Genomic DNA, 123,760 nt, shown 5'->3' on the forward strand with positions numbered 1-123,760 from the left:
CTCTCGGAATGTGGACACGACCCTGGTGGAGAAAACAGATTTAATCGTTTTATGTATTACGCATTTCTTTATTCAATTTTTTGTTATTTGAATGTTTGAATTTTAAATAAATTTCTCCTGTTTTCTTTATACTTCGGAGTACAATAATTTGTACTGGATTTGCTGCTTCATGTTTGGTGCTGGAGAGAGCTCACCTATTGCTTATTGATCATGTCACAATTTGCATGAGCCAGGACAAAACACCTATGATAATATTAACATTGTTGATTTTATCAGAATGTCAAGATGAGAAAAAGACTAATTGAGCCATGCTGACTACCTTATACCAAACAATGTCGGGAGACATGCCACAACTTATTTATTGCGGTATTGGAAATTTTTCTGAAAATAATTTTTCATTCATTTGAATGTGAAAAAAAACCTAAACCGAAAAAATAAGATCTTAATCCGAAAACCAAAAATATGGAATTTTTTAAAAATCAGACCTCAAATAAAAAATATTTGATCAAATTATATGTGAAAAATGAAATAAAATATTGATTTAAACAAAAACCCAGAACTGAATCAAAATTATATTTAAAGTGAGAAAAAAAAACTTTTAAAAAGTATACAAAATGTTCATGTTTTTTGCACCATGGGGGGAGAGCGGTGAACCTGGAAGGAACCCCGCAATTACATGGCGAGAACATGCAAACTCCACACATGTAGAGCTGGGGCCCACACGTGAACCCTGATCACAGAGGTGAGAAGCAACAGTGCTGACCACTGCACCCCCGCTGTAAATCACAAACATCTGGAAAAAAGCCTAAAAGGTGAAAATCGACTGCTGTGCCTATGATACAACTGACACATGGTGCATTTTTCTTCTTACTGCAAACCCCTTCATTTAATTAGTCTTAGCAGTGTCCTCTTATACTGTAGCTGCCGTATTTCAGATGCTCACATAGTTTTCAAGCTCCTCTGGTGTAGTGCATGGCCTCATCAGGAGATCACATACTTCACGATGTCTGTTAGCCATCACACTAGCCCTTAGCATTGATTCAGAATTGTCCAGCTTCTTCTCAAGTTTATCAAGATGAACAAAAATGGCCCTCTCAAATCTCTCTCTGGATGCTCCTATATCTTCTGCAACACAATAATCCTGTCTGACTGTAGCTTCAAATGCCAGAGTACAAAGCTATACATTTGACGTTCTTGCATCTACCTTGGCCATGAGCATCCATGTATACCCTTTGAGTGCTGCATCTGACTGCAGTGGATTGTCCTGGGGCCAATCTGCTGTGGATGCTTCACAAAGAAAGGCATTCTTATAGCCAAGCTGAATAATACTCAAGTAAGGAACAAATGTTTTTGTGCTATTCACCTTAAATATTAGTGACAATGCAACAGCAACCTTTTGCATGCATATAAGCGGTAAAACGACATTTTATAATTCTGCGTGTGCATTTCCACCATATTGAGGAACATCTGTTGCTCATGAGGATACAGGTTGGTTGCTTATTGGAGAGGGTAAACCTTAAATATATCCATTATTATGGATAGTGGGCACACTGCAATATTTTTCACACAAATAGAACCCCATACATATGAATGATATAGTTATCTGATGACTTGGAAAGTCGCGTAGTGTGAACTTAGCATTACTAACATGAATGCCAGCTAGCATTTCTTATCCAAGTAAGGCCAAAGTAATGGAGCACATATCAGCAAAGTCCCCCTGGCCAATAGTGCTTTTAAAAAAGGGTTAGGGCTTCCCACCTCGTTTACATACGGATCTTTGGAATAAAAAAATGTATTCATTTTTCTATAAATCTCTGGAATGAAAAATATTTTTTGCTATTGATTTATTTGTTTGTTTTTCATAGCATGTTACATTTCGTCTTCCATAAGTGACAGCCCTAATTCAATGAAATGGCGTTCTTAATTTAGGCAGCCTGCTATAACATTTTCAATCCACAAGATGTCGCTGTTTAATGTATCGAAACAGCAACGCTTTTCCCGACACATTCAGAGCAACGCCTCATGTTCTTGGGGTTTCATCTGCCCATCGCTAGACTCAGCAACTCTGGTTTGCCCTTTTTATACCAAATCATGTTAATGACCTGTTGCCACTTAACATAATTAGTACTGACATGTTCCATCAGTTTTTATTTTAGCATTACACAGGTTTTCCGGTCTTTTATTGTCGTGGACCAATGTTGCAAGCATCAAATTCCAAATGAGCACATAAGAAAATTTCTGTTTCAACGTTTACTATGTTGTCTTTGTAACACCTGTGATGGATCAATTTATCCTGCAAAATGCCAGAACTGACACAGAGATCTAACTTCCATATCAATTAGCTTTTTAATTACTCTGATCATTCATGACATTAACATTAGTTATATTGTACCATCAGTAATGCCAGTGACATTCTGATTTAAAATGTAAGATTTTTAAATGACTGCCCTATGGCAGGTATGATAATCTTGTGAAACTATTCAAATTCCATTAATAAGATATGTGTGTCATGCCCTGCTCATCCGATCCTCCTGTGTGCCACGCCCCCTCGCTACCTCATGTGGAATCCCCATGTTTACCAGCTGATTCTTCTTGTTGTTGATTACTCCAATGTCTTTAAGTCTGTGTTAGGTATGTTTTCCCCAGTTCGGTCATTAACGTGCATCTTTTGCTTTGCCTCATGGTCCATGTTGTTTGCTAAATAAATCCCTAGTCTACCAGATTCCTCAGCTCTGGCTGCTGCTTCCCCGGTCCAACCCACAACAATGTGGAATTACTCTTACAAAAAATCAATTACCCAGCCCTTACAGCACATAAAATCAGTGACTTGTAGAAGTTATGTGCCATCTGAGAAATAAAATGTTCCATAAATTTCTAAATAAAATGAGCAAGTATGCAATCACCAGAACTACAATGAAAGATGAGTCCTAATATCACTAGCGACCAAAATCTCAGTGACAAATATAATTGAATAAATGACAGTTTTTGAATATAGTACAATGTTAATGATGTATATAGTAAAAATTTAACTAATTTGTATTTCAGGTTATACCTTTTTAAAATGTTTTTATATTAAATATGCCATATCAAATGTGTATATGTAGCACTACTGTGAAACATGATAAAACTTCTGTGACATGGTTTTCTACTCCAAACGGAGCATGACCCAGATGGTCTTTCATGTAGGAAACAGATTCTCTGCTGCTCCACCACCGGGAGGCGCTGTTCAAGAAGACCCAGGAGCTGGAGGCCCTGAAAGCCCAAGAGACGGAAAGAAAAGCGGAGATTACAGGGTGCAGAGTGTCACTGTCCAACCTCAACAGCCGGTTGAACAAGACGGACCAGACCTCCCTCAAGCAACAAAAAAATAATGACAACCAGACAAGAGACCAGTGAAACCTGTCAATCACCATGCAGAGACTTTTTGAGGAAGAATCCAACCCCCCATCCCATTTATCCAGAACATCCATCCATCCATTTTCCAAACCGCTTATCCTACTGGGTCGTGGGGGGTACGGAGCCTATCCCGGAAGCAATGGGCACGAGGCAGGGAACAACCCAGGATGGGGGGTCAGCCCATCGCAGGGCACACTCACACACCAGTCACGCACACAATCACACCTCCGGGCAATTTAGCAAGTCCAATTAGCTTCAGCATGTTTTTGGACTGGGGGGGGAAACCGGAGTACCTGGAGGAAACCCCACGACGACATGGGGAGAACATGCAAACTCCACACACATGTAACCCAGGCAGATCAAAATTATGACATTAACTATTTGAATAATTATGGGAGATAGTAGTCAAAACAACTCATACACACACTATTCATGCACACAAGGGAGTAATTTCTGAGAAGCCAGTTGTATTTTGAATAGGCGTAATGTAGCTTATTCTAGTTGATAATAGGGCACAGACAAACAATCATAGCAATTTAGAGAACCAGGTTCCAGAGGACACCCTTCAGACGCACACAGACAATGATACTGCCAACTGCTGAGCCATTGTTCCACCCCAGATCAGTATGTTGGCCTCTCATGTCAGTGCTGAAGTCCATGATAGGCTGTCCAAGATCAACAAGGAGAGTATGACTGGTTGAGCCCCAGAGGGTGAAGAGGAGATGTCTCAAGCTTATTACATCATCAAGGTGAGTGCATTTCGGGCTGCTAAACCAGCCAAACACCTTTGTTTATATATCTGTTTTTTATTCCTTTCTTCAGGCTGCACAGGAGAAGGAAGAGCTCCAGTGTAAGGAGGACGATCTGCATGCTAAAATCGGCAAGGCAGAGAAGGAGATCCAGGCTCTGGAGAACACCCTGCATGTGGTCAACAGCCGCAATACCACTTACCGGAAATCATTCCACAAAGTAGAGGAGTCAAGTAGGCGTGATGCGTTATTTCAGGATGTCCATCTACAAGCTATGTTTCAGATGCACCCTCTGCTGCAACCACTTAAACTTTTTATGATATTCATTCTGCATGACATGTTTTGTGTTTTTCGGTGAGGAATATCAGAAGCTCAGACTAGAGGAGCAAAAGAGAGCTGTAGAGGAAAGGTATAAACATAAAAGAAGGCAAATGAAAGAACTACAGGATGACATTCAGGTATGTTTGTTGTGCAGTGTTATCTAGTTTCCATTTTCCCAGAAACCATTGCCACTGTTAGAGCAATACACATTAGCTTTAGTACAGTTGAATTTGGATAAATGAGGATATATCACTATAACTTAATTTACAAATCTTTAAGAGAAATATAAAAAATAAACACAAGTACTTGAATATTGTAATTGATTGTGTTCATTACCTAGTTAGCAATGTTCCTGTTGCAGTGTTGGAGTTTTCCTGCCCAAGGGCACTGCATATTTCACTGTAGCTGTGAGTGTTACAAGCCATGGCCTGGAAGGAAGCAGGAAAGAAGTAAAAATAGGATAAAAAGGAGGCTTTGAAATCAATAATCTAAGAACATAAATATCCCAAAACTTGTCAGAGATTCCTTAAATAAACTACAGGATATGACAGAATGTATGTTTCAGTCATACAAAGAAGTAAACATGAAAAGATTTCTTGTGAAACCGCACATTATGAAATGTCCTACATGCTTTGTTCTATCTATTCATTGACCGTTATAGTGGGTGGGGTGTGGGTCTGCCGTTTACGGCTCTGTACCTGCTCCTCAGAGAGAACTGAAGCCATATGACAGCAAAGTTAAAGTGCTACCATGTTATCATGGTCAGTGGTGCCCATGCGGGGGTCTTGGTGTGAGATGCTGCCAGGAGATGTTACTGTTGTCAAGGCTCACAATAATCCCTGCGGAGTAATAGGTCTGTCTAACATGCATGTCCCTCTGTATGAAGGTCAAACGGAATCCTGACACTACTTCACTGATGGCTACATTCTACACGCATGGGGCAGCAGTGCTTCACCGGGATAAACACTGGCAGACAAGAAGACAAATTCACTGTACATGATGCGGGACATTACTGGGCTTAAACTGTCATTTTAGTGAAGATGGACATCAGTAAAAATGGAAAGATGGATATATAATGTACTGTAATGGTAATTGTAATGGTAATTGTAATGGTTTACCAATAAATAAAAACAGCTGTATACAGCATGACTACAGAATTGCCCTATAATGCGACGTGTGACCCCAATGTTAGCATCCGGCTGATTTTCTATCCTACCTGATGAGTTACTATCTGTCTGAGATCATGTGGGGTTCTTCACAGACCAGGTAGGATGGATAACCTGCTGGGTACCGGCACTCCAGGATCAGGGCTGCCTACCCCTGTTCTAAACAGCTCTTTTGACGAGATGGAGTGGATTGGTTATGGGTGCTGAGAGTGAAATTAAATCTGACACAGGAGTGTCAGTAGAAGTTTGTGAAAAAGGGAGCTAAGCCATTACTAAGGGGGCTGAAGGAAATGGCCCATTAAGCTAATTTCTGCAGGCTTACTTGGGGGGTACATTTTAAGGTAGGGTTGTGAGAGCATGGGACAAGAGGATGAAATCAATTTGGATAATCTATATCACCAGACTTTCACAATGGTGTCTATATCCCACGTTGTACAAAGTATATGTACTGTAATAAGTCTGGGTTAATGCATGACAAGCTGTTCATTATATGTTTTGAAGTGCATGGCTGTGGAGGTGAAGTATTGCCCAATGCAAAGCAGGGTGCATTTAAAAACCTATAATCCATGGCTTGGGGTGTATTAATCCACTTATACCACAGTTACCTCACATTTGGATTACATGCTAGTAACATAAAAACGTTATGTTTACAAGATGAAAAAGCATATTTGAGTAGAAATACTTTCTTCCACCAATTATTAAACCTTTCTATTTAGTTTCTGTTTATTTAATCTTTGCACAATTTAAAATTGTTAGTTGGAATTCAGGTTCAACAATTCTACACTGTCGTGATAATATTATGTAACTAATTACAGAATCATTGGTGAGAGTCTCCCTCAAATAAGTCATTCAGCAATAAAATGCTACACCCTGCCTCAACAATAATCCTTTACATCTTGGCCAACATTTGAAATTAAATCGTAATTGTCACGATCGGGGTGCAGCGAGCGCGGCGATCGTGCGTGTAAGGAGCAATGAGCAGGCAGACAGGCGAATACGGGGCAAAACGGGAGTTTACTGGGGAAACAGGGACCAGGAAACAGCTCACGCTTACCAACATTAGGAAACACCAATGACGGACAACGCTAACAGGTAAGACCAGGACTTAAAACCAGACAAGACTAATCAAAGTAATCAGATACAGCGGGGTACAATCAGGGAAATACACGTGGGAAGGCAGGGGGCGTGGCACACACGAGGAGCGGACGAGCCGGGCATGACAGTAATATACTCTTGTAAAAAAATGAGGAAGAACTACTTCACTACTTCACACTGATACAAAAGGACAACAGCACAGGAATAGTGCCTAGCAAACATGTAACATTGATATGATCCTCTGTCAGCCATGGTATTTGAACCAACAACCTTCCAGTTACAGTTATAGAATAGTAATCAACATGCTGCGACAAGCACTAAGACTTAATCTTCCCAATTGCTCAGTTCCTACAGTGTCTTTGTTGATGTCTTAAGTAAATATTTATGCACTTTTCTGTTGGAAAGGACACAGTGCACAGTCTCTCCAGGACGACAGAATGTCCCATGATAGGGTGTTTTTCCTATTATAATTTCCTATTATCTTTATTTTCCAGGTAAATTCTTCCTCCATCACAATTTGTGTCTTCTTCTCTCTACATGCTTCTCAGTCCTCTTTGGCCACAAAGCACTAGACTGTACAGTTAACATGTTTCAAAAGCCTGGCAATTTAGATTATTTTGCATCCTTCTGTCAGGCACTTACTGTTTTGTTCTTTTTCCTGCTCTCTGTTAAGTACTTTTTTGGATAATTTTAATAGTAATAATAATGATGTCCAGGAAAGCATTTATGTTTTTCTGTTTTCTCCAAACAGAAAGTACTCAGACTAAGTATCGAATATGCTCTGTTTTTAAACAGTTCATTCTTAATCTGAGATTCATTTGGACTGGAAATGTTTGTCGGAAGAGAAGATACACACTTGCCTAATAATTCTGCACTCAGTGTACTTCACATAGTACATTATACAGTGAGCAGACAATACAGAAATATAAAAATATTGTAGCACGGCAGTGGGCACAGCTAAATGAATATGGATTCAAGCTGTCAAGACTTAATTCTCTTTGTGCTTTAATGCAAAGTCCAGGTATTGCTACAGAAGAAAGTACACCCAAGGTAATAACCATTCACCCTGTGAATCTGTCTTTGGGTGGTAGGTATAACAGAAGCATGACTCACAGGGTGAGCCAGGACATGGGATGTGTATTTCGGGAAGAACAATTTTCAGGGAACAGGGTGCAGCTGGAACTGGAGTGACAGCACACATTGTGGAAATACAAAAAGGAAATGAAAATCGAATTAACAGGTAGATGACAGGAAAAGCAGAGGTTTGGGGGAGATACAACAGGCTTGTGTGGTTAACAGGGGTAAGACTTCTTCTGGTCAAGTGAACAGCTGTGACTTCATTGTTTTAAAGATTAAAGGCATAATTCTTCCAAGACAATTAAAGTGGTAAACATCAATATGTAAGGTTTGAGAATGTTATCTAAGAGATATAACTGGATTTAAACAATCTATACATTTCAAGCTGAGAAAAAGTGAACACACACTGCAATGTTTGTTTCAAATAAATACTGTGCAATGAATAATTCATGCCTGAGATTTTTTTTGTTTTTTAAAATTGTTCACTTCTGTTCATGTAACAAGTTCAAGTTCAGGTGTCTTCTAAGATAACTTTCAACACTGTATTTATTCCAATTTCCAATTTGATTCCAATTTCCAGTGCCCATCCAGCTGATTCTTTGTCAGGGCAATGTAACGGGTGGCTGCCCTTCACAGACAACTTACTCTACAAAGAGCAAGTTGAGGGAGGTGTAAAGACAATTTCCCCACGGGGATCAATCAAATTATTATTATTATTCATTAAGTTTGATAATGTATACTGTAAACTCATGTCTGCCCCACTCTGTAACTGATAATTTTTGTCAGTATAACAGACTATGATTGCTTAATACTTAATTATAGATTGTCTCTATAATTATAGCTGTTGCCATAAATACTCATTCTTTTAGATGGTCTTTGCTATTATGAAATATTGTGAAACAATTTTTAAGTTAGTATTGCTGTCATACCTATATAGATTTATTACAAAACAATGATGTTAGGTTTATCTCTGTTCGTGCAATCTATCATTTTGTTATTCAATTTGTTACAAATGCCCCCTTTAATATACACCACTGCCTTTTGTATTCTTCAGTCACGTGACCCTCTTTGCAGACTCTTTATAACATTTATTGGTTTACACTTGTCTATAAAACACTTCTTGGCTGTTCACCCCCTTAGTTAATTGTTATTACAGACAGTCTCCTTGACCATATATAATACATGGAATACATGGTGTTATTCTTATTAGAACAAAGTCTGCTAACCATAACACCTCATTTGGTTTGTTATCATTCCAATCTGCTGCTGCCAATGACTAGAATTAGTTACTGAAATCTGCAACACTGAATACATTATATCTGTGATGGATTTCAAGGGCCTACTTTTGGACACTTTTAATGATACTTTCAAATGTTTAAAGTCTGTTTAATAATTACTTAATAATTATTTTAATTATATGTTTTTTCCATTTTAGTTTTACAGGTGCTTTCTAGCACTTGGGTGCCATTGTAAATAAGAAACTGTTCTTAATGCTTTGTCTGGTAAAATGAAGGTTTTAACAAAATAAAAAAAATATTATGACATGATTCGGTAGTAACTGACACTGAAATTTAATTTTCATTCCAGATTTCCAGTGTTTAATCCATCTTAAAAAGAAGAATTAAAGATTCTAGGGAAACAGCTGTGGGAGGAGAATGTACATGAGAAAACATTACAATTTTCTACATAACAAGATTCAAGAATGTCACACCTGTGAAAGATATGTGAGTAAAACACAAATATATATGTCAAAATCACTAGAATGCAAAAATGACTAAATCAAATATATACACAATATATATCTTTGTGCACAATTGTACATAATTATATTTACATAATAAAATGTTAAGCTTTCCTTAAAACACAAAAGTATCTGCAAAATATTTTTAGGTAAAATGAATGTTTGTTATTAAGTAGAAAAAAAATGTGTTTTCAGAATTTTCAGTGCCAAGGTATGTGTGTCATAAAGGCAGTGGGTGCGGTAACACCGGTATGTCTGGTTTTTGTTACTTAATAACACATATAATAAATTACAAAACTATCATACCATACAATTGCGAGGCACAGATGTTGTGTAATGTTCAGTTCGTTGTCAATTTTAGTTCCCTGCTGCTAAATAAATATATACAGAGAACCTGTCACAACAGAAACACCAAACGAAAATACTCATTACAACAAACATACATGTCAAATGTCATGGCCAGTTGCCACCCGCTGACAAGTTCTTTTAATTGATATAACTTAAATTATATTAAATTGAGCATTATATTATTATATAATATTAATATTATTTCTATTATATTCAGTGGCTATTTCATTAGGGACTCATACATTGTACCTGATAGAACCATATGTTGCCTCCATGATCTCTTCAAATGTGGATGAGATGTACATTCAGAGAAACTTTTCAGCGTACCACAGTTGTGCTATACACACACAGATCTGCACCATACTGGATGCCCTGGGTGACATGTCAAGGAATCATTCTTTAGAGCTCCTCCCATCCCAGAGAAGAATAAGTTCAAAACACTTCCTCATTCAAACCAGATTGAAGCTCATTCTTTTACTGTGAAAAGAAATTCTCATTAGTAGGTTCAACAGGGAAATAAAATGCTGTATCTATTCCTGATATTGGGAGGTTTCTCCTTATCATTGGGACAAATGACCACAATAAGTAAGTTGTTTATGAATACTAATATCAGTTCAATTCTTTCTATAGAATTTTTGAAAATTATACACAAAAAATGTCTCAGCATTTATTTATAATATTATACTTGATAAATGATGTGAGTTTTTAATTATATTTTTAATTAAATATTGTATTGTAAAAAAGTATAAATGTATATGTGACCCATCACCACAAAATCAGTCTTCTGGGTGCAGTTGTACCAGTGCAACTTAAGACTCATTTCAGGGTCGATGGGTAACATATTGAGTTTCCATACATTATTGATCTTGTCTAAATTCAAGTTGTGTCAGTAAAGGTATTCAGATTATAAATTTAATATTGTTCAAGATAGTATGACTACTATGATGTGAAAAACTAAATAGTAAAATGAAATTTATTGTTGCTGTAAAATACACACATAATATCTGAAGTAGGGGAAAATTATTGACATTTGTATTTCTGGTTTCTAACATCCTCAACAACAGCATCAACTACAACACAGACAACAACGACAACCACATCCACACCAGCCACATCAACAACAACAGCCACAACGACGACAACCACATCCACACCAGCCCCATCAACAACAACAGCATCAACAACAACAACGATGACAACCACATCCACAACGGCCCCAACAACAACATTGTCTACGACACCAACAACGATGACAACCACATCCACAACGGCCCCAACAACAACATCGTCAACAACAGCATCAACAACCACACCAACAACTATCACAACCACATCCACAACGGCCCCAACAACAACATCGTCAACGACAGCATCAACAACGACACCCACAACGATGACAACCACATCCACAACGGCCCCAACCACAACATCGTCAACAACAGCATCAACGACATCAACAACGATGACATCCACAACGGCCCCAACAACAACATCAACAACAGCATCAACAACGACACCCACAACGACTACAACCACATCCACAACGGCCCCAACAACAACATCGTCAACAACAGCATCAACAACCACACCAATAACGACAACCACATCCACAACGGCCCCAACAACAACATCATCAACGACACCCACAACTACGACAACCACATCCACAACGGCCCCAACAACAACATTGTCTACGACACCAACAACGATGACAACCACATCCACAACGGCCCCAACAACATCGTCAACGACAGCATCAACAACCACACCAACAACAATCACAACCACATCCACAACGGCCCCAACAACAACATTGTCAACAACAGCATCAACAACCACACCAACAACTATGACATCCCCAACGGCCCCAACAACAACATCGTCAACGACAGCATCAACAACGACACCCACAACGACGACAACCACATCCACAACGGCCCCAACAACAACATCGTCAACAACACCATCAACAACGACACCAACTACCACCACATCCCCAACTGCCCCAACTACAACATCGTCAACAACAGCATCAACGACATCAACAACGATGACATCCACAACGGCCCCAACAACAACATCAACAACAGCATCAACAACGACACCCACAACGACTACAACCACATCCACAACGGCCCCAACAACAACATCGTCAACAACAGCATCAACAACCACACCAATAACGACAACCACATCCACAACGGCCCCAACAACAACATCATCAACGACACCCACAACTACGACAACCACATCCACAACAGCCCCAACAACAACAAAGTTGACAACAACGTCAACACCAACCACCACTTTCACAACAAACACAATGACAACCACAACACCACCTTCCACCGCTGCAAGACTGCAAGCTACTGTTCTGTCTGGCATGTTTCCTAATAAAAATGCGATCCAGGTATACTTAGACCAGGTAAGCTGACTTTATCTGAATTTCTATCCTTTCCTTGTCTGGGTTTTTGATAACTCTTCCTTTCCATCTGCCAAAGCGGATACACGTAATTTTGTTTTACAGTCTTATGTTTGAATTCAACTAAATCTTTATACATTACTCTTTTTCATAATGTGTGTATGTGGTTAATTCAATAGTATAGTATCTTTTATAGAGGCTTAGCATAATAGTATCTCATTATTAATCTTCTTCATCTTAAGGAGGTAATGAGCAAGCTAATCTTTGGAGTTTGCATGTTCTCCCCATAGTGCCCTTTGATGGACTGGCATCCCATTCCCTGTGTGGTTTTTGCTTTGTGAGATGGATTCCAGGTTCAGTGTCCCTGTAATACGTAGTCAGTTAATGATGATTGATGCAATTTTTTTTGTATAGTGGTTAAACAATGACTTTATTGTTGTGTAAATTCTTTATTTTCATTACAGGTACAATTGAATCTTCAAAGTATTTTTGGTGGAAGTGCAAGATTTACTCTGAAAGACATACAAGCAATTTCTGTCCAGCAACTTTCCTGCAATAATTAACCAAAAAACATTACTGTGTGCAACTGTCTCGAGTTGAGATAGGGGTTGAGGCCTGGGTGAGACTGAAAACGGGGCTGTTGGAGTGTATGAGACCCTTGTTTCACATGTTTAAATACTGATGCTCTATTTTTTTTCCTCTTTTGCACTATGACCATTGTCGGTGACATAACCGTAGATACACTACATAGATACACATAACAGATACACTAATGGTGTATATAAAGGTATGAAGGAGACACTTTCACCCAAAAAGGCTTACAGTAAAGCAGAGGTATTTAAAAATAGGGGTGTGTATCTTCAATAGCTCCGGCACAAGCCTTTACCACATGGAGAGCAATTAAAACATTCTCTAATAGGCCTGGGCAGTATATAAAATTTTGACAGAATATTGATATATTTTCAAAATGAGATATAGAATGACGGAATGTCTTTTATTTGGTTAGATAATTTTGGTGGCATATAAAATAATGTATGAAGTGATCGTTAATTAATATTTCTTAGCTGATGACCTAGTAAGTGTGATCGGATAAAGCCGTTGACTTTAATGATGAACTTCATCATTAGTTCATGGAGAATAACAGGAAGTCATAATACATCTTGTATTATTCATGTATTATTCATGCATTAAATCATCATTAGTTAAGCATTATTGAAGTGTATGATTTGTACCCTCAAATTGTTACCGCATTTTTTTTTTGTTTTGTTTCTGGCTATTGTCATAACCAATGTCTAACTAATATGTAAAATTCAAATAATGTGACTATCACCAGCCATATACGTACGTCAATCAGTAACTGGGGGCCACTGTCTGACGTCGTCATTCTATCTATTCAAGCTGCTATCATTGTCAGCTGCTCTCAGCAGTCCACGTAGTGCCACGGGAGTAATGCTGGCACTCCAAGATGGCAGCCCCCACAAATCACTCGTAAGAGTACCGTATAAAATAGAATAGAATAGAAAAGAATAGAATAGAATAAAATAGAATAGAATAGAATGCCGGTTCCAACCTGACATAGCATATAATTTTTTTGTTCAGCATTTTATTTGCTGTTCCTGCGCCTTTTGTTTTGGTTGCCCTTTCAGTTATTTGACTCTGTTGTGTTTCCTTTCCTATGGTATGCTCACCATACACTAAAAGACTTTAAAAAGATGTTTTGACGACTAAAGTCGGATGCACTCACATCTAAAGACAATGGCCTCTGTTTTGATGATCTAATTCAACGCGTAAAGTGCAAAGTGAAACTAACATTAATGGGTGTGTCCAAAAACCAGACTTTGCACCATTGCAAAGTGGAAAATGTGTTGTCCTAATGTATTTTCTGCATAACACACAATGAATCAATTGGAATGACACATCACCTCACCTAAAATGCAGTGGTGCATGATGTACTGTGGATTGCTATTACAGATCGCTTTTCGGACAAGGAGACAGACGTGCTTGTGCGCGAGGTGAGACAACGTGCTTGTGCATGAGCATGTCATGTATGGGAGCCCGAAGCCTTTTGAATGGAGCAGGCTTGGGATGAGGTGGCAGCGAGTGTGTTCTCATTTCCTGGCACCACCAGATCATCTGCGCAGGATAAATATAGCCTATAGGCACCAACTGATGATGTGTTTCCCTGAAAGTCTATGGGAGAGTCACATACACTTTGTCTAAATGAAGAATATATTAAAGCTTATTGGTGTTTATACTTCATTTATGTGTTTTTGGACCCTGCCTGGACAAGTTCTCACCTCATTCTTAGGGGCACTGCTGTGGAAACGGTTACGGCTGTAACTTCTGGGGAAGCAGCGGAAGGAGCCATAAGAGAACAACTTATTATACTTCAGAGGGCTGGCTGTCCACGGTGGTCTGTGCAAACACGACTGACATATACAGGATCCTATTTTCCACCAGCGCAAAGTGCAACAAAAAGTGCTTTTGCTGGTTTCCCACCAGCGCACTGCTCATTTTCACACCAGCGCACTGCTAATTTTCACACCATGCATAACCATGCATTGTCACAATAGCAAATTATTTTATGCCCACTTTCTGCTCATAGAAGTGGTATGATATTCCATTATCATACTAAGACACATGGAACATATCATTCAAGACAATAATTTCATACCATTTGACAAAATGGTCGAACTTTATGGTATTGATAAAAACAAATATTTAAAACATCTTCAAGCAGGCAAAGGAGAACATCTTCGACCGGGAAAACAGGCAAAGGAGAGCAGGATTGGGGTAAAATAAAGGGTCTTGATAAGGGCATGAAGGGGCATAGGGAACAAACAGCCTAACAATACACAACACTATAATGACCGAACTGGGGAAACATACTCTGACGTGCACTTAAATACACAGAACTAATGAAGACACTTCGAAACAGCTGGTAAAAACAGGGAATCAACACAGGGTTAATGAGGGGGGTGTGGCACACAGGAGGATCGGACGGGCGGGTCATAACAGTTACAGTATAAAAGCAATGCTCAAAATTACCTCTTAGTGGCAACATCATTATAATACTTTGCTGCTAATCTCCGCTTCAGCTAATCTCCTGTTTCAAAACTAAGGATATAATCAGTGGAACTATGGCAATAGTAATTTAATATTCTGCTGTAACAATGTGTTCACACTGATAACAATATGTTTGCTCCATATTTCAATTCCGCAAAACATCCGCAAAAGTTTTGGAATGCTGAGCAACATCATTCTTGCCTATCTGTGTACATTCAACTCTTGTGGGGTTTGGGCAGTGCATTCGGACTGTTTCCGCGGTAACTGATCATCTGTAAACTGTATGAGTGGGCTGCCCTCCCACCCCCCACAGAGCTGGAGCCATTTTCCCCCAAGGCACATGGAAAGTGGCAATCCAGTTAGGTGGACACTGACGTGAGTATGGCACAGTAGAGTGAGAGGAGGGTGGAGATGGTGATGGAGATGGAATGCTTGACTGTGCCTACAGGGTATCTTTGGATAAGACAAAAAATAAAATCAATATATTAATCAATATGTTACACAGCTGAGTAAAAATCCTTCTTTAAAATGTATACTGAATTTGTATCATCATCACAATAAATAGTATAGGGCAAGGAGGACAATCTTTATATTTTATTTAGTCAGTATTTAATGACAGTTGAAGAAAGATACTCTTCATAAAGATTATATTCTTTGCAAAAATAACCACTAAACTATGACACTTTGTCACCAGAGACGGAACAGTTTTATTTCATCTTGCAAAATGTCAAGATAACAGATAAACTATTAACAAAAGTCTAACTTCCACATATAGTAGCTTTTTAATTTTTTTGATCATTCATGACATCAACTTTTGTTACTGGTGCCACAGATATACTGTACCACCAGTTTCACCAGTGACATTCTGATTAAAATGGAAGATTTTTTTAAACACTGCCCTGTGGGGTCATATGATGACCTATTTAAAATCAGTGAAATAAAAGACATATGGGAATTATTCCGACAAAAATTCAGTCACCCAGCCCTTACAGCGCATAACGCCAATGATGTATAGAAGTTAAGTACCATCTGAGAAACAAAATGATCCATAAATGTATAAATAAAATGAGCAAGTTTGGAATCACCTTCTCATTCCTTGAGATGTTTATTCTATAATAGATTCTTTACTCATAAAAGCAGTTAATTGGAGCAAGAACTACAATGTAATATATATATGAGTCTTAATCACCAGTTACCAAAATCTCAAAATCTCTATAAATGACATATCTTGAGTGTAAAACAAAATTAATGTTTATAGTAAAAATTGAACTCATTTGTACATTTTCAGGTTATACCTTTTAAAAATGATTGTATATTAAATATGGCTTCTCAAATGTTGTGTGAAAGGGTTTTACTGATGTTTTACAAGTCTAGCACTACTGTGAAACATGATAAAACTTCTGTGACATGGTTTTCTACTCCAAACGGAGCATTACCCTGATGGTCTTTCATGTAAGAAACAGATTCTCTGCTGCTCCACCACCGGGAGGCGCTGTTCAAGAAGACCCAGGAGCTGGAGGCCCTGAAAGCCAGAGAGATGAAAACAAAAGCGGAGATTCCAGGGTGCAGAGCATCAATATCCAACCTCAACAGCTGGTTGAACAAGACGGACCAGACCTCCCTCAAGCAACAGAAAAATAATGACAACCAGACAAGAGACCAGTGAAACCTGTCAATCACCATGCAGAGGCTTTTTGAGGATGAATCCAACCCCCCATCCCATTTATCCAGAACAAGGTAAGTGAAATGTAGCCAGAAATATAGTCATCAAAATGATAACATTGATTATTTGAATAATTACAGGAGACAGTTGTCATAACAACCCATATATACACTATTCATGCACACTGTGAGTAACACTCGCACAAGGGAGTCATTTCTGAGAATAAACAATGGAGCTTATTCCAGTTGATAATAGGGCACAGACACACAATCACCACAGGCGATTCAGAGAACCAGGTTTCTGTACCTGCTGGAGGAATTCATTTCAAGGGTAAAAATGCTAATGCTGACAATGACAAGCTTAACCCCCACCCAGCCCTAACCATAACCATAAGTAACCAAACAAAATACAAGAGTTTTTGCATTTTTAGTTTTTTCATTGCATTTACGGATTTTTATAAAATAGACTTTTCCCATATGGGGACCAGGAAACATATTAACATTGACCCATCCCTGTCAATGTTAATATGAAACATACGCCCCTGTGGTTATTAGAACATAGATGTTAACATTAGAATTAGATGGATAACCTGCTGGGTACCGGCACTCCAGGATCAGGGCTGCCTACCCCTGTTCTAAACAGCTCTTTTGATGAGATGGAGTGGATTGGTTATGGGAGCTGAGAGTGAAATTAAATCTGACACAGGAGTGTCAGTAGAGGTTTGTGAAAAAGGGAGCTAAGCCATTACTAAGGGGGCTGAAGGAAATGGCCCATTAAGCTAATTTCTGTAGGTTTACTTGGGGGGTACATTTTAAGGTAGGGTTGTGAGAGCATGGGACAAGAGGATGAAGTCAATTTGGATAATCCATATCACCAGACTTTCACAATGGTGTCTATATCCCACGTTGTACAAAGTATATGTACTGTAATAAGTCAGGGTTAATGCATGGCAAGCTGTTCATTATATGTTTTTAAGTGCATGGCTGCGGAGGTGAAGTACTGCCCAATGCAAAGCAGGGTGCATTTAAACACATATAATCCATGGCTTGGGGTGTATTAATCCACTTTTACCACAGTCACCACACATTTGGATTACATGTTTGTAACATAAAACCATTATTTTCACGATTATGAGCTGAAGAGGCATGTATTAGTAGAACTACTTTCTTCCACCAATGATTAAACCTTTTTGTGTAGTTTCTGTTTTTAATGTTTACAAAATTTATAATTGTTAGTTGGAATTAAGGTTCAACAGTTCAACAATGTCATGATACAATTATGCAAAACTTAGGCGAGAGTCTACCTCAAATGAGTCATTTAACAATAAAATGGTTACACCCTGCCCCACCCCGTTAACAAAAATCCTTTGCATTTTGGCCAAAAAATGAGGAAGGACTATTCACAGTTTACTGACACATAAGACCAACAGCACAGGTATGCAGCATAACAAACATGTAATATCTCTGGCAAGTTCAAATGAAGATTTCTATTTTGTAATTTGTATAAGTACTGGTATTCTGGAATATTTTTTAGCAAGTCCCATCTTACTCTCCTATGAGACACACAGACACTGGTGAGAGTGAAGATTAGGCTCAGAGCTCAGGGTTAGCCATTTATCTGCCTGGAGTAATTGCACGGGTCTTGCAGTGATATGATCCTCTGGCAGCCATGGTTACACCCCCCAGTGTCTCTCAAACTGCTTCTGTCTGTAGCAATTTAGCAAAGTAGTTTTTTTTTTTTATTTCCTGGCAAAGCGCCTTGGACACCACAAGGAGACAAATTGCAGAGGCTGTTTCTGCCTGGCTCAAGTTGCACACACACACCCAGATGCGTCTTCAGCAATGTAGCAGACAGACAGTCTTGGTCTTATCAGCTACTTGCTCTGGTGTCAGTTTATTTTACTGGGAAATCAAAATGTTCCCAAACCGACCATCTTTATGTAAAACAAATGTTTATTATTAAGCAGAAAAGATTTATGTTAGAATTTGTCATGGATTGTGTGTTATAAATGTAGTGGCTGCTGTAGTGCCGATCTGAATTTATAAATTTATAAATTACACTGAGTCTGCGGTTACCAAATCAGCGGATAAAGGGTTCCACTGTACTGTTCTAGTGAACTTCCTAGCCAACAGTAATGTTAGCTAGTTAGCTAATAGCTAACTAAATCACTACTAGCAAAGATCCTTATTCAACACAACATTACAGCAAACTACAGCAACAAAAGATACATTTTAACAAGAAGGAGCTTAAATAAGAATAAGGTAACACTCTGTCATGCCCGGCTCGTCCGATCCTCGTGTGTGCCACGCCCCCTGATTATCCACGTGTGCTTCCCCGATCTTGCCCAGCTGTGTCCTATTATTTTCGCCCAGTCTTGTCTATTTGAGTCCACATCTTGTCCTGCCTGTTGTCGGTCATTGATGTTAGTTGATGTCAGTTGTTTCCTCATCGCTGTCTCCCTGGTCTCCCTAATAAATCCCCAGTTTTCCCTGTCTTCCGCCTGCCTGCCTCATCCTTGCCTGCTTCCTGCCCACCACTACCCGCGAACCCTGACACACTCCTCCACCACTTTCACAGGCGACTACAAACACATTGCAGAAGATTTCTGATGGGACGAATGAAATAAACTTGATTGGCAGATTCAGATGGCGCGGGCTAAATTTGACCAATTGGGTGGGCAAGCCAGAAAATTCTATATTCAGCTGTAGTTTGTTCTTTCTCTAGATGTGTTATTATTAGCTTTTTCGTTAACTGTATTTTTTCTCATTTTGTTTTGACCCTTCGTGGTCCTTTTGGTTATATTGTTTTCCCAGTGTGTTTGTTTAGTTTTTTTTTTTTTTTTAATAAACCCCGTTATCATGGAGATGTTCAGTGGATCATCACCCTCAGTTCCTCGCCGTCACCATGTTGCACTATTACACTGCATATGTTATACTCATGCATTTTCATATAAAGATTGTTCCGTGTGTTACGATCGCCGTTTAACAGGAGTGGCGGATGGGCAGGAAACAGGCAAGGCAGGCAGGATACGGGGAAATATGGGGATTTATTAGGAACACGGGGTGCAGGAAACATCTCACGCAGACGGACTTCAATGACGGACACTGAACTCTGGTAAGACATGGACTCAAATAGACAGGACTGATTGAAAATAATTGGACACAGCTGGGTACGATCAGGGAAGCACATGTGGATAATCAGGGGGCGTGGCACACACGAGGATCGGACTTTTTGAGTTTTTGATTTCATTTTTTGAAGCTAGACAGCCTCCCAGGTGCTTCTGAGAAGTGCATGACTGGCAATTTTTGTAAATCTCACACTTCAGTAAGGCCTAGTACATTGTCCTGCATGAACATCACAGAAAGGGACACTGTCCTGCATGAATATCACAAGAAAGGGACACTGTCCTGCATGGATATCATGGCATGAAAATTACGGGAAGGCACACTGTCCTGCATGAATATCACAAGAAAGGGACACTGTCCCACATGAATATCATGAGAAGGGACACTGTCCTGTATGAATGGTATTGTTATGTGAATAAAACATGAAATATATGTAATAACCACTACAATGCAAAAATTAGTAAATAAAACAGTTTATTTGATTTTTAATGTCAAGGTATGTGTGTCATAAAGGCAGTGGGGTGCGGTAACACCGGTATGTCTGGTTTTTGTTACTTAATAACACATATAATAAATTACAAAACTATCATACCATACAATTGCGAGGCACAGATGTTGTGTAATATTCAGTTCATTGTCAATTTCAGTTCCCTGCTGCTAAATAAATATATACAGAGAACCTGTCACAACAGAAACACCAAACGAAAATACTCATTACAACAAACATACATGTCAAATGTCATGGCCAGTTGCCACCCGCTGACAAGTTCTTTTACTTGATATAATTTAAATTATAGTAAATAAAGGGTTACCTATATTATTTCTGTTACATTCAGTGGCTCTTTCATTAGGGACCCCTACATTGTGCCTGGTAGAACCATGTTTTTTCTCCATAATCACTTCAAAGATAGATGAGCAGCACATTCAGAGAAGCTTTTCTGTACACCACAATCGTACTATATTGAGCTTTAATCTATGTGATTTTATCTGTATAAATATATATACACATACACACATCTGTACGAAATTAGATGTCCTGGATGATATATCAAGGAATCATTCTAGAGAGCTCCACCCATCCCCGAGAAGAATAAGTTCAAAACACTTCCTCATTCAAACCAGATTGAAGCTCCTTCTTTTGCTGTGAAATGAAATTCCCATTAGTAGGTTCAACAGGGAAATAAAATGCTGTATCTATTCCTGAAATTGGGAGTTTTATGCTTCCCATTGGGACAAATGACAACAACAAGTAAGTCATTTATGAAAACTGTGATACCAGTTAAATAATTTCTATAGAATTTCTGAAAATTATATTCATTGGTGAATGATATGAGAAACTGAATTTTAAAGTAAATATTGTATTGTAAAAAAGTATAAATTTATATTCAGTTTCTATACATTATTGACCTTGTTGTGTCAGTAAAGGTATTCAGATTACCAATTTAATATTTTTTGAGATAATATGACTACTATGATGTTAAAAAATAAATAGTAAAATGACATGTTGCTGTAAAATACACATATATTATGTGAAATAGGGAAAATTATTCATATTTTTATTTCTGGTTTCAAACAGTATCAACAAGCACAAAAATGACAACAAAATTGATAACAACAATTACAGTACAACCAAAAACCACTACTTTAATGACAACCACAATAGCCCCAACAAGGACAACATCGACAACCACTCCGGTGAAGTTAACCACAACAAAAACAGCATCCACACTGGGCGCAGCAACAAGATCATCAAGGACAGAATCAACAACATCCACAACAATGACAACTACATCCACACTGCCCCCAACAACGACAGCATCAACAACGACACCCGCAGCGATGACAACCACATCCACAACGGCCCCAACAACATCGTCAACAACAACGACACCCACAACGGCCCCAACAACAACATCGTCAACAACAGCATCAACAACCACACCAACAACGGTGAGAACCACATCCACAACTGCCCCAACAACAACATCGTCAACGACAGCATCAACAACGACGCCCACAACAACTACAACCACATCCACAACGGTCCCAACAACAACATGGTCAACAACAGCATCAACAACGACACCAACTACCACCATATCCCCAACTGCCCCAACTACAACATCGTCAACAATAGCATCAACAACGACACCCACAACGACCACATCCACATCGGCCCAAACAACAACATCGTCAACAACAGCATCAACAATCACACCAACAACGGTGAGAACCACATCCACAACTGCCCCAACAACAACATCATCAACAACAGCATTAACAACGACACCCACAACGACCACATCCACAACGGCCCCAACAACAACATCGTCAACAACAGCATCAACAACCACACCAACAACAGTGAGAACCACATCCACAACGGCCCCAACAACAACATCGTCAACAACAGCATCAACAACGACACCCACAATGATTACAACCACATCCGCAATGGCCCCAACAATATCGTCAACGACAGCATCAATAACGACACCCACAACAATAAACAGATCTACAACAGCCCCTACAACAAAATCGTCAACAACAGCATCATCAACGACACCCACAACAATAAACAGATCTACAACGGCCCCTACAACAAAATCGTCAACAACAGCATCATCAATGACGCCCACAACAATGACAACATCCACAACGGCCCCAACAACAACATCGTCAACAACAGCATCATCAACGACACCCACAACAATAAACAGATCTACAACGGCCCCTACAACAAAATCGTTAACAACAGTATCAACAACGACGCCCACAACCACTACAACCACATCCACAACTGCCCCAACAACAACATCGTCAACAACAGCATTAACGACACCCACAACGACCACATCCACAACGGCCCCAACAACAATATCATCGACAACAGCATCAACAACGACGCCCACAACCACTACAACCACATCCACAACGTCCCCAACAACAACATCAACGATAGCATCAACAACGAAACCCACAATGACCACATCCACAACGGCCCCAACAACAACATCGTCAACGACAGCATCAACAGCGACACCCACAACGACCACATCCACAACGGCCCCAACAACAACATCATCGACAACAGTATCAACAACGACGCCCACAACCACTACAACCACATCCACAACTGCCCCAACAACAACATCGTCAACAACAGCATTAACGACACCCACAACGACCACATCCACAACGGCCCCAACAACAATATCATCGACAACAGCATCAACAACGACGCCCACAACCACTACAACCACATCCACAACGTCCCCAACAACAACATCAACGACAGCATCAACAACGAAACCCAAAATGACCACATCCACAACGGCCCCAACAACAACATCGTCAACGACAGCATCAACAGCGACACCCACAACGACCACATCCACAACGGCCCCAACAACAACATCATCGACAACAGTATCAACAACGACGCCCACAACCACTACAACCACATCCACAACTACCCCAACAACAACATGGTCAACAACAGAATCAACAACGACACCAACTACCACCACATCCCCAACTGCCCCAACTACAACATCGTCAACAACAGCATCAACTACGACACCCACAACGACCACATCCACAACGGCCCCATCAACAACACTGTCAACGACAGCATCAACAACCACACCAACAACGGTGAGAACCACATCCACAACGGCCCCAACAACAACATTGTCAACAACAGCATCAACAACGACACCGACAACAATGACAACCAGATCCACAACGGCCCCAACAACAACATCAACGACAGCATCAACAACGACACCCACAACAATAAACAGATCTACAACGGCCCCTACAACAAAATCGTTAACAACAGTATCAACAACGACGCCCACAACTACTACAACCACATCCACAACTGCCCCAACAACAACATCGTCAACAACAGCATTAACGACACCCACAACGACCACATCCACAACGGCCCCAACAACAATATCATCGACAACAGCATCAACAACGACGCCCACAACCACTACAACCACATCCACAACGTCCCCAACAACAACATCAACGACAGCATCAACAACGAAACCCAAAATGACCACATCCACAACGGCCCCAACAACAACATCGTCAACGACAGCATCAACAGCGACACCCACAACGACCACATCCACAACGGCCCCAACAACAACATCATCGACAACAGTATCAACAACGACGCCCACAACCACTACAACCACATCCACAACTACCCCAACAACAACATCGTCAACAACAGCATTAACAACGACACCCACAACGACCACATCCACAACGGCCCCAACAACAATATCATCGACAACAGCATCAACAACGACGCCCACAACCACTACAACCACATCCACAACATCCCCAACAACATCAACGACAGCATCAACAACGAAACCCACAATGACCACATCCACAACGGCCCCAACAACAACATCATCGACAACAGTATCAACAACGACGCCCACAACCACTACAACCACATCCACAACTGCCCCAACAACAACATCGTCAACAACAGCATTAACAACGACACCCACAACGACCACATCCACAACGGCCCCAACAACAATATCATCGACAACAGCATCAACAACGACGCCCACAACCACTACAACCACATCCACAACGTCCCCAACAACAACATCAACGACAGCATCAACAACGAAACCCACAATGACCACATCCACAACGGCCCCAACAACAACATCGTCAACGACAGCATCAAAAGCGACACCCACAACGACCACATCCACAACGGCCCCAACAACAACATCGTCAACAACAGTATCAACAACGACGCCCACAACCACTACCACCACATCCCCAACTGCCCCAACTACAACATCGTCAACAACAGGATCAACAACCACTCCAACAACGGTGAGAACCACATCCACCACGGCCCCAACAACAACATCGTCAACGACAGCATCAACAACGACGCCCACAACAACTACAACCACATCCACATCGTTCCCAACAACAACATGGTCAACAACAGAATCAACAACGACACCAACTACCACCACATCCCCAACTGCCCCAACTACAACATCGTCAACAACAGCATCAACTACGACACCCACAACGACCACATCCACAACGGCCCCATCAACAACACTGTCAACGACAGCATCAACAACCACACCAACAACGGTGAGAACCACATCCACAACGGCCCCAACAACAACATTGTCAACAACAGCATCAACAACGACACCGACAACAATGACAACCAGATCCACAACGGCCCCAACAACAACATCAACGACAGCATCAACAACGACACCCACAACAATAAACAGATCTACAACGGCCCCTACAACAAAATCGTTAACAACAGTATCAACAACGACGCCCACAACTACTACAACCACATCCACAACTGCCCCAACAACAACATCGTCAACAACAGCATTAACGACACCCACAACGACCACATCCACAACGGCCCCAACAACAATATCATCGACAACAGCATCAACAACGACGCCCACAACCACTACAACCACATCCACAACGTCCCCAACAACAACATCAACGACAGCATCAACAACGAAACCCAAAATGACCACATCCACAACGGCCCCAACAACAACATCGTCAACGACAGCATCAACAGCGACACCCACAACGACCACATCCACAACGGCCCCAACAACAACATCATCGACAACAGTATCAACAACGACGCCCACAACCACTACAACCACATCCACAACTACCCCAACAACAACATCGTCAACAACAGCATTAACAACGACACCCACAACGACCACATCCACAACGGCCCCAACAACAATATCATCGACAACAGCATCAACAACGACGCCCACAACCACTACAACCACATCCACAACGTCCCCAACAACATCAACGACAGCATCAACAACGAAACCCACAATGACCACATCCACAACGGCCCCAACAACAACATCATCGACAACAGTATCAACAACGACGCCCACAACCACTACAACCACATCCACAACTGCCCCAACAACAACATCGTCAACAACAGCATTAACAACGACACCCACAACGACCACATCCACAACGGCCCCAACAATATCATCGACAACAGCATCAACAACGACGCCCACAACCACTACAACCACATCCACAACGTCCCCAACAACAACATCAACGACAGCATCAACAACGAAACCCACAATGACCACATCCACAACGGCCCCAACAACAACATCGTCAACGACAGCATCAACAGCGACACCCACAACGACCACATCCACAACGGCCCCAACAACAATATCGTCAACAACAGTATCAACAACGACACCCACAACCACTACCACCACATCCCCAACTGCCCCAACTACAACATCGTCAACAACAGGATCAACAACCACTCCAACAACGGTGAGAACCACATCCACCACGGCCCCAACAACAACATCATCAACGACAGCATCAACAACGACGCCCACAACAACTACAACCACATCCACATCGGTCCCAACAACAACATGGTCAACAACAGAATCAACAACGACACCAACTACCACCACATCCCCAACTGCCCCAACTACAACATCGTCAACAACAGCATCAACTACGACACCCACAACGACCACATCCACAACGGCCCCATCAACAACACTGTCAACGACAGCATCAACAACCACACCAACAACGGTGAGAACCACATCCACAACGGCCCCAACAACAACATTGTCAACAACAGCATCAACAACGACACCGACAACGACGACAACCAGATCCACAACGGCCCCAACAACAACATCATCGACAACAGTATCAACAACGACGCCCACAACCACTACAACCACATCCACAACTGCCCCAACAACAACATCGTCAACAACAGCATTAACGACACCCACAACGACCACATCCACAACGTCCCCAACAACAATATTATCGACAACAGCATCAACAACGATGCCCACAACCACTACAACCACATCCACAACGTCCCCAACAACAACATCAACGACAGCATCAACAACGAAACCCAAAATGACCACATCCACAAGGGCCCCAACAACAACATCGTCAACAACAGCATCAACAACGACACCCACAACAATGACAACCACATCCACAACGGCCCCAACAACAACATTGTCAACAACAGCATCAACAACGACACCCACAACAATGACAACCACATCCACAACGGCCCCAACAACAACATCAACGACAGCATCAACAACAACAGCATCAACAACGACAACCACAACGACGACAACCACATCCACAACGGCCCCAATAACAACATTGTCAACAACAGCATCAACAACGACACCCACAACGACCACATCCACAACGGCCCCAACAACAATATCATCGACAACAGCATCAACAACGACACCCACAACAATGACAACCAGATCCACAACGGCCCCAACAACAACATTGTCAACAACAGCATCAACAACGACACCCACAACAATGACAACCACATCCACAACGGCCCCAACAACAACATCAACGACAGCATCAACAACGACAGCATCAACAACGACAACCACAACGACGACAACCACATCCACAACGGCCCCAATAACAACATTGTCAACAACAGCATCAACAACGACACCCACAACGACCACATCCACAACGGCCCCAACAACAATATCATCGACAACAGCATCAACAACGACGCCCACAACCACTACAACCACATCCACAACGTCCCCAACAACAACATCAACGACAGCATCAACAACGAAACCCATAATGACCACATCCACAACGGCCCCAACAACAACATCATCGACAACAGTATCAACAACGACGCCCACAACCACTACAACCACATCCACAACTGCCCCAACAACAACATCGTCAACAACAGCATTAACAACGACACCCACAACGACCACATCCACAACGGCCCCAACAACATCATCGACAACAGTATCAACAACGACGCCCACAACCACTACAACCACATCCACAACTGCCCCAACAACAACATTGTCAACAACAGCATTAACGACACCCACAACGACCACATCCACAACGGCCCCAACAACAATATCATCGACAACAGCATCAACGACGCCCACAACCACTACAACCACATCCACAACGTCCCCAACAACAACATCAACGACAGCATCAACAACGAAACCCAAAATGACCACATCCACAACGGCCCCAACAACAACATCGTCAACGACAGCATCAACAGCGACACCCACAACGACCACATCCACAACGGCCCCAACAACAACATCATCGACAACAGTATCAACAACGACGCCCACAACCACTACAACCACATCCACAACTACCCCAACAACAACATCGTCAACAACAGCATTAACAACGACACCCACAACGACCACATCCACAACGGCCCCAACAACAATATCATCGACAACAGCATCAACAACGACGCCCACAACCACTACAACCACATCCACAACGTCCCCAACAACATCAACGACAGCATCAACAACGAAACCCACAATGACCACATCCACAACGGCCCCAACAACAACATCATCGACAACAGTATCAACAACGACGCCCACAACCACTACAACCACATCCACAACTGCCCCAACAACAACATCGTCAACAACAGCATTAACAACGACACCCACAACGACCACATCCACAACGGCCCCAACAATATCATCGACAACAGCATCAACAACGACGCCCACAACCACTACAACCACATCCACAACGTCCCCAACAACAACATCAACGACAGCATCAACAACGAAACCCACAATGACCACATCCACAACGGCCCCAACAACAACATCGTCAACGACAGCATCAACAGCGACACCCACAACGACCACATCCACAACGGCCCCAACAACAATATCGTCAACAACAGTATCAACAACGACACCCACAACCACTACCACCACATCCCCAACTGCCCCAACTACAACATCGTCAACAACAGGATCAACAACCACTCCAACAACGGTGAGAACCACATCCACCACGGCCCCAACAACAACATCATCAACGACAGCATCAACAACGACGCCCACAACAACTACAACCACATCCACATCGGTCCCAACAACAACATGGTCAACAAGAGAATCAACAACGACACCAACTACCACCACATCCCCAACTGCCCCAACTACAACATCGTCAACAACAGCATCAACTACGACACCCACAACGACCACATCCACAACGGCCCCATCAACAACACTGTCAACGACAGCATCAACAACCACACCAACAACGGTGAGAACCACATCCACAACGGCCCCAACAACAACATTGTCAACAACAGCATCAACAACGACACCGACAACGACGACAACCAGATCCACAACGGCCCCAACAACAACATCATCGACAACAGTATCAACAACGACGCCCACAACCACTACAACCACATCCACAACTGCCCCAACAACAACATCGTCAACAACAGCATTAACGACACCCACAACGACCACATCCACAACGTCCCCAACAACAATATTATCGACAACAGCATCAACAACGATGCCCACAACCACTACAACCACATCCACAACGTCCCCAACAACAACATCAACGACAGCATCAACAACGAAACCCAAAATGACCACATCCACAAGGGCCCCAACAACAACATCGTCAACAACAGCATCAACAACGACACCCACAACAATGACAACCACATCCACAACGGCCCCAACAACAACATTGTCAACAACAGCATCAACAACGACACCCACAACAATGACAACCACATCCACAACGGCCCCAACAACAACATCAACGACAGCATCAACAACAACAGCATCAACAACGACAACCACAACGACGACAACCACATCCACAACGGCCCCAATAACAACATTGTCAACAACAGCATCAACAACGACACCCACAACGACCACATCCACAACGGCCCCAACAACAATATCATCGACAACAGCATCAACAACGACACCCACAACAATGACAACCAGATCCACAACGGCCCCAACAACAACATTGTCAACAACAGCATCAACAACGACACCCACAACAATGACAACCACATCCACAACGGCCCCAACAACAACATCAACGACAGCATCAACAACGACAGCATCAACAACGACAACCACAACGACGACAACCACATCCACAACGGCCCCAATAACAACATTGTCAACAACAGCATCAACAACGACACCCACAACGACCACATCCACAACGGCCCCAACAACAATATCATCGACAACAGCATCAACAACGACGCCCACAACCACTACAACCACATCCACAACGTCCCCAACAACAACATCAACGACAGCATCAACAACGAAACCCATAATGACCACATCCACAACGGCCCCAACAACAACATCATCGACAACAGTATCAACAACGACGCCCACAACCACTACAACCACATCCACAACTGCCCCAACAACAACATCGTCAACAACAGCATTAACAACGACACCCACAACGACCACATCCACAACGGCCCCAACAACATCATCGACAACAGTATCAACAACGACGCCCACAACCACTACAACCACATCCACAACTGCCCCAACAACAACATTGTCAACAACAGCATTAACGACACCCACAACGACCACATCCACAACGGCCCCAACAACAATATCATCGACAACAGCATCAACGACGCCCACAACCACTACAACCACATCCACAACGTCCCCAACAACATCAACGACAGCATCAACAACGAAACCCACAATGACCACATCCACAACAGCCCCAACAACAACATCATCGACAACAGTATCAACAACGACGCCCACAACCACTACAACCACATCCACAACTGCCCCAACAACAACATCGTCAACAACAGGATCAACAACCACTCCAACAACGGTGAGAACCACATCCACCACGGCCCCAACAACAACATCGTCAACGACAGCATCAACAACGACACCCACAACGACCACATCCACAACGGCCCCAACAACAACATCGTCAACAACAGCATCAACAACGACTCCCACAACGACGACAACCACATCCGCAACGGCCCCAACAACAACATCATCAACAACAGCATTAACAACGACACCCACAACGACCACATCCACAACGGCCCGAACAACAACATCATCAACAACATCATCAACAACCACACCAACAACGGTGAGAACCACATCCACAACGGCCCCAACAACAACATCGTCAACAACAGCATCAACAACCACACCAACAACGGTGAGAACCACATCCACAACGGCCCCAACTACAACATCGTCAACGTCAGCATCGACAACGACTCCCACAACGACGACAACCACATCCACAACGGCCGCAACAACAACATCGTCAACAACAGGATCAACAACCACTCCAACAACGGTGAGAACCACATCCACCACGGCCCCAACAACAACATCGTCAACGACAGCATCAACAACGACGCCCACAACAACTACAACCACATCCACATCGGTCCCAACAACAACATGGTCAACAACAGAATCAACAACGACACCAAGTACCACCACATCCCCAACTGCCCCAACTACAACATCGTCAACAACAGCATCAACTACGACACCCACAACGACCACATCCACAACTGCCCCAACAACAACATTGTCAACAACAGCATCAACAACGAGACCCACAACAATGACAACCACATCCACAACGGCCGCAACAACAACATCGTCAACAACAGGATCAACAACCACTCCAACAACGGTGAGAACCACATCCACCACGGCCCCAACAACATCGTCAACGACAGCATCAACAACGACGCCCACAACAACTACAACCACATCCACAACTGCCCCAACAACGACATCGTCAACATCAGCATTAACAACGACACCCACAACGACCACATCCACAACGGCCCCAACAACAATATCATCGACAACAGCATCAACAACGACGCCCACAACCACTACAACCACATCCACAACGTCCCCAACAACATCAACGACAGCATCAACAACGAAACCCACAATGACCACATCCACATCCACAACGGCCGCAACAACATCGTCAACGACAGCATCAACAACGATGCCGACAACAACTACAACCACATCCACCACGGCCCCAACAACAACATCGTCAACGACAGCATCAACAACGACGCCCACAACAACTACAACCACATCCACATCGGTCCCAACAACAACATGGTCAACAACAGCATCAACAACGACACCAACTACCACCGCATCCCCAACTGCCCCAACTACAACATCGTCAACAACAGCATCAACAACGACACCCACAACGACCACATCCACAACGGCCCCAACAACAACATCGTCAACAACAGCATCAACAACGACTCCCACAACGACGACAACCACATCCGTAACGGCCCCAACAACAACATCGTCATCAACAGCATCAACAACGACACCCACAACAATGACAACCACATCCACAACGGCCGCAACAACAACATCGTCAACAACAGGATCAACAACCACTCCAACAACGGTGAGAACCACATCCACCACGGCCCCAACAACAACATCGTCAACGACAGCATCAACAACAACGCCCACAACAACTACAACCACATCCACAACTGCCCCAACAACGACATCGTCAACAACAGCATTAACAACGACACCCACAACGACCACATCCACAACGGCCCCAACAACAATATCATCGACAACAGCATCAACAACGACGCCCACAACCACTACAACCACATCCACAACGTCCCCAACAACAACATCAACGACAGCATCAACAACGAAACCCACAATGACCACATCCACAACGGCCCCAACAACAACATTGTCAACGACAGCATCAAAAACGACACCCACAACGACCACATCCACAACGGCCCCAACAACAACATCGTCAACAACAGCATCAACAACGACACCCACAACAATGACAACCACATCCACAACAGCCCCAACATCAATGACAGCATCAACAGCGACACCCACAACGACCACATCCACAACGGCCCCAACAACAACATCGTCAAAAACAGTATCAACAACGACGCCCATAACCACTACAACCACATCCACAACAGCCCCAACAACAACATCGTCAACAACAGCATCAACAGCGACACCCACAACGACCACATCCACAACGGCCCCAACAACAACATCGTCAACAACAGCATCAACAACCACACCAACAACGGTGAGAACCACATCCACAACAGCCCCAACAAAAACATCGTCAACGACAGCATCAACAACGACGCCCACAAGAACTACGACCACATCCACAACGGTCCCAACAACATGGTCAACAACAGCATCAACAACGACACAAACTACCACCACATCCCCAACTGCCCCAACTACAACATCGTCAACAACAGCATCAACAACGACACCCACAACGACCACATCCACAACGGCCCCAACAACAACATCGTCAACAACAGCATCAACAACGACACCCACAACAATGACAACCACATCCACAACGGCCTCAACAACATCGTCAACGTCAGCATCGACAATGACTCCCACAACGACGACAACCACATCCACAACAGCCGCAACAACATCGTCAACGACAGCATCAACAACGATGCCGACAACAACTACAACCATATCCACAACGGTCCCAACAACAACATGGTCAACAACAGCATCAACAACGACACCAACTACCACCACATCCCCAACTGCCCCAACTACAACATCGTCAACAACAGCATCAACAACGACACCCACAACGACCACATCCACAACGGCCCCAACAACAACATCGTCAACGACAGCATCAACAACGACTCCCACAACGACGACAACCACATCCGCAACGGCCCCAACAACAACATCATCAACAACAGCATTAACAATGACACCCACAACGACCACATCCACAACGGCCCGAACAACAACATCGTCAACAACAGCATCAACAATCACACCAACAATGGTGAGAACCACATCCACAACGGCCCCAACAACAACATCGTCAACAACAGCATCAACAACGACACCCACGACTACATCCACAATGGCCTCAACAACAACTTCAACTACAGCATCATCAACGACACCCACAACAACTACAACCACATCCACATCGGTCCCAACAACAACATGGTCAACAACAGAATCAACAACGACACCAACTACCACCACATCCCCAACTGCCCCAACTACAACATCGTCAACAACAGCATCAACAACGACACCCACAACGACCACATCCACAACGGCCCCAACAACAACATCGTCAACGACAGCATCAACAACGACTCCCACAACGACGACAACCACATCCGCAACGGCCCCAACAACAACATCATCAACAACAGCATTAACAACGACACCCACAACGACCACATCCACAACGGCCCGAACAACAACATCGTCAACAACAGCATCAACAATCACACCAACAATGGTGAGAACCACATCCACAACGGCCCCAACAACAACATCGTCAACAACAGCATCAACAACGACACCCACGACTACATCCACAATGGCCTCAACAACAACTTCAACTACAGCATCATCAACGACACCCACAACAACTACAACCACATCCACATCGGTCCCAACAACAACATGGTCAACAACAGAATCAACAACGACACCAACTACCACCACATCCCCAACTGCCCCAACTACAACATCGTCAACAACAGCATCAACTACGACACCCACGACGACCACATCCACAACGGCCCCATCAACAACACTGTCAACGACAGCATCAACAACCACACCAACAACGGTGAGAACCACATCCACAACGGCCCCAACAACAACATTGTCAACAACAGCATCAACAACGACACCCACAACAATGACAACCACATCCACAACGGCCCCAACAACAACATCAACGACAGCATCAACAACGACACCCACAACGACGACAACCACATCCACAACGGCCCCAACAACAACATCATCGACAACAGTATCAACAACGACGCCCACAACCACTACAACCACATCCACAACTGCCCCAACAATAACATTGTCAACAACACCATTAACAACGACACCCACAACGACCACATCCACAACGGCCCCAACAACAATATCATCGACAACAGCATCAACAACGACGCCCACAACCACTACAACCACATCCACAACGTCCCCAACAACAACATCAACGACAGCATCAACAACGAAACCCACAATGACCACATCCACAACGGCCCCAACAACAACATCGTCAACAACAGCATCAACAACCACACCAATAACGGTGAGAACCACATCCACAACGGCCCCAACATCATCATCAACAACAGCATCAACAACGACACCCACAACAATGACAACTACATCCACAGCAGCCCCAACAACAGCATCAACGACAACATCAATGACACCCCTGTCCAGACTGGGCCCCACAACAGCAGTATCGACAACAGCATCAACAACGGCACCCACAACAATGACAACCACATCCACACCGGCCCCGACAACATCATCAACAACACCCACAACAACAACAACCACATCCACAGTGGCCCCAACAACATCAACAACAGCATCAATGACAACCACATCCACACCAGCCCCAACAATAGCATTAATGACACCCATAATGACAACTACCACGTCCACAGCGGCCCCAATATCATCAACAACAGCATCAATGACAACCACATCCACACCAGCCCCAACAACAGCATCAACGATACCCATAATGACAACTACCATGTCCACAGCGGCCCCATCATCCTCATCAACAGCATCAATGACAACCACATCCGCAGCAGCCCCAACATCATCAGCGACAGCATCAATGACAACCACATCCACAGCATCCCCAACAACAGCAGCAACGACAACATCAATGACACCCCTGTCCACAGTGGCCCCAACAACAACATTGTCAACGACAGCATCAACAACGACACCCAGAACAATGACAACCACATCCACACCGGCCCCGACAACATCATCAACGACACCCACAATGACAACAACCACGTCCACAGTGGCCCCAAGACCATCAACAACAGCATCAATGACAACCACATACACACCAGCCCCAACAACAGCATCAACGATACCCATAATGAAAACTACCACGTCCACAGCGGCCCAAACATCAGCGACAGCATCAATGACAACCACATCCACAGCAGCCCCAACAACAGCATCAACGACAACATCAGTGACAACCCTGTCCACACTGGCCCCCATAACAACATTATCGACGACAGCATCAACAACGGCACCCACAACGACGACAACCCCATCCACAGCGGCCCCAACAACATTATCAATGACAACCCCATCCACAGCTGCCCCAACAACATTATCAATGACAGCATCAATGACAACCACATCCACACCAGCCCCAACAACAGCATCAACGATACCCATAATGACAACTACCATGTCCACAGCGGCCCCAACATCATCATCAACAGCATCAATGACAACCACATCCACAGCAGCCAGAACAACATCATCAGCGACAGCATCAATGACAACCACATCCACAGCAGCCCCAACAACAACAACATCAACGACAGCATCAACAACGACACCCACAACAATGACAACCACATCCACACTGGCCCCGACAACATCAACGACACCCACAATGACAACAACCACGTCCACAGTGGCCCCAACACCATCAACAACAGCATCAATGACAACCACGTCCACAGCAGCCCCAACACCAGCATCAACGATACCCATAATGACAACTACCATGTCCACAGCGGCCCGAACATCATCAGCGACAGCATCAATGACAACCACATCCACAGTAGCCCCAACAACAGCATCAACGACAACATCAGTGACAACCCTGTCCACACTGGCCCCCATTACAACATTAGCGACAACAGCATCAACAACGGCACCCACAACGACGACAACCCCATCCACAGAAGCCCCAACAACATTATCAATGACAACCCCATCCACAGTGGCCCCAACAACATTATCAATGACAGCATCAATGACAACCACATACACACCAGCCCCAACAACAACATCAATGACAACATCAATGACAACCCTGTCCACAGTGGCCCCCACAACATTATCGACAACAGCATCAACAACGGCACCCACAACAATGATAACCACATCCACACTGGCCCCGACAACATCATCAACGACACTCACAACAACGGCCATGTCCACAGTGGCCCCAACAACATCATCAATGACAACCCTGTCCACAGTGGCCCCAACAACAACACTATCAATGACAGCATCAACAATGACACCCACAACAATGACAACCACATCCATACCGGCCCCGACAACATCATCAACGACACTCGCAACAACAACCACGTCCACAGTGGCCCCAACATCATCAACAACAGCATCAATGACAACCACATCCACACCAGCCCCAACAACAGCATCAACGACACCCAGAACGACAACAACCGCTTCCACTGTGGCCACAACAACATCATCATCAAGGACAACATCAATGACAACCCTGTCCACACTGGGCCCCACAACAACATTATCGACAACAGCATCAACAACGGCACCCACAACAATGACAACCACATCCACACCGGCCCCGACAACATTATCAACGACACTCACAACAACAGCCATGTCCACAGTGGCCCCAACAACATCATCAATGACAACCCTATCCACAGCGGCCCCAACAACATTAACAATGACAGCATCAACGACAACCACATCTACAACGGCCCCAACATCATCATCGACAGCATCAATGACAACTACATCCACAGCAGCCCCATCAACATCATCAACGACAACATCAATGACAAACCTGTCTACAGTGGCCCTAACAACAACATTATCAACGACAGCATCAATAACGGCACCCACAACGATGACAACCACATCCACACCGGCCCCGAAAACATTATCAACGACACTCACAACAACAGCCATGTCCACAGTGGCCCCAACAACATCATCAATGACAACCCTATCCACAGCGGCCCCAACAACATTAACAATGACAGCATCAACGACAACCACATCTACAACGGCCCCAACATCATCATCGACAGCATCAATGACAACTACATCCACAGCAGCCCCATCAACATCATCAACGACAACATCAATGACAAACCTGTCTACAGTGGCCCTAACAACAACATTATCAACGACAGCATCAATAACGGCACCCACAACGATGACAACCACATCCACACTGGCCCCGACAACATCATCAATGACACCCACAACGACAACAACCACGTCAACAGCGCCCCCAACATCATCAACGACAGCATCAACGAGATCCGCAACAATGACTACCACCTCCACAGTGGCCCCAACAACATCATTAACGACATCCCCGTCCACAGCAGCCCCAACAACAACATCATTAACAACAGCATCAATGACAACATCAACAACGACACCCACAAAGACAACAACCACGTCCACAACATCATCAACGACAACATCAATGACATCCCCATCCACAGTGGTCCCAACAACAACATTATCGACAGCATCAATAACGACACCCACCATGAACAAAACCACGTCCACACCGGCTCCCTCAACATCATCAATTACACCCACAATGAAAACAACCACGTCCACAGTGGCCCCAACATCATCAACGACAGCATCAACAACAACGTCTGTACCTCCATCCACAGTGCGAATCACAACAATAACTGTGGCACAAACAACAACTACCACTTTAACCGCAGCCACAGTGCCTATCGCAACAACTCCAGCACAAATAAGAACTACCACTAAAACTCAAACTGTAGTGCCATCCACAACAGCATCTCCAACACAAACAATCACCACATTAACTCTAACCTCAGAGCCAATCACAGTGGCAAATCTGGAACATACAACCAGCACATTAACTCTAACCCTGAAGCCAATTTCAATGACAATTCCAGCACACACAACAAGCACTTTAACTCCAACCACAGTATCAGCCACAACAACTCTGGCACAAACAACCACCAGTTTAAATCCACCCGCAGTTCAGAACTCAACAACACCCTCAATTATGTCCTCTAAGCCCACAAAAAATAACTCCACTTCTGCAAAACTTCAAGCTATCTTTCACTCTGGAATGTTTCCTAATAAAGCTGCAATTCAAGACTTCCTACAGCAGGTATGCTGATTTTGCTATTTTATAAGTGGGTTTGGGAGGAGTAATTTACACTTCATTATATTTTAAAAATTTTAAATTTAATTAAAGTTTAATTTGATTAAATCAGGGCAGCATGGTGGTGCAGTGGTTAGCACTGTAGTCTTATGCCTCTGGAACATGGGTTCGAGTCTCTGCCGTAGTTCCATGCGTGGAATTTGCATGCTCTCTATGTATCTTCATGGGATTTCCTCTGGATACTTTGGTGCCTCCCCACAGTCCAACAATATGCTGAGGGTAACTGGAGTTACCAAATTGTCTGTAGGTGTGCTTGTGTGATTGAATGGTGAGATGGTGTGCCCTGATATGGGTTTTGGCCCATCCTGGATTGTTCCCTGCCCTGTGCACGTAGCCTCTGGGATAGGCTCCAGACCCCACATGACGCTGAATAGGACAAACAGTTACAGAGAATGGATGGGTGGAATTTGATTAAATCTTTACACATTACTCGTTTGAATAATCAGTGTATGTACTTTATGTAATCCATCCATCCATTTTCCAAACCGCTTATCCTACTGAGTCGCGGGGGGTCCGGAGCCTATCCCGGAAGCAATGGGCACGTGGCAGGGAACAACCCAGGATGGGGGGCCAGCCCATCGCAGGGAACACACACACCATTCACTCACACATGCACTCCTACGGGCAATTTAGCAAGTCCAGTTAGCCTCAGCATGGACTGTGGGAGGAAACCGGAGTACCCGGAGAAAACCCCATGATGACATGGGGAGAACATGCAAACTCCACACACATGTGACCCAGGCAGAGACTCGAACTTGGGTCCCAGAGGTGTGAGGCAACAGTGCTAACCATTGCACCACCATGCTGCCCCCCTTTATGTAATTCAATAGTTTAATAGTTTCTTTATCTTCTTTTTGGAAGGTACCAATAGTATGGAAGTTATTTTGTAAATAATTATACCATTACATGGTATTTGTGGGGCGGCACAGTGGTTACCAATACTGCCTCAAAGCAAGAAGGTCCTGGTTTTGTTCCCGGGTCCTTTCTGTGTGGAGTTTGCACACTCTCCCCGTTTTAGACAGGGGATCTGATTTCCTCCCACAGTCCAAAAGTGTGCAGGATAGGATGATTGGTGAGTCTAAATTGGTCCTGTAGTTGTATGTGTCACAATCGGGGTGTAGCAGACGGGCGATCGTGCGGGTAAGGAGCAGGCAGGCAAGCGGGATACGGGAAAACGGGGGTTTATTCTTAGGAATCGGGGCTAGGGACATCAGACACAGACTGACATAAGGTAACATCAATGACAGACAACGGGTTAGTACAAAACAGGAACTTAAATACATGGAACAAGGCAGCAGGAAACAAGACACGACTGGGCACGATCAGGAAATCACACGTGGGTAATTAGGGGGCGTGGCACACACGAGGAGCGGACGAGCCGGGCATGACAGAACCCCCCCCCAAAGGCGCGCTACACCGGGCGCGCCAAGGAAGGGGGCGACGGACGGGACGAGGCAAAACAGGACCTGAAAAACAAGGACAGAATCAATGCAGGACAGGGAACAGGACCGAAGCACAAAACACGGCAAGAGACAGAACAAAAGACAGGAGCTGACAAAGGGACGGGAAGGCAGAGAGACAGATCAGGAAGGGAGAGACAGGAGGGACAAGCGGGACACTAGGAGCGGGAGTGCAAGGAGGGAACAGGAAACCAGAAACACGAAAGGTCGGAACAGACGGGCGAGGAACAAAAGCAGGCAGGACAGAGACAGGAGGGACAAAGGCAGGGGCACAGGGCGAGAAGGAGGGGGAACCAAGGGGAGCCCGTGGGAGCCCCAGCGGGCGACGGGCGGCAGCCGGAGGGGCCGCAGACGGCCGGGAGGCCGGAGCCGGAGGGGACCGAGAAGGGGCTGAGGAGACAGGGCGAGGGACCCGCGGAGGGGCCAGGGAGGGAGCAGGAGGGAGCACCAGGGAAGGGGATGAGGGAGCTGGAAGGGGCCAGGGCGAAGGCAAGGCGAGGGGGGGAGCCGCCGCGGGCGGCGACGTCCTCCGACGGGCCGAAGGTGGGGGCCCCGCAGGCGACCGAGGAGCCGCCGTCGGGGAGCCCCCAGGCGACAGACCAGGCACCGGAGGGGGGAGCGAGGCAGGGCGACGAGGCACCGGAGAGGGACCCGCAGGCGACAGCCGACCCGGAGGGCCAGGACCCGCGGGCGCCAACCGAGCCCCAGCGCAGGCGAGGCAGGGCGAGCCAGGGGGCAGGGCGGGCGGGACCCCAGCCCTGCGTCTGTGTCCCCTCCCTTTACGGGACACAGACATGACCCCAGGTCGGGGTCGAGTTCGCCGGGGCGAGGGAGAAACAGTCACAGGGGGAGAAGGGACAGGAGCGCGGTCAGGACTTGGAGCGCGGTCAGGACTTGGAGCGCGGTCAGGACTTGGAGCTGCAGCAGGCGGCTGCAGAGGGGGCGCCGGCCCGGGAGCTGCAGCAGGCGGCTGCAGAGGGGGCGCCGGCCCGGGAGCTGCAGCAGGCGGCTGCAGAGGGGGCGCCGGCCCAGGAGCTGCAGCAGGCAGCGAAGGCGGCTGCGCAGGCAGCGGCGGCTGCACGGGAGCGGGGTCCGCCGGCAATGGCGGCTGCACGGGAGCGGGGTCCGCCGGCAATGGCGGCTGCACGGGAGCGGGGTCCGCCGGCAATGGCGGCAACGAAGACGGCTGCGCAGGCAGCGGCGGCAACGAAGGCGGCTGCGCAGGCAGCGGCGGCAACGAAGGCGGCTGCGCAGGCAGCGGCGGCAACGAAGGCGGCTGCGCAGGCAGTGGCGGCCGCACGGGAGTGGGGTCCGCCGGCAGCAACGGAGGGAGGTCCTCCGTACTGGCGATCGCCGTTCTCCTCCGTCTCCCTCGCTGGCGCCTGGCGGTTGCGGGAGGCGGCGCGATGTCCGTGAAAACGGAAGGCGGAAGAAAGGCTTTCGGCTCCGGGTAGAGGAAGGGCTCCTCGTCCTCGTCCTCACTAGAGAGCCAGTACTTCCACGCGGGATCGGGGTCGCGTGTGGTCGGCCCCCGGGCTGGAGATAGGGCGGGTACCTCCCTCTCGTCCTCCGTCGGGAGCCAAATCCTGGAGAGCGAGCAGGCGCCGAGACGGATCGTTCCCTGCGGGACTCTCCGTCTCCTCCCTTTCTTTTGGTCTGTCATTCTGTCACGATCGGGGAGTCTAAATTGGTCCTGTAGTTGTATGTGTCACAATCGGGGTGTAGCAGACGGGCGATCGTGCGGGTAAGGAGCAGGCAGGCAAGCGGGATACGGGAAAACGGGGGTTTATTCTTAGGAATCGGGGCTAAGGACATCAGACACAGACTGACATAAGGTAACATCAATGACAGACAACGGGTTAGTACAAAACAGGAACTTAAATACATGGAACAAGGCAGCAGGAAACAAGACACGACTGGGCACGATCAGGAAATCACACGTGGGTAATTAGGGGGCGTGGCACACACGAGGAGCGGACGAGCCGGGCATGACAGTATGTGTGCCCTGTGCTGTGTTGGTGACTGCCTAGGGTTTGTTCCCACCTGTACCCATTGATCCCGGGATAGACTCCAGTCCCCCCCACAACCCCAGTTGGGATTAAGCAGTTTCAGAAAATGGATGGATGTTAGTTGTGGTTGAAAAAGCGAGTAGTAATTTAGCCTCACACATCCAAGGATGTAGCTTCACTTTCCACCCTGGAGTTTGCATGTTCTTTCCATAGTGCCTGTGTATGAGTCTGTGCCCATTTATGCACTGGCATCCCCTACCCTGTATACCCTGTTTCCTTGAATAGTATCCATACTCAGTGACTCCAATAGGCAGTTAATCAAAATGGATTTACGGATGTTTCATCATATCGTTGTAAACAATGACTTTAATATTTCGAAAATTATTTATGTTCATTACAGCTACAGTTGAGTCTTCAACGAAGTTTTGGCGGTTCTGTGAGATTTACTTTGAAAGACATACAACCGATTTTTGCCCAACGACCCTCCTGCAACAATGATATTTACCAAAATATCATGTACTCTGTGAAACCGTCTCTGGCTGGGATGTCAGACAAGACGACGTCACCTGGGGTGAGGCCAAGAATAGGATCTTAATTGAAGGAAACTGTGCTGTAAGAATTGGACTGACTATATACATTATGGAAATGCAAAAGGAAAAATTAGATCGAAACCGACAGGTTTATATAAAGTGAGAGACAGGTGTAATTATTCATCTCACTAGAACTGTTAAGTATCTAAGAACTGGATCTCAGACACCTATGGTGAGATGATGCTCATCAGCTTCTGTCAAACAACTGTGTGCATTAAGTAACATAAGCAGATACTTAGGATGCCATCTTCTGTGGTGGTGCTGACTTGGAAAGACCCCTTCCATCTAGAGTGCCACATAGGCTTCACGTGTGACTATGTATGTATCTTAAATAATCCGGTGTCTAGTAACTTAGGGGTGCTCTTTGATTCCAGTTAAAATTTTTAAACTCATGTAAATTAATAGGTACAGTCTGACTTTTATCAACTGAGAGACATTGCAAAGGCTAGAGCTGCTTTTGAAGATATTGAACAGATCATACATGCTTTTCTTACATCTTGCCTGGAGTATTGTAATGTCTCCTTTGCCACACTGAACAACTGAAGTACAGAACGCTGAAGCCAGACTTTGTACAAGATCAAAGGTTTATAAGCACATTACTTCGATTTTGGCATCACGTCACTGGCTACCAGTTCAACTGAGAATTTATTTAAAAGTTTTACTGATTAATTTTAAGGCCTTGCATGGTTTAACTCTGGAGTGTGTATCTGATATGCTAGTACCCTATCAAACAGTAGACCGTTACAATCATCTGACCGAGCTTTTATCCACGTATGAGATCAACTGACTCAGTAGCCATTTTTAAGTCTCATTTAAAAACACAATTTCATCGATCAGGTTTTGCAAATGTACTCGTTCCTTGATTTGTTTCATAATGTGTTTATAGAATGATTTCATTTCTTCTGTTTTTCTTGTACCTCCCATTTTGTCCTTTTATTTGAATGTTTCACTTATTTTATTCCTCTGGTTTGCCTATTCCTCTTTGGTTTTGCCTGTTATGACGTGAAGCACTTAGTGCCGCCTGACTTATCTTTTTCTGAAACATGCATGTATGTAAAAATATATGCACATCATTTAATAGTAAATACCCTCATATATATGGTAAAGATGTGTGAACATAACATATTTACAGGAAAAACAACAGTGGCCAAACTGGGATATTCTTACCGTTACTACTGTTGGCCTCAAGGCTGAATATAGAGACGTCTGTACTACAAATAATGCTGTTCAACAACACTTTTATTACAAAACAACTAAGGGGTGTCTCATGTACTTTTAAATGGTGATTTCAGGAATGTACAGAATTTAGCAATCACCCATATTTTTTGTGTGATGTCATTTTTATACCGCATTAATACTATATTATTCCTTGTTGAGAACGTATGGGTATATTAAAGCTTATTTTAAACTGTATTTCTATAAGCCTGTTTCCAAAAAATGGGATGCTGCGTTGTGGTGTGACATGGTGCAGGCAGGACAAAGAAGATGAATATACTTGCAGCTCCAAGACAAAGGGGTTTATTAACAATAGAACACAACAATAGAAGCACAAAAAGAAAAGGCCCACGAGGGACCGAAAGCAAACAGGGGAAAACAAAAACTAGGAATAAACTAAAGCATGGAATAAACACTACTTGAACATTAAGAGAACACAGGGAGCAGGACTAGGCAGCACATCGTAACAACCACTTTGAACAGACATACAATTACATTGAACCATCAAAGAACAGAGCCAGAACAGGCACTTAAATACACAGCTAACAAAACATAGTGCAGGACAGGTGAGAGTCATAATCAATTAACCAATCACAAGGACTTGGCAAACAAAGAATCGGTGTGGCGTATTACAATCAACCCCCTGGGGACGAGCGCATCGTTGGCAATGCAGCATATTTTTTTGCGTCTATTTCAGTTTATATCTCACTTAAATCTTTATATGGAATCATGAAGAAAGCTGACTAAATCTGTAATCTGTTTTCTGTTCAAAACGCCTATTGTCGGAAGTATTAAAGTTTTTAAAATTAGGTTACATCAGTAAAACAGTAAACCATGTCACCTCTCTTTGTTTTACCTGCATTGGGGACGTGTTGTACTGCTCTCACCTTGAAGAACAACGCAACGGTAAAACGCGATCCGGGTACATCCCTATCAGCATCATAATTGGGGGTGGCCAGGTGTGAATGGCTCATGCATACACATGAGAGCTTCTACATATTCAACGGAAGGAGGCCAGAAATAGTGACATGAGTTATGTTTTATTTATTTATTTATTTATTTATTTATTTATTTATCCAGCTGAATGTTGCTACTACACCATTTAGTCATCTTCATGTAGCCAAGACTTTGGTGATCAGATATCTGGGATCAAAACAAACTGCCACCATTGCTTACTATGTACTTTTATAATGTTTCTGCAAGTGTTCCAAACTGCATTTCGCAATGTCTATACTTTGATATCAGATTACAAACTTAACATAGATCTGACATATCTGCAATATACATTACAATTAAGATGAGTGTAATGCCAAAACAAACATATAAGAAATAATTTATTTGCTATGAATTGTTTATGATATTGAAAGAAATGTGTGATTATGCCCCAGTCAGTGAAAGTGTGTTCCCTACCCCAAGTTCCCAGTGGGTTAAACAAAACTGGATACTAGGAAAAATAAACAAACACTAATACAAGGAGCAAAAGAAAAGGAACCAATTGAAATACAAAAAAAACGAAAACAGGAAAGCACTGATTACCAATAAGACTAGGGAAGACCAAAAAGCAAAACCAATGAGGCTTGTTGCTAGCTAGCTTTGAACCCCCAACTCCTCAATCTGAGCCATACACTCATTCAGCCCATTCAGCTGTGTGGCAGTTTGGGGACCTGCAAAAGTACATAGGGGATGAAAGGCAAGTGACAATGAAGTCGACAGGATGGCCAGCAACACCTGCTGGCCAAACAGGGAGGAGACATGAAAGGCAGGGATAGATGGGCTCCGACTCTGACATGCTGTGTGAAATATAAATAAAAAGAGAATGCAAGGATTTGCGAATTATTTCAAATCTATATTTAATTGACAGTATTTCAAAGACAACAGAAAATGTTGAAACTGAAAAATGTTATTGATTTTTCAAAAAAAAATATGCTGACTTTGAATTTGATGTCTGCAACACATTCTTAAAAAGTGAGACAGGGGCATGATTACCGCTGTGTTGTGTGAACCACTTTTTTAACAATACTCCATAAGTGTTTGGAAACCGAGGAGACCAATTTCTGTAGTTTTGAAACAGAAAAGTTACCCCATTCTTGCTTGATATAGGATTCCAGCAACAACAATTTGGGGTGTCTTTTGTTGAGGTTTTCCATTTTATAATGCTCTAAATATTTTCAGTGGGTGACAGGTTTGGAATGCAGGTAGGCCAGTTTATCACCCAGTCTCTTTTACTGTTGTAATATGTGCAAAATGCAGTTTGGCTTTGTTTTGCTGAAGGTCTTCCCTGAAAATAAGTCATCTGGTGCCAGCATATGTTGTTTCAAAACCTGCATATATTGTTGTGCACTAATGGTGTCATTCCAGATGTGCAAGCCACTCATGCCATTTACATTAATCCACCCCTATACTATCATGAATGCTGGCTTCTGTACTGTGTGCTGATAACAAGCTGGATGGTCCGTCTCCTTTTAAGCCCGGAGGATGCAGCATCCATGATTTCCAAAAAGAATTTTATTTTTTTCAAAGTGGACAGTTTTCTACTTTGGCTCGATCTATCTTAAAAAAGCTTGGGTTCAGAAAAAGTGAGATGTTTCTGGATCTCATTTATATAGGGTTTCTTCTTTGCATGACAGTTTTAACTTACAGTACATTTAGACAAACTGTGTGCACAAACAATCACAAACAGGTGTAGCTCATATGGGCCACACTGGGGAAGGAAACAGAAGGATTGGTTTGGTGGGGTGTGACAGTGGGGTGTGACAGTACCCCCCAAGGATGCCATTGAGGCATGAAGGACTGGTAGAGAAGGGGACTGCAGGGGCAGAACAACTGGCCAGACAACAGACGGGACAAGACATGCAGGGAGCAAGACAGGACAAGATAGAACGCTACCCAGGACATGAAGCAGACACAGGCAAGACCAGGGACCACCAGGCACAAAGCACAACAATTTCATTGACAACATCAATAAGCCCCACTACCAATGCAACCATAACAACACCTTCTATATGCAGAACTGCGTCTTGCTTGGCTGTTAAAGGTGTTTGATATTCATTGGTGTAGGAAACGGCGGTTCTACTGCTAAACTACTACCGAAAAGACTACAAACATTGCTGTAGTTCAAATAGAAGCGTCCTGTCAGGTTTTAAATAATAACTTAATGTTTTGGCTATCGTTCCGGGTCTGTATGCGATAGGTTCTGGGTCCAGACCCAGACCGTGGTCCACCTGTTAGTGACCTCTGTTCTAGGCCAACCACTCTTAGGCAGATTGTTCCAAGTTTTTTCTCCTCATTTGGAGATGATGGCCTTCACAGTGCTTCTCTGGAGTTCGTGGGTTTTAGGGAGTGCTTCGGGAGTTTGTGATTTTTTTTTTCCTTCAATGAATCAAATGGAGGGCAGCATGGTGGTGCAGTGGTTAGCACTGTTGCCTCACACCTCTGAGACCTGGGTTCGAGTGTCCCTCTGGGTTACGTGTGTGCAGAGTTTGCATGTTCTCCCCATGTCATCGTGGGGTTTCCGTCGGATACTCCGGTTTCCCCCCACAGTCCAAAAACATGCTGAGGCTAATTGGAGTTACTAAGTTGCCCGTAGGTGTGCATATGTGAGTGGATGGTGTATGAGTGTGCCCTGCAATGGGCTGGCCCCCCATCCTGGGTTGTTCCCCTGTGACCCAGTAGGATAAGCAGTTTGGAATATGGATGGATGGATGGATGAATCAAATGGTCATTTAAAAACTGTACATTGCGATTACTCAGATTGTACTAAATTTCTCTGGAGATCAGAAACAATTAAGTGATAGAATAAGAATAAAATGATGGAATCAAAAAATACTTTTCCACTGCACTGTACAAAGCTATTATCTTAGTTGTCTATATTATAAGTATGCATTTGTATTGTGTTAGACGTCCTTGAACCACATGCCAAAAGAAACATTCTTTGTGGCTCCTCCCATAGCTGAGAAGAAAATGTTCAAAACACTTCCTCATTCAGGCCAGATAGAAGCTCATTTTTGAGTGTATAAAGAAATTCAAATTACTGGGTTCAACAGGGAAAGAAAATGCTGTATTTCTTCCTGTTATTGGGATGTTTCTGCTTAACAGTGGGACAAATGACCACAACAAGTAAGTTATTCATGAAAAAAATGTAAAACAAATTATATATATATATATATATATATATATATATATATATATATATATATATATATATATATATATATCTCATACATGCTATACTAAGATATTTTCAGTTTTGATGTATTCCCTACAGTTGATGGATGATGTGAGAAAATTAAATATGTTATTCTAAAATAAATGAAAAATGAAACTTCAGACCTTCAAGTGCATGTCGTACTGGTAAAGGTGTTCAGATTGTAAATATCAGTGCAATTTCATTCAAGTTACTGTGACTACTATGATGTAGAAAAACAAAAATGCAAGTGCAAAGTGCAATGACATGTACTGTACAGTTGGCACTTGACCACAGATGGTCAAGACTCATGTAATATGGTATAATATTAGCATCCAACCTATACACATCCTCCAGTATACTTTAAATTCTCTAGGTGACATATCTAATATATCTAATGAGGAGCAAAACCATATTTGGCCTTAAACGTCATCACAAGTAGTTTGCACTGTATACAGAAAGAGACAGGTAGCATGGAAAGTTGACAGAGGGTGGGAGTGATATGTGCAGATTTTTTAATGTTACTGAGAATTGTAGTTGCTGAAGTTTGTATGTATTGTAATTTAGAATGCTTGCTAGCAGGAAAACCAGCAAACATACAATTACAACTGTGGACTATAAACTCTTGTCTGTCATGAATCAGGAGAGTACAGTACTAGTAATGTTAATATATGAAAAACATCCAATAGGTTTATTGTGAGGAATTTTGTCAAAAGCAGAGCTTATGTCCAAAATAAGAAGAATACTGACAACCCCAAAATCAGCTGCCAAGAGAAGGTAATTAAGAACCCTAAGGAATGCAGTCTCAGTACTTCGGAGTGAACAGAAACCAGATAGGAAAGATTTGCCAAACAAAATTTGTGGCATAATTACCAATCAAGATGTGTGACCATACCTAAACAAAACTTTGATGTTTTAACACCAATATTGGCAGACCCCCCATCCCATCACTCTTACTCCTGCCAAAATAATAGGTTTTAGAGAGTGCTTTGCACCCCTTCCCTTTATCAGTTGATACATTTCAATAGCTTGAGGGCGTCTAGTTTAATTTAATCCATCATCATTTCAAATTGGCTTATTGGTTGTTTGCGTGGCGGTTACTTTGTCACATGGGTGATATGGGTGTTTTTTTTCTTCAGTGAGTCAAATGGTCATTTAAAAACAGGTTCTCCTTTGTATTATACTAAATTTGTTTGGCAATCAGAAAGAATTTAATGTTAAGAAAAAACTGAAGGAATTAGGAAATACTTTTCATAGCACTGTATATAGTTATTATGTTGTTTGTCTGTATTATAAGTAAACATTTATATAATGCTAGATGTCTTGGATGACATGTCAAAGAGACATTCTTGAGTGTTCCTCCCATTGCAGAGAAGAAAATGTTCAAAACACTTCCTCATTCAGGCCAGATAGAAGCTCACTTTTGAGTGCATAAAGAAATTCAAATTACTGGGTTCAACAGGGAAAGAAAATGCTGTATTTCTTCCTGTTATTGGGATGTTTCTGCTTAACAGTGGGACAAATGACCACAACAAGTAAGTCATTTATGAAAAAAATGTAAAAAAAATTATATATATATATATATAAATATCTCATACATGCTATACTAAGATATTTTCAGTTTTGATGTATTCCCTACAGTTGATGGATGATGTTAGAAAATTAAATATGTTATTCTAAAATAAATGAAAAATGAAACTTCAGACCTTCAAGTGCATGTCGTACTGGTAAAGGTGTTCAGATTGTAAATATCAGTGCAATTTCATTCAAGTTACTGTGACTACTATGATGTAGAAAAACAAAAATGCAAGTGCAAAGTGCAATGACATGTACTGTACAGTTGGCACTTGACCACAGATGGTCAAGACTCATGTAATATGGTATAATATTAGCATCCAACCTATACACATCCTCCAGTATACTTTAAATCATCTCTAGGTGACATATCTAATATATCTAATGAGAAGCAAAACCATATTTGGCCTTAAACGTCATCACAAGTAGTTTGCACTGTATACAGAAAGAGACAGGTAGCATGGAAAGTTGACAGAGGGTGGGAGTGATATGTGCAGATTTTTTAATGTTACTGAGAATTGTAGTTGCTGAAGTTTGTATGAATTGTAATTTAGAATGCTTGCTAGCAGGAAGACCAGCAAACATACAATTACAACTGTGGACTATAAACTCTTGTCTGTCATGAATCAGGAGAGTACAGTACCAGTAATGTTAGTATATGAAAAACATCGAATAGGTTTATTGTGAGGAATTTTGTCAAAAGCAGAGCTTATGTTCAAAATAAGAAGAATACTGACAGTCCCAAAATCAGCTGCCAAGAGAAGGTAATTAAGAACCCTATGGAATGCAGTCTCAGTACTTCGGAGTGAACGGAAACCAGATAGGAAAGATTTGCCAAACAAAATTTGTGGCATAATTACCAATCAAGATGTGTGACCATACCTAAAAAAAACTTTGATGTTTTAACACCAATATTGGCAGACCCCCCATCCCATCACTCTTACTCCTGCCAAAATAATAGGTTTTAGAGAGTGCTTTGCACCCCTTCCCTTTATCAGTTGATACATTTCAATAGCTTGAGGGCGTCTAGTTTAATTTAATCCATCATCATTTCAAATTGGCTTATTGGTTGTTTGCGTGGCGGTTACTTTGTCACATGGGTGATATGGGTGTTTTTTTTCTTCAGTGAGTCAAATGGTCATTTAAAAACAGGTTCTCCTTTGTATTATACTAAATTTGTTTGGCAATCAGAAAGAATTTAATGTTAAGAAAAAACTGAAGGAATTAGGAAATACTTTTCATAGCACTGTATATAGTTATTATGTTGTTTGTCTGTATTATAAGTAAACATTTATATAATGCTAGATGTCTTGGATGACATGTCAAAGAGACATTCTTGAGTGTTCCTCCCATTGCAGAGAAGAAAATGTTTGAAACACTTCCTCATTCAGGCCAGATAGAAGCTCATTCATTGTCATGTAAAGAAATTCCCTTTAGTAGGTTTAACAGGGAAAGAAAATGCTGTATGACTTGCTGTTACTGGGATGTTTATGCTTAACAGTAGGAAGAATAACTGCAACTTAGTTTTTACCATGCAGCCTCGACCCTATATCAAGAATTCTGACTGCCCCAGAATCAGCTGCCAAGAGAAGGTCATTAACAATTCTAAGGAATGCAGTCTCAGTACTGTGGAGAGAATGAAATCCAAATTAGAAAGGTTTGTAAAGGCGGCGTGACACTGAATAACACTGCAACTTAGCAGCAACAGCTCCTTCTATTGATGGAGGAGGGTAGCAGTTTAGAGACTGGATAGAGATCGGCCAATAGCTGTTAAAATCAGTTGGTTCCAGACCAGGTATTTTGAAAACTGGGGCAACTGCAACAGTTTTCAGATCTACTGGAATGATGCCTGACAAACCAAGAAGAGGAATGAGAAGGGGACCGACCTGTGCTTAATGGTAGCGTGGGTATTATTCGAAATACAGTAGCCTGGGTATCGATTACAGAGAATATCAGAAAGACAGGATAGATTAGTAACATCTGAGAGAGAAGCTAAAGAAGCAGAAAAGGCATGAGTATCAATGAATACACAGGGCATGGACTGGCACATACTGTATACACACAGGTAATAAACTACATGTGAGATGCTAGGCTGGGAATCATGTGGAATGACCAGGGACAGATCAAGATAATCCCCATACAAAACAAAACCACTTTTATAAGCCAATATATCAAAATGTATTAAGAAAAACAAATTTTTGCTTAGTGCAGTGCCCCCCAGTTCAAATGACATGAAGTTTGGTGCACATCCTCAGGATGTGACTGAGTCCAAATGACAAAATTGGTGTCAAAACATTAAACCATTGCTGAAGTAAGGTCATGCATCTTAATTGGCAGCTTTGCCATCACATTTGTTTGGCAGTGATACCTTTTGTCAGGCTCACTTAATAGATCATCTGTGTGATCATCTTTAATTAGCTAAAGACTGGACAAAACGTATAGGCTGTGTAAAATTTTAAACCTTTCAATTAAATGCAATATGGTGGGCGCTTACTTTAAATAAATAGTATATAAATGTATAGATATACAAAGAATATAAGTAATATAAATGATGTTTTAAGACATGGACATTAAGCAACATAAAAATAAATAACTGATGGGAAAAGATTGTGCAAAGTGGCATGTAAGTAATAAGCAATAAATGAACAGGTCTAGGTTTAGAGATGTATGTCACGACTAGGACATTCCAACATTCCCCATGTCGTCATGGGGTTTCCTCCGGGTACTCCGGTTTCCCCCCACAGTCCAAGAACATGCTGAGGCTAATTGGACTTGCTAAATTGCCCGTAGGTGTGCATGTGTGAGTGAATGGTGTGTGAGTGTGCCCTGCGCTGGGTTGGCCCCTGCCTCATGCCCATTGCTCCTGGCATAGGCTCTGGACCCCCCGCGACCCAGTAGGATAAGCGGTTTGGAAAATGGATGGATGGATGGATATACGGACAAATTAAGTAGGTTTTTACATATATGATGACAGCATAAAGTTTTTAAAAGATAGCAAAATTCTTCTTGTGTACATCCATCCATTCACTTTCCAAGCCGCTTATCCGACTGGGTCGCGGGGGGTCCGGAGCCTATTTTGGAAGCTATGGGCATGAGGCAGGGAACAACCCAGGATGGGGGGCCAGCCCATCGCAAAATCACCATTTTGTAATGCATAATTAGCAACCATGAATATATATTTCGTAACAGGGTAATGGTAGGCACTTTCTTAAATAAAAATATTTACACAATGTTAGATGTTTATGTTAATATTACAAATGATATGCTAGTATTTCACGTTAGCTAATTATAACATGTTTAACATTAGCTATGTCTACAATAGTCTTAGAATGAACTATATCTTACACTGACCAGTTTTCCCCGGTCCTTATCTGACCTGTGAGTTTAGCTGTACTTTTATTATTTGGCGAATTATCTAATCCATTTAAATCTAAAACTTCTATGACTTCCAACGGTTCATTTGCAATCGGTGCATACGCGAAATGTGCCTGGTGGCAACACTGTCAAACAAAGCATATATTTTAAAAAGTCTAAATATACATACCTTAATATGTGTCTTAGTCCTTCTCTGACTTTGTAGCGCTTTCTTGTATCAATTCTCAGATGATCCCATCAGTTCTGATCTGCAAACCTTTTATTTCTTTAAACAGAAATATAGAGCCTTCCACTGACCTCTGCGTATGTGCACAAGTTTGAAACCAGTTGCGACCGGAAGCGTCCGGTCCATCACAGTATAGACCTTTCGTGAATGTACAAGTTATAAATCTCTTTAAGTCCAATATAAATGCCGTGGTTTTTTCTCCTTCCCCGCCAAATCAGAAGTCAGAGGTCTGCTTGTGCAGTATCCAGAATTCAGTCTTTATTGCAACAATGAAGTTACAACCAAGGCTGGACACGTAAAAGTGTGTCCAGTACTGTTTTACACCAATTTTTATATAAGTTCTTATCATTTAACAATATCTCGTCACTTAAGCATCATTATTCCTTCAGCCATTCACAATAATAGTTTTTTCCCTTAATCCACACCCCTAGGTGATAAGTTTGTCCATCATTTCTTTTACCGTTTGGTCTCTCGGCTGAACATAATGGTGGCGCGAGCAGCTCCACTTGGTTTTTTAAAATGCTCAGCCGTGAACTTCTGGTGAACTCAGGCGAATCCCTTCCTTCAGTAGTAAACCTAGGCAGTTTCAGCCTTTTACACATTGTCTAACTAAAAGGTTGATAATATATTTGTCCTTTAACATAGTGATAAAATATACGTTAATAAAAGTGAATATTCATAGATTCAGGACTAACATAAAGTAGCTAACAGAATCTCAGACTACCAAAAGGTGCAAATACATACTCAGTTGATTACATTGTGTTGATTACATTATAATGTTTACATTGTAATGATTACATCATGGATATTTGACATACTTTTTAATAATATCATAATACTTATTATTATTATATATTCTATGTTATATAGTGCTAAATAATATTCCATATAAATGCTCCTGATTGTTCATGGTAAGATAAATACCCTGTAAACTGAGCTATGACAATCTACTTTTATCTACTTGCGCTTTCATAAAACAACAGCAAATGTTGGCACAGTAAAAACATTTAAATTTTACAGATGAAGAATGTAACCATAAGTCTAATTTCTGTAAAAATACAGAAAAGAAATTGTCCAGTTTCACTGAAGGGATTTCTCTGTTATTTTACAAACTGTGCGTAAATATACGTTTATGCAATGTAGTTTTAATAAAATTTTTCTGTCATTTAACATAACAGGAAAAAAAACGTGAATTACAGTCAAATTGATTGATATAAAACAGTTTAACATTCTGAAAAAATTGTCTTTTTTGTATGTATGTCCCACGTAACTGCATGTAGGATAATGGCACACTTCTTTATTTCACATTTCCATTTAATAATGACGTCTTCTGACACCGTGTTATACCGTATACAGCAGTACATTTGTTATGGTTATGCTATACAATTCAGTAAGTTTTGGTGGTTACTGCATAGTTTAGAAAAAACTTCAGAAAAGCACACGCAGCAGCCCTGAGTCTGTGCAGTTAGCAGAGTTGACTAGATGTGAATATATGCAAAAAATTATTTTGATATTGTATTTCTGGCATCTAACAGGTCGATTTTCAACAAGGCGACCCTCAATGATGACCAATACAACACCACCTTCAAGGACAACTGAGACAACATCAACAGATCCCACTTCAATACCACGCATAGCAATAAAATCAACAACACCCTCGATCACAAATGTGATACGTTCAAAAAATACCATGTCAACACCAAATGCAGGGACAAATGTGGCACAAAAAAGAAGCACCACCTTAGCATCAACCACAATGACATCATCGACAAGTGAGACACTCTCGATGTCCACTGCATCAACAAACACAACAGCCACAAACTCAAAGCCAAACACAGTGGCAGGCAAATTACCAACTCCTGAACAAACAACTATCACTTTATCACTAACCACAATGGCAATCACAACAAATCCACCACAAAAAACAAATACCACTTTAACTCCAACCACAATGCCAATGACAACAACTGTGCCACAAACAACAACACATCTACCTCGAACCAGAATGTCAATAACAGTAACAACTCCAGAACAAAGAAAACCCACCACTTTAACTCCAACCACAGGACCAACCACATTGACAACTCCAGTACAAGCAACAACCACTTCAACTCCAACCACAGTGCCCATTGCATCAACAACTTTAACAACTGCCACTTTAACTTCAACGACACCAACAACTGTGCCACAAACAACAACCCCTTTACCTTCAACCACAGTAGCAAATAAAATGACAATGCTCGCACTATCAACCACTGGTTTAAACCCAATTACAGGACAAAACTCAACAACATCCTCAATTATGTCATCTAAGCCCACAAAAAATACCTCCACTTCTGCTAAACTCCGAGCTGTCTTTCAATCTGGAGTGTTTCCTAATAGAAATGCAGTTCAATACTTTTTACAGCAGGTAAAATGATTTCTCTATACTTCCTAAGTGGGTTTGGGATCGGAACTTTTCGTTATACTTTTAAGTATTTTGTCTTAATTTAATTAACTCTTTACACATCACATTTTTGAATAATAAGTCTTTGTATTTGCTATAATTTACTACCATAATTGCAAAGTTTGATAGTTTCTTAATCTTTATTTTAGGAAAATACCAATAGTATGGATGTTATTTTGTAAATAATTATACTGTTATATGTTAGTTGAAAAAGTGAGTAGTACTTTGGCCTCACACATCCAGGGATGTAACTTGACTTTTCACCCTGGACCCACCCTTCGGAGTTTGCATGTTCTCCCCATAGCGTCTGTTTGTGAGTCTCTGCTTATTTATGCACTGGCATCCCCAACCCTATATACCCTGTGCTTCCTTGGATAGGTTCCAGACTCAATCAATAGACATCAATAGGCAGTTAATGAAAATATTTATGTATTGTTGTAAAAAATGATTTTAATATTCTGTGAATTCTTTATGTTCATTACAGGTACAGTTGAATCTTCAACAAAGTTTCGGTGGTTCTTTAAAATTTACTTTGATAGACATACAACCAATTTTTGCCCAACAACACTCCTGCAATAATATAATTTTCCAAAATACCACACTGCCAATCACTGTGCCTCCAACAACCACTGTCCGTCCAACCACAGCGCCAAGTACAACGGCTACTCCAATACAAAGAACAATGAATATCCCACGAACCTCAGTGCCAATTGCAACATCTTCCCCAGAACAGAAAACCACCATGCCTCCAACCACACTGAAAATCAGAACATCAACAACAGGACAAACAACAACGAATTCACCTAGAACCACAGAGCCAATCGCAACATCAACAACCACTGTGCCTTCAACCGCAGTACCAATTCCAATATCAACCCCAGCACAAGCAACCACCGTGCCTCCAACCACAGGGCCAATAAAAACACCATCTCCAATACAAACAACAACTACTTTACCTTCAACCACGTTACCAATCACAACCACAGTACAAACAACTACTTTACCTTCAACCACAGTACCAATCCCAACACCAACTCCAAAACAAACAAGAACTACTTTAAGGTCCACCACAGTACCAATCATAACAACTCTAGTACAAACAACTACTTTAGCTTCAACCCCAGTACCAATCACAACTGTAGTACAAACGTCTACTTTACCTTTAACCACAATGCCAATCGTATCAACTCCATTACAAACAACTACACTACCTTCAACCACAGTTCCAATGACATCATCACAAATACAAACAATCAATGTGCCTCCAAGCACAATAGCAGTCACAAATACAGTGCAAACAACTACATTACCTTCAACCACAGTACCAATCGAAACATCATCCCCAGTACAAACAAGTACTTTACCTTCAACCACAGTACCAATTACAACCCCTGTCCATGCAACAACTACTTTACCTTCAACCACAGTATCAGTCTCAACACCAACTCCATTGCAAACAACTCCTTTACCTTCAAACACAATACAAAACATAACCACTACATTACAAACAACCACTACTTTACCTTCAACCACAGAAGAACTCACAACATCATCCCCAGTACAAACAAGCACTATGCCTCCAACCACAATGGCAATCAGAACTACAGTAGAAACAACAACTGATTCACCTTCCACCATAGAACCAATCACAACAACTCCAGTACAAACAGCAACTACTTTACCTTCAACCACAGAAGAACTCACAACATCATCCCCAGTACAAACAAGCACTGTGCCTCCAACCACAATGCCGATCAGAACTACAGTAGAAACAACAACTGCTTCACCTTCAACCACAGAGCCAATCACAACAACTCCAGTACAAACAATGACTACTTTACCTTCAACCACAGAAGAAATCACAACATCATCCCCAGTACAAACAACCACTGTGTCTCCAACCACAATACCAATCACAACAACTATAGTAGAAACATCTACTTCACCTTCAACCACAGAACCAATCACAAAAACTCCAGTACAAACAACTACTTCACCTTCAACCACAGAACCAATCACAACATCATCCCCATTACAATCAACCACTGTGCCTCCAACCACAATGGCAATGAGAACTACAGTAGAAACAACAACTGATTCACCTTCCACCATAGAACCAATCACAACAACTCCAGTACAAACAGCAACTACTTTACCTTCAACCACAGAAGAACTCACAACATCATCCCCAGTACAAACAACCACTGTGCCTCCAACCACAATGGCAATCAGAACTACAGTAGAAACAACAACTGATTCAGCTTCCACCATAGAACCAATCACAACAAGTCCAGTACAAACAGCAACTATTTTACCTTCAACCACAGAAGAAATCACAACATCATCCCCAGTACAAACAACCACTGTGCCTCCAACCACAATGCCAATCACAACAACTATAGTAGAAACATCTACTTCACCTTCAACCACAGAACCAATCACAAAAACTCCAGTACAAACAACTACTTCACCTTCAACCACAGAACCAATCGCAACATCATCCCCATTACAATCAACCACTGTGCCTCCAACCACAATGGCAATGAGAACTACAGTAGAAACAACAACTGATTCACCTTCCACCATAGAACCAATCACAACAACTCCAGTACAAACAGCAACTACTTTACCTTCAACCACAGAAGAACTCACAACATCATCCCCAGTACAAACAACCACTGTGCCTCCAACCACAATGGCAATCAGAACTACAGTAGAAACAACAACTGATTCAGCTTCCACCATAGAACCAATCACAACAAGTCCAGTACAAACAGCAACTATTTTACCTTCAACCACAGAAGAAATCACAACATCATCCCCAGTACAAACAACCACTGTGCCTCCAACCACAATGCCAATCACAACAACTATAGTAGAAACATCTACTTCACCTTCAACCACAGAACCAATCACAACATCATCCCCATTACAATCAACCACTGTGCCTCCAACCACAATGGCAATGAGAACTACAGTAGAAATGACAACTGATTCACCTTCCACCATAGAACCAATCACAACAACTCCAGTAGAAACAGCAACTACTTTACCTTCAACCACAGAACTCACAACATCATCCCCAGTACAATCAACCACTGTGCCTCCAACCACAATGGCAATCAGAACTACAGTAGAAACAACAACTGATTCAGCTTCCACCATAGAACCAATCACAACAAGTCCAGTACAAACAGCAACTATTTTACCTTCAACCACAGAAGAAATCACAACATCATCCCCAGTACAAACAACCACTGTGTCTCCAACCACAATACCAATCACAACAACTATAGTAGAAACATCTACTTCACCTTCAACCACAGAACCAATCACAAAAACTCCAGTACAAACAACTACTTCACCTTCAACCACAGAACCAATCACAACATCATCCCCAGTACAATCAACCACTGTGCCTCCAACCACAATGGCAATCAGAACTACAGTAGAAACAACAACTGATTCCGCTTCCACCATAGAACCAATCACAACAAGTCCAGTACAAACAGCAACTATTTTACCTTCAACCACAGAAGAAATCACAACATCATCCCCAGTACAAACAACCACTGTGTCTCCAACCACAATGCCAATCACAACAACTATAGTAGAAACATCTACTTCACCTTCAACCACAGAACCAATCACAAAAACTCCAGTACAAACAACTACTTCACCTTCAACCACAGAACCAATCACAACATCATCCCCATTACAATCAACCACTGTGCCTCCAACCACAATGGCAATGAGAACTACAGTAGAAACAACAACTGATTCACCTTCCACCATAGAACCAATCACAACAACTCCAGTACAAACAGCAACTACTTTACCTTCAACCACAGAAGAACTCACAACATCATCCCCAGTACAAACAACCACTGTGCCTCCAACCACAATGGCAATCAGAACTACAGTAGAAACAACAACTGATTCAGCTTCCACCATAGAACCAATCACAACAAGTCCAGTACAAACAGCAACTATTTTACCTTCAACCACAGAAGAAATCACAACATCATCCCCAGTACAAACAACCACTGTGCCTCCAACCACAATGCCAATCACAACAACTATAGTAGAAACATCTACTTCACCTTCAACCACAGAACCAATCACAAAAACTCCAGTACAAACAACTACTTCACCTTCAACCACAGAACCAATCACAACATCATCCCCATTACAATCAACCACTGTGCCTCCAACCACAATGGCAATGAGAACTACAGTAGAAATGACAACTGATTCACCTTCCACCATAGAACCAATCACAACAACTCCAGTAGAAACAGCAACTACTTTACCTTCAACCACAGAACTCACAACATCATCCCCAGTACAAACAAGCACTGTGCCTCCAACCACAATGCCAATCAGAACTATAGTAGAAACAACAACTGATTCAGCTTCCACCATAGAACCAATCACAACAAGTCCAGTACAAACAGCAACTATTTTACCTTCAACCACAGAAGAAATCACAACATCATCCCCAGTACAAACAACCACTGTGCCTCCAACCACAATGCCAATCACAACAACTATAGTAGAAACATCTACTTCACCTTCAACCACAGAACCAATCACAACATCATCCCCATTACAATCAACCACTGTGCCTCCAACCACAATGGCAATGAGAACTACAGTAGAAATGACAACTGATTCACCTTCCACCATAGAACCAATCACAACAACTCCAGTAGAAACAGCAACTACTTTACCTTCAACCACAGAACTCACAACATCATCCCCAGTACAATCAACCACTGTGCCTCCAACCACAATGGCAATCAGAACTACAGTAGAAACAACAACTGATTCAGCTTCCACCATAGAACCAATCACAACAAGTCCAGTACAAACAGCAACTATTTTACCTTCAACCACAGAAGAAATCACAACATCATCCCCAGTACAAACAACCACTGTGTCTCCAACCACAATACCAATCACAACAACTATAGTAGAAACATCTACTTCACCTTCAACCACAGAACCAATCACAAAAACTCCAGTACAAACAACTACTTCACCTTCAACCACAGAACCAATCACAACATCATCCCCAGTACAATCAACCACTGTGCCTCCAACCACAATGGCAATCAGAACTACAGTAGAAACAACAACTGATTCCGCTTCCACCATAGAACCAATCACAACAAGTCCAGTACAAACAGCAACTATTTTACCTTCAACCACAGAAGAAATCACAACATCATCCCCAGTACAAACAACCACTGTGTCTCCAACCACAATGCCAATCACAACAACTATAGTAGAAACATCTACTTCACCTTCAACCACAGAACCAATCACAAAAACTCCAGTACAAACAACTACTTCACCTTCAACCACAGAACCAATCACAACATCATCCCCATTACAATCAACCACTGTGCCTCCAACCACAATGGCAATGAGAACTACAGTAGAAACAACAACTGATTCACCTTCCACCATAGAACCAATCACAACAACTCCAGTACAAACAGCAACTACTTTACCTTCAACCACAGAAGAACTCACAACATCATCCCCAGTACAAACAACCACTGTGCCTCCAACCACAATGGCAATCAGAACTACAGTAGAAACAACAACTGATTCAGCTTCCACCATAGAACCAATCACAACAAGTCCAGTACAAACAGCAACTATTTTACCTTCAACCACAGAAGAAATCACAACATCATCCCCAGTACAAACAACCACTGTGCCTCCAACCACAATGCCAATCACAACAACTATAGTAGAAACATCTACTTCACCTTCAACCACAGAACCAATCACAACATCATCCCCATTACAATCAACCACTGTGCCTCCAACCACAATGGCAATGAGAACTACAGTAGAAATGACAACTGATTCACCTTCCACCATAGAACCAATCACAACAACTCCAGTAGAAACAGCAACTACTTTACCTTCAACCACAGAACTCACAACATCATCCCCAGTACAATCAACCACTGTGCCTCCAACCACAATGGCAATCAGAACTACAGTAGAAACAACAACTGATTCAGCTTCCACCATAGAACCAATCACAACAAGTCCAGTACAAACAGCAACTATTTTACCTTCAACCACAGAAGAAATCACAACATCATCCCCAGTACAAACAACCACTGTGTCTCCAACCACAATACCAATCACAACAACTATAGTAGAAACATCTACTTCACCTTCAACCACAGAACCAATCACAAAAACTCCAGTACAAACAACTACTTCACCTTCAACCACAGAACCAATCACAACATCATCCCCATTACAATCAACCACTGTGCCTCCAACCACAATGGCAATGAGAACTACAGTAGAAACAACAACTGATTCACCTTCCACCATAGAACCAATCACAACAACTCCAGTACAAACAGCAACTACTTTACCTTCAACCACAGAAGAACTCACAACATCATCCCCAGTACAAACAACCACTGTGCCTCCAACCACAATGGCAATCAGAACTACAGTAGAAACAACAACTGATTCAGCTTCCACCATAGAACCAATCACAACAAGTCCAGTACAAACAGCAACTATTTTACCTTCAACCACAGAAGAAATCACAACATCATCCCCAGTACAAACAACCACTGTGCCTCCAACCACAATGCCAATCACAACAACTATAGTAGAAACATCTACTTCACCTTCAACCACAGAACCAATCACAACATCATCCCCATTACAATCAACCACTGTGCCTCCAACCACAATGGCAATGAGAACTACAGTAGAAATGACAACTGATTCACCTTCCACCATAGAACCAATCACAACAACTCCAGTAGAAACAGCAACTACTTTACCTTCAACCACAGAACTCACAACATCATCCCCAGTACAATCAACCACTGTGCCTCCAACCACAATGGCAATCAGAACTACAGTAGAAACAACAACTGATTCAGCTTCCACCATAGAACCAATCACAACAAGTCCAGTACAAACAGCAACTATTTTACCTTCAACCACAGAAGAAATCACAACATCATCCCCAGTACAAACAACCACTGTGTCTCCAACCACAATACCAATCACAACAACTATAGTAGAAACATCTACTTCACCTTCAACCACAGAACCAATCACAAAAACTCCAGTACAAACAACTACTTCACCTTCAACCACAGAACCAATCACAACATCATCCCCAGTACAATCAACCACTGTGCCTCCAACCACAATGGCAATCAGAACTACAGTAGAAACAACAACTGATTCCGCTTCCACCATAGAACCAATCACAACAAGTCCAGTACAAACAGCAACTATTTTACCTTCAACCACAGAAGAAATCACAACATCATCCCCAGTACAAACAACCACTGTGTCTCCAACCACAATGCCAATCACAACAACTATAGTAGAAACATCTACTTCACCTTCAACCACAGAACCAATCACAAAAACTCCAGTACAAACAACTACTTCACCTTCAACCACAGAACCAATCACAACATCATCCCCATTACAATCAACCACTGTGCCTCCAACCACAATGGCAATGAGAACTACAGTAGAAACAACAACTGATTCACCTTCCACCATAGAACCAATCACAACAACTCCAGTACAAACAGCAACTACTTTACCTTCAACCACAGAAGAACTCACAACATCATCCCCAGTACAAACAACCACTGTGCCTCCAACCACAATGGCAATCAGAACTACAGTAGAAACAACAACTGATTCAGCTTCCACCATAGAACCAATCACAACAAGTCCAGTACAAACAGCAACTATTTTACCTTCAACCACAGAAGAAATCACAACATCATCCCCAGTACAAACAACCACTGTGCCTCCAACCACAATGCCAATCACAACAACTATAGTAGAAACATCTACTTCACCTTCAACCACAGAACCAATCACAACATCATCCCCATTACAATCAACCACTGTGCCTCCAACCACAATGGCAATGAGAACTACAGTAGAAATGACAACTGATTCACCTTCCACCATAGAACCAATCACAACAACTCCAGTAGAAACAGCAACTACTTTACCTTCAACCACAGAACTCACAACATCATCCCCAGTACAATCAACCACTGTGCCTCCAACCACAATGGCAATCAGAACTACAGTAGAAACAACAACTGATTCAGCTTCCACCATAGAACCAATCACAACAAGTCCAGTACAAACAGCAACTATTTTACCTTCAACCACAGAAGAAATCACAACATCATCCCCAGTACAAACAACCACTGTGTCTCCAACCACAATACCAATCACAACAACTATAGTAGAAACATCTACTTCACCTTCAACCACAGAACCAATCACAAAAACTCCAGTACAAACAACTACTTCACCTTCAACCACAGAACCAATCACAACATCATCCCCAGTACAATCAACCACTGTGCCTCCAACCACAATGGCAATCAGAACTACAGTAGAAACAACAACTGATTCCGCTTCCACCATAGAACCAATCACAACAAGTCCAGTACAAACAGCAACTATTTTACCTTCAACCACAGAAGAAATCACAACATCATCCCCAGTACAAACAACCACTGTGTCTCCAACCACAATGCCAATCACAACAACTATAGTAGAAACATCTACTTCACCTTCAACCACAGAACCAATCACAAAAACTCCAGTACAAACAACTACTTCACCTTCAACCACAGAACCAATCACAACATCATCCCCATTACAATCAACCACTGTGCCTCCAACCACAATGGCAATGAGAACTACAGTAGAAACAACAACTGATTCACCTTCCACCATAGAACCAATCACAACAACTCCAGTACAAACAGCAACTACTTTACCTTCAACCACAGAAGAACTCACAACATCATCCCCAGTACAAACAACCACTGTGCCTCCAACCACAATGGCAATCAGAACTACAGTAGAAACAACAACTGATTCAGCTTCCACCATAGAACCAATCACAACAAGTCCAGTACAAACAGCAACTATTTTACCTTCAACCACAGAAGAAATCACAACATCATCCCCAGTACAAACAACCACTGTGCCTCCAACCACAATGCCAATCACAACAACTATAGTAGAAACATCTACTTCACCTTCAACCACAGAACCAATCACAAAAACTCCAGTACAAACAACTACTTCACCTTCAACCACAGAACCAATCACAACATCATCCCCATTACAATCAACCACTGTGCCTCCAACCACAATGGCAATGAGAACTACAGTAGAAATGACAACTGATTCACCTTCCACCATAGAACCAATCACAACAACTCCAGTAGAAACAGCAACTACTTTACCTTCAACCACAGAACTCACAACATCATCCCCAGTACAAACAAGCACTGTGCCTCCAACCACAATGCCAATCAGAACTATAGTAGAAACAACAACTGATTCAGCTTCCACCATAGAACCAATCACAACAAGTCCAGTACAAACAGCAACTATTTTACCTTCAACCACAGAAGAAATCACAACATCATCCCCAGTACAAACAACCACTGTGCCTCCAACCACAATGCCAATCACAACAACTATAGTAGAAACATCTACTTCACCTTCAACCACAGAACCAATCACAACATCATCCCCATTACAATCAACCACTGTGCCTCCAACCACAATGGCAATGAGAACTACAGTAGAAATGACAACTGATTCACCTTCCACCATAGAACCAATCACAACAACTCCAGTAGAAACAGCAACTACTTTACCTTCAACCACAGAACTCACAACATCATCCCCAGTACAATCAACCACTGTGCCTCCAACCACAATGGCAATCAGAACTACAGTAGAAACAACAACTGATTCAGCTTCCACCATAGAACCAATCACAACAAGTCCAGTACAAACAGCAACTATTTTACCTTCAACCACAGAAGAAATCACAACATCATCCCCAGTACAAACAACCACTGTGTCTCCAACCACAATACCAATCACAACAACTATAGTAGAAACATCTACTTCACCTTCAACCACAGAACCAATCACAAAAACTCCAGTACAAACAACTACTTCACCTTCAACCACAGAACCAATCACAACATCATCCCCAGTACAATCAACCACTGTGCCTCCAACCACAATGGCAATCAGAACTACAGTAGAAACAACAACTGATTCCGCTTCCACCATAGAACCAATCACAACAAGTCCAGTACAAACAGCAACTATTTTACCTTCAACCACAGAAGAAATCACAACATCATCCCCAGTACAAACAACCACTGTGTCTCCAACCACAATGCCAATCACAACAACTATAGTAGAAACATCTACTTCACCTTCAACCACAGAACCAATCACAAAAACTCCAGTACAAACAACTACTTCACCTTCAACCACAGAACCAATCACAACATCATCCCCATTACAATCAACCACTGTGCCTCCAACCACAATGGCAATGAGAACTACAGTAGAAACAACAACTGATTCACCTTCCACCATAGAACCAATCACAACAACTCCAGTACAAACAGCAACTACTTTACCTTCAACCACAGAAGAACTCACAACATCATCCCCAGTACAAACAACCACTGTGCCTCCAACCACAATGGCAATCAGAACTACAGTAGAAACAACAACTGATTCAGCTTCCACCATAGAACCAATCACAACAAGTCCAGTACAAACAGCAACTATTTTACCTTCAACCACAGAAGAAATCACAACATCATCCCCAGTACAAACAACCACTGTGCCTCCAACCACAATGCCAATCACAACAACTATAGTAGAAACATCTACTTCACCTTCAACCACAGAACCAATCACAAAAACTCCAGTACAAACAACTACTTCACCTTCAACCACAGAACCAATCACAACATCATCCCCATTACAATCAACCACTGTGCCTCCAACCACAATGGCAATGAGAACTACAGTAGAAATGACAACTGATTCACCTTCCACCATAGAACCAATCACAACAACTCCAGTAGAAACAGCAACTACTTTACCTTCAACCACAGAACTCACAACATCATCCCCAGTACAATCAACCACTGTGCCTCCAACCACAATGGCAATCAGAACTACAGTAGAAACAACAACTGATTCCGCTTCCACCATAGAACCAATCACAACAAGTCCAGTACAAACAGCAACTATTTTACCTTCAACCACAGAAGAAATCACAACATCATCCCCAGTACAAACAACCACTGTGTCTCCAACCACAATGCCAATCACAACAACTATAGTAGAAACATCTACTTCACCTTCAACCACAGAACCAATCACAAAAACTCCAGTACAAACAACTACTTCACCTTCAACCACAGAACCAATCACAACATCATCCCCATTACAATCAACCACTGTGCCTCCAACCACAATGGCAATGAGAACTACAGTAGAAACAACAACTGATTCACCTTCCACCATAGAACCAATCACAACAACTCCAGTACAAACAGCAACTACTTTACCTTCAACCACAGAAGAACTCACAACATCATCCCCAGTACAAACAACCACTGTGCCTCCAACCACAATGGCAATCAGAACTACAGTAGAAACAACAACTGATTCAGCTTCCACCATAGAACCAATCACAACAAGTCCAGTACAAACAGCAACTATTTTACCTTCAACCACAGAAGAAATCACAACATCATCCCCAGTACAAACAACCACTGTGCCTCCAACCACAATGCCAATCACAACAACTATAGTAGAAACATCTACTTCACCTTCAACCACAGAACCAATCACAAAAACTCCAGTACAAACAACTACTTCACCTTCAACCACAGAACCAATCACAACATCATCCCCATTACAATCAACCACTGTGCCTCCAACCACAATGGCAATGAGAACTACAGTAGAAATGACAACTGATTCACCTTCCACCATAGAACCAATCACAACAACTCCAGTAGAAACAGCAACTACTTTACCTTCAACCACAGAACTCACAACATCATCCCCAGTACAAACAAGCACTGTGCCTCCAACCACAATGCCAATCAGAACTACAGTAGAAACAACAACTGCTTCACCTTCAACCACAGAGCCAATCACAACAACTCCAGTACAAACAACAATTGCTTTACCTTCAACCACAGAAGAAATCACAGTATCATCCCCAATACAATCAAGCAGTGTGCCTCCAACCACAATGCCAATCAAAACTACAGTAGAAACAACAACTCCTTCACCTTCAACCACAGAACCAATCACAACTCCAGTACAAACAGCAACTACTTTACCTTCAACCACAGAAGAAATCACATCATCCCCAGTACAAACAAGCACTGTGCCTCCAACCACAATACCAATCAGAACTACAGTAGAAATAACAACTGCTTCACCTTCAACCACAGAAGCAATCACAACAACTCCAGTACAAACAGCAACTACTTTACCTTCAACCACGGAAGAAATCACATCATCCCCAGTACAAACAACTACTGTGCTTCCAACCACAGTACCAATCACAAGAACTCCAGTACAAACTACTTCACCTTCAACCACAGAACAAATCACATCATCCCCAGTACAATCAACCACTGTGCCTCCAACCACAATGGCAATCATAACTACAGTAGAAACAACAACTGATTCAGCTTCCACCATAGAACCAATCACAAGTCCAGTACAAACAGCAACTACTTTACCTTCAACCACAGAAGAAATCACAACATCATCCCCAGTACAAACAAGCACTGTGCCTCCAACCACAATACCAATCAGAGCTACAGTAGAAACAACAACTGCTTCACCTTCAACCACAGAACCAATCACAACAGCTCCAGTACAAACAGAAACTTCTATACCTTCAACCACAGAAGAAATCACATCATCCCCAGTACAAACAACTACTGTGCTTCCTACCACAGTACCAGTCACAAGAACTCCAGTACAAACTACTTCACCTTCAACCACAGACCAAATCACATCATCCCCAGTACAATCAACCACTGTGCCTCCAACCACAATGCCAATCACAACTACAGTAGAAACGTCTACTTTACCTTCCACCATAGAACCAATCACAACAAGTCCAGTACAAACAGCAACTATTTTACCTTCAACCACAGAAGAAATCACAACATCATCCCCAGTACAAACAACCACTGTGTCTCCAACCACAATGCCAATCACAACAACTATAGTAGAAACATCTACTTCACCTTCAACCACAGAACCAATCACAAAAACTCCAGTACAAACAACTACTTCACCTTCAACCACAGAACCAATCACAACATCATCCCCATTACAATTAACCACTGTGCCTCCAACCACAATGGCAATGAGAACTACAGTAGAAACAACAACTGATTCACCTTCCACCATAGAACCAATCACAACAACTCCAGTACAAACAGCAACTACTTTACCTTCAACCACAGAAGAACTCACAACATCATCCCCAGTACAAACAAGCACTGTGCCTCCAACCACAATGCCAATCAGAACTACAGTAGAAACAACAACTGCTTCACCTTCAACCACAGAGCCAATCACAACAACTCCAGTACAAACAACAATTGCTTTACCTTCAACCACAGAAGAAATCACAATATCATCCCCAGTACAAACAAGCACTGTGCCTCCAACCACAATGGTAATGAGAACTACAGTAGAAACAACAACTGATTCACCTTCCACTATAGAACCAATCACAACAACTCCAGTACAAACAGCAACTACTTTACCTTCAACCACAGAAGAAATCACGACATTATCCCCAATGCAATCAAGCAGTGTGCCTCCAACCACAATGCCAATCAGAACTACAGTAGAAACAACAACTCCTTCACCTTCAACCACAGAAGCAATCACAACAACTCCAGTACAAACAGCAACTACTTTATCTTCAACCACAGAACCAATCATAACAACTCCAATACAAGCAACAATTGCTTTACCTTCAGGTGCAGTGTCAATAACAATTCCAGTACAAACAGCAACTACTTTACCTTCAACCACAGAAGAAATCACAACATCATCCCCAGTACAAACAAGCACTGTGCCTCCAACCACAATGCCAATCAGAACTACAGTAGAAACAACAACTGCTTCATCTTCAACCACAGTACCAATCACAACAACTCCAGTACAAACAACAACTGCTTCACCTTCAACCACCGTTCCAAGCACAATATTAATGAAAATGATGACAGGCTCATCCACAAAGCGGACATTTGAAATTTTAACGACAGTTTCTAGAATCACAACCGTCAACCCAAACACAACATCTGCAATATCCCCAAAAATGACAATGTCAACAACACCATTAGTGACACCCAAAATGACAGCAACCCCATCCACAATAGCTCCAAGAACAACAACATTAACGACAGCATCAATGACAACTATAATGACAACCCCACAGGCCCCAATAACAGCAATGTCATCAATTAGAAATGTCAACCGAGTCAGAATATCATCCCCAATGGCTCCAACAATGACACCATCAACGACACCATCAATGACACCCATAATGACAACATCTGCAATGGCCCCAACAACTGAATTGCCAATGACACCATCAACAACCACACCCACGACCCCGACGACCACATCAACAACAGCTTTAAGAACAATGTCATCGACTTCATCAACCAACACTACTACTGAACCAACCATGACACCCACAATGACGACAATCACATCCACACCAATTTCAACAACTACTTCTACCACACCAACCACAACAAATTCCACAGTGTCCCAACAATGACAACATCAACACCATCAACGACACCCACAATGACAACAACCATATCTACAATGGCCCCAACAACAGCATCAACGACACTCATAATGATAACAACCACAAAGGCCCTTACAACAGCAATGTCAACGACAGTACCAAAAACGACAACTCTCAACCCAAACAGAATGACAACATCCACAATGGGCCGAACAATGACATCAAGGACAGTGATAACCACATCCGCAACGGCCCTAACAACAATTTCAATGACAACATCAACAACCACCCCTACTGAACCAACCACAAGGACACCCACAATGATGACAACCACACCGATCCCAAACAACCACTTCTACCATACCAACCACAGCAATAACCACATCCAAAATGGCCTCAAAAACAACAACGGCACCATCAACGACAGCCACAATCCACAATGGCGCCAACAACAGAAACATGAATGACAGCATCAGCAAACACAACTGTAACACAACGGCAACATCCACAATGTCCCCTACAATGAAAATGTCAACGACACATCAAAAAGGACACCCAGAATTACGACAACCACATTCAAAATGGCCCCAACAATGACACCATCAACAACCACTGCTACCCTACCAACCACAACTTTGACAACCACATCCACAATGGCTCCAACAACATTAACGAAAGTATCAACATCACCCATAATGACAACCACATAGGCCCCAACAATGGCAAGAACAACACCCATAACAACAACCACATCCAAACTACTTCTACCACACCAACCACATCCGCAATGTCCCCAAAAATGACACCAATAACATCAACAATCACCAATACCAAACCAAACTCAACAATACCCACAACAATGACAACCAAATCTACAATATCCCAGACAACATCAATGGCCACAACAACCACAAATGTCAAACCACCCACAATACTGACAACTATACCCCTATTGACACCGATGGTACAACCACCATCCACTACTTCAGCAGCATCCACAACTGCACCCTTAACAACAACAGCATCAACAAACACCACTGTCATACCAACCACACTGATAGTCTCATCATCAACAACACCTCTAATGTCAATATTCTCAACAACCACTACTTTAACAACAACCACAATGGCCACAACAACATCAATCACCACCATTGTCAAATCAACCACAACACTCACAATAACACCTGTAATGTCAACTCCGGTACAAACAACAATGTCTGTACCTCCGTCCACAGTGCGAATCACAACAAGAACAAACAACAGCCACCACTTTAACCCTAACCACAGTGCCACTCACAACAACTCCAGCACAAATAAGAACTACCACCTTAGCTCCAACTGTAATGCCATCCACGACAGCATCTTAAATACAAACAACCACCATATTAACTCTAACCTCAGAGCCAATCATGGTGGAAAATCTGACATGTACAACCACCACACAATTCCTGCACAAACAACTGCTTTAACCACAATACCAATCACAATGGCAATTCCGGCACCCACAACAACCACCACTTTAACTCCAACCACAGTATTAACTCTGGTACAAACAACCACCAGTTTAAATCCATCCACAGTACAAAACTCAAAAACACTCTCAATTATGTCCTCTAAGCCCACAAAAAATAACTCTACTTCTGCAAAACATCTGCAAAACTTCGAGCTCTTTCAGTCTGGAATGTTTCCTAATAAAACCGCAATTTAAGACTTCTTAGAGCAGGTATGGTGATTTTGCTATTTCATAAGTGGGTTTGGGAGAGGAAACCTACACTTCATTATACTTTAAAATTTTAAATTAAAAATGTAATCAAATTTTAATTTGATTAAATCGGGGCAGCATGGTGGTGCAATGGTTAGCACTATAGTCTTCTGTCAAGTTCCATGTGCAGAGTTTGCATGCTCTCTATGTGACGTCATGGGATTTCCTCTGGGTACTATGGTCCCCCCCCACCTGTCCAAAAATACACTGAGGGCAATTGGAGTTACCTAATTGTCTGTAGGTGTGCTTGTGTGAGTGAATGGTGTGATAGTGTGCCCTGATATGAGTTGGTGACCTATCCTGGGTTGTTCCCTGCCCTGTGCCTGTAGTTTCTGGGATTGGCTGAAGACCCCACATGACCCTGAATAGGACAAGCAATTACAAAAAAATGGATGGGTGGAATTTGATTAAATCTTTACACATTACTCATTTGAATAATCAGTGTATGTACTTCATATAATTCAATAGCATAGTTGCATAGTTTAATAGTTTCTTTATCTTCTTTATTTTAGGAAGGTGCCAATAGTATGGAAGATATTTTGTAAATAATTATACTGTTATATGTTAGTTGTGGTTGACAATGTGAGCAGTACTTTAGCCTCACACATCCAAGGATGTAGCTTCACTTTCCACCGTGGACTCATCCTTTGGAGTTTGCATGTTCTCCCATTTGTGTGTGAGTCTGTGCCCAAATATAAACCCTGTGTTTCCTATAGGAGAGTTTCCAGACTCAGTGACTCCAATAGGCAGTTAATGAAAATAGATATATGGATATTTAATTGTATCATTGTAAACAATTAGTTTAATATTCAGAAAATTATTTATGTTCATTACAGCTACAGTTGAGTCTTCAACGAAGTTTTGGTGGCCCTGCACGATTTACTTTGAAAGACATACAACCAATTTTTGCCCAAGGATACTCCTGCAATAATGTTTTGATTCCAATTTAAATATTGAAACTCATGTAAATAAACGGGTACAGTCTGACTTTTATCAACTGACAGATATTGCAAAGGATAGCATTTTTTGAAGATACTTAACAAGTCATACATGCTTTTGTTACATCTGACCTGGACCATTGTAATACCTCATTTGCCACACAAACTTCCATTGGTACTGAACGTTCAAGCCAGACTTCGAACAAGATCAAACGTCTGTGAGCATATTACTCCAATTTTTGCATCGCTTCCCTGGGTACCAGTTCAACTGAGACCTTATTAATAGGTTTATTGATCACTTTTAAGACTTTGCATGGTTGCATGTGTATCTGAATTGCTAGTATCCATAAAGCATTTTCTTTGATGGCTTCAAGACGTTGAAACAGCTCACCTCCAAGCATTAGATCAACTGACTCATTAACCATTTTTAAGTCTCATTTAAAAACAAACTTTAATTGATCAGCTTTTGCAGATGCATTTATTTCCTTATTTTTCTTAATGTGTTTATAGAATGATTTCATAAATTTTATTTTCCTTATACTTCCTATTTTGTCCTTTTATTTGAATGTTTCATTTATTTTATTCCTCTGTTGGTTCTGCCTGTTGTTATGTGAATCACTTAGTGCTGCCTGGCTTATTATTATTATCATCATTATTTTGGACTCCTAATAATAATATTATTGTCATTTTTTAAAATGAAAAGATATTCATATAGGGGCATGGTGGTGCAGTGGTTAGCACTGTTGCCTAACACCTCTGGGACCCGGGTTCGAGTTTGCATGTTCTCCCCATGTCGTCGTGGGGTTTCCTCCGGGTACTCCGGTTTCCCCCCACAGTCCAAGAACATGCTGAGGCTAATTGGAGTTACTAAATTGCCCATAGAAGTGCATGTGTGAGTGAATGGTGTGTGAGTGTGCCCTGAGATAGGCTAGCCCCCCATCCTGGGTTGTTCCCTGCCTCGTGCCCATTGCTTCTGGCATAGGCTCCGGACCCCCGCGACCCAGTAGGATAAGCGGTTTGGAAAATGGATGGATGGATGGATGGGTCTCTCCTGTTGTCCTTTTGGTCCCCGATCTGGTCTCTGCCGGTTCCTTGCCCATATTAAACCTACTTCACCATTCTTGAAAATCAAAGCTTATTCTTTGGCTGTGAAAAGAATATTATCCAGACTTTCCCATTTTGTTGACAGAGAAAGAACATGTTCAGATTTCCTCTATTTTTAGGATGTCTCTCTTTAGCATTCGGACAACAACACACAATGGGTAAGATATACTTTCAGTTTAATTCTTAAAATGTTTTTATTCTGTATTATAGAGAAAAGTGTTTAATGAATTGGGTTCTAAATCTTTTGTATGATGTCACCAATTAAATACTGACATTTATAAAAGCAATCACACTTTTTAAATGTACCGTACACTCAGCTCCTATTTGTTACTTATCCTATGCACATACAGTTAATTCAGTGAGGATGCGTTCAAATTGGTGTTTTGCTTTAAGGGGTGCACACAGTGTATAAATGTCCATCATTATTACAATCAAAACAAGTGTAGCTTCTAAATCAATGTGGTGTTAAATGCAAAACAGTATGATAATACTTCCATGTGGGGAACAAACACTAATATTGCTTGTATTAATGGGTTTCACCAGGTTCTTTGGCTACAAGAGGCACCGTAATAACCTCAGAGACCATGACAGACAGAAGCACAACAACTGCAACAACAGATTCAACTCTTCCATCATCCGTCTCATTCTTTTCCACATCAGTAACTACAGTGGAGTCTCTTAAACCCCAGAAACCTCAGATTGGTATGGAGACATAGTCACTGTGCATAAAATGTGTCCTAATTGAAAATTTATTTGTTAGTAGTATAATGCCTGTCCTGCTCCCAAAACAGTTGCAAGTGTAGCAGCTACTCTTCAGTCTAAAATTAGCCTTAATGAAGAAATATTACAAGGTTACATCAATCAGGTAGCTGTATTTATATACTTTTGTATAAAGATGTCACTCAGATCTATATGGCAAACAAAGCAGGCGCAATCAGCTGGGGACCCTAGAAACTACAGAGATCTGCAATTTATTGTATATTGCACAATTTTATAAAAGCATATTATCACATTTTGAGTTATGAGTATAATATCTTAATATATTTATAATAATTGAAGAGCAAAACTCCCTTAGTCCAAGGGATACATGAACAGAGTAAGTTCATAATTAAGTACCATTTCTGTGGACTTAGTGAGTTTTGGAAATTTTGCAAAAGCTCTTCCTTGCATTAAGGTCTGACCCGCCCCTTATAGGTGAGATAGGGGAATCACCCAGGCCACCATTTGATTAGAGGGTGCAAAACAGTGAGTAAAAAAAAATCATAAGAAGTACATGTGACTCTGTTCCATGGAATTACAGTTAATATTTCACTAATCATTACTGTTCATGTGAAGCAGACTTGAGCTAGCTAGTTAGCAGACAGATACCCTATACTACTGAAATGCTTTTAATATAAATGAATTGACAAAATTTGTCTTGTGTGGGGGTTGGTCAAAAGAATTCCACCTAGGGTGCCAGAACACCCAGGGCTGACCCAGCTTGGATTACTTGAAGATTGAGTGAGTTTTGATCCCCTACGTCACCGGCAGTCTGATCTCAAAAACAACAAAACTGGACTGAGTACGTTTTAGAAATTTGCTCTTTAATTATTAACAAGGTTTTTAGAGATAATGACTGGAGGAAATGCTTTTTATGTATTTAAATATTTATAGTTATATATCAGACAAAGGATGTAATATTGAAGAAATATATATATATATATTTTATTCCAGCTGCAGGAGAGGCTATGGATGCTTTGGAACAAAGATATCAGCATTGCTCTGAAAGGTCTAAGACTAGCTGTAAATCTTAGTTACACCCCCTGTTCTTATGATCGTGATCTTTTAAAAATATTTCGCATTGCCCATACGAGCCTGGTTCTGTTAACTGAGAAATTTAATTAAACGTCAGATCTAGACTTCAAATGTTACAAAATATTATATATAACTTTGTGTATATTATATGTATGGTTTTCATAATAGTACGCGTACGTGAATAAAATAACTGGTAAAAAAAAATTCAGTGCTACAATGTAAATCCATATGCATTATTAAGCAGAAAATAATTAACTTAGAATTATTTGATTGGAAGCTGATAATTTAAAAATCCTGTTTAAGTGCACTTGGTTTTGCAAATGTATATATGTTTATTGTCCACTAGGCATGTGCTACTAATTAGCCTGAAATGATAAACATTAAAGAAATGGGGTGGAACGGTAATCTAACTGCATTAAAAAACACTGTTTATTTTCGGTCACAATCACAACGAGCCTATTCTGACTAAACACACTGTCCTTTAGATTAGTTTGTTTTCGACAACATGAAGAGAGAAAAGCACCCATGACAGCTTCACATTTGCGACCTTGTTCTGTAAACATTTCAGTTAATTAAGTATTAATAGAGAAAATTACGTAACCCGCTGGAAGGACACGTGACTCCAGATGAGAGTCGAGGAGAAATAAGGCTCTCATACTGTCAAGGGATAGATATTTTAGTCAACAGTTATGAGTACTGCAGACATGTCAGCATTTTCATACGTAAACTGAGTGCACTTAGACAAATGGACTGACGAGCAGCACCCTGTGAGATATCTGACATTATTTGTAGGCGAGGAGCCCTAACTTTAACCATAAGTAACCAAACAAAATGTAAGACTTTTGGCAAATTGAATTTCCCCTTGTGGGGACCGAAAAAATGGTCACCACAACGTCAAAATAACAGGTGTTTATCACATTGTGGGGGAAATTTGGTCCCATTGATGTAATATAAACGTGACACACACACATTTATCAAATATCTACATATCGATCTTTGTATACATGATAGTGCTCAGTGTGGGCACATAAGTGTTATTTTATTACGATTTAAAATGACGTCCATGTAAAACACCACTGCGGTTTTGATTTCACAAAAATTATGTACGTTTATTTTATTTTACCGAATCTTAGATAACATTTATTTTAATAGATTCCCAGCAACATTTTACTGGATAACTAGTAGAATCGTTTACAGTACATAGTAAAATGCACTGCAAGAAATTTTTCATCTTCACAACATCTCATCTTCATCAATACGGTCCACATCACTGAAAATATTAACCATGATTGGCAGACACTACCCAAACCCAACCTGTCATTATTCGTTTACAAATACAGTTGTTCTTGAATTGTCCAGCTATTCATTTTCAAAGAAAATTACTCTGAGCTACATTGCGTTACACGTTTATGCGTTTAGCGGCTAGTTTGTCCCAGTGGGAGCACCGTAGTCGGCGGAAGAACGCGAAAACCGAAAGCACGGGTAACAAACATGGCAGGTAGACCTGGGAAGCACGGTCGTGCTGGTTCTAGTACTGGAAATGCTATCAGAAAAAGCGGCCCCGATCAGGAGGAAGAGGAGCAGCCTCTTCAGGCTGTATTAGTTGCTGATAGCTTCAACCGGAGGTTTTTCCCCATTTCAAAGGACCAACCGAGGGTATGTGCGCGTCGTGGTCTCACGCTAGCCAGTGTGGCTTTGCTACCGGTGCGTGGGGTTGCTGCTGATCATGGTTTTCCCTGTTTCAGCAATATTTCTGATAATAAAATATGGTTCTTTCATTCAGACATCAATCCCCTTAGCATTGTTTCTGCAAACAGTCGAGAGTGTACCGACTCGTATTTTATGTAATATTCATTTTACGGTTTGCTATTGAACATACATGTATTTAGTGACATTTTATAAACACCATCGCATTTAATCTGGTGATTTTTAAAAAAATAAGAATTCGATAAATATTATTCCGCAGTTTATCAACTCACCCGCTCGATGTCCAAGTAGTTAGCACAGGTATTTGTAAAATGCGTTTATAGATTAGCTAAGGAAGTTATGACAGAATCCCATTTTGATGGTATAGTTTGTTTATTCTGTAGATAAGTTGACAGTTGTTTTTGCAACATTCAGGCTCTCTTGCCATTGGCCAATGTGGCCATGATTGACTACACCTTGGAGTTCCTCACCTCCACTGGGGTACAGGAAACGTTTGTTTTTTGTTGCTGGATGGCCAACAAAATCAAAGAACACTTACTGTGAGTATTCTGCAGGATTGAAGGAAACAGTTCTGTGTTGCGTGACAAAATTGCATATCACCAACTGTTTTTGTGTGTCGGCTTATGTAGAACCCGAGATGAGATATTCCTTTGCATGTTTCAATTGTTTATATAACGTATTCTCTGTAAGCTCATGCCATTAAGTGTTTTTTTTCTGTCACTGCTCGCAGAACATCAAAATGGTGTCGGCCCACCTCCCCAAATAAAGTGCATGTCATCACTTCAGACCTGTATCGCTCACTCGGAGATGTGCTTAGAGATGTGGACACCAAGGCTCTGGTGCGGTCTGACTTTGTGCTCGTCTATGGGGATGTAGTGTCCAACATCGACGTTACACAGGCCTTGCAGGAGCACCGGTAACAAGGACTTTATAGATAACTAGTACAGGATTAGTGAGGAGAGTATTCTTCACAAGACCAAGTCTTACAAAAACTGTTAGCCTTGTCACTGACTGTAATAATTTTTTACATTTTGTGTCATGGGTATATAGAAGGTCTAGTTGGTATCCCTTTAGCATGTGAATTACCAGCTCAGCCCACATAGCTGTGTGACTTAAAACTCTCCTTTGGGTTTAATTTCAATGTCTTTCTTGTTTATCTGTATATTAAAGAATAATGTGATTGAAAATTTTACACAATAAAATGCATGCGCCATTATAACGTATTTATTTATGCGCCACCCAGTGGTACATCGTGAAATTCGGTAGAACACAAACTAATTTTGATTTCCTTCGTTCGATATATATTTGCCCATTAGCGTCCAATTATTAGGATTTGACATATGACAAACTAGATCGCTTTCTGTGCGTATCCAAGGCAACGTCGCAAAGCGGAGAAGAATGTGTCTGTGATGACCATGATTTTCAAAGAGTCGTCGCCTGGCCACAAGTCCCGCTGTGAGGAGGACGATGTCATTGTTGTCATGGACAGCAAGAGCAAGCGGGTTCACCACTACCAGAGGACCCAGGGGCTTAAGAAACTGCAATTTCCCATGGTAAGTTGGAGGAGATGCATCAGTCAGTGGTGTTGGGTAAATGTTAATGTTAGGATAGGCTAATCTTACTCTTGGTTGTTTATTTGTGAAGAACATATTCCACAGTGGGAGTGATGAGTTTGAGATCCGCTATGATCTCCTAGACTGCCACATCAGCATCTGTTCACCACAGGTAAGCTTCTCACTAAAAGTCCAACCAGTGATGCTGAAAATGGCTCCACTGCAGGGTTTGGTAATTACTTGGAAGTAATTACTTGACAGTTTTCATTTTTTCTTTCCACCTCTACTCTCTAGGTGGCAGAACTTTTCACTGACAATTTTGACTACCAGACGAGAAATGACTTTGTCCGTGGGATCCTAGTTAATGAAGAGGTAGGAATACTTATCTTGTGACTATTACTACCTTTTACGTTGATTCCTGCTAAACATATAGACAGTAATCCTCTGGGTTTTCACACTTTCCAAAGCCATGCTCATTTTTGTGATTAATTGGGATCACCCATCTTGTTGCTGGTCTTCTTGTTTCATTACTTTCAACTTTTACAAGCATTATGGTGTATTATGGGTCTTCTCGTGGCTCGTTATATGAAAAGTGGTATAAGTGGTTATTGTACGAATGTGCAGCAATCATTTTTTTATCCTTATTTTTCATATGTTTGATTATTCCTGTGATTTCGAGCCCTATCGCCCCATGCAGTCCTTCACCTAGAACCTCCTTTCCACTCCTCAAATGTTACACTCATTAAGGAGAAGTGTCCTTGTATTTTTTTTGATGTTCCACCCACATTCCCCTTTTCATTACATTTTCCCCATAGACTTGTATGGGGAAATTTCTCAACTCATATTGAATGTTCCCATTCAATCAGTCTTCAACATCAAACCTCCAAACTGCTGAAGACATCTAGTGTGCAACCCAAAAGTATTCAACCTCTCTTTCATCCCTTCTTTTTCATCTATTTTTCTCCCATTGACTTGAATACGTTTTTTTGGCATCTGCTCCTACAGTTTTTCTACCTAGAAGTTCGGTTCCACCTTCAAATGTTCCACTCCTGAAGGCAAAGTGTGCTTGTTTTTCCCTTCGATATTCCACTCGCATCCCTCTTTTCATTCCTCTTTCCGGAAAGTCAAACTGAGTGTTGGCATCCGTTAGTTAGGTTATAGTAAGCAACAGCCGACTGATGCTTTGGGCGCAATCACATTTGTATCTTCATGCAAAAATGCATCTCTAGTTCTTTTAGCAAATGGTGATGGCTCCTATAAGGGAGCTGTTAGATTTGCTTGATCATCATGTTTGTTTTTTTTTTTGCTCAACAGATTCTGGGAAATCAGATCCACCTCCACGTGACGGCTGACGGTTACGGGGCGCGCGTCTCCAACCTGCAGATGTATGATGCCGCGTCGTCAGACATGGTACGCCGATGGATCTACCCACTCACCCCAGAGGCCAACTTTACCGACCAGGAGGGCCAGGTCTGCACCCACTCCCGCCACAACGTCTACCGTGGTGTGGGGGTCAGCCTTGGTCATGGCAGCCAGATGGAAGAGAACGTGCTGATTGGCTGCGATACCAATATTGGGGCCAATTGCCATATCTCCAACAGTGTCATTGGCAACAACTGCATCATTGGTACAGTCTGCGTTCTGTTTCATACATGTTTTACATTTCTGTGTTATTTATTTGCATTTTAATTCCTTTATCTGAAGCTTTTATCCAAAGTGACTTACAGTAAAGGGAAGTGTTACAATTTATTTGTGCTCCCTGGCATTTGAATACTCTACTTATTGAGCTGCTGTCTAAAGTCAAATTGAGCTTGACGATTTTATTGTAGCAGCTCAGGTTAAGCATCTGTCTCAAAGGCACAACAGCTAGACCCATTGGGATGAAACAAATGCATTTTTCAAGTCTCTCTCCTTAACTGCCCCACTGCCTGAAATGGCTTCTGGTTGCTGTCTTTAGGAGACAATGTGATTCTGGATCGGGCCTATGTCTGGAATGGTGTGCGCATTGCGAGCAACTCGCAAATAAGGCAGTCGGTTCTCTGCGACAATGTGGAGGTGAAGGAACGGGTCATTCTAAATCATCAGTGCGTGCTTGCTTTTAACGTGAGTATGCATCAGACTGTGAAAATAACAGAAACAACCTTATTATGTTTTTATATGTTTTAATCACATTTTCTGATGTCCTTAGGTCGTGGTTGGACCCAACATTTCACTCTCTAAAGGCACAATGATTTCAATGCACCACCCTGATGAGGAAGATGAAGATGATGACGATGAATTCTTGAGTGATACAGAAGTCAGCAGTAGTAATAGTAAAATGAAGCATAGAGGTATATCGATGGGAAAAATAGTATTTCTCCTCTGAAGACAAGAAATTACTTGCAGTGTTTTAAATAGGATATATGATTCTTAGGTGGTTTTCACAAATCATTGCCTTTTTCAGTCTTGTCTGTTTTTGTTTTTGACATTTTAATGGTCTAGCTAGGCTTTCATATCAGTTCAGACTCTGAGAGCATTGCCTTCATTTCAGCCTTCAATGCTACAGAGGTTGGAGTTGATGGTAAAGGGTACATCTGGAAGGTGGCCAGCCCGTCCGAGACTGAGGAAGACAACCTAGCACAGTGTCTGTGGGGTAAGCCTTCCGACTTACGGGAATCGCCCATTTTAACCCCAAGACAGCTGTGTATAATCATTAGATTTCATCCTTCAAATGAGCCATGTTACTTGGCAAAGACAACCAATATTGTATTTATTATAAATCTAAAAAGTACAAAGATATGAACATTCATGATTTAATTTATTATTTGTGCTCAGTGTTGAAAAAATATTGTATATTTTATATGTATTTTATAATAACTGATTTTATTAGCTGCACAAATAAAATGAGAATTGTGAAGTAGACTATACATCCTTATTTTAAATGTTTACTTTATTATGGTTGGTACAGCTATAAATCTGAATACTTAATTTTCTGTGGAGTATCCCTATTTGCAGTATTTCTTGGGGTTTTTATTTATTCCTCTACCAAAAGGGGGCGGTATTCAGCGGTAATGAGTGAGGCGCTCTGTTCCTAGGACTGGAGTTGAATCATGACTTCGAGAGTGAGAGTGAGAGTGAGATGAGCGAGGGCTCCCAAGACATGGGAAGCCGTGGCTTTTCCCCTGAGCTCGATGATGTCAAAGGTGAGTTACGGCAGATGGCAGCGGAATGGACCATGCTAAGGTGTACCTGCGATCTGAGAGGGGTCTGTCTGCAGTGTTCCAGGTGGAAGTGCTGGGGACCCTGCAGAGAGGCAATGAGGAGAACATCAGCTGTGACAACCTGGTGCTAGAGATCAACTCCCTCAAGTAAGACATCCCTTCATTTGGTTATAAATACAAATCGGTGCAGTTCAACACAAAACTTCTCATTTATTTGTGAAACGTTGTACATGTAAACAGCAAGTTTCCAGAGAGATTCGTATAGAAAATCACCCTTGTGAAACTATTTGGTAATTCCAGCTTAAAACATGAGATTGAATGTTCCAAACTACCCTGCTAAGGGATGGAATTTGCAGAGGCATTAACCGCTCATTAACCAGAAATCATCCGGTTCATCTTGTAGGTTCAGCGTTAAAACACAGTGATGTTTATGACAAATTCAAACAGTTGGATTCTCTCCCCAGATACGCCTACAACATCACGCTGAAGGAGGTGATGCAGACACTTATGAAGGTCGTGCTGGACTTCCCTTTCCAGCAGCAGGGATCCCAACTAACCACGGCCCAGTACTACTCTCTGCTGATCCCTGTGAGTGCTAATCCTGGAAATTTATGAAGCCCCCGTTTGAGAAGGTGAACATACCCCTCCCATAACAAGTCACCAATGAAGCATGACTTTGTTCTTCCTCTTCTTCTAGCTAATGAAGAAATGGGCCCCTGTGTTCAAGAACTACGTGAAGAGGGCTCAGGACCATCTGGACTGTCTGGGGGCTCTGGAGGAATTCTTCCTTGAGCATGAGGCCCACTGGGGAGCTATGGTTAAAGTCAGTACGCTAGCCCCGTCTCCAACCAATCACAGCAATGCTGAGACAAAGTGAAAGAACATCAAACCTTTGATATTAGATTTACAGTACCCTATAATTAACATTGTTTTTTTTTAAGATTTTACAGATGTAATAAATCTTTGTTAACCACGTAGGCCCAAACTTGTTAGATATCTGTAAACTTATGTCTTATCGAGTAGTGACCGATCGCATTTACGTCCAAGGTCCATAGTAAATAATATACACTAATCGAAAGATGCGAGATGTGTGATGTTAGCGGATGTATCGCTTAGTGTAACAGGTCACTTGTAATATAGTATATTGTAATATACAATAATGCAGTGTTTCTCAACCCAGTTCTCGGGGACCCAAAAATAGTCCCTGTTTTTGCTCCCTATTGGGGAGCAAAAATGTGGATCGTCTCTGGTGGTCCCTGAGGACTGGTTTGAGAAATACTGTAGTTATTTATCTGTGATTACCAGCTAATATAAGCAGTTATGGTACAGATACAGGACTGCCAGTGTGCTATTTTGTTACATAAAAAGAAACTTGCTGTACGATAAAATATTTCACCGCAGCTTCAGGAACCGTCTTCTTTCTCAGCCATGCGTATCTTTTGATTTCGTAGTGCCTTGTTTTTCATGAAATTTAAGTGCAATTTCATTTTATTACAAAGTGTTGTGATTTGCATTATAATTTGCTGTAGAGCACTATGTGTATATCACGGTATACTGTCGCGTCTCCCCTATAACTATCGAGATATGCCCAAAATTACCTGTGTCCAGTGATTCTGGTCCCAGATGCGGACGAAAGTTGACTGATACCTGTGTATAGACACTGACCCAAATATATGTTCCCTACTAAAAGTGGGAAGTGGTTTGCTTGAAACATTTTCAGTATGAATGAGATACTTTACATCTGAAAGGTAGTTCTTTCATTTTAATCTGCTTGGCTTAGATGGGTCTGTATGCTTCATTTCCAGATCCTGATGAATTTCTATGAGCTGGAGATCCTAGAAGAGGACGCCATTATGTGTTGGTTTTCCAAAGGGGCAACCTCTGACAAAAGCCGACTCTTGCGGAGGAACCAAGGGGTAGGTTCCGGGGCTTTCCTGCTAACGTTTGGCTGTGTACAAGAGTTTGTCCCTGAGTACCTTCCATATTTGGCTAGGATCCATAAATCTTTGTTTATTCAAACAGCAGGATCCCTTCTGGCACTTAAACTGGCATTAAGACTTATGCTACTTGCAGTTTTAAGGTCGCTGTTGTCACACTCAAGAGCATCTATCATCTCTCTTAGCTCCTCAAGTTCATCCAGTGGCTGCAGGAGGCTGAGGACGAGTCTTCTGAGGAAGATGGGAAGTAACTCCTGGCAGGCCCTCCTTGCAGCACCACTTGCGTACCTCCAGAACATAACTCTGGGCAGGAAGGCGTTGTGGCCAAAATCAGGAAGTGGAAAGAGTCAAGAAAGAGGACTGGCTTTCATTGGAGAATGTGGCATATGAGTATTGACTAGCCTTGTTTTTTCCCCCATCTGAGTTTTGGTTTTCCTATTTATTTATTTTGTATGACAGACACCTTTCAAAGCAACACCATGACTTTTAAGAACTGTACCACATAGAGTGCTGGGTCAATATATCATCACAATAGACAGACATGCATGAAATGCAAAGCTCCCTTTATTCATTACCACCTTGGCCATCACTTTGTCATTTTGACTTCTATACTAACGCAGGTCAGTCTTGGTCTTCAAACAACAAGCAGGGTAGCAGGGTGTGCCTGCATTGTCTGCATATATTCTTGGCACAGTGTCAGCCTCCAGTGCCTTTTCAAGTTGAAACAATGTAACTGACAACCTCCTTTCAAATAACATTTGAAGACCGATCTGCATCTGGACAACCCTTCCTGTTGACTGCAGGAAGAAATTCTGTCCATCTCCCATGGTTCTGGTTCATACCACCCAACTGGTACTTCTGAAGAAATAAACCAGGTCTGAAGTATCCCAAAAATTTCACCTTCAGAAATTTCCAGACTTATGCTGTAGATCCATTTGTTGTTCACTCACTTCTCACCCGTTTTTATAGAATGGGCATTCAGATGTTACCACTGAGGGAATAGAAAACCTTTATTAAATGGTGTCATATACAAGAACTTGTGGCTTCACGTTCATAGACCCCCTATCTGGTGCACATGCTAGGCTGTGCTGTGAATTGCAGTTCAGTGCTGTCACTGTACATTTGTCACATGACCACAAAAGGATGGAATAAAAAGACCATAATTAAAAAATTGTCACTGTGTTATTGTCAGGACAGATGCCTCTTCATTCAGGATCATCATGGAGTAACACTATCTCAGACGTTCATGTTCGAGTTTTGATTAGCTTGATGCTGCTCACTCACTTTTTCCCTGCAAACACTAGTACAAATATTTATACATATTTAATTCAAGTTTATTGTAGATAATGCAGGAAGTATTTTGATTGGTTGACATTAAAAAAAAATGATTTTGGAAAAGCACATACACCTTAAAATGAAGTTTGTGTCTCTGTTTTGCCTCATTACATTTCAACCAAGGCAAGGGTTTCTCAGTCTCAACAGTAAATGGAAACAATCAAATAGGCTATGAAATGAGAGTCCAGTCTGCCGGTAACCTGAGAACAGAGACCTGGCTTCCACATAAGGGGTTTTCCACACTAAGCTGTAATATAACTTAGCCGTAATAATTAGGGCATGGTTGCATGATATTTAGCCGCACTTGTGCTATAAAGCCGTGCTGCTTCTGAATTTCACAGCATGTTAAACATCAATTGCAAGGAAAGGAATGTTGACAGTCTCAGGTGTTAGGGTTAGTAGGGATCATACAAATCATATTACATGGGGAGGGATTTCAGTGACAACAGACTCTTCTCGGGTGTATCAAGGCCTAGTCCGTATTCCGTGTTTCTTCCTTTGTGTTGTACCTTCTATACATCGCCCAAGCCAGCAGGGCAGCACCCGTAATTCCAAAGGCGGCAGACAGCAGCTTCCACATGTTGGCAGAATTGTGGTGCATCTGCATGAAGCTATAGTGGTCACCAGGAAACAAGAGGTACGGGCGGCCGTCATGGGGAGGTTGCAGGATTAACACGTGGTCATGTTCCAGGACCACCTGCCCAAAGCCTGTCAAGACAGTCCCCACGCGCAGCAGCTCTTCCCTCTCTTCCAGGACCATGGGTTTTTCCCCGCTGAGCTCCTGGACCACAAAGTCCACTAATTCCTTCTTAGCGTGCTGCACACGCTGGTACACCTGCTCCAGGTAGGAGCCTCCTGCTTCCATGGGTGACTGGACCTTAACTGACACAGCATTTATGAATGCCCCTGGAGCCACCAGGCTGAAAGGCACTGCAGTGTTGGTCTCCTTCTTGTTCATATTCCTGACATTCCTGAAGGTCAGAATGGAGCAAAACAGAGCAACAATGTCACTCTCGTTGAAAACACTCCACTAATTGGAAAACTTGCCTGGTCATATTTATCCCGTTCTCCATATTTAACCTTTTCTCACTGTGGTGGATCTATTTGCCTACTGATTGCTGTGTTAATAAGTTTCAGAGATATACAGGTTAATATACACTGGGGGCCTTTTCCAGACGAGACCCTCCCCACTCCGACGTCACAGAATGCAATCTATTCATTAAGATATTAAGTTTCTTAATATCAAGAACGCAAAAATCATACTCGTCCTGGCAACAGTGGTCTTGCTAGCTTGCCTCCCAAGAATGAACTTGGGGCTCAATGATTGACGGGACTGGTCTCATTTGACAAGGATGCTACCGAGGTACCCTTCATATTTGGGGCAGGGAAAAAACTAAATTCAGGGATTTTTACCATCTTCTGTACTTCTGTTCTTAGCATTGGAAGGGGTCTTGGGCAGAGAAAAATGACATAAAACAGGTACAATGATGTAAAACAGGTACATGTTGAGAAATACCTACAATGTAGGGTATAAATACAGTGACAATCTTTGGGACAAACCTCCCTTTCTCCAGCAGGAAAAGGAACTGTCGTACTGTTGTTACTATGGTTTCCTATCAACATATTTCAGGAGTAACGTGATCCACAAGTTATGGAAAATGAGAGAGGATATTGCAGAAGGCACAAATGTTTAACATGGCTTTTAGGGTTAATGCACTGGAGAAATGTTTTTCCCACAATCCCCGTAAATACAGAACTACAAACAACTGAACACGACTATTGTTTCCTGAATTAGAGAAAGGTATACAAGGCCTGAAATACAATGTAAACTTTAAGTTTTTTATGTCTGAATAACAGTATTAAATGTCTAATCTTATTTTGAGTCATTTTAGAATAAATCCTTGTATACGTAGTCACAGGGAACTTACATTTGTACAGAACATCTTCCATAATGAACACAAAAGGTTTCGCCTGCTGTTGGTTAAGTCAGCATCGATGGATCTATAGCCCACTTTCACTCTGCCCTAATTGGTCTGGAATAGTACTTGATGTGCCAGACCCTCCACATGAACGCGCAAACAGAGTGGAAATGGGTATCGAGAAACTGCAGGATCTATTTGGGAAAAGCCCCAGAGATTCCCCAAGTCTTCCTTGCAATTGCTCTAATACTTTAGACTCTGATGAATCCTTTCCAGTGTTCTTCCTTCAGACTAAAGTTATACCCCTGCATTTGACATAAGCGTGACTTTTGGTTGCAGCTTATCTGCTAAAGTACTTACCACACTCTCGTAAGAGGGTTCCACACCTTCCAGTGCTCAGACACGACAATCTTTTGGATCACTCCAAAGCATCTAGGAACATAGTGACTGGCCAAAGGGTTTCCCTCCGGCTCAACCACTCCTGAAACACACATCTGACATCTCAGGAATGGCAGTATATTTATCTATTAAATATTTTACAGATAAGAATTTCTTGTATTCATAAATATTACAGTTTATTTATTACACTGGTTAAGAGGTTTACCTTCAATTGCGACATACCGCAGGTTTTTATTCGGTGTCGCTTTTACAATCTTTACCAATTCTTCATTGGGCTGAAATTTTGGTATTTCCTTTGTTTTAAAGCAAGAAATGAAGTTAGATGGGTTAGATTAAGTTTACATATTATATACACTTATTACAGTTAACTAGCATACAACATTTTACTGATAGAGTGCAACATCCATCAAATCAGTGATGCTCAAACTTTTTTGGCAGGGCCCCCCTAGGGCTGATATATTTGCCCTGACCACCCCTAACATACTAACCCCAAATAAATATTACCATGCAGCTAGTAGGAGTAATAACAATTATGCAGCAAAGGTAATCGTTAACAAAAACGTAGCTCGTTTACAAAACTGACAGTCATTACAGCAAACCATTTCTAAATTGTTGTCTGATATTTTTCTGACTGCAATTCAGTTACTGTAGAACTAGCTATAAATTATAAAACTGTAGTGCTTTTTACTGCAGTACAGTTTACCTAGCCGCTAGTAAAACATGTATTTTTGCATCCCCCACGAAGAGTAGAATTCCAATAATCTGTACCCACGCTGATTCCCAAAGTCAAGCATGATTTATTTAAAATTTACAAATTTATTAAATCATTTAAGAACAATGCTGCCTATAGAACGAGTGAACTACTATAGCTTCAAGATCACAGCGAGGGTCCCCGTAAACTTCACATACTTACGTATAGCTTTTTAATCTCTTGTTTCTTTTGCCTGTGTAAGTGATAAAACAGGCCCGAAAAGGCGAACGCTGACCCGACACAGATGGCAGTTAAAGGACTTACTGGTACGTCACTCATTTTGTGGCTGCAAACCGAAGACAAAAATGATGAATAAACCGCAGTGGATTTAAACACACAATTTTCTTGTTTTCTTGGATTGTTTTCTTTATTGTATACCAATACTTCGAAAATGTATATTCACAGAGTACCAATACTTAATTGTTCATAACTGCTTATCCAGGGTATGCTAAGCCAAGGACCCACGGGGCATATGACAGGGGACAAGCTGGTAAAGATGCCAAACCATGCATAACGACACACAGCGGGCAATTATTCCTATATCTATGTCATCTGGGAACAACATGCCGGAAAACAGAATTAAACCCAGGGTATGTTATCAGTTGGACAACACTTTCATGGCATATTGGCCAACTTTGTTTTGACCTTAGTTCTGTTCAATTTGGTTATTGCATCGTTCCGAATTACAAGAGTGTATCCACAAAATATCAGTAGGATTAATTTCCAGAAATAAACTGCAAATCAGTAATGTCATTTAGTAGTCTTTTCACGAAAAACGTCCGCGTACTGAAAACTTCTTCATTATACACAGAACAAGTGCACATTTTGATTATTTATGAATTGGACGTCGTTATTAATTTCGGAATAAAGTAAAAAATAAAGACTAAATAAACTCCGTGAGAGGTAGATTCATACAAGAACACTACATTCACTGTGCAATCTCACAAAAATTGGATTCAAAATTTATGTCGCTGTAACGCTGCCTTTCAAAACAGAACATATATGTAGTTTAAAACCAAAATGTAAACATTTTTAATGTTCTAAAAATGTACCTGTTTTATGGAGAACGAATGCTCATCGCTGTAGGTTTTACTTTGGCTGAAAGCAAAACTAGATCACCCCCCCCCCTCCCTTCCGCATGGGGTGCGCATGCGTTAGAAAAATTTGTTCTGTTATTAATGAGTTTTTCTTTCGAGACAAAAATATGCCGGTAGTCATTTTGCTTGCAATCATTCATAAAATGTACAATTCCAGAGTTCCACCGTGCATGATATTTAAAATTGCTCGGCAAAGTTGAGTGACCATTCATTACCTCCAAAGTGAGTACTAGTACGGGTTGTGCAAAACGTGAGTAAGAAGAAAGTAATAGAACACCTCCTTGCCGAAAGTAAAATCGGAGTAAAACTGTCATGTCCTTCTGTTTAGGCGCCAGGGTCTGGGAATCTGGTCTCTGGCCGAAGCAAAATCATGTCAGTTTTATATTTTTAGTATTTTAGAATTTAGTAGGATAACCAGATTTCCAAAGTCTCAATCCGGGACACTTGTGTAGCATGTGTATTACAGGTGTATGTCAGTCTAGGGAAGGATCAGACCTGTAATAGTCATCTAATTATTGCTTTGTCTCCTCATCATCAGAGATTAGATGTTCTATAAACACTGTGTGAAGCAGTACAATGTGCTGCTTTTCTTTTGAGTAATTACCGGTTTTGATTTGAGAACTCAACAGTGTTAAACTATAGTGGTATAATATACACCCATCGGCTATAACATTAAAATCACTGACAGGGGAAGTGAGGAACACTGGATATAGCCTTAGAATGGCACCTGTCAAAGATGCCATTAAACATCACGTAAGTGAATGCTCAGTTCAGCCCAAGCCTCATTTATGCACATGGGGAGCGAAGGCTATAGCCTGTCTGGTCTGATCCCACAGGAGAGCTACTGTAGCTTAAATTGTGCGCAGTGAATGCTGCAGTCTGGGCCTTTCCCTGCTCCAGCTCGCCTTCCCACTGGAGTCCTCTGATGTGCACTTCCTGCTCCAGCCTCCTGTTCCCTCTGCTACAGAAACATTTTCCCCCCTGTCTAGTTTGCTTTTCCCCATCCTAAGTAAATTGCAAAAATCATACCCCATGTTCCCTACCCTGTTCCTGTTTTGTTTTGTTTACAGTATAGTGGTTGTGCCACCTATTTATGTGAAATCTTAGTAAAACTTTGTCAAAGCATATGAATGGATATTTTTTTTGATTGTGGAGTACCTAGGGGAAGCCCCACAATAACACAGGGAGAAAATAGCAATCGGTGAATAAAATGGCATTCAATAAATGCATGCCACTACAGTCCAGTGCCATTATCCAGCAGCACTTGTTCCAGTGCACTTATTTCCTGGCAACCAAGTGTGTGTGCGATGGCCAAGACTGTACAGCTACGTTTTCTGTTTTTCTGTAACGTAGTAGTGTCGCTGATGTGGGGCCAGGGCATGCTGCTGCTGTTGGCACTTATTGTGCGTGCTGAGCAGTCAGAACCAATCATCTCATGGAATAGAATAGAAAAAGATGCCGACTTCAGTATATGTCTCAAATAACAATTTTTCTTTCAGATAAAATATATACTCAGTAGGTGGTGTAGTGGTTAGCACTGTTGCCTCACACCTCAGGATTACGTAAATATAAATTAAATGAAGTGCAGTAACTTGAAATGTTCATTAAATTTAGCTACTTTTTTTGCATTTCCAGTTTAATTTCAGTTCATTTTATGAAATACTTTAGTTTTAATTTATTTCCAGTTATTTTTTGTTTTAGTGTTTGGTGATTAAGGTAGGTAGCTGAATGTTAATTATAGATAGTTAGTTCGCACAGGATATGTTTCGTTCTTCAGATACGAATTTCACGAGTATTGGAGTAAAGCATCGTTTTCAGGTGTTACTGCTCCACCACCAGGGGGCCCTTGAGGGCTCTGACTCTTTACCAGCAGCCGTTTGGATTCACTACCTCATATGTTTACCCAGATGAATTCCACCCATGTTCTTCAATATTTTCCAGATGCATTGTGACGAGACTTTCTGCTCATAAATGTAATTTGTCATTTCCCTTCTGAACACCTAAAACAAACAGTACTTGCTTCCTCCTATCTTGTATTTCTGGCAATAGATTTTCCAACCTTGATTGCCAATAATGTTCCTTCCTCCAATGGCCATAAACCCAAACCTCCAATTCTGCTCCAGCAAATGCATGTACACTATTACTTCAGATTTATCTAATTTCAATTACATGGACAGAGACTGGTATAAAAACAATAAGTAATAATGTGTGCTGTCATTATAGTGCTCATAATTAACATGAACATCGGGTTCATGCTGTGAGAGCTTTGACTGGTTATGATCTCATTTTGGGTGTTTAAGTCTCTTGTCCTTGTGCTCCTTTTCGTCATAGCAGTCATTTGCATGACACCGCGCCTCAAGCCATGCTGCTCTCGCTTTGTTTCCCTCGCAGAAGCTGACCGCTGCTTTTGTTTAATGAAGCACGCCGCTTACCGGAGTTTTAATTTGGATATAAGTAAATAACACGTCATACGTTACAGTTCCGTGATGCTTTGTTCTAAGACAAATTCTGAGAAGGCAATAATTCACCCCAAACTATACTTACCATTACACTTGCCTTCGCCAAGGTCTTGCTTGGCCAGCATCTCAGTAATTGTGATTAAACAATGGGTATGTGCCACAACCGCTTGTGATTATAGTATTGTTTGGGAATCTACCAGTGTATCCAGTGTGATGTCATTTCCGGGCCCACGGTGAACTTCCTGTCTGTCAGTGGGTGTGCCTCACATTCATTGACAGACCCTTCTTGATTTCCCCGATCAAACATGCTAATCAGCTAGTTAACGAAATTAATAGATGTGCCTTTGTTGTGGTATTTTCCACAGTAAAAATACTAGGCATAAGGCCACTTTCATTGTTTAGATGTATTCAGTGTATTCAAATGTATTAAATAGTTCTTCAAGAATGAAGGAACTTTTATATTTACTAAGTTTATAGGTGGAATGGCTTTTGTTCACTATTGTTTGGCTGCTACAAAACACAATTGGTGTTCAGGTTATGGCTATCAGGTAGTAGTTTAATTCAGTATGAGATTTTTAATTAATCATGTGCGGAATGCTCTGGTTTGTTGAATAGTGTTGTCATACCACTCAAACATACATATATATACAGTATGCGTATGTTAGCCTGACTCAAATCTCCAACTGTTTTGCCGAATTGTATTCAATTAATCTCCGTCTAACACTTCTTTACACAGCGTGTAGTTAGAGTATGGAATAGTCTTTCTGCTAGTGTAACCCTGGGTTCCTTTAAATCAGAGCTAGATAAGATTTTAACAACTCTGAACTAGTAGTTAAGTTCTCCCCAAACGAGCTTGATGGGCCGAATGGTCTCCTCTCGTTTGTAAATTTCTTATGTCCTTATGTTCTTATTCGAAAGACCACAGATACATACACCATAATTTTTACAGTGTCTTGTATATGATTTTGACCAGCAGATGCACAGCTTGGGAAAAGAAATAAAGTGCCTCATTTATCAGCATGTGCTAGCTGTTTACCTAATGCCTTCCCACTGATATTTAGCATCATCTAAATGTACAAATGTAAGTTAGACAGTAATTATAAAGCAGTAGCATAACCAAGACAGAAAAACATACCTTCCTTTAAGCAATCATTCCTTAACATTACAATGTTATGTAAAACTCCAACATTAATTGGCAGGTTGTGTAGTGTTTCTATATATGCAACATAACAAAAGAACTGTAAGAATTACTCTTTAAATAGTGCACGTTATTGATTACAACATAGCAGATAGGAAAGAAATCCATCACGCAGAATAAAAAAAATATACTATTGGCACCACAGTGGACTTCCTGTCTGTCATTGGATGTGACTCACAGTGGATCTAGAGTGATGTCATTTCTGGGCCCACAGTGGACTTCCTGTCTGTCATTGGATGTGACTCACAGTGGATCTAGAGTGATATCATGTCCGGGCCCAAAGGTGCCATTTGTTGCCACAATGTCTCAGAGATCGAGCAATGGCAGCATTCTGTTTCTGGATAACCTCACACGTTCCACTATTTTGTTAAAGAAGTCTGTTTATAGTAGTCCATCCTTGTTCTTATGCTATGAACATTCCCAACAGGCAAGGCGTTATTAGGTAAAGCTCCGACTGAGCACAGAAACCAAGGGGACTTGTTTTAACACCAAAAAAGGCTATGTGATATTCCTGTGATCAATGGACTGTAAGATAATTTAGCGATAAATCATCTTTGTGTTTATGTAAGCTTACTGGACTGCTGTAAATTGGAGCACGGCCTCTGCCTTCCATGACAGATTCCCCAGGTTGCGAAGCAGGGGCCTGCAGCAGAGGTCCAGACTGATCCTGCTTAATTACAGGCTGGTCTGCATTGCCCTCATCCCCCGTAGAGCCGTTTTGACATTTCTGGTGGATGACAGTAAAAGAGATGAGAACAATGTGACTCTTTACTTTCGTGATTTCCTTTTAAAAAGTGAAATTTAGGAAGCATTTTTTGCAGGTTGGTTATCCGAGACCATACTTACTTTCATCTAAGCTATAACTCTTCCTCCTTTATTGGTCTTGTAGATCAAAATTAGCTGTATAATTTTTTAGTTTATTACCATAACACTTTTGTTAGGCTTGGATCTTGGGTAACCTGTATCTGGACACTAATGGGAGTCTCTTACACACGCACGCACATAAGTCAATCAAGTATTTTAATCATGCACAAGTTACCTGAATAACTTCTGCTTTCTACAGTTATGTTCACAAGATGTTTGTAGGTAGTACATCCATTTTCTATAACCATGGTTGCAGAGGATCCAGAGCCTATCCTTGAATTTACAGGCACAAGGCAGGGAGCAACCCAGGATGGGGCACCAACCCATCACAGGCCTCACTTACCATTCACACCAAGGGACAGTATAGTAATTCCAATTAACATTTGCATATTTTGGGGACTATGGGCGAAACTGGAATATCTGGAAGAAACCTCATGACGATACAGGGAGAACATGCAAACTTCGTACACATAGTGCCATGGGGGAGACCTTAACATTGGTTTCAGAGGTGTGAGGTAATAGTGCTAACTCCACCACCACGTTATTCCAATTCAGGCTCCCATTGTGATAAATATGAAACATTCATCTACATCAATATACAACAGTCATCACAAACTTCATTAGCGTGTGAGCTACTGATTGTGTTCTCAGGAAAACATGGAACCAGAAACTGGGTTATTAGACACATCCATGATTTTATGAAGGGTGACACATGATTTTAGAGACAAACAGAGGCACAAAAAAATGCCGGTACAAATGTGGAAATCAATAAAACAGGTGAAAATGGAATACTGGAAAAATACCAGAAAAATGGGTACAGCTCTGGTATAGTTTTGTTCCCCAGGGTACAAGCAACATTAATGTACCCTCAATGGTAGAAATTGGTATTTTTTTTGACAGCATATACCAAAACTTGGGATGCTCATTGAATATCACTGGGCATTCACAACCTCATAAACTACAGACCAAAGATGACCATGTTTATGACCCATTGGAATTCTACCCTCAACACCCAGAAAACATTAAAATCGTGTTTTTATCTTGCAAGCAATGATTCTCCATAGCATCCTACAACTTGTCTCCGTAGGGGAAGTGAGTAGAACTTTAAAAAAAAGATTATAAGCATGAATACCTTCAGAGCACCTGGTCCAAATGGAATTTCAAGATGCATTTTGAAAGTGACCGGCAGTGACCAGCTTGTTGGTTTTTCATTGACACTTTTAATGTCTCTATGAGGGTGTACATAGTTCCCACCTGTTAAGGTTTGTTACCAAATTTCTGGACTGAGGATTTAGAATTTCAAACTGGATTATGGACCTTCTTACTGGCAGAGCTCAGCATCTGCAGATGGGAAACAAGCCCTCCTCCACCCTGACCCGTAACATTATAAACACAGCTATAAACATTTATCAAAAGACATAGCACATGATAGCCATATTTATAACGCATTATTAATGCTTTATGAAGCTCCCATCTGTGATGCACTATAGATATCTTTATAATGCAGTACAAAGCATCCTCAAGGCTTATGCCATCCATTATAATGAATTAAGAAGGAATTAATAGTGCATTATAGATAAGAATGTCGTTGGAGCTTATGAAGTATTATAATCGACATTATAATGCCTTATGATTGTCAATAGAAGATGCTGTAATGTTTTATAAATTTTTATAGTGACCAATTTTTTGTGTAATTTTTATGCTATTGTGTTGAGTTATTGTCTGTATTACTGTTCCTGGTTTTCCTTATTGTCTGGCAGTGGTACTCATTGTTCTTTACTGTACTATTATTACCTGACAGTCCACAGGGGCATGCAAGTGTGCATCTCATACTAAGTACAATCAGCCTGAATGGAACATAAGAAACACACAGGAGTATGGAAGAGATTTAAAATTTTTTAAATTGCCTCAAATTTTCCCTGCTGTTATCTACTAGAGGATGTTATTTTGATCAATCAAAGATATGACATTTTCTTGCTAATAAAAGTAGTCAAATAGTGAACATACTGTAAATTTATTTGTCAACAAAGAGCATTGGGTATATTTTTAGTAAATGTAGAAAATCTCAATGTGTGTGTAAACTTTTGGCAGGTAATGTATGCAGTGTAAAAATAGTAGGTCTGTCCAAGGCGGAGGCACTAGGTGGACCAATTTAAGATAAGTCTTTGAGATAACCCTACTTATTAAAGCAATCTCAACTGTAATACAACTGTGACATTTAACAAGGCCACTGCAAACAATCTCTTGTGATTTAGAGGTTGCAGTACCTTAATGACTCCTGCCTTCGTTATTGGAAATAAAACAGGCACCCGTTTCAGGCTTTTAAACCTGGCATTGCTTTTAGACCATGCATTTTGCATTAAAATTCCACTGAACTTTGCAAAACACCCCCACGATAGTTTATATTATCACAGTTTGCTTTGATTTGCATTGCGCAAGAACCATGGAAATGAGGCCTCTCTCTGCGGCGACTGAAAATACGGAGTAATTCCTCCATGGTTCCCCAACTTAGAAAAGACATGCATTAATCTCAATGGTTCATCTCGCTCGGTTATGGCACTTGCATCACCATTCGATCTCCAAGTATTTGAGCGTTGCACAGGTGCAATGGAAGAGGGTATCTTTCCCATCTTCTGTTGGCCCCTGTCTCATGCAGCTGTGTGTTCAGACCCAAAAAGTAAAAAAAAAATCCATATAGAATGTTATACTCCATATCATGTTGAAATCCGTCCATGTTTCAACGCTGTATCGAGCTTTCTCTGAATAAAGTATGGTTTTTAAATCATACAGCACACCAGCTGACATACGGGGTCTTTCTCAATATACGTACTTGATCGTACTTGTGTTCTTGCATATTCGATTGACATCAAAGTTCCATTAACGAGGATCCGTTCCAGTTCTAAAATCCTGACGTAGTTTTTTCCCCCTCCCCAAATACCAAGGATATATCAGTTGCATCCTCGCCAAACAAGACCAATCCCATAATGCATTGCGCCCCAAGTTCGTTCTTTGGAGGCAAGTTAGCAAGTCCGGTCTTGTCAAGATCACAAGTACGATCTTTGCATTCTTGGTATTGATAAACAACACTGTGTGCTCTGATGGGCACTCAGCTCTAGTTTTCCCATGATGCTCTGATGGCCACTCAGCTCTAGCTTTCCCATGATGCTCCGGTGGTCTTTACATGATCCTCTGGCCTGCTGTCCTCTTCCTCACTGTGGAACCTCACTCTGGTCTAACAGATGGGTGGTGGAGGACTGCATGGTTGGACGGCGCAGGCGGAGGGAGCCCTGCTGCACCACAAGCCCAGTGCCATTCCTGACATTGCTCACAGAAGTCGTCATTCTGCTATAGTCACAGGTCATGTAACGACTGAAGGCCATGCGGAAGGTCTTGTTGAAGAGCGTGTACACCAATGGGTTGATAGCAGAGGAGACATAGCCCACCCAAACAAAGATTCTGAGGAGCTGTGTGGTCAGTTCCTCCTTTACATCGGCTGAGATGACATTGGTGATGAAGAATGGGCACCACATGACCACAAAGAGCAAGAAGACTATGCCTAGGACTTTGGAGGCGCGCTGCTCATTGCTCAGGTTCAGCATGCACTTCCAGCCCCTGGTGGACATCCTGCGGAAATGCATCTCCTTGTTTGCAACTGGGCTAGTTGAACTCTCCAACATTGTCACCCTATCTGCAGAGAAGCCTGTGGTTGGTTCCTTTTGGAGGACTGGAGGGCTGGAACACCTGCGAAAATTCTGGTTGGCTGTGAACCTAAGCAGGTAGACTTTCTTCTGCAGCACCCGAATAGTTAGCACATAGGTGACCATCATGATGATCAAAGGGATGAAGAAAGCCACCAAGGAGCCATATCGGATGAAATCCCCCTTAGTCAACTCGCATGTACAATTACTAGAAAGAGTCATATTGGTGTTTGTCAGACCTTCAATAGGAATGTAAACTGAAATACCTGTGAAAAAGCAGAGTACAGTTAATTATGTCAATTAGTGCTATCTGGCCAGCTGGAAACACTAAATGACTACACAGCAAGCCAGAACAGTTGTTTAAATCATTATATTAAAATAATTTCATAATTCAATGTCTGTGTAAAATACTAAGCTACCATACCGTCTGCTTATAGCTGTGATTCAAACATCAATATCATTTTCGCTGCTAACTATGGGACTCCTTCACTTATTTCTTCTGCTTCAACATCACTATTTCCCTGTACTAACCTGATGCCTCTTTAGAGTTTGAATGTTCTTATGTTGCATTTCTGCACCTTGAATAGTCTTACTGTGTTCTTGCTTTGTTAGAAGGTGTTGTGTAGCTCCCGCTCCAGTACAACTTACACTTATACCTGGGCTTTCATCGGAAGCTCAGCCTATCTGCACTTATGCTCAGTTGACTCCTTGACAGCATGAAAGTTTGCAATGTGCTATATGCCTTGTTTCTACATAGCTTCGAACAAAAGAGTCTGCAAAATACAATGCTCTCGCATCTTACGTGGTTAGCTGTTTCCACAACGATGAACGTTCAAGACCCTTGCATTAAAGTGAGTATTTACTTTGCATATACACATATTCCCAACCTGTTGCATACTTTAAATTATGCCTAGATTACAGAACTGTACTTATACAATGTAAATTTTATTTAAAAACAGTGCATTCATTGTTATAATGTATTGTTTAGGGAAACATTATAAAAAACATTTCACAATCACAGTACAATACAGTACTTTTTTATATTTTCAAACCACAATCGTACAAAATTGTACCATCAAAAACCACGTAAGATGTGGGCCGACTGTATGTAAAATGTTACTTTTATACTTGTTTTAATATACCCAATTTGCAATTAATACGTGGAGGGGCAGCCATCTGGTGACAGCTGAAGGTTAAGGTCCTTGCTTAAGGACCCACGGTCTTGTGACTGTTCCGCCGAGGCTGAGCAACCTTCCAATTACAGACACTGGGGGTTAGACTGCTGAGCCACATGGCCCCTATGCCATGTCAATGAACCAAAGAATGATGGTGCTATCACTGATGTTTCTCCTATACATTACAGCCAGTTGCTGGAATCTTAAGATTCATGGAATCTGGCCGTGGAAAAGAACACAATAATGTCTGCCTCTAAGATAATGTCTGCCTCTAAAATAATGTCTGCCTCTAAAATAGATTACATGCATTTAAGTGTGTCCTACTTCCATAGTTTCTCCTGTTACTGGAGTTTCCTTCCTGTGCATGTTTGCTTAATCCATTACATTTAAAGCTAAAGTGCAATTGTGTCTGGAATTTCCCTTTCATTGACTTATACTCTTTATAAAAAGGAATGCAGACTCACTCCCGGAGATTAGCCACACGGTGGCGATCTTGAGCATGACCCTTGATCTGGAATTGTACTGACTGTGTTGGATGGGCCTTTTGATAGCAGTGTACCGATCCAGGGAGATGGCGCACATATGCATGATTGAGGCTGTGGAGAAAAGTATGTCCAGGAAGATCCAGATGGGACAAAGGAGTGTTGGGAGAGGCCATATGTAATCTGAAGGACAGAGAGAGACAGAGAGATACAGGTCTTGCTCTGGTAAAGCATATTTACAGTAACTAATTAGTGGCTCAGAATACCCCCTACCTGGTTGTTTATCAAGAAAAACTCATAATTGCATTGAATGGTACCTATTCTTTATTCTGTTCATACATGAAATACATCAGTAATGTAAAAACTGATCATTGTTGTATTAATATAATGCCCTCTGCTCAAATCATGCCTGTAAATCATAATGGCACAAAAATTATGCAGTTTTTTATACATTCAATCACTTTCACTTTTTACTTGCTCTTACGTAAATGGCAGGACATGAGGCAAGAGAGATAATAATCAGCTGCTTATCCTACATAGCATCATAATGCATCATTAAGATGGCATAGAGTCTGACACCCTCCGCTTCCTGGCTGCCTCCTGCACACGCACACTCATTTTTTTTGGGATCTGCGGGTATGTTAATAGTACTTCAATATTTTTGAGATTAAATTATAAAGCATGTAACTAAGTAACTAATAATTCATTACAAAAAAAAATTTGTTGTCGTTTAAAAATGTTTTCTCTCTTGGAAAAATTCACTTCTAATATTGTAAAATCAATTATCTTCTCACCTCCTCCAAATTTGTTTTTTGCCACCAGCCGCCATTATATGCTGTGAAGACAGCCGATCAGAAACACTGATTTCTGCCTGCTAATTGCAACTCCCGCAATTTAGGTATATATATATATATAATCGTTTTTTATTTTTTCTCGCAAGCCAGAGTATTTCACCAGCATGGCACTTGCTGTGTAAAGCAGAAAACCATATCGTATTGGTTTTTATTTACTTTTGCAAATTCCTTGGTTGAATTGTTAAGTCACATGAGCAAGCTGCAGCTTGCAAATATTGGTTGTGACAGGTTTAAGTATCACAAACCGACATAAAGAATGTTGGCTGATTTTTGTAATTCTAACAATTGTGGTAAAATGAATTAAATTGTCGATCTGCTCCATGGGAGAGCTTGATGCCATTTAATGAGGTGAATGAGTAATGCTTCATACTTAATATGTGTCCGTCTTCTGTCATTAAGCAGTCATTGGTTGAATGAAATGGAACAGGATGTACTTACTGTAGAGCATGTCGACAAGAGCGATGGGCATCACTAACAGGCCGACCAGAAGGTCGGCCACTGCCAAAGACCGCAGGAAGTAGTTGGTGGCGTTCTGCAGCTTCCTCTCCAGTGAGATGGCCAAGATGACCAGGATGTTGCCGCCAATGGTAGGGATGATGAACAGGACTGTGAGCAGCGATGGCCAGTGCAGCTCCTCACCTCCCAAACTGATGTCGCTTGAGTCATTATAGCCCATTGTCTTTGCTGGTGGTGCCCCCACCTGTATCCGGGAGTAGGGGTACGTGGTCCTGCTGTGGTGTGTCACTCTGGCTGGCTGGCTTGCTGGTCCAGGCTGGCATGGTCACATGGTCCCATGGAGCAAGACGGAAACAGCAAGACTGCCGCAGATCTCAGCCAAGTCTTCACCTCTCATCATAAACCAAAGCAGACCTGCGTCCAAAATGCAGTCCCATTTGTGTTACTCCTGCAGGAGTTAAAATACAGGGGTTCCTTGCCTGCTTAATTTCAGCTGTGTTCCAAGTGTTGACGCTCAAACACAGGATGCATGTACTGTAGTGGTCTTGAATCACAACCTGAGACACAGAAAATTAGACCTTAAGAGACATGTTGTATATCGTGCAGTATGTCACTGGCACTGCACATATTCAGGGATGTTAAAGAGTATACAGGACAGTTTTAGCTCAGGTTTAGATATACAGCATGTACAGTAAGTGGCAATGATTGCATTAGCAATTTTCACCCAGTTAATTAATTGCAATTTAAATCTGGAATTTAACCCCCCCCCCCCCCAAAAAAAAAAAAACCATAAAATTCTGTCATTTTTAATGTAATGGCACATTATCTGTGATGGAATTTCCGGTACTGTATCGTGGGTCATTTTGGGAACTTTTCTCCATTATAAATACAAATATACTACTAAATAATTTATACATGAAATTCATATTGTAGTTTATTGCATTTCTTCATTTTTTTCCACAAATTCAAGCAAAGTCACTGATTTGTATATTAAAAAATATGGATTTCGCATAATTGACAAATGTTCCATGTTGTACGAGCTTTACCTTTAATATTTCTGAATGTAGGTATTTCAAAAATCCCAAAACAACATTACTTTCCTCAGTTAAAAGTTTTTCTATCTACTGAGCATTTTGTGAGAGACAATGTAGTGCGTTTCCTCATAAAATAATTGGTAATACTGTGTTTTACGGATACAAGACTGCAGTCATTAGTGAACACCGATGTTGAGAATTTTTACAGCTTTTCTTGCATGTAGTGTAAAGAGGGTCGAGCAGCTTCATTTCCATGCAGCGGTTTAAGTTTGTCTTTCTTACCGTTACCGAAAGTCGAGGTAAATGCCTTGTTTAGTCTTGCTCTTCACCTCGCGACGGGCAGGCGGACGTCCCCTGCAGCATCTCTGGAAACAGCTGTCTGTAACATACTACTCGCTCTTCCATTTCAGATGCCTTCCAGGTACCCCCCCCCTCACTTCATCACTGCCCACCCCAGTTCGATGACATGTAAGAAATGGGTGGCTGTCTTTTCTGGAAATGTAGTGAAAATGCCGCAAGTAGCAAAATCCCTTTGTACGGCAAGGCTGGTCGGATTTTCTAGTTCTACCGGTCCCTGCAGACTTCCAAACTCATGAAACTCTGTTCTGTGGAAGTCTCCCATGCTATATCTGTTCCTTCACATCCCCGCCCGCCAACCACTGCCCACCCCCCTTACTCCCACTCTCCCGCCCTCAAACACTCACTTGTACTCAGTCCCATCCATGTGTACCAGGATAAAAGATGGACGGCTTTAGACTGGAGGTGAGCCAGTAGCTCTGGGAGGTCATTTCTTTCTGCACAGCAGATTCACTGTTTATATTTTTGAGGAGAGTGGTGGGAGGGGGCAGGGGGGGTTGAGGTAGAGGTCGGGCAGGGTAGTAGTTCTGAGCTCGCCATCCATATTCTTAAAATAACTTTTAAAATATAGTAGCAGAATTTAACATTTAAATCTCATAACTTGAACTGTTTCCTTGACTGAGACCCTTAATCAGAGCATCTGGTATGAGGAAAATTCTACATATTTAATGAAATAATGAATTGAAATTATGAATTAATTAAATACTGAATTCCACATTTATATAATGAAATTCTACATTTATTAGAATTACTACATTAAGTTTCTACATTTATACAATGAATGAAGGCATTTATAATCCATTTCTGCTCATGATTGACACGAAAGCTTTTAAAGTTAGAAGTCAAACATCAATCTTTCATTCTGTACTAAACTACTTGCCCAGGAACATTTAGACTTTCCAGTGGTTTTACTTGTGGCCTCTTTAGCTAGAAACAGTGCTGACACTTCAAAGGGGGTTTCATTCAACATTATAAGGCCTTACATTTAGTTTTCAGGTTTTACAACAGCTGTAGCCTAGATAAATATGTCATTTTTAGAGGGAAAGGGGTGAGCCCTCAAAACACGCACACACACACACACGAGTAGGATATTCTGAACGCAGTTATATAACATTTTCCAGATGATGTCAAACGTCAACACAGCGCTTTTTTTTTTTTACGACAGATCGAGTATTTAGAAATGTATAATGCATAGTTTTTTTCTAAATCAAAACATTTTATTGAGGACACAGACAAGTTTTGCCATGGACATGTTTGTCCGTGTCTCCAGCAAATGCTTGTTCGTTTCATTGTACGCCTGTATATTTTGAAATCACGATAGAGTTTTACTTGACTTGACTTGAAACGTAAAGTTGACCATGTACTTGGCAGATCTTTCTTAAAACATTGCTATAGCAACGTCTTCTTGCTCAACAAGCGTAAGAATTTTCATCCATTTGATTACATCTACAGTTCTCTTCATGTTCATCTAACAAGTGGCTCATGTGAGACTGCCAGACAGAAGTGAAGAATACATTGTACAGCACAATTAAGACTAAGCAACAAAAGCCGTAAACTAAAACCGAAACAACGAGAATAAAACAAACAGGGCATGGGGCGTTAAAGAAAGGAAACTGGTACAACATCCGACTGCAAGGATGAGTCATTATTCTAATGAAATTTTACGAAAAGCTCATATTGCCCCATTGCTCAGTAATTTTATTGGAATTCCATTTACTATTGTATTTCATTGCTTTTCTTTTTAATGTTTGAAATGACATTCTGTAAGCCAGGGACGGATTACGGACCGGGCCAGCTGGGCCGCTGCCCAGGGGCCCTTGGGGTGCAGGGGGCCCGTGGAGCCCCTAGCCCAAAACAATTTGCAACGCTTATCAACAATGTATTTTCGTTGGTCTATTTTAGAGGGCCTACATTCTTTGATCCTCTGCCTACAAGGGCCCCTGACCCTATAGGGAGGGCGTTTGGCTGCCAAGGGCCCTTGAATTGTGGTGGTTGTGGTGGTGGTGCTGGTGGGGGGGGGGGCCTCGCAAACGTTTTTCCCAGGGGCCCTCACAACCCATAATCCATCCCTGCTGTAAGCATGTTGTAACAGTTCATGCTTATCCAGTTTATTGTCATTAAATGATTTTAAGGGAGACCGGCCGCCATTGTCATTAGTAAAGATTATTCTCTAAGAGTCATCTAAATGGTATGTTATGCTGAAATGTAACCAGTTATAAAGGGAAATGGAGTTTTTTTTTTTTTTTATAAAAGGTACAATAATCAATATGATCCTTTATTACAAAGACTGTTCTGTCACGTCTGCTTCCTGTTTCCCAGCTTGTTTTTTTCCTACCTATTGAAGTCACATTTCCCTAAATATAAAAATCAGCAATATCTGAGAGATGGTATTTGGGCCTCGGTTTTTCTGGTTTATGTTGTCTCCTACAATTCCTGATAACCCCCCCCCCCCCCCACTTAGCACTGGTTGGTGGTTGTCACTTTGCAATCACAAGACCATCTTTGCTTGAGGTATTGATCCAGCAGCTCAACATCCAGGTGATCCAGACCTTTACGTAATTATGCTTTAGATATTGAACATTATTGATACAGTACAGATGGCCCTCGCTTCACTGTGGCTCGGCTTATGATATATCAGCTTTACAGTGGTGCGATGATGCATATTCAGTACTCAGCTTTGAATTTTGATCAGTCCTTAGCAATATGCCGTACATTACATTCTGCTGGTGCCAGGTGATGTAAAACCCTTGCCAGTTGCTGTAATCACAGCTACACCTTCAGTTTTGTGTGGGGAAATCCAATAGAGCGGAGTTTAATTAGCTGTCATTACGGTATAAATTGCTTCTAGCTAAAGCTGATGGCAGTTTGCTTACCCCGCCTCTGTTTAATTGCCTGTTAATCTTTTGAACAGTGCTGGTCCTAGCCGATGTGGCGAGCACCACCGCCGGCGGGCATCATCCGTAGCGAAGGGAAACTGGCTGGCAAGTCATTGGCCCTCCTAGAAGTTGGCACCCTAGACCGCTGCATATGTCACCTGTGTGATTGTCCGATTGTCATTTATTATCATACATACAGACACACACATACACACAGACACATACACACACTATTATATGGGTGCACCTGGCAGTGTATTAATTAAACAAAATGTTCCTCAAATTTCACCCCCCCACCCCCAACCCAGCCCAGTGTACTTCTCCCAGTAGAGTGCTGGAGACTTACAGCGATACAGTATATGTTACTTACAAACACTTAACACCTAACAATACTGTACAATACCACACCTAACCAAGCTAAGAGCCACTCAGTGTCCGGAAAAGAGAACAGACTGAGACTAAAGAAGTATTTGTCCATCTAAATGGGTAGAAGGCAAAAGCTTTGGATAAAAGCAGAAGTTATGGGGCAAAGCAGCATAAAGAATGATGTATTCTGTGCACAACACTTGAATCGGAGAGATACTGGCTGCTGATTGTCTTGCCGTTGAATGGGATTCAAGCACCTCCTACCAGTGCTCGTCGCCAAGGTATTGCACTACTTGCTATGATATTTAGCTTTGCCCCGTTGTGACTTCAGATTTTATAATAAAAATCTGATAAAAATTCCAGTGTTAGTGCACATCAGGAATGTCCTTAAGAAGGTCCTGTTGATATACAAACTGTTGTTGTCAGGGGGCAGGGTTTAACGGGGCCAGATCTTTACACTAAACCTTTGTGGAGCAGGCTTCTCCTGCTCTTCTTTTCAAGTCTTGGCTGCCAAATGTAAATATCCTTATCTTCAACTGGGAGAAAGCATGCAGCTTCAGAGTGGTGTTGCTGCTGCTTATGATGGAATCAGTTTGCGTCGGTGGCCCAGTGTTCTATGAGGTTCACTTCACTGTTCATTATTTCACTGTAAATGCCGTGAAAATCAAAATTGCCTTAGAGAATACTGCAGAAGGGTTAAAAAAATGTTGGTAACTTGTTTTTGGTAATATATAAACACATTCATTACAAATAATAATGCATTCATAAAGTTATCCAGAGTGCATTATAGACGAGAGCTACATAAAGCAGTGACAATGCATAGTAAACATGGCTATAATGTGTTATTCCTTTTGATAAATATTTATAGCCATGTTTATAATGCTTTATGAATGCATTATAATGCATTATGAATGTGTTTATAAAAGCATGACCTTCAGTAAAGTGTTACCAAAGTGTTTTGTGACATATTTTATTCTTAGAGAAAGTCTTAGCTTCTACATATAGATGTTTTTTCGTCGTACAGATCCAAGGCTGGGAGGTTATCAGCATGAAGGACGAGCATCCCAACTCTACTCCATTTAACTTGACAGCTGAGTTAAGGGCCCATCTGATTTTGTCTTGGAGTATCATGATAACGATCTAATGTTTGGAAGCCAAGAGGTGAAAAGTAAATGACGGGCATAGTCCCCCATGGAGAGAATGCCAAAGGGAAAGTATGCCTCTTCAAACAGACATCATTCAGTGACCTCAAAGGGACGTAGAAGGGAAAGAAGAGATGGAGGCAGTGTGCTGATATGAGCTGTACAGCCCGCTTGCTTTCAGAGACTTCAGGCTCTGACTCATCAGTCATATTTCCTGCCACTTAGCTTTCTGCTATGGAACTCCACTTGCTTGAATTGTTAGACAGAAATACATACGGCCAATAAACCAAGCAAGTGTCCCAGCTTTTCTGACTGGGAGAGGGCTGCATCCTGTGGATTTGGTGCCAGTATGTTCTAGGTGGGCTTCAGCGCCATGTAGACACTTTTCAAGGGGCAGATGCTGAAACTGGGGTGGGGTGGGGGGGACACTTCATTGGGGCCAAAGAAGAATGTTCTTCCTTAAGTTGCATTTTTACACACTGTGGCACTGCCCTGGTACAGTTTGTTCCCCAAGGCACAAACATTAACGTACCCCCAATGTTACAGAAATGCTCATCTGAGGCCATTTCTGTGCCTAAAATTAGACTAAAAGGTACATTTACCTACAGCTACAGTACAAGTGACAGACCCTTGAGGATACTCCCCAGTGACAAATAGTTATACCCTCAACAGTACAATTTGGTACTTTTTTTCTGCCACTGCAGTTGTTAACAAGAAATAAATTATAAAAAAACATACTCATACTCATTTATACAGCTTGATATTTAACTTTGAAATGGAGGCTATGAATCAGTTTTCTTAACCACTGCAATGTGAACTGCTCAATTCTAGCTACAGTATTACGGCTAATAAAGTTAAAATATGTTGCATCAAACTTGATAGATGGCTTATTGTGTAATAGCTGGAAGTCAAGCCGACATAATCCAGCACTGGCTGTTGCAAAGTACTTTATTTCGGTTTGCTTTAATCTATCTGCAGACAGCATCAGTTCGCCTGTAAGCTTACAGAACCACAGACTGAACATTGGGTCCCTACTGATCTTGGACAGTCACCTCTTTTTAAAACGTCTGACACGCTGAGTGCATTTGATGTTATGCGCTTCCTTACTCCAGTAGCATTTCAAGAAAACTGCATGATTTTGCTGTTACTCTTGCCATGGGGAGAGTATAAAAAAACTATTTAAAAATCTTTGAGTCAAGGGCAAATCTGAGCCCATAAGGATGAATTGCAGAAAATGGAAGAAGTCGTGCCTTCAAATGCAATTTGTTAGGGACATTTATTTTGGACCCTCCTGTCTGCCTTTCCTCTGTTTTCCATTCCTAGCTCCTGTTTACACTTTTTTTTAAAAATGCGTCTTGGGTGACCATATCACAAGTGGACAGAGCTAAATACAAGTGTGAACAACTACCAAGATGCATTGTGATCCAACCACTCAAACTACTTGCCGAGGTGGTCTTTGGCGCTAATGCGTCGTAATGCATCCCTGACAATGACGTCACAATTACTGTGCGCGGGCCATTTGATCTTCTAGTGGAATTGATGTAGGCAGTAATTAAACTTGAACACAAGTGGTCAGCTGGACACCTTGGAGATGCTGGAGTGACACATATGTAAATGGTAATGCGGCTTGACTGTACACTTGTGATCCGATGTGTGATCCCAAGGCGCATTTTAAAACCAAGTGTAAGCAGCCTTAGTTTATGCCACACACAGTCAGTGGGCCTTGGCAATGCATTTAATTCAGGATGTTTTACTCTCCTTTAAAAGTGATGCTGCTTCTTGGCAAAGCCAACATTGTCTTGTCCTGTTGGCTCGGTCAGCAACTCGACATGCAAGATGAAAAATAAAGCAGAACATTGCTGAGTCTTTTTAAGCTTTACCAGTGCTTGAGTCCAACTTCTTTTAGCTTTTCAAGTGTTTGAAAGACTTCTGCCATTGCATGACAATTATTAGTCTCGATTAAATGAATGTATGAAAACACAGCATGCGCATTCAGGAATCTGTTCCCCTAAGTGGGAGAGCAGAACCATAGATGACACTGGAGTTTGCATGCTCTGCATCTCTAAATTGTCTATAATGTGAGATTCTGTTTGTGAAGCCCTGTAGATTGGCACCCCATCCAGGGTCATGCCCCTGCCTTGTGCCCTATGCTGCATAAGCAGTTAAAATCTGATGGATGGGCGGCGTGACTCTCAAAATGGGGAAGCTCATTTTCAAAACAAATAGCATGTATCCTGCATGTAGGTCTGCAGTGCCTTGCTACATCAGAGGTGGATAGTTCAAATCCAGAAAATAAAAATCCAGACCAAGATTTTGTTTCAACCAACAAGTTGGGTACCCTGTGACTGATGTTCAGCTGGTTGGTTGAAACAAAATCCTGGTCTGGATTTTCACTTACCGGACCTGAACTATCCACATCTGATGTTGCATTACATAAAACAATGTCAGATGAGACTACCAGACCAAGCTATGCTAACCAAGACTCCTGCTTGTGCCAGAAACTCGCAGTTGTCTATCAGGTGTCTTTGATAGTTGTGGCTTGTTGATTGCCAAAGAGTAGGATGTTCCCTGTGCTACTCACATGCTTGAATTTAATGCTGCTATGAATAAAAGGGTACTTTATAAAAATAAATCAAGTTCAATATTTGACAGACTGGTCTTCATTATATCCAAACATAATTTTACAGGAATTATTGTCTTTTAAGATGGGGACCAGACTTTCTGTTCAATTCTGTGGTCTTTTATGAACTTCCAGCTGACAAAGCAGATGGAGGAGGATGAGGCACTAAGGCCCGCCCCCTAGGGCTTCACACACCAGCAGAACAAGCGCCCCCCATGTCCAGCTTTTGGGATTGCTGTTGCTGTGTCTCACATCTGCTTACCATAGAAATGGATCCCATAGCAATTTTTCTTTGGTAACAATTTACATCAAATGCACCTTCATAATGCATTTATAATACATTCAGAGAACCTTAGTAAACAGCATGTAAATATACCTTAATATGAAGGTGCATTATAAAGGCATTATGAAGGTGCATTTAATGTAAATCGCTAGCAGGGTTTGTTTTTATAATATATATGTTTATTTAAGCTGACATGTTTTGTTCATCGAAACATGCAATGCTTTAAGACAAGTTAATATATACAGTACTTACATGTTATAAATGTATTACATTAATGCATTATGAAGGTGCACTTAATCATTACATTTTGTTTATTTTTGTTTAATTGTAATTGAAAAGCTAATAATCAACTTTAATTCATATTGGCCCTAATATCAGTATTACTCAGTCCCCACTATTACTGACACAGTAGCAGTGACTTTTGGCTTCCAGTTATTTGTAAGTACTGCTTGTAAAATAAAGCTAAGTGACAATTAAGCAATATGTCAACTGACTATTAAGCAATCTGGTTCTTCTAAATATCTTACAACTTGTCTGAACATGCCGTGTACCCTGAACTTTTTTTTGATAAGCAGATAACATGTCTTGTTTGAGAGATAATATATCATGCATAATTTATAAAGAAAGACTTGCTCGTGTTAATGTCAATGTACAGCTTTGATATTGCTTATGCCAGAGCAGTGCTTATCCCCTCCAATGCTCAAATATATACTCCTTTAGTTATATCACTTAGTCCTGTGATGGGTTGGGGCTTTGTTCTGGGTTATTCCCTGCCTTGAATTCCAGGATAGGCTTTGGACCACTATGAACAATGTGATCCTTGCATAGGACATAGGGTATAGAAAATGGATGCATGGATGGATGGATGGATGGACGGATTAGCTAGCTATTTATATTACAAGCATGTGATGCTTTATTTGCCTATTCTGAATAGCTAGGTCATATATTTTACTTGATTTTCTCCAGCTCAATAAATTCTAGACAAAATTACTGAAGCATTAGGTTAATCCTTAAGGCACACAAATAGCAGTATGGCTCAGCATGGAAAAATGCTGCTCACTGTTTCCTTTGTCAGTTTACTGAATTTATGGAATTTTGGCAGGATCCACATGAAACTCTCTGCCATGGGGTCAGAGCTGTAGACGACTGCCTGTCATTAGACTGCCGCTTCACCGCCGGTCTAACAGGCTACAGTGGTGCTTAACAGACTTTAACTTCCAAAAAAACAGTGTGTGAAATAAGCAACATTTTTTAATGGCACCAGCTTCACACTAAAGTTTCAGTTGTTTTTATTGTATTTTAAATCACACATAAACATCATTCCCTTAAAACTCCAGCTCTGTGATTTGAAGCCGGTTGGGATTATTTGCTAATACTCTGACCTGATAGGGGCCAAGGAGACAACAGGGCCTTACCCAGTTAATTGCACGATAGACACGTTTAGCTTGATTTGATCAAGGCCGTAATCTCTTATACCGATTAGCTGAAAATGATGTCCGCCCTTAAAACGCGACATCATAAAGTTAGGAAAAAATAGCATCTGAAAGGGTTGGTTTAGCCAGATTTTTTTATATTGTGGCGAAGTCGTAAAAGCTTTACGAAGTCTCGGAAATAAAAATTGTCATTTATTGTATGTTTGGAGACCTTCTATTGACAGTTAAATTTATCAGTATAGCAGCTAAACGTGTTTAATGGCGTAGTCTACAGGAATTCAGTCTATTCGAAAGAACTAACCAACTAATTTGTTCTTCACCCAGTTACTCTCACAGTTCAATAACCAGTGTCAAGTTGGAAAACACTGTGCTATAGAAAGAGCGGTTCAGAACAGTAAGAGTGCTCCCTCACATTGTCATGATTTGCCCATACAGTAAGTGGTCTTGGGTTGGTCAAAGGCAGTTGTCCTCGTGCACATGTACAGCAAAATGAAGTCTTTGGGTTTCCTTGTAAAGGGAAAAGTAAAAGTAAAATGTCAAGTGTAGCCTTGTTTACATCTGCTCCCAATCTCCCACGCCCGCTCATATCTCTAAGACTTGCTGAAAACAAAAAAAAAAAAACAAAAATAACGAACTACAACGAACTTTCTATAAAGCCTTGGCTAATGGTAGTGTTTACATGTTGGATTACTAAGAAGGGAGACGGGCTAAACCAGTTTCTTCCCCGTCCAACTGGCTGAATCCCAAGGCACTATGAGCCTTCTTTGCTTCCCAGAGTCGGCTCCTCGTGTCCTTCAGGGATCTCATCCTACTCATTTTCCCCCAGCCGCCTGAAAGCTAATGTGCAATGACAGTCAACGATCGCCCACATACAGAAAGTGTTAAATCTGTAAAAGTGTGTTAAAAAACATCACTAATACTCACTTTAGCTTTGTGTTAAGCATGTGAAAGTGGCTCTACACTTGTGCAGGAACGAGACGAGGCGGCTTTATCCAAATCCTGTCCCTCAGATATCTCCGTCATTCTCCACAAGAGCATTGCATTCGCCCAAGAAGACCACAGAGCTGGTAGGTGGCATTCTTCAAAGCAGCTAATCCATTTTCTCTAAGGAGGCAAGGCAGTCCGAACATCTGTCTATTTCATACACATAAACTTACCTGGTAGCTCTGTGTTCATTGAACCGCACTTAGTCTGGCCACTTACCTAGGACCAGTTCAAGGAGACCCTATCAAGGACAACTGCTCTGACAACATAGCTCTTAGGAGCAGAGCGGCACACAAGTCCCTCTACCACAATAGGGGTTCAGAAGCTCGGGAGGGGCACAAAGTGGAACCGGTGCCCCTCTGCAACAAAGGGAATCAGTTGAGGTGGTTTGGGCATCTATCTAGGATGCGTCCTGTATGGTTTCCTGGGGAGGTGTTTCTGGAATTTCCGACCGGGAGGAGGCCCTGGGGCAGACCTGGGACAAGCTGGAGAGATTATATCTCTCAGCTGGCCTGGGAACGCCTTGGTATTCCCCCAGAGGAGCTGGAGGAGGTGCCTGGTGAGAGGGAGGTATGGGTATTCCCGCTGAAACTGCTGCTCCAGTGACCCGACCCCGGATAAGTAACAGAAAATGGATGGATTATTGGCAAGTACAGTTGGGGAATTCAAGTCCAGAGAGTAAAAGTACAGACTAAGATTTTGTTTCAACCAACCAGTTGAGTACAAAGAGTCACAGTCACAGAGTACTCAATGGGTCGGTTGAAACAAAATCCCGGTTTGGACTCTCTAGACCTGAATTACCCAACTCTGTTGGTAAGTTATAACATCATTGACTTTCATTACATTGAGAATGAAAGAAATATTTCGTTTTTGAAAGTTATTACACTATTGGCAGTTATTACAATATTGGCTGCAAACAAACATAAGATCTGTCTACTGACTTGGCCTATTTTCGCCTTTTGTGAAACTCACTAAAACATTTTCCAACAATTGGTCTATTATACCTGTTTTTCATTTTAGCATTGCATTTTGAGCCAGACTTGACAAAAAAGAAGGACATTTTTATTTAAAGAGAACCACATTCCACTAGGGTTGTGAAAAGGTAATTTTTTTCAAGAACATTTTTTTTATGATAAAAACAAAGCTGGCGCATGTATTTATAGCAGGTCTAGTTAGTCCCAACAGACCTGTATAAAGTACTTTTTAATTTTAAAGGTACAGTAACTTGAAGTTGTTGGTCGTGTTAAATTCCATCTTCATTTTCTGTTGCATTTGAAAGTGACTCGATGTCTGTTTTTATTAGTAACTCGTCTGTCATTGAGAAAAATACACAGTACAATCCCACCTTTCTCCTTTGCACTTTAGACTGGTCCAGAGCAACTGTGCTTTGTCCTCTGTGTACCTTGTTGTAGCTATGTTTTCTTTTTTGCTATGTTTTTTTTTATGTTTGTCTTACTATAACCTATTTTGCACATTTGATAAGGTCGTCTCCGTTATAATACCTCAGGTTATGAAGAACAAAGCAGCACAAATGTACTTTTCTTGAAGCAGCTAGTGAACCTGGTCCAAGATGAGGAGATACTGAGAACCACAGGAAACATCTGCCCGCTGTCCCAGCCCAGTCCGTCAGCATCGCATACCTCCAGCTCACTTGCCTATGGAGTCACGGTCTGCTGCCAAAACCGCCAAATAGCTGCTGATGAAAGGATAGTACAGCAGTTCGGGGCACTGAGAGCCAGCTTCAGCAGGGGTAGGAATGTGCTGGAAGCAACAAGAGATGAATTTAGGGGTATACTTGTGTTGGCATTTTAACTCGGGGTGGTGAGGGACGTGCAGCCAGCTAGTTACGTTAGTTTGACCTCCGTGCAGAGATGTGGATGCTGGCTGGTGTCCTTTATTACTCTGATGGCATGGTGAACACAAGAGCTTGGTTGAGCCTGACCGTCACATTGGCAGGATGTGCGTGGTTCAGTCAAAGCTAAAGGTATCACAAGAAGACAAGAAACAGCGCTAGAGAATCAGTAGCGTTGATCAAATGAAAGTTGGCAGTTACCTAAGCATATCGGAGTGAAATGTACCATTTCTGCTGCTCAGACACAGTGATCTGAACACGGAAGTGGTTGCACAAAGGGGTCCTGACTGTTCAGCAAGTCAGGCCAGAAGGAGTCCGCATTGGGCTGTCGGAAAGGTGTTGGAAAAACCAAGAAGGTTCTTCATGTGAACTGCACGAGGAAACAGATGATGTGGGCTGTCATTTCAGAACCAGTTTGAGTATGAGATCTGCTACAAAACATGTCTCAATGGACAGAGACAGAAATGGTTTACATACACTGAGCGGCTGCCTCATTTGGTACACCTAGCTAGTACCAGTTGAACCTACTTTTGCCTACAGAATCATTTCTGGGTAGGTGAGTTGTGTTCAAAGTCATGGCATATAGACTGTAGATGGAAAAGGAGAACAAGGAAATGAGTGTATGGGTGTGGGCTTCCCACTCACAGCTGGAGGCCAGACCCATGTCCTAAGCGCTTCAATGTTTGTCCAGAATGTTCAGCTGGAAACTTGTAACCTCACTTTAAGGACTGCAGCCAGTGAGTAACTTTCTACAACAGCCCCCCCCCCCCTGTTACAATGGAAACCCCATTGAAGAGGATGTGATTGGACACAAACCCAGTTAGCCAACTGCTGTTGTTTCCATCCCTAGTTTGTTAGTGGAAAACCAATGGTGAGATGGTCCACTTAACAACCATCTTATTATCTGTCTGTAAATTGCCATTAGTCTAAAGCACAAATGGTATAAAAACAGAAAGACTCATCCAGGTAACTTTTTTAAATCAAACCAATGTCAGACGGAGCATAAATCACTGAAATAACAAGAAACCTTTTACATTACATTTGAAAGAAATGGATTTATTTAACTCATACATTGTCTCAGTTCTACACAAAGACCTGGCTCCACAGATGCAGCTCATAAAGTAGGATAACCAGATAATCCACTTCAGGTTTTACTAACTCCTTTAAAACTGAAAGGATCCTGTCCTTGGCCAAAAAGTTCAGTTCCTTTTGTGGTTTTTTTTTTTTTTTTTTATTATATCTTTATCAGAACAAGGTACATTGAAAGCATTCAGTATTAGAAACACTGTCAAAGGCATTCATTTTTTTTGTTTTTTACACACAAAATCAAAACCAACATAAGACTGAACAAAACAAAACAAAAAAAAAAAAATATATATATAATAATAATAAAAAAAAAAAAAATAAAAAAAATAAAAAATAAAAAATAAAAAAGATATAAAACTGTTTTGGGGACAAAGATGAGGGCTCAAAGTTGGAGAAGTACATTCTTCTCGATATAAGTTATTAAAGGATCCCATGTTTTGTAAAATGTTCTAGTTGATCCTTTAAGAAAATATTTTATTTTTTCAGTTTTTAGAAATGACATTATATCATTAAGCCATAGTGACAGTTTAGGTGTCATTGGTGATTTCCATTCTAAAAGAATTCTTCTTCTAGCTATTAATGTTGCAAATGCCAGGGCATTTTCTTTTTCTTTAGTTATATGAATGTCGTCACCTGTGACACCAAACAGAGCCATTATCGGGTTAGGGTGAATTCTTAAATTAAATGCAGAGTTTAAAATGTCAAATATTGAAAGCCAAAATTGTCTTAGTTTAGAACATGACCAGAACATATGGGTTAGATCAGCCTTGCTTGCATTGCAACGATCGCATGTTTCATCTATATTTGAGTATATTTTAGCCAGTTTGGTTTTACTATAATGAATACGATAGAAAACTTTCATCTGAATCAAACTAAGTCGTGCACAAGAAGAAGTCCTATTTATTCTGTCAACAGCTTTATCCCAAGTGTCCCTGGATATGTCAATTCCTAACTCTCCTATCCATTCTGTTTTGATCTTATCAATTGATATATTTTTAAGTGTCATAATAACGTTATATATTCTGGAAATTAGGCCCTTGAGGTGTATAGGGGCCTTAAGAACCAGGTCCAGTCCTGATTCAGAGGGCATTTGAGGAAACTCAGAGCAATGGGCCTGAATAAAGTGACGAACCTGAAGAAAACGAAAAAAGTCAGACTTTTGGAGATTAAATTTTTGTATCAGATCGTTGTAATTAGCAAAAATATTACCAATAAAAAAGTCACTACATTTAGCTAAACCAAGGTGCTTCCATTGCTTATAAGTAGCATCTAGCTTGGCAGCTGGGAAAAGATGATTATTACATATGGGGGTTTCCAGGGAAAAGTCTGTGAGTTGAAATGCTTGTCTAAATTGATTATATATTTTGAGAGTTGAAATTACAACTGGATTTGAGGAAAACTGCGAGGGTGAGAATGGTGACTCCATTGTAATCAACACTGTCAGTGATGTTGATTTGCAAGATTTTGCCTCCACTTCACACCATTCTGTATGTGGAGACTGAAACCAATAAATAACTTTTTGCAAATTTGCTGCCCAGTAATAATTTAACAAATTTGGGAGAGCCAATCCACCGTCCTTTTTAGGTCTCTCAAGAAACTCTCTACGTATCCTTGGCTTTTTGCCCCCCCATAAAAAGGAAGACAGCAGTCTGTTGGTTGACTGAAAGAAGGATTTTGGCAAGAAAATTGGAAGACTCTGAAACAAATATAATAATCTCGGTAACACATTCATTTTAACACAATTAATTTTACCAGCTAAGGACAAATATATAACACTCCACCGTTGAAGATCTGATTCAAGTTTTTTAATTATGGGACTATAATTTGCTTTAAACAGACCAGTGTATGTATGAGTAATATTTATTCCCAAGTACTTAAATCCTGATTTTGATATGCAAAAAGGCAAGTCTCTATCTGTAATCTGATCTGCCACATGATTTATAGGGAAGCATATACTTTTAGAGAAGTTTAATTTGTAACCTGAAAAGTTCCCGTACTCTTTTAATATTTTCACAACTTCAGAGACACATGATAGTGGGTCAGATATATACAATAATAAATCGTCTGCGTAAAGCGAGACTTTATATTCGACATCCATTCTTTTAATACCACTAATAGACTGTGATGACCTAAGTACTGATGATAATGGTTCTATAGCCAAAATAAATAGTAAGGGGCTAAGAGGGCATCCTTGTCGTGTACCTCTGGACAAGGAAAAATATTCTGATATTATCTTATTTGTGACTACTGCTGCCTTTGGCTGATGATAAAGCAAGTGAATCCATGAAATAAATTTTGATCCGAATCCGAATTTATCTAATACTGCAAATAAATAGTTCCATTCAACTCTATCAAACGCCTTCTCTGCGTCTAGAGAAATAATCACTTCAGGATTATTCTCTGACGCAGAAGAATGCACAACATTAAGAAGTTTGCGAATATTAATGAAAGAGTGGCGCCCCTTAATAAAGCCTGTTTGGTCTTGTGATATAATATCTGGTATTATATATTCTATTCTAGAAGCCAGTATTTTAGATAAAATTTTAACATCTACATTTAGTAAGGAAATAGGTCTATAAGAACTACAATCAAGGGCATCTTTATCTGGTTTCAAGAGAACTGTGATATGGGCCTGTGTAAGAGTTTGCGGTAGTTTTGATTGATCAAGAGAGTGATTGAACATATTTAGAAGCAAAGGTGACAATTGTAGGGAGAATTTTTTATAAAATTCGACGGGAAATCCGTCCGGTCCCGGGGCTTTACCACTCTGCATAGCTCTGATTGAGTCTTCTATCTCTTGAAGTTGTAAGGGTTTATCCAGATTATTCTTTTGGTCTTCACTAACTGTGGGTAGGTTAACTTTAGCCAAAAATGTCGTCATAAAAGAGTCGTTCTGTGGGACTTCTGAAGTATACAGATCTAGATAATATTTATGAAAGATAGAATTAATTTCCTGGGGATCTACTGTAATTTCTTGTGATGTTTTCCTAATCTGTGGAATAAGCCGAGATGCTGATTTACTCTTTAGCTGTTGGGCAAGGAGACGACCTGCCTTTTCTCCATGTTCATAAAATCTGGCACGGGTGAAAACTAAGTCACGCTCTGTTTTTTCTGTCGATAGTAAATCATATCTCGTTTTAAGACTAAGTTTTTCTCTAGATAATTCTTCTGTTGGGTTCATAGCATACTGACGATCAGTTTCCTGTATAGATTTAATAAGTTTCTCCAGCGTTCGCTTCTTTTCTTTATTACGTGAGGCAGAGTACGATATTATTTCTCCCCTTATTACAACCTTAAATGTCTCCCATAATAATGATGGTGATATAGAGTCTGTTTTGTTAGTTAGTATAAAATTGTCAATCGCACACGATATGAATTGGCAGAAATTTGCATCTGAAAGTAAAGTTGTGTTCAGTCTCCATATTGGCCGTGTTGGATAATTATAAGAAAAACGAATATCAAGAATTACGGGGGCGTGGTCTGATTCAACAATAGCAGAGTATTCTATGTTTTCTATTGCCGGAATAAGCCTTTTATCAGTAAAGAAATAATCTATCCTTGAGTATGTCTGATGGACATGTGAAAAGCAAGAGAATTCTTTTTTTTCAGGAAATAAAAACCTCCATGGATCCACACAGCCAATTTGAGTCATATATCCAGCAAAGATTTGAGACATTTTCAAAGGAGGTACAGTTTTAGGGTTGGAGCGATCCATAACTGTATCCATCACACAATTCAAATCTCCACCAAGTATAAGATGGTAAATGTTCAAATCTGGTAACAAGGAAAAATTTTTTTTCACAAAGTTAACGTCATCCCAGTTGGGTGCATAGACACTAACCAGAACAACTGGCGTGTTGAAAAGATGACCAGATACAATAATATACCGCCCTTGGGGATCTGAAATCGTTCCAGATGCAGTAAACTGTACCTTTTTATTGATTAAAATGGCTGCACCCCTAGACCTATGGGTAAAGGTGGAGTGGTAGATCTGGCCAACCCAAGTTTTCCTGAGTCGATTATGATCTTCGATACGCAGGTGTGTTTCTTGTATAAAGGCTATTCCTGTTTTCAGTTTCTTCATATGCGCAAATATACGAGTCCTTTTTACAGGTCCATTTAACCCTCTAACATTCCAACTAACAAAGCGTACTGCTGACCCTCTAGTACTTTTCACTTTGTTGGCCATATCTGACATTTTTTATCTGACAACTGTCTATATGTATCCTCTGTCTGTGACTGAAAAGGGTGATGGGAGGAGGGCAAAGACAGGGGGGGAAAAAAAAAAAAAAAAAAAAAAAACACACAAAAAAAACACAAAAACAACAACTATATTACATTCTAGGTTTGTCTGTCGAACAAAGACAAACCGCAGCTTACAACAATCTCTCAACTCCCGATAGTCCACGTCCATAGATATCAATTTTTTCCTTCTTTTTTTTTTTTTTTCTCCCAGAGCTCCCGAAGTAGTCAAATTTAGCATTAAATGTAAAATCAAGCATATAAACAGGTTCATTATGCAGTTCTGCATAATAACCTTAATATAAATGCAAGGCATATATTCTTTTTAGCCAATCCACAGTTTTTCATTATGAACACTATTGCAGAATCTGTAACTTAGTTCAACTAAATAAAGTGCATTGCTTTAACAGTTATCAGATATAAAATCAATAACATAAATAAATCACCTTAAACCAGAAGTTGCACACCTATTGCTTGAAATTAAACCTTAATTCAAGAATCTAGGATGAATATAACCAAAGGATTATGCAAATAAGGCATAGCAGTTATCAACTCAGCGAAGAGCATATAAACCACCTTAGAACAGAAAATGCATTTAAATTAAGATAAATAATGGTATGCTGAAAAGGGATCTTAAGTTATCATAGTTTCTTAGGCCTACCTAAAAGCCAAAATGGCCTTTCTGCACCTCACCATATCGTTGCCACGGTATGAAGAGTTATTCACGTGTAGCAAACCGTTGATCATAAAAGTGCTGCGCTTCCTCCGGCGTGTTGAAAATGAGTGTTTCGTCGTCATGACGAACTCGTAACCGTGCAGGGTGAAGCAGCTGGAATCGCACATTCTTCTGCCACAGCAGCTGTTTAATATTTTTAAACGTAGCGCGTTTCCTGGCGAGATCGGCGGAGATGTCAGGATAAATCCTCAAAGTCGAGCCCTTGTATTTTGCTTCATTCTGTCTGGCCCATCTTAGCGCTTTTTCTTTCTCCTGGAACCTGTGAAAGCATATAACCAGTGGCCGCGGAGGTCTACCTTCCTGTGGCTTTGGACCAAGCGATCGGTGCGCTCGCTCTAGTTCGGGAGGCTTTTCAAAAACGTCCTGTCCCATAACTTCCATTAACATCTCAGACACGAATTTGACAGTGGATTGGCCTTTCTCACTGTTCTCTGGAACATTTAAGATCCTGAGATTTGCTCTCCGTGACCGGTTTTCCAAGTCATCAACTCGATCTAGAAGCGTTGCGTTTTGTTCTTTTAGAATTTTGATAGTTTTTTCGGCCGCAACCAGCGCCGAGAAGTTATCGCTCGCGAGTGTCTCCGTGGCACACAGGCGGGACTGGAAACTTGCCAACGATTCCGTTAAAGCATTCACCGATGCTTGAAGCGGCACCATGGACTCTTGAATCAGAGTTGAGATGTCTTCTTTTATCGAAGCTCGTTGCTTTGTTAACTCGTTTATCAGTTGGCTCATTGAGATACCGTCTTTATCCGCTGGGGTTTCTTCAGGTTTCCCTGCGCTAGCCATCATAGCTAATTTGCTAGCTATGCTGGTTCTCGTTGTTGGCGGGGTATTTATTGCTGCTTTGTGCTTGCTCATCTTGCCGAATCAATAACTTTGTACTAAGCACTTATTTTACACTTATAAAACGTTTTAGATTACTTAAATTGGATTGTTAGTTTATGTATTATCAGAAAATATCGGGAGCTCTGTCAACACGCGTCTTCACCTCACATTATCAAACCGGAAGTCCCTTTTGTGGTTTTACCAGTTCCTTTCCTTGATCGAATGACTCATCCAGCTGTTTCACATCAACATTAGTGACACGTGCATGATAATAGGAGACTGACCAATCCAGGTCCTTTTCATTTAAATGGTAGATCACAAATCCTTTCCTAGCTCAAAGTGTCCTTCCTGACATGGTTTATCTGGTCACCCTACATAAAGGCATACTGTAATAGGCTTCACTATTATTCATATCATATCCATTGCTGCACAACAGTATTTAAAACAAAATTATAGGATTCGCAATTACTTTGTTTAGAGCAAATTGTGATTTTGCCATTTCAGACAAGTGGAAGAGCTAACAGGGAACATTCTCAGAACTTCAGCTAACGTGGGCAGAGAACATTCTTACTGTAATATCATTTCCACGTTATTCATTTTACCAAAGTACCAATCCAGCCTTGATCCAGGACTTGAAAAGTGAGAAGCACTAATGCTACCTGCTGCCTAACCATGCCATTTATTGTCTTCTACACTATTATCCTTAGTTGTAGTAATGGAATAACATTCTGAAAACATCAGGAAAATCGGACACTTTGAATGTTTCCATTCCTCAATTGTGAAGTTTGGTAAATGTTCCCAGAATGAAAAATTGTTAGCTGGGTTGTTGGGGAAATTCAGGGTAACTGTCATCTCGGGCATAATGTGAGGATTCACTGCTGTGGTTCCAATAAATAACCTCCAAAGTCCATGTCCTCTTCCACCACACTGTCTGGGGCTCAGGATGATGAAACACTAGCTCTTGATTGTATATTTGATACAGCGATAAAAGGCGAGCTGGTCGTCGTGTTCCTATGCTAATGCTAACACTGTACAGAAGGCTCTTATTCTGCATGCCCAGACATGTCCAAAATAGTCCTGGATGACACAACACAGACACACGCACTCGGAATACTCCCCTAAAGGTTACTGCGTCGATCAGCAGGCAGCACTGCAAAGCCAGGGGCCCAACCATGTTTTCTGGGCCACACATCACCCCTACAGTATTAGGCTGCTTTACTGTAGCTACTTCCCAGCAGAGAACCCTTAAGAGATGTAAGACCCTTCACTTTGGTGCAGCTCTTTCATTCAGATGTGATTCTGTGATAAATCTAGAAGCACTTCCCCAAGTACTCACAACCCCAAGATACGGGTGTAATGTTTGGATTTCCACTGACGCGAAAATACATTATAAATGCCATGGACACTCCTCACAATGAATTTTTTTTTTCTGTCGGGCTATTTGATAATTGAAGTATCATAAAAATCTACTTCACGAATAAGTACTCTTTAAGGAGTAAGTTGGTGACTGAACACGATGTTCAGAGTTTGTAGGCCATCGGGATTTAAAATTTGGCGAAACCTGTGAGGTTAAGCTCAGCTCCGCACAAAAACAGGAAGAAGTAACAAAGCAGTCTGTGTGTACAGTGCTAACGGGCTGATTATATATTTCGGAACTGAATGCAAATTTCAGTCTATTTGACGACTGGGGGGGGGGGGGGGGGTTCAGTGTAAGCAGAGGGGAGCTGGAGGTTGCTACGGATGGTTGGCGTTGTACATACCACAGTGGCAGCCGTCTCCCAGGAACATCGGCTCAAGTGTGGAACAGCTGTGGACAACATGGCTGCTCGCCGATCTCCCGTGGTGGGCCGCCCAAGCTTCCAGCCCAGGGAAGGGGCCCTTCTGCCAGAGGCGGTCTCGCTCCGCGTTGGGCTGGCATTGCTAATAGGGCCTGGCGGCCTCTTGCTGCAAAGCCCTGGTCCAGCATTTATGGAGGAGAAAAATCCTTGGATGGATCTCTAGGCCTCACAACGGGGAGTGAAGAGCCAGCTTCCTGCCCCATCTGTCCTTACCCAAGAACTGCAGCCATCTATGACCGTCATACTCTTGTAGGTCTGGGCGCCTCGTTATATTAACCATTATAGTGGATACAATACTGTGCATAAACAGGCAGAATATGCAGGGGGAAATATTGAGACCAGTCTATTGAGCTTCCTTGTTTGCCCCATATTTGCATGGGTTTC

General features: G+C 41.6%; 7 protein-coding genes and 1 long non-coding RNA gene across 15 annotated transcripts; 4 read left to right on the forward strand and 4 right to left on the reverse strand.

Moving 5' to 3' along the window:
* Positions 1 to 1,901: 1,901 nt before the first annotated feature.
* On the reverse strand, positions 1,902 to 10,258 carry LOC125716294 (uncharacterized). Its single transcript, XR_007384307.1, has 3 exons — positions 10,143 to 10,258; positions 4,803 to 4,894; positions 1,902 to 3,252 (listed from the first exon to the last, which is right to left on the reverse strand). It is a non-coding gene; the product is annotated as an uncharacterized LOC125716294 (long non-coding RNA).
* A 162-nt stretch (positions 10,259 to 10,420) lies between these two features.
* LOC125716287 (AP2/ERF domain-containing protein PFD0985w-like) lies at positions 10,421 to 38,959 on the forward strand. The gene is made up of 3 exons (XM_048988413.1): positions 10,421 to 10,478; positions 10,958 to 10,979; positions 22,011 to 38,959. The coding sequence occupies exon 3, from the start codon at positions 22,227 to 22,229 to the stop codon at positions 38,811 to 38,813; it is 16,587 nt and encodes a 5,528-aa protein (XP_048844370.1). The 5' UTR covers positions 10,421 to 10,478; positions 10,958 to 10,979; positions 22,011 to 22,226; the 3' UTR covers positions 38,814 to 38,959.
* Positions 38,960 to 50,097: 11,138 nt separating this feature from the next.
* On the forward strand, positions 50,098 to 58,416 carry LOC125717118 (mucin-2-like). The gene is made up of 4 exons (XM_048990096.1): positions 50,098 to 50,232; positions 55,409 to 56,283; positions 56,804 to 57,285; positions 58,014 to 58,416. Exons 1-4 carry the CDS (start codon positions 50,169 to 50,171, stop codon positions 58,414 to 58,416), a joined length of 1,824 nt encoding a protein of 607 aa, XP_048846053.1. The 5' UTR covers positions 50,098 to 50,168.
* A 1,574-nt stretch (positions 58,417 to 59,990) lies between these two features.
* LOC125717119 (uncharacterized) lies at positions 59,991 to 68,589 on the reverse strand. The gene is made up of 4 exons (XM_048990097.1): positions 68,511 to 68,589; positions 60,474 to 61,679; positions 60,181 to 60,236; positions 59,991 to 59,999 (listed from the first exon to the last, which is right to left on the reverse strand). Exons 2-4 carry the CDS (start codon positions 61,477 to 61,479, stop codon positions 59,991 to 59,993), a joined length of 1,071 nt encoding a protein of 356 aa, XP_048846054.1. The 5' UTR covers positions 61,480 to 61,679; positions 68,511 to 68,589.
* On the forward strand, positions 68,104 to 77,020 carry LOC125716290 (mucin-2-like). Of its 6 annotated transcripts, none has more exons than XM_048988422.1 (4): positions 68,104 to 72,740; positions 73,616 to 74,979; positions 75,365 to 76,382; positions 76,535 to 77,020. In XM_048988422.1, the coding sequence occupies exon 1, from the start codon at positions 71,802 to 71,804 to the stop codon at positions 72,723 to 72,725; it is 924 nt and encodes a 307-aa protein (XP_048844379.1). In that variant the 5' UTR covers positions 68,104 to 71,801; the 3' UTR covers positions 72,726 to 72,740; positions 73,616 to 74,979; positions 75,365 to 76,382; positions 76,535 to 77,020. The 6 variants fall into 6 exon arrangements, with proteins under 6 accessions (XP_048844379.1, XP_048844378.1, XP_048844375.1 ...); XM_048988418.1 differs by having other exon boundaries at positions 68,105 to 74,979; positions 75,365 to 75,523; positions 76,261 to 76,382; XM_048988419.1 differs by having other exon boundaries at positions 68,105 to 72,740.
* Positions 77,021 to 78,049: 1,029 nt separating this feature from the next.
* On the forward strand, positions 78,050 to 86,173 carry eif2b5 (eukaryotic translation initiation factor 2B, subunit 5 epsilon). The gene is made up of 16 exons (XM_048989437.1): positions 78,050 to 78,271; positions 78,737 to 78,861; positions 79,053 to 79,238; positions 79,698 to 79,875; positions 79,967 to 80,047; positions 80,170 to 80,247; positions 81,190 to 81,502; positions 81,833 to 81,978; positions 82,064 to 82,205; positions 82,406 to 82,507; positions 82,950 to 83,057; positions 83,132 to 83,222; positions 83,540 to 83,663; positions 83,773 to 83,898; positions 84,881 to 84,991; positions 85,198 to 86,173. Exons 1-16 carry the CDS (start codon positions 78,107 to 78,109, stop codon positions 85,261 to 85,263), a joined length of 2,142 nt encoding a protein of 713 aa, XP_048845394.1. The 5' UTR covers positions 78,050 to 78,106; the 3' UTR covers positions 85,264 to 86,173.
* Positions 86,174 to 86,772: 599 nt separating this feature from the next.
* LOC125716764 (mitochondrial ubiquitin ligase activator of nfkb 1-A) lies at positions 86,773 to 90,560 on the reverse strand. Of its 2 annotated transcripts, none has more exons than XM_048989438.1 (5): positions 90,469 to 90,560; positions 89,579 to 89,702; positions 88,871 to 88,958; positions 88,627 to 88,747; positions 86,773 to 87,318 (listed from the first exon to the last, which is right to left on the reverse strand). In XM_048989438.1, exons 2-5 carry the CDS (start codon positions 89,693 to 89,695, stop codon positions 86,820 to 86,822), a joined length of 825 nt encoding a protein of 274 aa, XP_048845395.1. In that variant the 5' UTR covers positions 89,696 to 89,702; positions 90,469 to 90,560; the 3' UTR covers positions 86,773 to 86,819. The 2 variants fall into 2 exon arrangements, with proteins under 2 accessions (XP_048845395.1, XP_048845396.1); XM_048989439.1 differs by lacking the exon at positions 90,469 to 90,560 and adding an exon at positions 89,848 to 90,445.
* A 5,149-nt stretch (positions 90,561 to 95,709) lies between these two features.
* Positions 95,710 to 103,350, reverse strand: LOC125717073 (5-hydroxytryptamine receptor 2B-like). 2 transcript variants are annotated; one of them, XM_048990027.1, is made up of 4 exons: positions 103,016 to 103,350; positions 101,682 to 102,256; positions 100,435 to 100,572; positions 95,710 to 98,998 (listed from the first exon to the last, which is right to left on the reverse strand). In XM_048990027.1, exons 2-4 carry the CDS (start codon positions 101,917 to 101,919, stop codon positions 98,244 to 98,246), a joined length of 1,131 nt encoding a protein of 376 aa, XP_048845984.1. In that variant the 5' UTR covers positions 101,920 to 102,256; positions 103,016 to 103,350; the 3' UTR covers positions 95,710 to 98,243. The 2 variants fall into 2 exon arrangements, with proteins under 2 accessions (XP_048845984.1, XP_048845983.1); XM_048990026.1 differs by having other exon boundaries at positions 100,372 to 100,572.
* Positions 103,351 to 123,760: the final 20,410 nt, after the last annotated feature.

The sequence above is a fragment of the Brienomyrus brachyistius genome, chromosome 21, assembly GCF_023856365.1.
Source record: "Brienomyrus brachyistius isolate T26 chromosome 21, BBRACH_0.4, whole genome shotgun sequence".
NCBI classification, from domain to species: domain Eukaryota; kingdom Metazoa; phylum Chordata; class Actinopteri; order Osteoglossiformes; family Mormyridae; genus Brienomyrus; species Brienomyrus brachyistius.

Excerpts from the sequence above, each read along its gene's own strand:
- LOC125716290 (XM_048988417.1), top strand. The coding sequence starts at position 68,156 with ATGGCAATGAGAACTACAGTAGAAATGACAACTGATTCACCTTCCACC.
- LOC125716287 (XM_048988413.1), top strand. The coding sequence starts at position 22,227 with ATGGTCAACAACAGCATCAACAACGACACCAACTACCACCATATCCCC.
- LOC125717073 (XM_048990026.1), bottom strand. The coding sequence starts at position 101,919 with ATGGGCTATAATGACTCAAGCGACATCAGTTTGGGAGGTGAGGAGCTG. Across the intron at positions 100,573-101,681 it reads TCTTGTCGACATGCTCTACA|ATTACATATGGCCTCTCCCA; the intron begins GTAAGTACATCC and ends TCTGTCCTTCAG. Across the intron at positions 98,999-100,371 it reads CGTGTGGCTAATCTCCGGGA|GTATTTCAGTTTACATTCCT; the intron begins GTGAGTCTGCAT and ends GCTTTTTCACAG.
- LOC125717118 (XM_048990096.1), top strand. The coding sequence starts at position 50,169 with ATGCTGTATTTCTTCCTGTTATTGGGATGTTTCTGCTTAACAGTGGGA. Across the intron at positions 50,233-55,408 it reads GGGACAAATGACCACAACAA|GTCGATTTTCAACAAGGCGA; the intron begins GTAAGTCATTTA and ends GGCATCTAACAG. Across the intron at positions 57,286-58,013 it reads ACTACTTTACCTTCAACCAC|AAGAACTCACAACATCATCC; the intron begins GTTACCAATCAC and ends CTTCAACCACAG.
- LOC125717119 (XM_048990097.1), bottom strand. The coding sequence starts at position 61,479 with ATGGTGGAAGCGGAATCAGTTGTTGTTTCTACTGTAGTTCTGATTGCC. Across the intron at positions 60,237-60,473 it reads GATTGGTTCTGTGGTTGAAG|TTCTGATTGCCATTGTGGTT; the intron begins GTGAAGTAGTTG and ends TTTCTACTGTAG.
- eif2b5 (XM_048989437.1), top strand. The coding sequence starts at position 78,107 with ATGGCAGGTAGACCTGGGAAGCACGGTCGTGCTGGTTCTAGTACTGGA. Across the intron at positions 78,272-78,736 it reads TTTCAAAGGACCAACCGAGG|GCTCTCTTGCCATTGGCCAA; the intron begins GTATGTGCGCGT and ends TGCAACATTCAG. Across the intron at positions 80,048-80,169 it reads TCAGCATCTGTTCACCACAG|GTGGCAGAACTTTTCACTGA; the intron begins GTAAGCTTCTCA and ends TCTACTCTCTAG.
- LOC125716764 (XM_048989438.1), bottom strand. The coding sequence starts at position 89,695 with ATGAGTGACGTACCAGTAAGTCCTTTAACTGCCATCTGTGTCGGGTCA. Across the intron at positions 88,748-88,870 it reads GCGGTATGTCGCAATTGAAG|GAGTGGTTGAGCCGGAGGGA; the intron begins GTAAACCTCTTA and ends TGTGTGTTTCAG. Across the intron at positions 87,319-88,626 it reads AACCCTCTTACGAGAGTGTG|GAATGTCAGGAATATGAACA; the intron begins GTAAGTACTTTA and ends TCTGACCTTCAG.